Raw genomic sequence first — 144179 nt, 5'->3', positions numbered from 1 at the left:
AAGAGGGTTTGAATAAGAAAAAGAGAAAAGAACAGAGAGAGGGAGAAACATACGATCAAGAGAGAGAGGATCGAACGAGAAGAGAAAAACACAAAGCTTTGGGGAATTTGCTTGCTTGATCACTAATCTTCGGTGGAGGTAGGTTATGGTTTTATACTATTCGTAGTTAACTCTTAATAGCGAATGATATGTGTTGGGTTGTATTGTAAAGTCTTCTATATGCTTAATTGTATGCTTGCATGAATGTGATTATATAATTGTGATGAAATAAGCACGATGAAGCTATTGAATCCCAAATCTTGAAAAACCCTTGTTAATAATGACGTCTAGGTATAAAAGAAGGCTTGATGAACTAAAGTGATGAGATTGATGATGCCTTGGTATAAAAGAAGGTTTGATGAATTAATAGAATTAGGGGATCGGGTGTCACGAACCGACACGTAGAATTAGGGGATCGGGTGTCACGAACCGACACGTAGAATTAGGGAATCGGGTGTCACGAACCGACACGTAAAATTAGGGGATCGGGTGTCACGAACCGACACGTAAAATTAGGGGATCGGGTGTAACGAATCGACACGTAAAATTAGGAGATCGGGTGTCACGAACCGACACGTAGAATTAGGGGATCGGGTGTCACGAACTGACACGTAGAATTAGGGGATCGGGTGTCACGAACCGACACGTAGAATTAGGGGATCGGAGTGTCACGTTCCGACACATAGTAGTAGGGGAGCGGAGTGTCACGTACCGACATAAGAATAAAGGTGATGAATCTTGAAAGATGTTAATATACTCATTCTAATGAACCTAATTCCCAAATGAGTATGATATGGAGGCTTGAGTCCTCATGAGTGTACTTGACGTTATTTATCAAAGATTCTTGTACATGTTATTGCTACTGATTGAGTATTGTAGTTGATTTATGATATTATTTGATGCATATTGTTTTCTATTTTGAGTTGGCCGATGATATCTACTCAGTACCCGTGTTTTGTACTGACCCCTACTTGTATGTTTCTTTCCTTGTTATTTGTGGAGTGCAGCAAACGTGCCGTCGTCTTCAACTCAACCGCAACTCTAGCCAGTCTTCATTACACCGGATTTCAGGGTGAGCTAATGCTTCTAGCTTGGACTGGATCTTCCTCTTCATGTCTCGATGCCTTGAAGTTCCGGCATGGACTAGCTTTTTATGTATTTTAGCTTCTTAGATACTCTTAGATTAGTAATTTGAGGATAGATGTTCTTGTGATGATGACTTCCAGATTTTGGGGATAATAATAAATGTTTGAGTTTTAGAAGTTATTTGATTTATATTGTTAATGAGTTTTTAAGTCTTCCGCGATGTTTTAGTTCATTATGTTTGAAATGATGGGGTTAGATTGGTTGGTTCGCTCACATAGGAGGATAAATGTGGGTGCCAGTCGCGACCCGATTTGGGTCGTGACAAACTTGGTATCAGAGCATTAGGTTCGTTGGTCTCATCACACAAGAACGAGTCTAGTAGAGTCTTAAGGAACAGTAGGGGGACGCCTTTACTTTTCTTTGAGAGGCTATAAGACTTTAGGAAAATTCCATTCTTTCTTTCTTTCTTTCGTGCTACTACTTGAATCAAATTGGTATCTAGGTGATACAAATTGGTATCTGACCATCTTCACTCTCTTTCGCGGATGGTTAGAATTAGAGCAACGACTGCGCCAACACCAACATCGGCAAGACAAGAAGCGTCTGAGCCAGCCTCTGGGGCTGTAGCTCGAGGAAGAGTAGCGGCAAGAGGCCGTGGTAGAGGTCGTGGGAGGACGTCCTCTAGGGAAAGAGGACGAACGCCTGGACCATCTGATACTAGGGTGGTGACTCCTCCACCGACTGAGGAAGTAGTAAGAGAAGGGGAGGATGGGGAGAATGAACAAGTGCAGAATGAGGAATTGCCACCCCAACCTACCCCAGAAATGATCATTCAGGTTCTTGCTTATCTTAGCGGGTTATCTGATCAAGGCCAGACACCTCCAGTGTTTTCTGCACCAGCACCTCAGGCTCCGGAGGTACAACATGCGGCTACTATGGCTCCCCGCATGGATGTTTCATTGGAAATAGGCACGTTTCCTCGTTTGACTACAGGGCCTATAATGACAAATGATCAACATGAACTTTTCAGTAAGTTCTTGAAATTGAAACCTCCAGTCTTCAAGAGTGCTGAATCTGAGGATGCCTACGATTTTCTGGTCGACTGTCATGAGCTACTACACAAGATGGGTATAGTAGAACGGTTTGGTGTTGAGTTTGTGACTTATCAGTTTCAAGGGAACGCCAAAATGTGGTGGCGGTCACACGTTGAGTGTCAACCAACGGAGGCACCACCTATGACTTGGGCATCATTCTCTAGCTTGTTTATGGAGAAGTATATCCCCCGGACTTTGAGGGATAGGAAAAGAGATGAGTTTTTGAGCCTAGAGCAAGGTAAGATGTCGGTCACTGCGTATGAGGCTAAGTTTCGTGCATTATCCCGGTATGCCACCCAACTATGTTTCAGTTTACAAGAGCGGATTCACCGTTTTGTGAAGGGGTTGAGATCAGAGTTGCGGATTTCAGCCTTACAGGTAGCGGCTACAGCGAAATCTTTTCAAGAAGTGGTAGACTTCGTGATAGAGGTAGAGGGAGTGAAGCCAGATGACTTCACCATGGCAACTAAATCAAAAAGGTTTCAAAAGGGAGGTGAGTTTGATGGTTCTTACTCTAGAGGACAGGGTTCAAGAGGTTACTTAGTCCGACCAATTCAGTCTTCACTATAGACTGTAGTTGGGGGACCACCTCAGACCGATCAACACTTCTATGAAAGACCTATGCTTGAATCCAGAGAGTGTTATGGATGTGGGGAGACTGGGCACATTAGGAGAAATTGTCCGAAACAGAGTTACAGACCTCCAAATGTTAGAGGTAGAGGTGGTTATGGAAGAGGCCGTCATTCTGGAGGACGCGGTGGTCGAGGTAATGGTGGTCACCAAAACGACCGGGGTGATGGGCAAAATGGAGCCACTACATCACAACATAGTAGGGGCAACGGACAGACAGGTGAGAGGACCCATTGTTATGCTTTCCCTGGGCGGTCTGAAGCGGAAACATCGGATGTTGTTATCACAGGTAATCTTTTGATTTGTGATTGCATGACTTCTGTATTATTTGATCCTAGCTCCACATTTTCATATGTATCTTCCGCATTTGCTAATGGTCTTAATTTACATTGTGAATTGCTTGACATACCTATTCGTGTTTCTACTCCGGTGGGTGAGTCTGTGATAGTTGAAAAGGTGTATAGGTCTTGTCTTGTAACTTTTGCGGGGAGCAATACTTATGTAGACTTGGTTATCTTAGAAATGGTTGATTTTGATGTAATTCTGGGTATGACTTGGCTTTCCCCAAATTTTGCAATCTTGGATTGTAATGCTAAAACTGTGACGATAGCCAAGCCTGGGACAAATCCGTTAGTGTGGGAGGGTGACTACACTTCCAATCCAGTTCTTATCATCTCTTTTCTTCGTGCTAAGAAAATGGTTAGTAAGGGTTGCTTAGCGTTCTTGGCACATCTCACGGATGATACTACCCAAGTACCTCCAATTGAGTCGGTCTCGATAGTTCGTGAGTTTTTAGATGTGTTTCCCGCAGACCTTCCTAGCATGCCACCGGATAGAGATATTGACTTCTGCATCCATCTTGAACCGGGTACTCGCCCCATTTATATACCCCCTTATAGAATGGCTCCCGCGGAGTTAAGAGAGTTAAAGGCACAACTTCAAGAGTTGCTAAGCAAAGGCTTTATTAGACCAAGTTCATCTCCTTGGGGTGCTCCGGTATTATTTGTGAAGAAAAAGGATGGGAGCTTTCGAATGTGCATAGACTACAGACAACTAAATAAGGTAACGGTTAAGAACAAGTATCCTCTTCCTCGCATTGATGATTTATTCGATCAGTTACAAGGTGCTTGTGTCTTCTCTAAGATTGACTTGAGATCCGATTATCATCAATTGAAGATACGAGCAACGGATGTGCCAAAGACTGCTTTTCGAACTAGGTATGGGCATTACGAATTTGTAGTAATATCTTTTGGTCTTACGAATGCCCCTGCTGCTTTCATGAGCTTGATGAACGGGATTTTTAAGCCATATCTGGATCTCTTTGTCATTGTATTCATTGATGACATACTGGTATACTCAAAGAGCAAGAAGGAACATGAGGAGCACTTGAGAATGGTATTGGAAATATCGAGGGAGAAAAAGCTTTATGCCAAATTCTCCAAGTGTGAGTTTTGCCTAGATGCAGTGTCCTTCTAGGGGCATGTGGTTTCTAAGGATGGGGTGATGGTGGATCCTTCTAAGATTGAGACAGTGAAGAATTGGGTAAGACCTACTAATGTGTCAGAAATAAGGAGCTTTGTTGGTTTAGCTAGCTATTACCGTCGATTTGTCAAGGGATTCTCTTCCATTGCTTCCAAATTGATGAACTTGACTAAACAAAATGTTCCATTTGTATGGTCGGACGAATGTGAGGAAAGCTTTCAGAAACTCAAGACCTTGTTGACTACTGCACCAATCCTTACCCTGCCAGTGGAAGGTAAGAATTTCATTGTCTATTGTGATGCATCCTATTCGGGTTTGGGTGTCATGCTAATGCAAGAGAAGAATGTAATTGCTTATGCTTCGAGGCAATTAAAGGTGCATGAACGCAATTACCCGACCCATGATTTGGAACTAGCTGCGGTAGTGTTTGCCTTAAAGCAATGGAGACACTATCTATATGGAGTTAAGTGTGAAGTATACACGGATCATCGTAGCCTACAGTATGTCTTTACTCAAAAAGATTTGAATTTGAGACAGAGGAGATGGATGGAACTACTGAAGGACTACGATATCACTATTTTGTATCATCCGGGAAAGGCTAATGTTGTGGCAGACGCCCTAAGTAGAAAGGCAGGGAGCATGGGAAGTCTAGCTCACTTGCAAGTTTCAAGACGTCCATTGGCTAGAGAGGTTCAGACTCTGGCTAACAACTTGATGAGGTTAGAAGTAAATGAGAAACTAAGCAGAATCCAAGATAAAGTATTGCGAGGAGAGGCTACGGAAGCACAAATCGATGAGGAAGGTGTTTTGAGAATCAAGGGAAGGGTATGTGTACCCCGCGTCGATGATTTGATCAACACTATTCTGACAGAGGCTCATAGTTCAAGGTATTCTATACATCCTGGTGCAACCAAGATGTATCGTGACCTAAAACAACACTTTTGGTGGAGTAGAATGAAGCGCGATATTGTTGATTTTATTGCCAAATGTCCAAACTGTCAGCAACTAAAGTATGAACACCAGAGGCCCGGAGGAACACTTCAGAGAATGCCCATTCCTGAATGGAAGTGGGAAAGGATTGCAATGGATTTCGTGGTTGGTCTTCCAAAGACAATGGGTAAGTATGAATCTATTTGGGTGATTGTTGATAGGTTAACTAATTCTGCTCATTTCATTCCGGTCAAGGTGACTTACAATGCAGAGAAGTTAGCCAAAATCTATGTCTCAGAAATTGTTCGGTTGCATGGGGTTCCACTCTCCATCATATCAGATAGAGGTACGCAGTTTACTTCTAAGTTTTGGAAAACATTGCATGCGGAATTAGGTACTAGGTTGGACCTTAGTACTGCGTTCCATCCGCAGACCGATGGTCAGTCGGAGCGAACGATTCAAGTGTTGGAGGATATGCTTCGTGCATGTGTGATAGAGTTTGGTGGTCATTGGGATAGCTTCTTACCCTTAGCAGAGTTCTCCTACAACAATAGCTATCACTCAAGCATTGATATGGCCCCATTTGAGACACTATATGGGAGAAGATGTAGGTCTCCCATTGGGTGGTTTGATGCATTTGAGGTTAGGCCTTGGGGTACTGACCTTCTGAGAGAATCGTTAGATAAAGTGAAATCTATTCAAGAAAAGCTGTTAGCGGCGCAAAGTAGGCAAAAAGAATATGCAGATCGAAAGGTTAGAGACTTGGAGTTCGTGGAGGGTGAACAAGTCTTGCTGAAAGTTTCGCCCATGAAAGGGGTGATGCGGTTTGGAAAAAGGGGTAAACTAAGCCCAAGGTATATTGGTCCCTTCGAGGTTCTGAAGCGCATAGGGGAGGTGGCTTATGAGTTAGCCTTGCCTCCAGGGCTGTCCGGAGTGCATCCGGTATTTTATGTGTCTATGTTGAAAAGATACCATGGGGATGGAAACTACATCATTCGTTGAGATTCAGTTTTGCTTGATGAGAATTTGACTTATGAGGAGGAGCCTGTTGCCATTCTAGATAGAGAAATTCGCAAGTTGAGATCAAGCGAGATTGCATCCATCAAAGTTCAATGGAAGAATAGACCAGTCGAAGAAGCCACTTGGGAGAAAGAGGCTGATATGCGAGAAAGATACTCACACCTGTTTACAGATTCAGGTACTCCTTTTCGCCCTTGTTTTCCTTCTTGTGATCGTTCGGGGACGAACGATGGGTAAATTGGTATCTATTGTAACGACCTGTTTAGTCGTTTTGAGCAGCAGATTTTATTTTTGGAAAAACAGGCTGAGACGACGGAACCCACGACGGACCGTCATGAGCACGACGGACCGTCGAGGGGTCTCGTTTCAAAACACTTAGAAATTCTGAAAAATGGGTACTGAAATCGACTCTCTGAACTTCGTAACGGAATAGCAGGACGGACCGTCACAGACTCTTCAGAGAATTGAGTCTCTGAACTCTGTGACGGAGCAGCAGAACGGACCATCGCAGGCACGACGGCCGTCACAGTCTGCGTAATCCCAGACTGGGTCGGATTTCTGTTAAGTAATTTAAGGGGCATTTTGGACTATTTCGGCTTTAATTATAAAGTTAGTGGGTTAATGTTAATAAGTCTAATTACTTGGGGGTTAAAAGAGGTAACCTTGAGTAAATTAGTACGTTATTATTGCCATCTTTTATACTTAATTATATGCTAATTAGGGTAAAAGAAAGAGGGTTTGAATAAGAAAAAGAGAAAAGAACAGAGAGAGGGAGAAACATACGATCAAGAGAGAGAGGATCGAACGAGAAGAGAAAAACACAAAGCTTTGGGGAATTTGCTTGCTTGATCACTAATCTTCGGTGGAGGTAGGTTATGGTTTTATACTATTCGTAGTTAACTCTTAATAGCGAATGATATGTGTTGGGTTGTATTGTAAAGTCTTCTATATGCTTAATTGTATGCTTGCATGAATGTGATTATATAATTGTGATGAAATAAGCATGATGAAGCTATTGAATCCCAAATCTTGAAAAACCCTTGTTAATAATGACGTCTAGGTATAAAAGAAGGCTTGATGAACTAAAGTGATGAGATTGATGATGCCTTGGTATAAAAGAAGGTTTGATGAATTAATAGAATTAGGGGATCGGGTGTCACGAACCGACACGTAGAATTAGGGGATCGGGTGTCACGAACCGACACGTAGAATTAGGGAATCGGGTGTCACGAACCGACACGTAAAATTAGGGGATCGGGTGTCACGAACCGACACGTAAAATTAGGGGATCGGGTGTAACGAATCGACACGTAGAATTAGGGGATCGGGTGTCACGAACCGACACGTAGAATTAGGGGATCGGGTGTCACGAACCGACACGTAGAATTAGGAGATCGAGTGTCACGAATCGACACGTAGAATTAGGGGATCGGAGTGTCACGTTCCGACACATAGTAGTAGAAGAGCGGAGTGTCACGTACCGACACAAGAATAAAGGTGATGAATCTTGAAAGATGTTAATATACTCATTCTAATGAACCTAATTCCCAAATGAGTATGATATGGAGGCTTGAGTCCTCATGAGTGTACTTGACGTTATTTATCAAAGATTCTTGTACATGTTGTTGCTACAGATTGAGTATTGTAGTTGATTTATGATATTATTTGATGCATATTGTTTTCTATTTTGAGTTGGCCGATGATATCTACTCAGTACCCGTGTTTTGTACTGACCCCTACTTGTATGTTTTTTTCCTTGTTATTTGTGGAGTGCAGCAAACGTGCCGTCGTCTTCAACTCAACCGCAACTCTAGCCAGTCTTCATTACACCGGATTTCAGGGTGAGCTAATGCTTCTAGCTTGGACTGGATCTTCCTCTTCATGTCTCGATGCCTTGAAGTTCCGGCATGGACTAGCTTTTTATGTATTTTAGCTTCTTAGATACTCTTAGATTAGTAATTTGAGGATAGATGTTCTTGTGATGATGACTTCCAGATTTTGGGGATAATAATAAATGTTTGAGTTTTAGAAGTTATTTGATTTATATTGTTAATGAGTTTTTAAGTCTTCCGCAATGTTTTAATTCATTATGTTTGAAATGATTGGGTTAGATTGGTTGGTTCGCTCACATAGAAGGATAAATGTGGGTGCCAATCGCGACCCGATTTGGGTCGTGACAAGCGTGGACAGATATTGTCACTTCTTGAGTTTTTTTGCTAAAATTATCCTTCAATTATGACTCAAATCTAATGTATTTAAGTGAGCAAAAAACATTTTTATACTATCCAAAAAATAACAAGAATCATCCTTCAGTCTATTTTTATTAAGAAACTAACTGAACAAATAAAAAATATTATTTTTTTAATTTGGTCATGTCTTAGCTACATCGAGAAGATCAATGTTACCCAAAAAAATAAGGATATGGATAAAAAATGAATATTTTATCCTCATAATTTAAATTTTGTGTGTTGTTAGTTTATATGTTTTTTTTTTTTTGCATAATCAAGTAAATTGATCTGTAACAATATATAAGTGATAAATCTGGCAGTTTATATAGTACGTACTTATTGTATAGACAATGCAATTCACATTTTATACAATATATAAAAATACTGGTAATTTAGTGATATTATGTAGGCATTTTGTTGTAAAAATTAAATAATAATTATTTTATTTGAAATTTTTGACAATGGAGTTATACTTGGACAATTCTTTTACAAAGAATATTTAGAATTTGAATATATTTTGTCTGAATATTTTAATTCTTATTTTTTTAAAATAAAAAAAATCACCCAACTTTACTAGCTTAATCGTGTGTACATATATTCATTCGACTTGACACATTTTTGTTGATGACTTGAGTTTCTTCAAAAAAATAGACAGAAAGATGAATCATGTCCAACCCAATGTAGATATTAATGTCATAGAAGCCGTTATTGGGTTGACAAGAGCTATTGGCCCGAGAATGAGCAATAGGGCCATGTTAATCTGGGATCGGGGTTGAGTAGTGGGCATGAAACGGTTTCAACAGAAAAGGTAGTGATAGGTGTTTTAGGGATTATGCAAATTGTTGAGAAAAATGTCTAGTCCTCTCATCCTCTTTCTTTGAGTTCTACTTCTCATCTTCGATCTTCTTCTATCTTTAATTACTTGTTATTCAATATTTTTATTGTAAGTCGGTAGTTTGATTATTGCAACTAGAATCGTAAGGTTGTAATCGTGTTTTAGTGCTCTTATTAATATAGCGAGGATTTCGATTTGTTACAGCTTGAGTTTCTTAAAAAAAATAGGCGAATGTCGGGTGGACCCTTGTACTTGTATCCTTTTGTATTTTGGACTCTCCTACTTACCCTTTTGTCATCTAGGCCCCTGGACTCATTTAAACACATTATTTTAAACACAATATTTGATGTGGCATCCTATGTGGAAAGACTCCACATGGAGTGTGTATACACACAAAACTAGAACGTCAGACACCTTAAAAAGTTAGATTTTTACTTTTAAAGACCATTTTTTTTCTTTATTTTCACTTAGCACCATTTTTTTCTTGTTTATTTTTTCCTTCAATTTACTCACCTCTTTTTTTGCATTGATTGTATTGTATCTTTGTTGGTTTGATTTTGTTGGTCTTCACCATGACGGCTCGATGTAGTTATAAATTCACAAAACTCATTTTTTATTCTTGAAGCGTTTAAAATGTTGTGTTTAGATGGGTTCAGGGGTTCAAATGACAAAAGGAGAAATAGAAGGGTCTAGAATACAGACAGATACAAATACAAGGGTCCACTAGACCATTTCGCCAAAAAAATAGACAGAAAGATGAATCTTGCAACTTTTTGAATAATGCAAAGATGATTTTTGTTCACTTTTTTTATAACAACAGTAAAATATTACCATAACCACCAAAGAACAAATACAAATAAAAGAGCACCTATTTCTGAAATAGAGAATAGGCCTCTAACAGAACAAAACAACTAGCTAAACAAATGCTGAATAAATTGTCTACATTTACTTACTTTCTTTGAACTACTAAGTAAGTGTAATCTTTCACTAATTTCCTTCTTTATTTGTGTTACTGCATCTTTCGTATGTAACACATATGTCTCTAAATCTCCTCAAATTCCTAGCACGCCAAGTGTGGTATATCTGTCATGACTCTTTTTTTTTGAATTGCTTCCAACGATTCTTTTTTATGTTTTCCAAGATTTATATAATATCAATATTCTGTATTGAAACTTCTGTTCACTTTTATAATATAAGAAAGTATTTTACATTTAGGTCATAGTTGAGGAATGGTTTTAACCAAAACTCTATACTTCTTTCTTTAATAACAACCATTGCTCACTTCTGTATTTTTGAAGAAAATTCGACAAATTAATTATTTAATCAAATTCATAACGAAAGTAATTATTACCAAATTAATTGGCCATTCGACCAACTTATACGTACCTTCAATAACACTTTATAGAGCTTTGAAACTTAAATTTTAAATTTCTACATACAATAAATATGAATCATTTTAAATGAATAATATATATAAAAAAACACAAAATATTTAGAGGTACTTATATCTAAAATTTTAGACTATTTAAAGGAAAATTAAATTAGCCAGAATTGAAAATAAATAATTAGTTGATACTTTACCGGAGATATATTTACCTAAAAATTTGTACTATTTATAAAATATTAATACATTACATATATATCCATCATTTAGTTGAATATATATATATAATTTTATTTTAACTGAAGATACATATACCTGAAAATTCATTTGTTTAAATATATACAAAATACATTATACATAGAAAAATCATATAAATATTTTTTAAGTTATAATAAAATTAAAAAATATTAAAATCTTATCGATAAAGTGAAAATTTTAATAATCAATCTATCGAGGAAAGAAACATTATTTTGCGCGAAAAACATGTTACATCAGACCAAACACACCATAACTTGTCGTATCAATATGACTCTTAACAAATTAAAGTCGTGAGATGTTGACACGAGCATAAAAAAGAATCCCCCAATTGTCTCTATAATGTCTCACAGTGAGTTTTGAGTTCTTTGATATTCAAAATCCATGGAGTTGCTAACCCCTTTACCTCCTCCTCCTTCAACTCCTCCAAATTTCCCGTCTGGGTATTCTTCAATGCCCAGTTTCCGACGTGGGTTTTACAGGACAAGCCAAATCGTTGCTCCTCAATCAAGAGAAGTTGTGGTGGAAGAAGAAGAACAACTACAAGGGTCTAAAGTATTTGTAGCTGTGGGTAAATATGTTGACAAAGGTGTTGCTTTGGTTCAGTGGGCTTGTAAGACATTTGGGAATTCTGAGATTTGTATTCTTCATGTTCTTCAACCTTCTCCATATATACCCACTTTGTGTATGTAACCTCTTTTTTCCCACTTTCTTGTTGTTGATACTTTTTTTCATGTTAAGATGATTAATATACTTTGGGTGCTTTTGGTAATGAGAATTTTGTTTATGCTTTAATGTTGTTCCTTAAAAAGATCATTTTTCTGGATCATTCTAGTGTTTGTTGGTTATAAATGTAGATGATTAGTGTATCTTTTTTGGTTGTCCCGCTCGTATGCAATAGCTCGCAGACCACATAAAAGAGATGAACCGAACTAGGCAAAGACCCTGTTGTGCAGGCAAGGGGTTTCGAACTCGAGACTTCATTATGGAAGTCTAAAGACAAACCATTTGAGCCAACTGGAGAGTTAAATGTGGATTATATATCATATCATGATTATAGATTTAGCTTCATTTTACTGAAATGTTTTTCAATAAGTTGATGAAGTTTTGGTCTTTTTAAGGAATGTTTGATTACATTGAGTCGTGAAACTCTTTGTTCCTGGAAAATAATTTTTGACCAAAAAGGAATGAGCAAAATTTTCCTTTACAACTATCCTAACTTTTTAAGTCCATATCACTTGCTTAAGTCAACATGTAGCCACTGTTTACGATACTCATATACATACTTTTACCCAGAAGCAGATGCAGAGTGACGATATGCGAATATAAATCCATAAATATGTGCAATAAATAGTAGGTATGAACCCTAAACTTTTAAAATATAATGGGTTCAACGGTAAGAACCTTAAGAGCTTGAACCCATAAAGGTGTAGTGTTGAACCCGCCTCTGGTTTTCCTGAATATTAGTCCGTGTACAATTACCATATGGCATCTATTTTCATAATCCTAACAATAGAAAATGATCCGGGAAATGTTTTCTCGCATTATGACAAACATTTTCCTCTCCACTAAAGTGCACCCTGTTAAAACATTCCCCCATACTATGCACATTTAGACTAGAAAACTTTAGAGGAACCAATTTATTCTATTGACAACCTACAATCATGTGTTCATATTTGTGATTTTTATGCAGTGGGAAAATTGCCAGTTACTCAGGCTAATGCAAAAATGGTTGCCGCATTTCGATATGCAGAGAGAGAAGAGGCTTGGAAACTTATGTCTCGTTATTTGAGTGTATGCTGCAAATCAAAGGTATCATTTATCTCTATATGATTGGTGTGGAGTGTTGTGGAGTTATTTTCCAGGAACACAGTCCTGTTTATAGCATATGTTGCAATTATTTTGTAAAACTAGGTTTCACAAAATTCATTTGGTGGATCATATTGAATAAAGAAGAAGACCATACTGCATAACCATTTTACTCTATGATTGAAGAGTTGTTGATGCTAGTGTCCTGATCAAAGAGAATGATGATGTTGAATTGTGATTTTGTAATATTTGTATTGGTATTGCTCTTTCACCATTTCCTTCCTCTCAACATGTAGAATAATTTCTCTGTCTAGGTTGTGCACTGTTCCTACGCTTAACTAATTTGCTTTAGAAGTTTAGTCTATTCTCACTAAGGGTCATTTGGTAGGGCGTATAAGTACAAAAACATACCCAGAAGTGAGGACTGAAGAGGTGGTGGTGTGTCCATAGCCGTACCCGGAAGGTAGATAGGTTGTTTTTGATAGACCCTATGCTCAAGTAAAACATATCAACATCAAGTATTGAAAGAAATACTATAGTGAAAAAGTCAACTTAAAATAAAGTAGAAGAGAACAATATTAACAACAATAATATGCTAACCAAAACAAAGGAAACAACAAGTAATAATAGAACCGACAAACAAGATAATAGGAGAGTAATAGGGTTTATAAAAATAGTACTGTATATGACGTATTAGGCTAGGATTAGTTGTGCAGAAACTAGTTATGTAGTCTGTTTTGTTTGTTGTATCAAATGAATAGGGTGTATTAGAATATCATATTACTGAATATGGTGTATTAGAATAGGAATAGTATCTCGCATGTTAATGCCATGGTGTACTATGTATAAGAATAGTACCAAATAGGGTGTGTATTAGTTATACATAGGTTGCAGACACCAAATATAGGATTAAATTATACCATAGCTAATATATGTATTATTTTGGTTAAAGAATGAAAGAAGATCCCACATTGGTGTTTTTCTTTTTAAAAACTGAGATTCCACATTAGTGGTTAATGAGATGGGTGGTCTCCTTATAAGGTTTGGACAATCCTCCTTCATTGGATCTAGCTTTTAAGGTGTGAGTTAGGCCCAAGACCTTTTTTTTGTGACAAGGAAAACCCGCAACCGCTACCCCAATGTAGTCAAAGGCACGCTTGAAGCATGCTTAAGCCCTGAAGCGAGGCTCGAAACATGTTAAGCGCTTCACCTCGCTTTATGTGCGCTTCAGTGTCATCCTCAAGGTTCTAAGGAAAACTTGTCTTTGCCAATGAGCCTCTTCCAAAGAAATGACACTAAACAATTGATATTTCACTTTATCATAATTTTTTTTTCAATTTCTTTGGTCATATATTTGTCATTCATGTTTATAATAATTCGTCTTGAACTAAAGATATATGTTAGTATTTTTTTTCCTTTTGCGCCTTTTTTCAATAAAGCCCGCTTTATATGCCTTTTGCGCCTAAAGCCCCAACGGACCTTAGAGCTTTTTTTGTGCTTTTCGCCTTTGATAACATCGCGCTACCTTTTGGGTGCACACAGGGTAAAACCCCCGCTCCTATGCAATAGCTCGCAAATAACATAGGAGAGGTAACCCGCATGGAAGTCCTAAGCCCAAACCACTAGGCCACCCTTGAAGGGTAGAGTTAGGCCCAATACCTAATTTACAATTTTCTCTAATACCTCCTGCCAAACCACCTCTAAGTCATTTTGCTACTCTGAATTGTTAGAACTATTATCTTAGTGGGCTTACTTATTTTAGTGTGATTTGCATAGAACTGATAAAACTGTTACAGGGGCAAGTGTCTAATGTGACATCTTTAAACATGTCTGAGTAGGATGAGCTAGGTCGGACCATTTCCTTTTATGATTCTTATGTGGTATTAATGATCATTGATGTTGCTTAAGAACTTTAAATCTTAAATGGTAGCATTTTAAGCTGCTAGAGGATTTCTGTGTACTTTTTGGCTTTTGCTTCAAAATAACTTATGAGCAGATGTGAACAACTCTTTTTGGTTCTGAAACTTTGGGATGGGTTTATTTTGAGACTCAGACTCTGATCAGGCTGTGTATTTGTGGGATTTTTGTTGATAAATTTTATTTAATAGAATGGATGTCAAATGGGACCACGATCAGATATCTTACTTATAACTAGTTTTCTTAATGTGAGATTAGGATCTCTACAATCATTTACTTAGGTAACGGTTTTGACTAATTACTGAGCAAATGGTTAAAACGGCAGTAGAGGAACTTTCCATGCTTTCCGCCTGAAGTTGTGTCACTTATGTTACCAATAAATGCTACCATCTCTGACTACTTCCATTTACGCCATCTCTTATTGCCCCTTCTACCCTTTTCCACCTCTCTTCTCCCCTTCCCCTCTTCACCAAAATTCCTTCTCCCTCCTAATATTTACCGTCCCTTTAGTAACCGTAGAAACTTAAGCACCATTGTAGATCTCCACCATATTCCATCGATCACAACCGTATTTCGTGTTTATCCTGGTCTGAGTATTTTATCGTGATGAAGTGCTGATGGATTAAAGGGATTGCCCTCTTGCAGTTCTTGTTGTTTGCTGGGTTGTACAAACGAGAAAGGTCATTGTTGAAAGCTATTTGGCTTTTCTCTCCTCTTTTTCCTCTTTTTTTTTTTTTTTGGTTCTGAAGGACATGTGTGGATTATTCAAATTGTATACATTGAATGTGGACATGAAAATGAACAGATGTATGGGTGAAAAAATATCGATCAATCTAGAGAAATTAAAATGGAAAAAGTTCTTTAAAATGGAAATAGTTCTTCTTTGCCGTTTTACTGTAATGATATTCAAAAGAAAGAAGTTCTCCTGCTGATTTTCAGAATGGTACCATAATCTGAAACAGAGATTGTGGTGAGGAAAAGATGAGTGATTTTTAACAAATATATTCTCTTTTTCTAGATGTTGAAGAAACCCAGAGAAAGTGAAAGGAACAGTAAAAAGTGATGTGAAGAAATTTCTATTCAAGAGAATAAAGGTGGGGATGTGATAAAAGTTGACGAGGAAGTTGTTGGGCTCCAGGCTCCTGACTCTCCATCTCAGGCACCTTGTATCTGAATTTTCTGTTTGTACAGATCGCTCCCCTCTTCTCAAAGTATTCTACATTTGATCCCTAAAAGTCTTAACTTGTTTTATCTGCTCCTTCGTGCCTCTCTCTCACTTCCCGCTATACTTTTTTTTTTGGACAAAGGTATCTTGGGCCACTTCTGGGATTACACTAGGTATGTAAGGTGAATGTACAGGTAGTCAACCAACTAAGCTACCAAGATTTCCCCATTGTTATTGTTGTATATTTGGTCAAGGTTGTGTGCACCTTGATTATTCCAACAGTTACCTGATATCTCCCACAAACACAGGTATCGGGTAATTTGATCCACCTAGTTTGGGCAGATGGGAAGAAATTACCTAGTTTTTTTTTTCTTCTGTTGGGATTTGAACCTTTTACTGCGTGCTATACTTGATAGCTTGAGTGGGTTTGAGCCCCCGAAATATATTCTTTTCTTCTCTCACTTTTCTACTTTCTAATATCTTCTATTACATCCGAAACAAAGACTAGAAGTCCTTAAGTTTAAATTATTTTTTCTGTTACTTTCACGGTTTCCTTCCTCACTACATCTTGACCAATGTTTGTATTACAACTGTTTTAGTCTCGTTGATTTCTGTGATTAGATTTGACATTTTATTGCTACTATACAACATGCAGGAATATGTCTAGATCTTTGCTACCTCTGTGACACGAATATTCTCACAGTATCATTCATTTAAAACTAAAACAACTAGTGTTTCACTGTATCATGATCTATGTACTGTAAAATCTGCTTTTCTTTTCATAGTAATGATGAGTATTTTCCTTGTATCATGTTACCAATGCAGTCACTTACAGAAGACGTGATAATATTTTCAGGTTAAAGCAACTGTTGCTATAGTTGAATCAGATCAAGTCCTAAAAGGAATTCTGGATTTTGTCAACAAACATAACATCAGAAAGCTTATAATTGGGGCTATACCGGAGTAGGTCTTCAACTTCTGGTCATTTAGATTATGTTCAAGTGCGATTAAACTGTTTGAACTGCTGTAGATTATGATTGCACTTGTGAATTCTGGATTATGTTATATGATTCAATTTTTGAATCGCTTTGTCTTTTTGGAAAGACTTCTGGATGCTATAAAATATCTCAAATTCATGCGGTTCTGTTTTTGTGCCAAGGATCTTAATAAAAACTAAATCTTTTTTGTGAACTTGTTTCCTCCTACATGTTATTTTACCTGCATAAACCAGATTTATCGTGTCAGAGGCACCAGAATTGACCACAAAATGAAATGTCCTAGTTGCTATGTTGATCTCCTGGTATCTCTAGTTTCTGGTAAGTGAGGCTGCTTAAGTGATAGAGTATTCCACCTCTTACCTAGAGGTTGAGAATTTGTGTCACCTAGAGAGCAAAATTCGGAAGAGCCACTGTAGACTCCTAGACATGATATTATTTTGAGGGGAAGGGATAGGGTTTTACCATATCAACCAAAAAGAAAGGAGAAAAGAGGAATCCCTAGTTTTGGAAACATTTTGAGTGCTTTGTTCATGTCTTGTAGCAATTTGATGTTAGTTTCACTTTTCCTGACTGACCTAATTAGCGAAGGAAATTTAGGTCTTTCTTTTCAACAAGGTAGTGCCCGGCTATGTTGCTCAAACTCTTCAAAAATGGCACAGGTTGCGTGATGAATCCTCCAAATTTGTGCATTTTTGAAGGATCTGACATGGTTATGGCAGTACTTTTAGAGAATCTGAGCAACATAGGTGCTCGGCCCAGTTTGTGTTCATTTCAGGTAACTGTTCTCATCAAACTTGACGGGTGGGGACAAATTTCCTAGGGTAGTCAAATTGCTAGCTGAAAATACTAATAGGCTAGTCTAAACTTTCACTGTTGGAGAACTGAGAACAGTGGTCAAATTAGAGGTCTAGAAATCTGTGGAGTTGTCATTGCCTGCAGAACTGGGGGATTTCATAATACAACATATATCTTGCTTCAGTTGCTTACAAAGATGACAACAATAACAGAGCCTCCATCACAAACTAGTAGTGTTATTTATATGAATCCTCTATTTATCTGCTATATGTGGGACCATTTCATTCCAACACATAGTAGTTTCTCATTTGGACAAAATCAGTTCTCTTGACCTAGAAGCTCTTCAAAATCTCTCTTATTTTTACACGAACATACAATCTCTGAACAAATGTGAAAACATTCGTAACACTGGACCTAATGTAAGGATATCAACATGACAGAACCTTAATCCAATCTATAGTTGGTATGTCGATATGGATCTTTTCTTTCACCCTCTATATTTTCTGTTGCTAAACCTGTATTTACTGGAACAGTATATTTGCATCTTTCTGAATTTTCATCAAATAAAACTGGTCCCGTGTACCCAAACTTACCAGCTATCTACAGTTGTGTGAAGGTTAAGAAAAGCTCCAGGAAAGCAAGTTATGCTGCCACAAAGTTCCCTACATTCTGTGAAATATTCTTTGTGTACAAAGGAAGACTAATCTGGATTAGACAACCCCCTGAATGCTCAAGCTTCATTGCACCTATTTCTCCTAATACTCAAGCAGGGGCTGTTGATGTATGTGGTTTAAGATCTCAGTGTCTGAAGTCTTGCGAGAATGAGGTTATCCTGTTCCCAGAACGTGTTCAGTCAAGCTTGTCTAGGGACCTGCTGTCATCTGGAATAAAAAAGTTAGTTCTTGAAGCGGGGATTCCATCACAAACTGATTTACGGGTCAAGGATTTTTCTTCTTCCAGCAGAAGCAATCTGATCAGTGTTCCTAGTTTATCTATTTCAACAAGTTCTATTCATGATATCAGTTGTGCTTCTTCAGTTGAACAAATGGTGCCCCCTGATGCGGAGATGGAAAGTTTATACAAACAGCTGGCAGAAGTCGGCACAGAATTTGAATCATCAAGGAATGAAGCTTTTGCAGAGATTCTGAAGCGCAAAAAACTGGAAGCTGAAGCTGAAGAAGCCATCAGAAAGGTGAAAATCTAGTTTCTGTATTCCTATTGAGGTGGTCATATTCTTATTGCTCTACAGATCATTCCATACTTACATATTTGTGGAAGAACTTTATTGATGCTAGGACAACCGTAAAATTTGGCTACCGCTGGATGTCTCAGACATGGAGGCTTATGAAGCTAAATTACACTTATTAGCTTTTCTTATATTGTTGTTTCACATTCATTTATGGACCAAAGCCATCATATCTAATGTACCAGTAGACCCACTATGGGCTTGTCCAAGCTAAAAAAATTGAAGCCAGCACTTTAGAACTAATATACTCTATGTTTTCGACCAAGTCAATGCTACTGCATGAATCTCTGTGTCAGAGTAGTTCATTCCTAAAGCCAGTTTGTATTCTTAAATACAGCAGAAATTCATGCAACATATCTTCTATACTGCGCAACTACCATTAAAAGAGGAATGCTATGTGAATATTAATGTCATTTCTCATATTTGCAACGTCTATAACGGACTGAAAACACATAATTGGTGAACTATTACTTCTATATAACTGAAGTTTCCTCTAATTTTTTAATAAGAACTGAAGCTTCCTTCTTAGGCTCTGAAATTTAGAAATTTTGCTTTGTTGTAGATAAAAGCATTTGAATCTGCTCATGCACGTGAAGTTAAACTGAGGAAGGAAGCTGAGGATGCTCTGGAAACTACATTGCTGGAAAAAAAGAAGCTCTTGATGGAGAAAAAGGAGAAAACTTATGAGCTGTGCAAGGCCATGAGAAATATAGCCCTCCTGGATTGTCGTGCACAGGAGGCTGATCGACGATGTGAAGAGATCACTGGAGAATTGACATTGATTCACTCCTCCATATCAACTCTCCAGCAGGAGAAGCAGAAACTTAAGCAGAAAAACACTGAGGCCATGCACTGGATTAATTCGTGGAAGAATCGTGGAAAATATGGAGGACAAAGTGCAATTGACTTGGCTGAGTGCTCTGTATCACTTGGGTTGGTTGAGTTTTCATCCTCCGATTTGCAGACAGCAACATGCAATTTTTCTGAGAGCTTCAGGATTGGTCAGGGAGGATATGGTGATGTATTTAAAGGAGAACTCTCAGATAAAACTGTAGTCATTAAGCAGTTGCATCATTATAATATGCAACAGCCATCACAGTTTTTTGAACAGGTAAACATCTCCATTTGATTTACATGCATGGATTGCAAATTGCATTTAGATAGGATTTGGGTTCCACTCTAAGTTTCTTTACTTCAGAGTTCCTTTCAGCATAGCATGTGATTTTCCTTAATATCATCCAACTCAAGTGCATATACCTTTCCTTGTGCGCAGTTTGGTCTTTCATCGTAAGCTAAAAAGTGATCTCATAATTTTCTCTGCGAACAATTTTTTTATTTGTGTGCTTGCTCATATGATTTTCTTACATGCAGGTGGAAATTCTAGCTAAGTTACGTCATCCTCATCTGGTCACTTTACTTGGTGTATGCCCAGGATCTTGGTGCCTTGTTCATGAATATTTTCCTGGCTTGAGCCTCCAAGATCGCCTCTTCTGGAAAAATAACACTCGTCCCATGAAATGGAAGATGCGAGCACGAATTCTTGCTGAAATTGCGAGTGCACTTCTGTTTTTGCACTCTTCATACCCTGAAAAAATTGTACATGGGGATCTGAGGCCTGAGAATGTGCTCATTGATTCTACGGGCAGCTGTAAAATATGTGATGTCGGCATATCTAGTCTGATACCTAAGCAAGCCCTACGATGCCCGAGTTTCGATCGTCTTAGTGAACCAAAGGGTCTGTTTGCCTACACTGATCCTGAATTTCATGAAACTGGAGCTATGACACCTAAATCGGACATTTATGCTTTTGGACTTATTATCCTTCAAATGCTCACTGGAAGAACTCTAACAGGACTAGTGAATGAAGTACGCAGGGCAGTCTTATATGCACAATTAGACTCTCTTTTGGATTCATCTGCTGGAGAATGGTCTACATTTGTGTCAAGGAGGTTAGCAGAACTGGCATTGCAATGCTGTGAATTAAACAGTAGGGATAGGCCTGAGCTGACATCATCTCTTGTAATGGAGCTAAAGAACTTGAATGAGTCTGAAGAACAATCAGTGCCCTCCTTTTTCTTATGTCCGATTCGCCAGGTAAGTTATGTTATTTGTACTATTAATCATTGTGGTCCTCAAAGACGCAGGATAGGAAGACAAAGATATGTTATTTTAGGGGACAAGAGTGTGTAGACTTAAAAAGAATTGAGAGGGAGCAAACTGGTAGTCTGTTTCCCGGTAGTGCTGTACAACATCTGGTCATATCCTTTCTCTTCTCTCAACCACCCTTTCACACACCCCCACCCCCGCAGAACATGGAGTCATAAAATAAAAATAAAAACATAATGTGAATGTAAAATGCATGAGATGGTAGTTGTTCCACATGCATGGCATCATAGGCCTGTAGTCATAATTTATGCTGAAAATTGATCACTAAAGTAATAGATGATCCATCTAGTCTGCCGTGTTTGTAATTTTCATTCACTCCAATCTGCTGTTAGAAACAATTTTTCTGGGTTTTCATGTTTGCAGCTCAATAATGCTCACATAATTGTGAATTTATTTCAGGACATAATGAATGACCCCCAGGTTGCTGCAGACGGGTTCACATATGAAGGAGAGGCCATTGAAGGATGGCTTGAAAGTGGTCATGATACTTCTCCAATGACCAATTTGAAACTAAGCCATTTGGAGCTAACTCCCAACCATGCCCTACGACTTGCTATCAAGGATTGGCTCTGCAACTTATAAATCCTGATATAGTAGTAACAATAGTGTAAATCGATATATATGTATTTGTGGAGCCTAGGATACAAAAAGGTAACCTAAGAGCTAGTGTTACACATACAAGTAAAATAGCCCCATCTCATAGATCTCTAATACACCAAAATGGTAAAGACTCTGTGTTGATAACATGAGTAGAGGAGAACACTGCAATTGTCTCATAGACAATGTAGTAGTTATAGATTTTATAGATTGATTTTATGTGCTCTTGTTGTTTCTTTTGCCATTTTCTTGAGATGTTAAATGTTGCTGAAGGTAGAAGCAACAAGAATGCAATTTTAGTTTACATGAGGTTGTAGCAGTAGAGATATATAACAGGGTTACTAAGGGGTGCGGTGGGGTGGTTGAGATCTCTCTTAGATACCAGTTGGTTAAACGAAAAAACAACAGCAATGAACTAGGAAACATCAGTATCATTAGTAGCATTGTAAAGAAACACAAAGTTGGGTATTATGCTCTTTCAAGAGAGCAACAATTATTCCATGAACCTGAAATGGAAGTATAGTTGCATTTCTGCATTGCTTCACCCTGTAGGTAAAGGTTATAACAGAAGCTCAAACCAGCTAGTAGTGGTATTAAGTCTGTAAGGGAAGTGTTTCTTAGCTTTATACATATATCTTTAGGCAGAACGCTACAACTGTTCTGAGAGATAGATGAACGCATAAAACAACTATTCAACATACATACGCTGCTACACGTCCTATTGACATGCTTGGAGGACTTGATCTCCTATTGACATGCTTGGAGGACTTGATCTCCAGAAGAAAGCAGTGAGACTGACGTTAATCGATCTGTTTCTCTGAAAGGATGATCCTCTTCTGATGAAAATACCATCCTTGGTTCTTCTTTCTGTTCATCCAAAAGTGCTTTTGATTCTCCTTTGAAGTTCCATTTGTGCATTTCATCACTTGGTGCTATGTTTTCTTTTACTAAGTACTCATCATCCAGTTTCTCACTAACTTGCAGTTCATCATCATCATCATCATCATTTTCATGATGATTAAACTGTGAATTAGACCTTCCATAAGGTTTAATTGCTGATTCTTCCTCTGAACTAGTAGTCCTCCTAATGTTAAAGCTCCCAAAACCTTCAATCCCTCTTGATATCTTCCTTGATTTGTTCCTCTCTTCTTTGAGAAGTTGTCCATCTTCTAACAGCTTCAATATCCTCTCAGATTTCTTCCTAACATTTAGCCCCCAGTTGAATCTGCATTACATCATTCAAAGTACCTTAAATGGATGGACATTCAACTTTTAGTTTATCGCGACAAAGTTGTAGAACCTAATAAACTTTGTACGATGAAATTACCAACAACATACTCAGTATAGTCACACAAAAGGCAACTGGAGAGGATGGTGTATAAAGAAACTGTTTTCGAGTTGAGTTATTTTCCCAAATTAGTTTTTGATGACTTGTTTACCATACATGATCATAATTAAATTCAACTTGTAATAATGTTTACCCTTTCTCATCAATGAGTTGAAAGCTTCCCATTTCCCTAATAACACCTTTATCACTTTGAAATTCCTCAGCAACACTTTCAGGTCCATGAGTCAACAAGTGTTCCAACACTATCACAGCCTTATATGAAACCCTCCAATTCTTTTTATCAAAACTTGACAATCTACATCATACAATTAAACATCATCAAGCCTCAAAATATTATCCAAAAAATTCCAAAAAAAAAAGAAGAAAAATAACAATTAAAATTGACCTACTTTTTATGTAGGATCCCAACAATTCTCCAATAATCATCAACTTCAAAAGCTGCCTTGGAAATCATCTTTAATGTTTTTGTGTCAGGTGCACCTGGATTTCCATTTGTAGCTTCTTCTGTCAATCTTCAAACAAACATCATCGTCAGAGGAATAATTCTAGTTATAAGATATCTAATAAAATCGTTAAATTTAAATTAAAATCCCAAATATTCAGAGTTTCTTTTCTATAAATGATCCAATCCACAAGAACCATAATTGGTTTAATTATTTTATCAAATTAATTTCACGTACGATCACTAACTTGAAAATAAAACCTACTTTTTGTAAAAGAAACCAAAAAATGTATGACTTATCAAAATTCGTTAATATAACAATAAAGTCACAAAATTATTTTTAAAAAAAACTGTGTAAATAAATCAGAAGATACAATGATCAAAAAAAGTCAAAATTGCTCATCATAGTACAAACACTAAAGAAAGTGGAAATTATAAATTACTCGTAGCTAACAAATTTTTTTTCCGATGATCTATTACTATCATGATATATATAAAATTTTATCAGTCGCTAATTTCAAAACTTACATCTGAGTTGGTGTAACATCAGTCAAAGCCAATCTAGCTGTTTTGATCTTCTCCTTTAGGTAGAAAGAAGCTTGTTTCTTGAATTCATGGAGAAATGGTTGAGCCATAATATTGTTACTATTTTCCCTACCCCTTTGTATTATTGTTGACATAATAATCTTGTTTAATTCATACAAGAAAAAATAAAATTAAAAATGAAGGATTTTTGGACTTTTGGTTAAGGGGTAGAAGAGGTTAATAATCAAATGATGCAACAAACCAACAACAGCCACCTAATTCATTAATAGTAATTTTTTTTAATATTAGTGTTTGTTTGTACGTACTTCGACTTATTTCACTAGCTATCTATTAGTCCAATCTTTAGATATATTAAATATAACGAATCAAATTAAGTGAGTTAGTGATATGTCCAAACTTAAGGCAAGTTGAAGGAGTCATGTATATTTATATTTAATATCTCTCATAAATATAGCGTACCAAATGAATCTGCCGATCAAAACTTGAGATGATGAAAAGAAATTATTTTAACTTTTTTCAATTATTATTAAAATTGAAAAATTCTAAATTTATGATTTATTTTTTTAAAAAAAAATTATTTTATTAATCACTAGATCATATCCGTCAACTATACACCATACTTCTCATCTAATTAATATTAGTGGCCATTGCCTATGTAATGAGAAGGACACTTGTGGTGATAGAGATGACAAATTCAAAGGAGAAATGGATTTGTTGAACTTTTGTGTGTGTATTATTCAAAGGTCAGAATTTCCAAGATGGCTATATAGTGGTTTTTGAATTGAATATATATATGGATTTGAAAGTAACACAAATTTGTACCTATAAATTAAAATATTCAACATCATGGAAGGACATTAGTAAATTTATTAACACCTCATAATTATATTAATGTTTACATGTATATCTTTTATTATTCAATCATATGAGAAAATTATTTTTTATTTTCATTATGTTAGGATTAAATATTTATCATCATATCAAAAGTTATAGTTTACAGGAAGGATATTATTTTACATTTTAACTATATATGTTCATAGAACAAGCATCATGTTCGATCATGACATTGACACCTACCACATCAATCTCCTTCTGGACCTTTCTGTAGTCGAGATATTGACATATTACTCAGCAAATTATTTTCGTTTTTCATTGGACGTCTTGTATTATTTCAAAAATTTTACTTTATTATTGAAGAAAATTAAAATTAAGAAAAATGACTTTTTGAGATAATAATTATTAATTAGGTGATTATATGATGAACTAATTTCATAAAATACTTCATCACTACCCATAAGAGGTGTGAGGTTGGTATTTCAATATCATGTGGATTATGCACTTCTCCAAACTAAAATATGTAATTTATATTCAAGGATTTGGTAAAATGTCCTATTCAATTAGCACATAATAAAAAAAACCCAATTGTCAATAGAATAATATATTCACATAAATTCTACATTCTGTAACACATAAAACATGTTACACAATCTGTGTTCAAAATAGTATTACTGATTATAACAAATTTTGCAAAAATATAAAATTATTAAAGTTTAATAAATAGTGAAGAGCAGAAGAACAAGAATTATTCACAAAACTAAAATCTGTAAAAACATATCAGAATCTGGAAAAAATAAAATGAAAAGAAGAACAAGCGCACTGAATGCACAGTGTCCTTTTAAGGAGATTATTCTCCCCTAGTATCCGAGGTTTAATTTGAAGTATGTCCTTTTAGGATAGAATGATCTCAATCACCAATGTATTGATACCAAAACGCTGGTGTCAGCGAGCCACTCAACGGCAGTAAAGTACTGCGCACACGAAGAAAATTTGTGCAGAAGAAGAAGACACATTGGGTAAAAAAGATTGCAACCTTTCAGAAATCACACGGCCAACACAGAAAATTTGCAATTTTTCAAAACGGTCATGTTCATGAAAGTTGCAACATTTCAGAATAGTCATCTCCAACGGCGGGAAATTCAAATTAAAATGAGAAACTGTTTTAAATAAAAAGGGTCGTGCGGATCCGAGTCTGGTCAAAAAGTTCGGTTAATCAACTAAATATAATAACAGATAGTATTAAATAAATAGTATTAAATAATATTAGTATTTACTGTGTACTAATCCTAGTCCTATTAGGATTAGTACTCCTTTTAGGATTAGTACTCCTTCATATATCTCCTATATATATCTCCCATGTATTCCCTTATTAGGTCAACACATCAATACAATCAATATTCCTTCATGGTATCAAGAGCCAGAAAACCTAGATCTTCTTTTCTCTAGGTTTTTTTTTCTCTTTTTAGGGCACCGATCGTTTCCTCTCTTCTCTTGGGCGGCGGCAACCATGACAACCGAGGTGGATCCTCTCGATTCACTTCCTTCTGGCGTTAAACTCCTTCTCAGGCATCTTCATGCCCTGATTTTCGAAAAATTATCCGACATAAATTACCCTACATGGAAAATCACCGTTCTTACAGCCCTTGAGGCCAATTACCTTCTCAAATACATCGATGGAAGCACAGAACCGCCGCCGGCAGTCATCACCACCACGGACAAATCAGAAAAAACCAATCCGGCCCATGCCGTCTGGAAAGCTATGGACGGCCAGATCCGATCATGTTTGATTGCGGTCATCTTTCCCACGGTTCAGAAACACGTCCGATCCTACACAACTGCTTCAGCCCTATGGACGGCCCTCGCAACACGCTATGCATTAATTTCCCACTCTCATATTTTTCAATTGCGTGATCGTCTCCACACAATTACCAAAGGCACGAAAACTATGGCGGAGTATTTAGACGAGGTCTCCGCCATCATCACAGCCCTCGACACCGTGAACGAAATCATTTCCAAAAAAGATCTCGTCATGTGCGTCGTTCGGGGGCTCCCATCAGCTTACTCCTCCATTAAACAGGCGGTTCGCATCAGTCCAACGCCCGTTGACCTGGCTACTCTCTCCTCGTGGCTAAAAAGTGAAGAAATCAACATGGATTTGGAGAGCAAACTTCTTCTCCGAGAAGCCGCTGTTATGGAGACGGCCACCGCCCTCACCGCAAGCCAGAACTATCGCCGGGGGAGTGGTGGCGGCGGGCAGGGGAGCCGCGGCAGCTACGGCAGAAACAGCGAAGGCCACGGGCGTGGCGGTCGGCAGGGCAGTTGTTCGCCGTACGACGGTCAGCAGCACGGCAGCAACAACAACCTGCACTCCTTTGGCAGCGGCGGGCAGGGCACTTACGAGCGGGATCGTCTAACTTGTCAAATCTGTCAGAAAACAGGACACACCACTGTTCGTTTCTGGTTTCGGTATGAGGAGAGCCGAAATAGTGATAACCGTGCCAATTATGCATCTCAAACCGGCCCTTCCTCTGAATGACTGTTGGATATTGGGGCCAACATGCATTACTGTTGGCAATGGTGAGTCCCTTAATATTTCTCACACTGGCACGGGTACCATTAAAACCCCCACCGCTATCTTTCACCTAGGTAACCTTACCCACGTCCCTTCTATTAAAGCCAATCTCCTTTCAGTTCACCAATTCACAAAAGACAATAATTGCTCACTCTTGTTCACCTCTAATGATTTCCAGATCCTAGACAATACTACCAAGAGGGTGATTTTTCAGGGGCCCTGTGAGCATGGTCTGTACGTTCTTCCTGGCACAAGTTTGTCTGCCTACCCAGTTTCAGAAAGCGTTCATGTGGCTCCGGTGGCTCTTTCGGCTGATGGTCACAGTCTGTTGTGGCACAGTCGTCTGGGTCACCCGTCTACTCAAATAATAAATTCTTTAATGTCTCAATTAGGTTTTTCTTCCATTCATGTAAACAATTATGACTCTTGTTCAATTGCTAAATCTCATAAATTACCTTTTACTTTATCTGAGAAGCGTACAACTGCACCTTTTCAACTTATTCATTCTGACCTATGGGGTCCTACTGTTGTTCCTTCATTTACTCGTTTTCGCTATTATATTTGTTTTGTGGATGATTTTACAAAATACACTTGGTTGTACCCACTAAAACACAAATCACAGGCATACACCACCTTTGTCACTTTTGAAAAAATGGTCAAAACACAATTCAATTCTCATGTTAAACTTTTTCGAAGTGACAATGGAAAGGAATATGTAAATAACATCTTTGGCCAGTTTCTGCAATCTATGGGAATTATACATCAAACCTCCTGTCCATACACTCCCGAACAGAATGGGGTGGCTGAGCGTAAGCATCGCCATCTCATTAAAACGGTGGTTACTCTTTTACATCAATCTCATCTCCCTGTCTCCTTTTGGGTAGAAGCTCTAGCCACCGCAAACTACCTCATTAACAGAATGCCCAGTCACACCCTCTCCAACAAATCACCCTATCAACTCCTTTACTAAGAACTTCCCAATTATACCAACCTCCGCGTCTTTGGGTGTCTTGCCTACCCTTGGCTACGCCATCATATTACTCACAAATTACAACCCCGATCCCGTCCTTGTATTTTTTTGGGCTATCATCCTACCTCCAAGGGTTATCGCTGTCTTGACCCACAAACTCATAAAGTCTACATATCTCGTCATGTAAAATTTGTCGAAAATGAGTTTCCCTACGAGTCTATTTCCTCCTCCACAAATACATCATTCATTGGCGTCCTTCCCCTTTTTCCAACATACTCACAGGGTCCCTCATCACCTTCCCCCACACCTCCATCCACTACCCAACCACCACTCATCACCCCTTCGACCGTCACCCACAATACACCCGCAACCACCACCCACACTCACAACCAACCCGAACCACCTCATACCCACAACATCTCCAGCCCAATCCGTTTTGGGTCCTTCCCGGCCACCCCCGAATCAGCACCGCCCGTGCCACCCCCCAATACTCATCCCATGTTAACCCGTGGCAAAGCCGATATCTTTAAACCCAAAACCTTTCAGGCTACCATACTACCAAATACACCCCTTTCCGATAGTGAACCAACAACCTACTCTGTTGCCTCAAAAAATGCTTATTAGCGTCATGCTATGGATGACCAGTTTAAGGCTTTGACTGATCAGAAAACTTAGGTTCTTGTACCTAAGCCCCATAGGCGGCACCCAGTGGGCTGTAAATGGGTGTACAAAATTAAACACAATGCAGATGGCAGTATTTCCAGGTACAAGGCTCGTTTGGTTGCTAAAAGCTACAATCAGGAGTATGGGCTTGATTACTCTGAGACATTCAATCCTGTTATTCGGCAGGAAACCATTCGCCTGGTACTGTCACTCGCCGTGCGCAACAATTGGCTCATCAATCAGTTTGATGTTTTCAATGCTTTTCTTCATGGCATGCTTGATGAAACTATCTACATGACGCAACCACCGGGCTATGTTGATCCCCGCTTCCCTCAACATGTTTGCAAACTCCAGAATTCTCTGTATGGGCTCAAGCAAGCCCCCCTACTTGGTACACACGTCTGAAAACGTTCCTCCAGGGACTCGGCTTCACGTATTGCGTACACGTCACGAGTCTGTTTACTCGACATTTAGCACACGGTACAGTCATTTTTCTTATCTATGTATATGATGACATTATTACAGGCTCTACTGCAGCTCTCATTCAAGATGTCACTCGAGCTATGCATACTACCTTCAAAATGAAGGACCTTCGCCCGTTACATTATTTTCTGGGAATGGAGGTTTCTCGGACAGGCAGCGGCTTGTTTCTTCATCAGTCAAAATATGCTCGAGATCTGTTGCAGAAAGCTGGACTGGAAAAATGCACTAGTCAACCAACATCGATGGCAGTCTTTTCGTCTACGAATGAAGCCGACACCCCCTTTGCCGATATCACCCACTTCCGCAGCCTCATTGGGGCTCTACAGTATCTGTCCATTACCCATCCTGACATCCAGTTTGCTGTCAACTGAGTTGCTCAGCGCATGCATCAACCAAGTGAACATGATTACCATTGTCTAAAATGCATTCTCAGGTACATTTTTGGCACTCTTGGTCTTGGTTTACTCATTTGACCCGGGGACTTGGAGCTTCGGGGTTTCTCAGATTCAGATTGGGCGAATGATAAAAATGAAAGAAAATCTACATTGGGGTTTCTCATTTTTTTGGGGCCGAACCTGATCTCTTGGTGTACAAAAAAACAACCCAAGGTCTCTCGGTCCTCGGCTGAAGCTGAATACCGCGCCCTTGCTCTTCTTGCTGCTGAGACCATGTGGGTCACATATATTCTTCGCGAACTCCGCGCCACTCACACTGTTCCTGCTCTCTATTGTGACAACAAATCAACCATCTGTGTGGCCAAGAATTTCGTCCTACACACCAGAATGAAGCATGTTGATACCGATTGTCTCTTTGTTCCCGATGAAGTTCAGGCCGGCACCATGACTGTGCAGTATGTATACACTAAAGAACAACCGGTTGATATTCTCACCAAGCCTCTCCCGAGCCGACAGCACGATTACCTCAGGTGTAAGCTTCCGTTCGCTTCCGCTCTGCTCAGCTTGAGGGGGGATAATAACATATAGTATTAAATAAATAGTATTAAATAATATTAGTATTTACTGTGTACTAATCCTAGTCCTATTAGGATTAGTACTCCTTAATCCTAATCCTATTAGGATTAGTACTCCTTCCTATATCTCCTATATATATCTCCCATGTATTTCCTTATTAGGTCAACACATCAATACAATCAATATTCCTTCAAAATAATTGAAACGTTTTGGACATTTAATTTAATTTAATTAATTAAATAAATAATTAAAACAAACTTTGTCCAAAAAGTAATCTCTCGATCATTGTTCAAAGCCAAAGCCGAAGCAATCAAAACTGAGTGAGCCACGACGGGAGCGAGAGGGGGGTCCCTTTTTCCAACCTTTTTAACAACTAATAAAAGTGTTTCTCTACTTAAACACTTCTCCTTTTCTTTTCACCACCAATGAGGAAAAAATGTCTTTTTACTAAAGCATATGAGAACTTTTCAATTTCCTATTTTTTCATATTTCCTCCATTTCCCATTAACTCTTGCTATATACCCAACAAAACACCGCAAACTTATACGAAGTTGAAAATCTTCCATAATGATTTATATTTTTGTTGGATTCCCCAATTCGTTTTTCCATTCCTTTTCCCCAATCTATTTTGAGTGAATTATATATTAAAAGACGCAAATTATTGAGGATAGTTCATGTCTAAATATAGAATTGCTTAAATGAGATTTTGAGTTTGTCGAGATTAAAAGATTCTATTAGCAATTAAAGCTGCTTTAAAGCTTAATTTTGATACTCGATATGGCACGCAAGTAAACTGTTTTTAGTAAATAATATACCAAAGATTCGAATCGAAAGGATCTTATATCCTAAATTTAGGACTACTTAGGGAAGATTTAAGTTGTAGTGCAGTGGTAGGATTGCTCCACCTTTAACCAGAGGTTTCGGGTTCGAGCTCTGGATATGAAAAAACTTAGGTTAGGAGCGCTACTTCCAAATGGGCCCTGCAGTGCGCGATTCGAATTTAGTCGGGGCTTCAATGTTGATTCCAAAAACCTAAAAAGACATATTTGAGTTCATCAAAATTTGGAAAATATATATATATATATTGTATAAACAATGTATATGAACGTATATACATCTTTGAATACACAGAAATACATCATATAAAACATGATTAAATACTATTTATATTATATGGATACATTACCTATACATATGATCATTCATTTTGTTGAAATTCTACTTTTTTGATGGATATTGTTTTCATTGTTAAAGAGATAATACATAGTTTTCTCCCCAACCTTAATATTAACTTTTGTAGTATATACTGCATATATTCACCAACATGCCCATTGAAGAACTGAAAAAAAGATGTGATAAGGAGGGATTTTTCAAAGGTAGTAAATACTCTTCACATTATTCAATTATCGAATACATATATCTTTATATACTTTACGTTTAGTATCAGTAAAATAAATAAATAATTTAATATATTCATTATAAGATACTTTAATTTAATGCTTGGAAATTTAGAGTTTGTTTACTATTCCACTAAAAATAGCTTAGCTTATTTTTAGAAGCATACTTTTGAAATAGTTTTTAAAAAATATGTTTGAGAAAAGGAAAAAAATAGTTTGTGTTTAATTAATTCATTCAAAAAATATTTTTGATAAGTAGATTGTGTTTGACTAATTAATTTTTAAAGAACAACTTTTACTTATATATATAGCAAACCATATCAAATTGTATAACTCGCTGGCAGGAGCTTCAAATTTGTATAATTTCGTTGGCAAACCATTTGTATAAATTGTTGACAGCATCTCGCTTGTATAAATTGTTGGCAGCCTCTTAATTTAATTTTATGTGTTTATATATCTGCATAAAATTTGAATTTGTATACAATTGAATCGAAATAAACATTTGTATATCAAATCTCTTTCTCACTTTGTACAACATAAATTATACATTGTAATTTGTATGATCTATGTTTGTATAATGCGATAAAGAAAGAAAGGAAAAGGGAACTGGGTAGAGGAAGATTTGTATTTGTATAATTACAAGTGTATAGGACGAAAATATATGTATTTGTATATGTATACAATTTTCTCTCGCTTTATAAAAACACAAACACATTTTATATGTTTGTGTTTGTATAAAAGCGAGAGAGGCGAGGGAGAGACTGGCGAGCGAAAAACCTAGAGAGGTGGATGACACTGTTTGCTACGGGTTACAATTAAATCAAACTGCGGATATATCATTTTATCTGAATTAATAATTTGCTATTTTATACAATTTTTTTCATTTTTGAAAAATGTTTTTGAGAATTAAATTATGAAAAAAGACATGTATTAATGTACTTTTAATAGTAAAATTATTTCAAAGAGAAAGAAATTAATTTTAAGTATCTATTATATTTTAAATTAATTTTTAAATTAAATTAATGTGTATATATTTAAATTTACAATCAGTATTATACATATATTAACAATAATTATAATATAATATTAACCTAATAATTTAAATATAATTAAACGTATCAAGCAAATATATTTATAAATCATTCTACAAATAATTTACTACATAAAAATTCACCACAAATAAATAATAAATAAATACAAGGAATATAATAATTTTCTACTTCTTCATAAAAATTTTGTGTTTCTTCCCAACAATTAAAAAACCTTTTTTCCTTCCAATTAAAAACAATTTTAGTTATTTACAAAATACTTTAATTTTTTTCAAACGAATTTTCCTTTTAATTCTATCTGTTTAAAAAAGAGTAATTTGGTTTGATTTTGCATGGAGTTTTAGAGAATAAAGAAATTTTTGAATTTTGTGGTCCTAAAATTGAAGTTATGTCAAATGTACTAAACTATCCTTCAATTTTGTGGCTTAAAACATGCTTCGTGAAAATGTGAAATTAAAATGTTACCAAAAAAAAGAAAAAAATTCATTCTTTTTAAAACAGACTAATCCATTGATTAGTTATACTTCCTACATGGTATTATATGATGTATTACTAATACCTCCAATTTGGAGGTATTTGTAATGCATGTGTTTGAATACCATGGGATAAGTCTACTAAAAACAAAAATATCCCTCAAAATATTTTAATTATTTTGTTTATTTTCTTGATTTTATGTTTAATGGTTGTGCTAATAAATTTATTTAAATGAATTAGCTTACAAATTATTTAGAGAGAGTTGTTTGTTAATATATATATTGAATACATATTAAAATTACAACTTCCAATTTTATGCGTAAATGTAGATGGTTTATTTAATTTTACTATTGTTTACCGTTTTTTCAATTTTAAAAGTTGATAGTTTATCTTTTTTTAAATTGAAAACTAACATTGTCAATTTACTAAGATGATGTAACGACCTGTTTAGTCGTTTTGAGCAACAGATTTTATTTTTGAAAAAACTGACTGAGACGACGGATCCCATGACGGACCGTCATGGGCACGACGGACCGTCGAGGGGGTCTCGTTCCAAAACACTTAGAATTCTGAAATTTGGGTACTGAAATCGACTCTCTGAACTTCGTGACGGAATGGCAGGATGGACCGTCACAGGTGTGACGGGCCGTCACAGATCCTTTAGTGAAATTTAGTCTCTGAACTTTGTGACGGAAGCAGCAGGACGGACCGTCGCAGGCACGACGGGCCGTCACAGACTGCGTAATCCCAGGCTGGGTCGGATTTCTGTTTAATATTTTAAGGGGCGTTTTGGACTATTCCTGCTTATAATTATAAAGTTAGTGGTTGAATATTAATAATCCAATTTCTTGAGGGTTAAAGGAGATAACCTTAAATTAATTAGTGGGTTATTTTTGTCATCTTTTATACTTAATTATATGTTAATTAGGGTAAAAGAAAGAGGGTTTGAATAAGAAAAATAGAAAGAACAAGGAGAGGGAAAGAGAACGATCGAGAGAGAGAGGAACGAAGAAGAAAGCAAAGACTTTGAGGATTAGCTTGCTTCATCACAATTCTTCGGTGGAGGTAGGTTATGGTTATATGCTATTCGTAGTAAGCTCTTAATAGCGAATGATATGTATTGGGTAGTGTTGTAAACCCTTCTACATGCTTAATTGTATGCTTGCGTGAATGTGATTATATAATTGTGATAAAATAAGCATGATGAAGCTATTGAATCCTAAATCTTGAAAAAGAAACCCTAATCTACTTTGTTAATGATGATGCCTTGGTATAAAAGAAGGCTTGATGAATGAAAGTAGTGAGATTAGGGGATCGGGTGCCACGTTCCGGTACCAGGATAGTATATGAGGATCTGAGTGTCACGTTCCGACACCAGGATAGTATATGGATCGGGTGCCACGTTCCTGTACCAGGATAGTATATGAGGATCGGAGTGTCATGTTCCGACACCAGGATAGTTTATGGAACGGGTGCCACGTTCCGGTACCAGGATAGTATATGAGGATCAGAGTGTCACGTTCCGGCACCAGGATTAGTAAAGAGAATGAATCTTGAAATATGTTAATATACTCAATTTAATGAACCTAATTCCCAAATGAGTATGATGGGGAGGCGTGAGTCCTCATTGTTGTGCTTGGTGTTGTGACCAAGGGTTATGGAAATTGTAAATGCCGCATGTTGAGTATTGCAGTTGATTTTATGATATTATCTGATATATACTATTTTCTATTTTGAGTTGGCCGATGATATCTACTCAGTACTCGTGTTTTGTACTGACCCCTACTTGTATGTTTTCTTTTTGTTCATTGTGGAGTGCAGCAAACGTACTGTCGTCTTCAACCCAACCGCAACTCTAGCCAGTCTTCATCACACCAGATTTCAGGGTGAGCTAAAGCTTCTAGCTTGGACTGGATCTTCTTCTTCATGTCTTGATGCCTTGAAATTCTGGCATAGACTAGCTATTATTTATGTTTAGTTTCTTAGATACTCTTAGCTTTAGTAATTTGAGGATAGATGTTCTTGTGATGATGACTTCCAGATTTTGGGGATAATGATAAGTTTGAGTTTTAGAAGTTGATTATTGATTTTGTTAATGAGTTTTAAGTCTTCCGCATTGTTTTTCTATTTATTATGTTTGAAATGTTGGGGTTTAGATTGGTTGGTTCGCTCACATAGGAGGATAAATGTGGGTGCCAGTCGCGACCCGTTTTGGGTCGTGACAAACTTGGTATCATAGCATTAGGTTCGTTGGTCTCACCACACAAGAACGAGTCTAGTAGAGTCTTAAGGAATGGTAAGGGGACGCCTTTACTTTTCTTTGAGAGGCTATATGACTTTAGGAAAATTCCATTCTTTCTTTCTTTCGTGCTATTACTTGGATCCAATTGGTATCTAGGTGATACAAATTGGTATCTGACCATCTTCACTCTATTTCGCAGATGGTTAGAACTAGAGCAACAACCGCGCCAACACCAGCACTGGCAAGACAAGAGGCGTCTGAGCCAGCCACTGCGACTGTAGCTCGAGGAAGAGCAGCGGCAAGAGACCGTGGTAGAGTTCATAGGAGGACATCCTCTAGAGGAAGAGGACAAACACCTGGCCCATCTAGTACTAGGGCGGTGACTCCTCCACCGACTGAGGAAGTAGTAAGAGAGGGTGAGGAAGGGAAAAGTGAGCAAGTGCAGAATGAGGAATTACCACCCCAACCTACCCCAGAGATGATTAATCAGGTTCTTGCTTATCTTAGCGGGTTAACTGATCAAGGCCAGACACCTCCAGTGTTTTCTGCACCAGCTACTGTGGCTCCCCGCATGGATGCCTCATTGGAAATAGGCACGTTTCCTCGTCTGACTACAGGGCCTATAATGACAAATGATCAGCATGAACTTTTCAGTAAGTTCTTGAAATTGAAACCTCCAGTCTTCAAGGGTGCTGAATCTGAGGATGCCTATGATTTTCTGGTTGATTGTCATGAGCTACTACACAAGATGGGTATAGTAGAACGGTTTGGTGTTGAGTTTGTGACTTATCAGTTTCAAGGGAACGCCAAAATGTGGTGGCGGTCACATGTTGAGTGTCAACCAACAGAGGCACCACCTATGACTTGGGCATCATTCTCTATCTTGTTTATGGAGAAGTATATCCCCCGGACCTTGAGGGATAGGAAAAGAGATGAGTTCTTGAGCCTAGAGCAAGGTAGGATGTCGGTTACTGCATATGAGGCTAAGTTTCGTGCATTATCGAGGTATGCCACCCAACTTTGTTTCAGTCCACAAGAGCGGATTTGCCGTTTTGTGAAGGGGTTGAGGTCAGAATTGCGGATTTCAGCCTTACAGGTAGCGGCTACGGCAAAATCCTTTCAAGAAGTGGTAGACTTCGTGATAGAGGTGGCAGGAGTGAAGCCAGATGACTTCACCATGGCATCGACATCAAAAAGTTTTCGAAAGAGAGGTGAGTTTAATGGTTCTTACTCTAGAGGACAGGGTTCAGGAGGTTATCCAGCCCGACCTATTCAGTCTTCACTGCAGACTGTAGTTGGGGGTCCACCGCAGACAGGTCAACACTTCTCTGAGTTTGGAGGTTATCCCCAGACTTCGCCATTCTCACAGAGACCTATGCTTGAATCCAGAGAGTGTTATGGATGTGGGGAGACTGGACACATTAAGAGGTATTGTCCAAAACAGAATTTCAGACCTCAAATGGTCAGAGGTAGAGGTGGTTATGGAAGAGGTCGTCATTCTGGAGGACGTAGTGGCCGAGGTGATGGTGGTCACCAAAACGGTCGGGGTAATGGGCAAACTGGAACTACTGCAGCGCAACATGGTAGGGGCAACGGGCAGACAGGTGATAGGGCCCATTATTATGCTTTCCCTAGGAGATCCGAAACGGAGACATCTGATGCTGTCATCACAGGTAATCTTTTGGTTTGTGATTGCATGGCTTCTGTATTGTTTGATCCTGGATCCACATTTTCTTATGTATCTTCCTCATTTGCTAATGATCTTAAATTACATTGTGAATTACTTGACATGCCTATTCGTGTTTCTACTCCGGTGGGTGAGTCTGTGATAGTCAAAAAGGTGTATAGGTCTTGTCTTGTAACTTTTATGGGGAGCAATACTCATGTAGACTTGGTTATCTTAGAAATGGTTGACTTCGATGTGATTCTGGGTATGACTTGGCTCTCTCCAAATTTTGCAATCTTGGATTGTAATGCTAAAACTGTGACGTTAGCCAAGCATGAGACAGATCCGTTAGTGTGGGAGGGTGACTACACTTCCAATCCAGTTCGTATCATCTCCTTTCTTCGTGCTAAGAAAATGGTTAGAAAGGGTTGTTTAGATTTCTTGGCACACCTCAGGGATGATACTACCCAAGTACCTTCAATTGAGACGGTTTCAATAGTCCGTGAGTTTCTGGATGTGTTTCCGGCAGACCTTCCTGGTATGCCACCGGATAGGGATATTGATTTCTGTATTGATCTGGAGCCGGGCACTCGCCCCATTTCCATACCCCCTTATAGGATGGCTCCCGCTGAGTTAAGAGAGTTAAAGGCCCAACTTCAAGAGTTGTTAAGCAAGGGCTTTATTAGACCAAGAGCATCCCCTTAGGGTGCTCCGGTGTTATTTGTGAAGAAGAAGGATGGGAGTTTTCAGATGTGCATAGACTACCGGCAGTTGAACAAGGTAACTATTAAGAACAAGTATCCCATTTCTCGCATTGATGACTTGTTCGATCAGTTACAAGGTGCTTGTGTCTTCTCTAAGATTGACTTGAGATCCGGGTATCATCAATTGAAAATACGGGCAACGGATGTGCCAAAGACTGCTTTTTGAACCAGGTATGGGCATTACGAATTTGTAGTAATGTCTTTTGGTCTTACGAATGCCCCTGCTGCTTTCATGAGCTTGATGAACGGGATTTTTAAGCCATATCTGGATCTCTTCATCATTGTATTTATTGATGATATATTGGTATACTCGAAGAGCAAGAAAGAACATGAAGAGCACTTGAGAATGGTATTGGAAATGTTGAGGGAGAAAAGGCTTTATGCCAAATTCTCTAAGTGTGAGTTTTGGCTAGATTCAGTGTCCTTCTTGGGGCACGTAGTTTCTAAGGATGGGGTGATGGTGGATCCTTCTAAGATTGAGACAGTGAAGAATTGGGTAAGACCTACTAATGTGTCAGAAATAAGGAGCTTTGTTGGTTTAGCTAGCTATTACCGTCGATTTGTCAAGGGATTCTCTTCCATTGCTTCCCAATTGACGAACTTGACTAAGCAGAATGTTCCATTTGTATGGTCGGACGAGTGTGAAGAAAGCTTTCAGAAGCTCAAGACTTTGTTGACTGCCGCACCAATCCTTACCTTGCCAGTGGAAGGTAAGAATTTCATTGTCTATTGTGATGCATCCTATTCGGGCTTGGGTCCGGTTTAGTGCAAGAGAAGAATGTAATTGCTTATGCTTTGAGGCAATTAAAGTTGAACGAACGTAATTATCCGACCCATGATTTGGAGTTGGTTACGGTAGTGTTTGCATTAAAGCAATGGAGGCACTATCTATATGGAGTTAAGTGTGAAGTCTACACAGATCATCGTAGCCTACAGTATGTCTTTACGTAGAAAGATTTGAATTTAAGACAGAGAAGGTGGATGGAACTACTGAAGGATTATGACATCACTATATTGTATCATCCGGGAAAAGCTAATGTTGTGGCAGACGCTTTAAGTAGAAAAGCAGGGAGCATGGGTAGTTTAGCCCACTTACAAGTTTCTAGACGTCCATTGGCTAGAGAGGTTCAGACTCTGGCTAACGACTTTATAAGGTTAGAAATAAATGAGAAGGGAGGATTTTTGGCCAGTATGGAGGCGAGATCTTCTTTTCTTGACAAGATCAAGGGAAAACAGTTTGATGATGAGAAACTAAGCCGAATTCGGGATATGGTGTTGCGAGGAGAGGCTAAAGAAGCAATAACGGATGAGGAAGGTGTTTTGAGAATTAAGGGAAGGGTATGTGTGCCCCGTGTTGATGATTTGATCCACACTATTCTTACAGAGGCTCATAGTTCTGGATATTCTATACATCCTGGTGGAACCAAGATGTACCGTGACCTAAAGCAACACTTTTGGTGGAGTAGAATGAAGCGCGACATTGTTGATTTTGTTGACAAATGTCCAAATTGTCAGCAAGTAAAGTATGAACACCAAAGGCCCGGAGGAACGCTTCAAATAATGCCCATTCCTGAATGGAAGTGGGAGAGAATTGCAATGGACTTCGTGGTTGGTCTTCCAAAGACAATGGGTAAGTATGACTCCATTTGGGTAATTGTTGACAGATTAACTAAGTCTGCTCATTTCATTCCGGTCAAGGTGACTTATAATGCAGAGAAGTTAGCCAAACTTTACATCTCAGAAATTGTTCGATTGCATGGAGTTCCACTTTCCATTATATCAGATAGAGGTACGCAGTTCACTTCTAAGTTTTGGAGAACATTGCATGCTGAATTAGGTACTAGGTTGGACCTTAGTACTGCATTCCACCCTCAGACCGATGGTCAGTCTGAGCGAACAATTCAAGTGTTGGAGGATATGCTTCGTGCATGTGTGATAGAATTTGGAGGTCATTGGGATAACTTCTTACCCTTAGCAGAGTTCTCATACAACAATAGCTATCACTCAAGTATTGATATGGCTCCTTTCGAAGCATTGTATGGGAGGAGCTGTAGGTCTCCCATTGGTTGGTTTGACGCATTTGAGGTTAGACCTTGGGGTACTGATCTTTTGAGGGATTCATTAGAGAAGGTGAAATCTATTCAAGAAAAGCTTTTAGCGGCTCAAAGCAGGAAAAAGGAATATGCAGATCGAAAGGTTAGAGACTTGGAGTTCATGGAGGGTGAGCAAGTCTTGCTGAAGGTTTCGCCCATGAAAGGGGTGATGCGGTTTGGAAAAAGAGGTAAGCTAAGCCCAAGGTATATTGAACCATTTGAAGTACTTAAGCGAGTAGGGGAGGTGGCTTATGAATTAGCCTTGCCCCAGGACTGTCAGGAGTGCATCCGGTATTTCATGTGTCTATGTTGAAAAGATACCATAGGGATGGAAACTACATCATTCGTTGGGATTCGGTTCTTCTTGATGAGAATTTATCTTATGAGGAGGAGCCTGTTGCCATTTTAGATAGAAAAGTCCGCAAGTTGAGGTCAAGGGAGATTGCATCCATCAAAGTTCAATGGAAGAATCGACCAGTTGAGGAATCCACTTGGGAGAAGGAGGCTGATATGCGAGAAAGATACCCACACCTGTTTACAGATTCAGGTACTCCTTTTCGCCCTTGTTTTTCTTCTTGTGATCGTTCGGGGACGAACGATGGGTAAATTGGTATCTATTGTAACGACCTGTTTAGTCGTTTTGAGCAACAGATTTTATTTTTGGAAAAACTGACTGAGACGACGGATCCCATGACGGACCGTCATGGGCACGACGGACCGTCGAGGGGGTCTCGTTCCAAAACACTTAGAATTCTGAAATTTGGGTACTGAAATCGACTCTCTGAACTTCGTGACGGAATGGCAGGATGGACCGTCACAGGTGTGACGGGCCGTCACAGGTGTGACGGACCGTCACAGATCCTTTAGTGAAATTTAGTCTCTGAACTTTGTGACGGAAGCAGCAGGACGGACCGTCGCAGGCACGACGGGCCGTCACAGACTGCGTAATCCCAGGCTGGGTCGGATTTCTGTTTAATATTTTAAGGGGCGTTTTGGACTATTCCTGCTTATAATTATAAAGTTAGTGGTTGAATATTAATAATCCAATTTCTTGAGGGTTAAAGGAGATAACCTTAAATTAATTAGTGGGTTATTTTTGTCATCTTTTATACTTAATTATATGTTAATTAGGGTAAAAGAAAGAGGGTTTGAATAAGAAAAATAGAAAGAACAAGGAGAGGGAAAGAGAACGATCGAGAGAGAGAGGAACGAAGAAGAAAGCAAAGACTTTGAGGATTAGCTTGCTTGATCACAATTCTTCGGTGGAGGTAGGTTATGGTTATATGCTATTCGTAGTAAACTCTTAATAGCGAATGATATGTATTGGGTAGTGTTGTAAACCCTTCTATATGCTTAATTGTATGCTTGCGTGAATGTGATTATATAATTGTGATAAAATAAGCATGATGAAGCTATTGAATCCTAAATCTTGAAAAAGAAACCCTAATCTACTTTGTTAATGATGATGCCTTGGTATAAAAGAAGGCTTGATGAACGAAAGTAGTGAGATTAGGGGATCGGGTGCCACGTTCCGGTACCAGGATAGTATATGAGGATCAGAGTGTCACGTTCCGACACCAGGATAGTATATGGATCGGGTGCCACGTTCCGGTACCAGGATAGTATATGAGGATCGGAGTGTCACGTTCCGACACCAGGATAGTTTATGGATCGGGTGCCACGTTCCGGTACCAGGATAGTATATGAGGATCGGAGTGTCACGTTCCGGCACTAGGATTAGTAAAGAGAATGAATCTTGAAATATGTTAATATACTCAATTTAATGAACCTAATTCCCAAATGAGTATGATGGGGAGGCGTGAGTCCTCATTGATGTGCTTGGTGTTGTGACCAAGGGTTATGGAAATTGTAAATGCCGCATGTTGAGTATTGCAGTTGATTTTATGATATTATCTGATATATACTATTTTCTATTTTGAGTTGGCCGATGATATCTACTCAGTACTCGTGTTTTGTACTGACCCCTACTTGTATGTTTTCTTTTTGTTCATTGTGGAGTGCAGCAAACGTACCGTCGTCTTCAACCCAACCGCAACTCTAGCCAGTCTTCATCACACCAGATTTCAGGGTGAGCTAAAGCTTCTAGCTTGGACTGGATCTTCTTCTTCATGTCTTGATGCCTTGAAATTCTGGCATAGACTAGCTATTATTTATGTTTAGTTTCTTAGATACTCTTAGCTTTAGTAATTTGAGGATAGATGTTCTTGTGATGATGACTTCCAGATTTTGGGAATAATGATAAGTTTGAGTTTTAGAAGTTCATTATTGATTTTGTTAATGAGTTTTAAGTCTTCCGCATTGTTTTTCTATTTATTATGTTTGAAATGTTGGGTTTTAGATTGGTTGGTTCGCTCACATAGGAGGATAAATGTGGGTGCCAGTCGCGACCCGTTTTGGGTCGTGACAGATGACAATTATTTATCCTCAAAAAATTTAAGTAAAAAAAAAAAGGCAAACATAATAACAAAATTGTTCTTTTCATAGGTAGTTAGAAGGTCATAAAAAAATAAAATATTATCCGGCAATTATTTATCTTAACCAATTGCATAATAATTTAAGGGTATAATTAAAAAGAAGTTTTTTTATAAAGTTTTAATCCAAACACAAGATGAGGTGAGAAATAATGAACCAAGCACTTGATAAAAGTAATTTCAATATTATTAATTTCTGCATCATTAATTTTTACATTATTAATTTCAATATTACTAATCTCGATATTATCAATCTTCGTACCAAACAAACGATTAAACTTAAAATTGACCCACAATAGGATAATTGTGAGAGGTGTAAGGGGTTGGTGAGGGGACAGGTGGGTCCAAGTGAGCGATCACATATTTGGGTGTGAGTGACAATATAGTTTTAAAAAACAAAAGTGATATGTGTTAATTAAAATTTAAAATCATTGAGTGGCCACACAAATATAACGACGAAATAATATATTTAGTATAATATGATATTAATAAAATTTGATAAGAATAAAGTCTTTATAAATTTTAGGTGTAAAGGTTTGAAAAATATCTCAATTTTAATTAAATTTGTTATTGTAATACTAAAATTTAATGAGGATATATTATTTTTTAAAACTATTTAATAGTGTGTTTTTTGCCCCTTGAACTATTTAATAGTGCATTAAGATATATATATGTCTATGTTGATACATTACTATTATAATTTTGCAATATTTTTATGTCCATGTGGATAAATATATATGCTTAAAATACGATATTAAATAGTCTCGGAAGGTAATAGGTCCTCGTGAAAGTTTAGTATCGCAATAACAAATTTAACCAAAATTGGGATATTTTTTAGATCTTTATCCCTAAATTTTATTATTATTTTAGAGTTAAAAAAATTATTTTTGATAAATTCTAGAGTCAAGAAAAAATAATTCAAAAATTTATAAAGAGAAATAAAGATGTTCACGAGAGAATACTATAGTTAATCTGATAAATCATTCTAAACAATAATCAAACAAGATACAATAGTAATTAGTGTAAAAAGTTACCAACAATAACCAAATTCGAAGGACAAATAAACTAATACAAATAAATACTCTTTATTTTACGAAGAATGACCTGATTTGATTTGATAAGGAGTTTAAGAGTATAAATAAGACTTTTATATTTTATAGTCCTAAATTAAAGTTAGATTAAATGCACAAAATTGTACTTTGATTTTGTGGCCTTAAATATACCACGTGGAAAACTGTAATTAAAATGTTAAAAAAAAAAATAGGTCATTCTTTTTTAAATAGACTAAAAAAAAAAGAGGTCATTACTTTTGAAACAGAGGGAGTAATAAAAAAGAAAAATAAGTCACACGACTCACGAGGCTCAATAGTATTTTGGAAGTTTCAACCCTAAATATGTGTTTTTCTGTTACTTACCTCTTTTCCTTTTATTTTAGGAAAAACATAAACATATTTTCGAACTTTCGTAAATGATATGGATATTTCATTTGTCATATTTTTGGGATATTAGTGTCGTGTCATTCAAAAACTAGAGCATGTATATCCATTATCTATTTTTAGAGTCAAACTATAAACTTTGATTAACATTTTAAGATGTATTCTTTCATCATATTAATATGCAAAAATTTGTAATTTATAGTACTTTTCATATAGTTTTAGAATATCTAATTTTTTGTTGTTTAAAATATCGAATTAATGTAATTTAATTTAACTTTGAAAATTAATCAAATTGACTTTCAAAAAGCACAACATGACAAACAATTCCGGACAGATGGAGTATTCTTCTCTCAAAATTATATCCTCGATAAACATAATTATTTTTACAATGAAATAAAATTATTTTTTTTATTTTTGATTACGACTCTTTTATAAATTATAAAATAGAAATAGATGTAGCATTATTGAGTAAACACGTGAAAAATGTTTTTAAATTACAGTATCTTTTTTTTGGCCCTTTTCAATATTATGGTCCCATGGTTGTCTTATATATTAATTAAACTATAAAATAGAAATATAAGAGCATTTTTTAAAAAAAAATCTTTTTTTTATAAATATATCTTTTGGTATTTAGATAAGAAATAAATAAATAAAATTGACCAATATATATATTGTACTTTTTTATATGCAAGATATAAATTTTCGATAAAAAATATTCAATTGATCACCTTTTGTTTTACGTAGCTCAATCAGTGAAAAACACAAATGACATTATTGAGTGAATAGTTTAAATAATACTTTTATAATCGATAAAATTACTTTTTTGTCCTTGTACAATGATTATGGTTCCTCTATAAAGTAAACACTTAAATAGCACTAACCTTTGTATCCTTCAATCATCTTCAAAGCTAAAGAAATTTTCATGGAGTCAAAGGAAGCAATTTTGTATGTTAATGGAGTTCGTCAAGTGTTGTCTGATGGATTAGCCCATTTGACACTTCTTGAGTATCTTAGAGGTTAGTTAATGGTTTATAGTATGTTCTACTCATTTTTATGAAATACTAATGCTTGTGATTGCGTTAATAGTATCGTCTATTAGGGTGTGTTTGGTATGAAGGAAAATGTTTTCCTATAAAATGTTTTTTTGAAAAACAAGTAGATTTTGAACTTATTTTCTCATGTTTGGTTGGTGGTGAGTAGAAAATATTTTCCGGAAATGATTTTGTATTTGATTTATGAATGAAAAATATTTTTGAGGAATATCTTTTATTTTTACTAGAATACAAAATAATTTATGAAATTGAAAATATTTTTTTAAAAACAATTTTTTTGGGTGGTGATGATAGGGGGTGGGGGGTAGTAGGGGGGCAGAGGGAGGGGGTAGGAGTAAAAAAATAAAAATTTGAAGTTGATAGTATTTTTTAAAAATAAAACTAATTTTTTGGGGGGTGGAGGTGGGGGTGAGGGGGCTGATAGGTGGGTAGGGGGGCTGGCCCGGAGGGGGGAGGTAGGAGCTTAAAAATAAAAATTTGGAGTTGAAAATATTTTTAAAAAGCAAAATTAATTTTTTGGGGAGAGGATGGTGTTGGGGGAGGGGGGCAGGGGAAGGGTGGTCAGAGATCAGGTGAAAAAATAAAATTTTAAAATTGAAAATATTTTTAAAAAAATTAATGTTTGTTTTCCCAAAAAAAATGTAATTTGAAATTGGAGGAGAGCTTTGGAAAATGTTTTCTTAATTTTTGAAGGGAAGACATTTTCCTTAATTTTTAGGAAATTGAGTTGATTTGGAAAACATTTTCCAAAACTTTTGCCCAAACCAAACATGAGAAAATTGAAAAACATTTTCCAGAAAATGTTTTCCTTTATACCAAACACACACTTAAAGTCACTCGATTTTGTTTGATCATTCAGAAGTCAATATAATTTTGTTTAGTTAGCGTTATGATCAATTTAAAAGGAAATAAATGTTTTATGTTTAGTTTATGTCTGGACACCTTCAATATAAGAAAACTGTTAATTACATGGAGATTTTTCCCCCTTTTATGGAGATTAGAATGAAAATTCGTAGGAATCTTATTTTCGTGCAAATTTTTATATTAATATTCAGGAAAATCTCCATGTAATTAACAGTTCTTTTGTAGTGCTATGAGTTTTTAGAGAAAAAATATTATTAAAAAAATTAAAATCAATATGTGAATTTGTTTAGGACTCAAAATTTTATGTACCCGATCTAGTTCTTAACCCGCTTAGAGTAAAGAGACAAGTGCCAAAAATATGTTTATTAAACTATTCTTTTTTGAGTTTCTTATGTAAACAAAAAAATAATTTAATTTTTTTATTAATTAATTTGAGCTATATATCCACCTAAACTTTAATAAATTGAAATGAATAATTAAATGAGCCAATAATAATTACCCCAAATTAAAATAAATTAGGGTGCTCTAGGTTTAAGACATCTAATTTCAGCCTTGACAATTGAATTATATCTGTAGGACATAATTGAATTATTTAATATTACTAGGTTATGCACTCCTATATAATCATGTTTGAAATTAGTTAATTCATTTGTTTCAATGTGTCTTTCTTATTGTTTAATTTACTTTTGAAAAGAATGAATTTTTTAAAGTAATTTTTTAGTTTTAATTTTTTATATGACATATTTAAGATAATAAGATGATTAAAGAATATTTTAGTATATTTGATATATTATTACAATAATCAAAAGTCTTTTTACTATTTTCTTAAATTTTGTGTCTCAAAATAAGTCAAATAACTTTAAACGAAGGAAATATTATATATTTGTAAAACGGGACAGATAAATAACGTATTTGGGTTACATATTTATCTAACTATCAACAATTTCATTTTGAGAATGTTATTAATACATGAACACAGATTAAAAATACAATATTATCTTATCTAGGATTAAAACAACTTTGACATAATTTTTTTTGGGTTGATATTGAGTTGTGTTTCGATTTCAACACAAAAATTGTAAAAGTAAGTAAACATCTCCAAAGTAACTTTTGATAAAATATATTTAAGAGAATTCATTCATAAGTTTAACGAAAAACTTACATCAAATTTTATAAATGAATTGACATGATTTCCAAACATCAAAATAAACTAACTTAAAAGTTGATACACCTACTTAATATTTGGACATATCGAGCTAAAATGATATTTATAAATTGATAAGACTCTCAATATAATAAAGAAACAATTCTAAAAAATCAGGTCAAAACTTCTTTAACATTAATAATAAAAAAAATTGTCCAACATGTGCCTCAAATAGAGATATGACACTTAAATAGATAACAAATCGAGACTTCCAATATTCATCATGAATGAAAATATTAATAGATATGACATTTATCGATAACTATATGAAAAAATTATCAAATTAGTCAAAATTCTTAACTTAATTAGTAAAAATATTTATACTTTAAAATAATTATTGAAAATATTAAAATGTCAATATTTTAGAAAATAATTTGTATTCAAATTTTATTTCTCGAAACAGTCCAACTTTGAATCAAATCCTACCTCCATTTACCCATTTACACTTTTTTGCTTAGTACCATTAAATTTATTTTTCATCTTTCATTTTTCAATTTTTTTTCTCTTTCATCAACTTTTCAGTTTTTATCATCCCCATCATTCACTTTTCTTTTTTTTTTCAATCAAAAATTCACCATTATTCTCTTCATTGTTGAAGAAAAACTAATTATTCAAAATTTGTAACAATTTGTTTAGATCTATCAATTAATCAAGAAATCTCTCAATTGATAAATGTATTTTAAATTCATCATTTATTTTGCGAGATTTTGTTTTCAAAATCACACATTATGTTGAATTTTCGAATTGTATGTATTGTGAATTATCCGTCATTTTTTTTAGTTTTTATGTGAGTTTGTTAACTTACTCATCAAATATTTATGTATTTCAGATTTTTAGTATTTAAAATAATTTTTGTCGATCTTTTTTTATGATTTGTTTTTATATTTCAAATTTAGTAGAATCCACATTAGCATTTAGATATTGGGTTGTTTCACAAAAGTATTTGAAAGTATTTTGAATGTTCTGTAGTTTGTAGTCAAATTTATGTTTACAAAGTGATAATCTAAATACAAACCTGTATTTTGATTATTTAAAATCGTGAATGAATACGAAATCAAAAATAAACTAGTTGGTATAAACATATAATGAGCAAAATAAAATACAAAATATTTGACTGATTCAATTAGGATGAATACACAAATAATGAATACATAAATAAACTGTATTTTGACTATTTATAGTTGAGAATGAATACGAAATCAAAATATATATATAAAACTTTATGATATACATTAGGACGAATACGAAATCAAATTTAAATACAAATTTTATGGTATACATAAGACGAATATGAAATCAAATCTAAATATAAATTTTATGGTATACATTAGGACGAATACGAAATTAAATCTAAATACAAACTATTTGGTATACAAAGTGATACTGAAAACAAACAAAACAAAATACATATGTAAGATGGATGAATACCTATATCATGAATACATAAATATTGTATTTTGAATACTAGAACAATTTCTTAAAAGGAAATACATAAACTACATAACCTTTACATGATAGTCAAATAACTTCACAAAATTTCAGACATTTTTAAAGATAAATTATAACTTCATAACGTCAAAATATGCTCTAATAGAATAAACTGCTTCAAAAAAAAATTAAAAAAAATTGAATATTGAATTTTTAGAATAATGGTAATAAGCGTGTTATTTATAACATGGTGAAAGAAGAAGAAAGAGATGGAAGTTGGTGTATTTTAATAATTACCAATTAGTTCTTTATTTTTGTTTGAATTTTTGTAACGGGTAAGACTTTTAAGCAATTATTTTTAAAAAAATATTTTTCTCTCCCCTTAATTTCTCCTTTCGGTTTTTAACAATTATTTCTTTTTTGACATTTTTACTAAATATTAAAAGTATTGACAATGAATTCTATTAAATGTAAAAATATTAACATTTTGAAAATTTTCCCATATTATATTGATCTTTAAATTGCAAAATAGACGTTAACTAAAAAAAAAGAGATAAAGCAACTAAAGTTTTTGATAAGTTTACTAACATACATCAAATTAAAAATTGATTTTGATAAATTTTAGTACTTTTTCTATTTTAATTTATTCATTTGATTTTAATTTTATATAACAATTTAAAAAATGTAGATCTTTTTAAAAGAAATTGTAGCACCGAACACTCATATATGTAAATTAGTACTTTTTCTAATTTAAGTTATTCATTTGATTTTAATTTTATATAACAATTTAAAAGATATAGATTTTTTTTTAAAAATTAATTTGGTTGATTTTATTTTACATGACAATTAAAAAGTATAGACTTTTTTTTTATATAAATATAATTAATTGATCACCTAAACAGGATCTACAAGGCTGGCGGTAGTCCGCTCGGCCATCTACATCTAGTTTAATATACGATCAAAATATATTAACATATTATACTTTATTAAACTCTTATCCTTAGCTTTGGCTGTAGGTAAGCTTTTACCTAAGCATGAAGCCTGTCTAGATTATAAGCCTATTGATAAATAACAGTTCTAAATGAGTTTTAAATTGTCCCTTCTTTAATAACTAACGAGGACTTACGACACCACATGCTCGCTATTATCAAGAGTTTATAACCTGACTGTACCTCCATCTCAGAACCAAGTCAAGGACTATGATAAGAATTTAAGAACTCATAATATGTTAGTATATCTTGACTAGATCCACATATATTATTAGAACCGGGACAGAAATCATGCATCTGATATAGATATGAAAGGTATTTAGGCGGACATAGTCACAGTGTCAATAAAGGAAATAGAATAATAATAAAAAATAGTTTTGAATTACCTAAGATATCACACTGAAGCTTGAATTATTATTTCTTCACAACAGAATATTTTACAAGAGAGAAGAGAGAAGAAAGAGAAGAGAGAGAAAATTAAAATTTCTATGGAAGAGCACATGCCTCTTATCTGAGGGAGAGTGCTCCTTATATATGCAAATTATAAACTAACTGGGTCCCTTCTCTGGTCCCCTTACACAGTATTTTTACTGTTTTACTATTTTTCCTTTTGCTTTCATCCTTATCTGGTCCTCTTGGTCCTTAATAGACTGTAGAAATTCCTGTACTTTGGAACATTTTAATGGAAGATTTTTCAACCAAAATGAAACTATTAGAACTCTGCTAAATGGTCTTAAGTGTAGACACTTAGGAGAATTCAAATGGTATAAAGATACCTTCCTAAGCAGGGTCATGGATTTACCAGAAAGTAAAATAAGTTATTGGAAAGACAGATTTATAGATGGTCTTCCTCCCTTGTTTGTGGAAAGAGTCAAGAAAACTCTAAGAGGGGATCATACAGAGATTCCTTATGATACTTTAACTTGTGGAAAATTAATAGGGACTTGTACTCAGGAAGGATTAAATCTGTGTAATGAGCTTAAGCTAGCTCAACAAATCAAGAGAAATCAAATGTCAGAAAGATCTCAATTGGGAGACTTTTGTGCACAATTTGGGATTGAAGGACCTTTTAATCCCAATCAAAAGATTTTTTCTTTCGAAGAAGATCAAAAGAGAAAATACAAAAAGCATCATCGTTCAAAACGATATAAAGAAAAGAAGGAAGCTAAGAAAGCTTCTAGGAAGGCAACAAGATTTGCCAGAAATTTCTCTAAAAGAGATTTAAAGAATATCAAATGTTACAAATGTGGAAAATTTGGTCATCTTGCCTCAAACTGCAAGGCAGAAAATCTTAAAGCTTTGGAATTGGATGATTCAACAGAAGAAAAAGTTTATGAGCTTTTATACGAATCAAATTCGGGTTCTTCTCGTTATAGTTCAGATTTTTCTAATAGTGATAATGATAAATCTGATGCTACTAATAAGTGTGTCAATTGTACAGGTGATACTTGTGTCTGCGGACAAGATGAATTTTATAAAATACAGTCTCAAATAGAAGAATCAAATTTAGATAAATTACAGTCTCAATTTACAGACTTCAATCTTCATATGATATCTTCTAATAATGTCATTGAACTTTTAAAAGATGAATCTGATGAAAATCTTAGAAATAAAATTTTGGAAATGACTTCTTCTCAAACCTCTTCTTCAAAATCTTTTGAAAAACCAAAGAAGGAGTGAAACTTTAAATTATAACCCTAGCCCTTATTCTTTGCAGGAAGTCTTTTCTCGTCTTGAAAAGAAAGGGCAAGATATTGTCAAAACCAGAGATACTTCTCTTGATGATTTGAAACATGAAGTTGAAAACTTAAAAAAAAAAGATTAAATCTTTAAAATAAAACTAAATGATTAATAATCATAGAATTTCGCAGTTAGAAAATGAAAAAGATATTTCTTCGACTCATCTTACTGACATAGGTAAGGCAGTTGTAGACGAAGAGATCAATGAATCTCTTAGTTCTAAACCTAATAGTTTTCTTGGAATGATGCAGATTGTTACTGCGCATCGTTGGTATATTAATTGTACCATTCCAGTTAATAATGATTTTAAAGTAACTACTATTGCTATGATTGATAGTGGTGCATATGTTAATTGCATTCAGAAAGGATTAATTCCTTCAAGTTTTTTTGAAAAAACAACTCATATTGTTAAATCTGCATCTAATCATGCTTTAGACATAAAGTACAAGTTGTCTAATACTTGTATTTGTCAGAGTAAAGTCTGTATTCCTCATTTTTTCTTTTTAGTTAAAAATCAATTACATCCTCCGATAATTCTCGAAATTCCTTTTATAAATGCTATCTATCCTTTTTCAAATTTAAATGCAAAAGGTTTTTCAACGAATTATAATAGTCATACCATTAACTTTGAATTTATAATTGAACCAATCACTAGAGATATTAACTCTTTCATCCATTTAAAGCAGAAACATATTGATTTTTTACAAATGGAAATATATAGCATGAATATTTCAGAATCTATTTGATCAGCTAAAATACAAGAAAAAATTAAATTGATTCTGGAAAAATAGCAGCTGACATTTGTGCAGACCATCCAAGTGCTTTTTGGGACAGGAAAAAGCATATTGTTACTCTGCCATATGAAGATAATTTTTCTGAAAATGATATTCCCACTAAATCTCGCCCCTGCCAAATGAATGCTGAATTAGTGGATTTTTGTAAAAAAGAAATTGATAATTTATTACAGAAAGGATTAATAAAGCCTTCAAAATCTCCTTGGTCTTAAACTGCTTTTTATGTAAATAAAGCTGCAGAACAAGAAAGAGGTGTTCCCAGGTTAGTTATAAAACTATAAAACTTTAAACAAAAATTTAAAATGGATTAGATATCCAATTCCAAATAAAAAAGATCTTTTATCAAGGTTATATGATGCTAATATATTTTCTAAATTTGATTTAAAGTCAAGATATTGACAAATTCAGATTTTTAAGGAACATACTTATCGAACTGCTTTCAATGTTCCTTTTGGACAATATGAATGGAATGTTATGTCATTCGGTTTGAAAAACGCACCGTCTGAATTTCAGAAGATTATGAATGATATTTTTAATCCATATATGAATTTTATAATTGTTTATATTGATGATATTTTAGTTTATTCAAAAACTCTTGAATCTCATATTAAGCATCTTGAGATCTTCAAGAAAATTGTTATACATAATGGTTTAGTTATCTCTAAATCAAAAATGATTTTATTTCAAATCGATGTTCGATTTCTAGGACATCAAGTTTGTCAAGGAAAAATTACTCCTATTCAGAGATCTCTTGATTTTGTGTCAAAGTTTCCTGATATTATAACAGACAGGACTATGTTACAAAGATTTTTGGGAAGTTTAAATACATTTCCCCTTTTCATAAAATTTTTTCTAAAGATCTTGCACATTTGACAGATAGATTAAAAAAGGGTAATAAATGCCCTTGGATTGAGAATCTTACTACGCTTGTCAGAAGCAATTAAACAAAGGATTAAAACCTTATCTTGTTTAACTCTTGCTAACTCAGTATGAACCAAAATTATTGAAACTGATGCTTCAAATATTAGTTATGGAGGAATTCTTAAACAAGTTAACCCTCGTGATAAACATGAATATCTTATTCGTTTTCATTCAGGTAAATGGACTGAAGCCCAGCGCAAATATGTGACTATAGCACATGAAATGCTTTGTATTGTTAAATGCGTCTTGAAATTTCAAGATGATCTTTATAATCAATTATTTTTATTAGAACAGATGCCCAATCTGTTAAATACATGTTTGATAAAGATTTCAAACACGATGCTTCAAAGTTGATATTTGCCAGGTGGCAAGCCCAACTAGCCCCTTTTAATTTTGAAATTCAAAAACACTTGTATTGTGAAATGTTAAGAAGTAGATTATTGACGTAGTTTACTACTATGCGAAAGGCAGGAAATTTACCTAGTTTAAAATAAAAAGTTATACATTAATTTTCAAATAAATAAAAATAAAAATAAAGTAAAATAAAATATGCGCCTGTATGACGAGCACACGCCGCCGGGAATGAAGGCCCAAATAATTCAGCTGGAACACGCGCCGGCTCGTGATGGACACGCGAACTGCACGGGTGGCGCGCCGGAGCTGGTTCGGACGGAAAAGTTACTCCGCCTCCTCCTATGGTTGCGGTGACACGAAATTGCCTATTACGAAATAACAGATCCAAAACAACATGAAGCCCTTTTCTGATATTATGTAATCAATCAATAAATTGGAAGATCTTAGGTGAGCAATTCATAAATACAATACATTATGTTACTATCAGCCATTCAAACTCTTGTGGAGAGCTGAGTAATGGCGGAACCAGAATTTTTACTATCGTATTTCAAAATATAAATATATAGAAGTAAACACTTTTTAATAGTATAATTTTTTGTCAAAGGATTTACCTGGCTTATGTTAAGTTCAAGTGGGTAGCTGTGAGTTCCTGTATTTGTTTGACTCCAATGAACATGTTCATTTGGTATATTTGTGTTAAAGTGTAAATCTAACTCCTTCAAAGGATTCTGGATTTCTGTTACTTCACTGGCCTAGAAGGAATTTTAAGTTTACTTGACAGAGCTAAAGACATAGTTCAATGCTAACAAGTAGAGAAATAGTTTAACGAAAAAAATATTATTATAGATAGGAAATATTCATGAACTGAGTGGAAATCACTCTCTTCTGTACAATCTAACCTTTGGAGAGAATTCGTTTTTGAAACTGCGATCGTCTGCATCACTGTAATGCAGCTTTTGTAATCTAGCTTTCTGCAGTTGGCTCGTAAATTATGCATGTTTAGGGGTGCAAAGTTCCGCTCACGCATAGCTATGAAATATAAAGGAAAACAGAAGTTAAGTGACAGGCCTTTTCTGTGTTTCGAACTGTGTGCTGCAGACCCTCAGGGATTTCTCGGTTTAAATTCTGTTTTCCAATTAAATCGTCATCTTTACAGAAAAGCATGTGTTTATCTTTTAGATTAATAGTGTACAAATATTATCTGATCTGTGTTTAAAAGTCCAAACCACTTTCTAACAAAGAAGTCCTTGTAGCTTCTTGATTTGAGCATAGTTGAATGGCCCATTACATGCATCTGTAGATGTCAACGATCTCTCATATGTGGATGCGACTTTAGTAAATCTTCATGGTTCTAGTGTTTATAATTTCTTTTGATGCTCATTTCTTTGCCACAGTGTCCTCTCTTGTTCAAATGTTCGGTCTTTATTTTTCTCTCATCTCTCTCACTCTCTTTATAATTTCATAAAAATTGACACATTCATCTCAGTGCATGTGTAGTTAATTAAATTTCTGTAGTTTTACTTCTGACTTAATAAATTGCTTTTGCTCTAATCTTATGACCTTTATTATTTAATACATATATTTCAAAATTTGAATAACCATTTTCTTCCTTTTCATACTTCTCTATCTATTAGAATCAAATATTATCTATATAATTCTATCTCCATGTTCTTAAGTGTTTGTGGCTTGCTGGTTTAGCTATCAATGTATTTGTATTTTCCCTTTAATAATAGTAAGTTAAACAACCTGCACTTATACACTGTATGTCTATTTTCAAGTTGTTGGATCCATAATTTTGAATGGATATGTTTTTTCCTTGTCGTCGGAACTCACTACACTTCTTAGCCTATATCCTCTGTCCAACTGTTCAGGAATTTGTAGTTTCTATTTCTGTTCTGATAATTGATCTGGATTTCTATGATCTCTCTCTGTTCCATTCTGGTGGTTTCTTTGAAGTTTCTCTTTCTTTGGCTGTATAGAGATAGGCCTGACAGGTACCAAGCTAGGCTGTGGCCAAGGTGGCTGTGGGGCATGCACTGTCATGGTTTCTTATTTTGATCAGAATTCGAAGAAATGCGTGTGAGTCTCTTTTTATCTGTGTCTCTAATAAGTCTGTGTTGGTCCTTTTGTGCTTGGGCGTGGGTTTATGCATGACTAAATGGGTAGCAATGATTTCTGCAAAAATGAATACACTTTCTTGTTTTTCCTTAATACTATGTTAGATTTTGGCTGGTATATAAACCCCATTCCCTTGAGAAAACACCAACCACCAATAATAAGAGACCTACTACCAGAACTTGAAATGACAAATTATGTGCAAGATGTCTTCATTCTTGTATCCAGGAACAATAGCTTGTTATAATATTGTTAGTACATTGGTCTTTGATACCATTTCCATATTTCCTTGATGTCATGGCCAATTTGCGTGCCCGCCAACTAATTTCACTGGGTACCCCGCTACCTTTCACCAACACAGGTATCGGGTAAATTTGTCTACCAAGACTTGAATAAATGATTAAATCCTCTAGTTTTTTTTGTCAACATTGGATTTCAAACTTAGATCTCATGGTTTTTAACCCACTTTATTGACCACTAGGCCACATCCTTGGGTGCTAATTTTAATACCTTTTGTTACTTTGCAAGAAGTTCTCTTAGGACGTGGAATATGAGTCCGCGGCAAATGTAGTTACACTTAGTAAGAGAAACTAATGGAGACATGGATAGTGAAGAGATAAAAAGCATAATGTAATACAAAAAATGGCAATAATTTGGTAAACTTAAAGTCTACTTGATTTGATTGGCCTGGAGTAATCTCTTCAATTGAGTTAGTATATGACCAACACTAAATTTTACATAAATCATATTTGGTTTCTCATGCTATAATTTCTCTTTAGGCACCATGCAATAAATGCATGCTTGGCTCCTCTATATTCTGTGGAAGGGATGCATGTCATCACTGTGGAGGGAATCGGGAGCAACAAAGCTGGATTGCATCCAATTCAGGTAACACAGTTGGTTTCATATGTCCCCTGATTTTCTTGACATGGTTTTTCTACAAATTTATTGATGGAAATAGGGTTGATTTCTCATATGGTCACTCAACTAATAATTATTATTATCTCAGAAAATCACTTTTCTTCTGATTACAGTTTTTTCAACAAAGAAAGTGACTTTCTAAAATAATAACTATTACTTGAGTGACCATGTGAGAAATCTAGCTCGATGGAAATATTTCCTTATGCAACTTTCTTCTGACTCTCCTGCTATGTCCACTACATCCTAAAGGAATCATTGGCTCGCTTGCATAGCTCACAATGTGGATTCTGTACTCCTGGTTTCGTGATGTCCATGTATGCATTGCTACGATCATCTAAAGAACCGCCATCAGAAGAACAAATTGAAGAAAATCTTGCAGGAAATTTATGCCGATGTACTGGTTATAGGCCAATTATTGAGGCATTTCGAGTATTCGCAAAAACTAACAATGCATTGTACACCAAAACATCTTTACAAGGCATTAGCACTGGTGAGTTTATCTGTCCTTCAACAGGTAAGCCTTGTTCATGTGGGCCGCAGGCTGGAAGTAGTGAAAAAGAAAGCATTGAGAAAAATTTACGCAATGGCTGTGGCTGGAAGCCATTTCACAATGAGACTGATGGAACCACATACACCAGCAAAGAACTTATTTTCCCTCCAGAACTTTTATTAAGGAAATTGACTTATTTAAGTTTGAGTGGATCAAATGGACTAAAGTGGCACAGGCCTTTAAAACTTCAACATGTGTTGGATCTAAAAGCAAGATTTCCAGATGCCAAGTTAGTTGTTGGAAATACAGAGGTGGGAATTGAAGTCAGGCTGAAAAGAATACTCTGTCCTGTATTAATATCCGTTGCACATGTTCCTGAACTTAACCATATAAGAGTTGAGGATAGCAGCTTGGAAATAGGCGCTGCAGTGAAATTGTCACTGCTCGTGGATGTATTAAAGAAGGTAAGAGACGAACGTCCCGAGTATGAAACATCATCATGTCGAGCTCTCATTGACCAGATCAAGTGGTTTGGTGGAACACAAATACGGAACGTTGCATCGGTTGGCGGGAATATCTGCACAGCAAGCCCAATATCAGATTTGAACCCTCTTTGGATAGCAGCAGGAGCAAAGTTTTGTATAATGGACTGCGAAGGAAATGTCAGAACATGTTTGGCTAAAAATTTCTTCAAGGGTGATTCTAAAGTGGATCTCGGAAGTAGTGAAATTTTACTGTCAGTATCATTGCCTTGGAACAGGCCATTTGAATTTGTGAAAGAATTTAAGCAATCTCATAGGAGAGATGATGATTTTGCCATTGTGAATGCTGGGATGCGTGTCTGCCTTGAAGAGAAGCACCGGAAATGGGTAGTTTCAGATGCTTTGATTGTGTATGGTGGGGTCGCTCCATTTTCATTTGCTGCATCAAAAACTAGTCATTTTTTAGTCGGGAAAAATTGGAACAAGGAGCTGTTGCATGGTGCTTTGAAAATTTTAGGGGAGGAAATTGCGCTGAAGGAAGATGCACCTGGTGGGATGGTTGAATTCCGAAAATCATTAACGTTTAGTTTCTTCTTCAAATTTTTCTTGTGGGTTTGTCATCAAATGGATGGACAACCATCATTTATCGAGAAAGTTCCAGCTTCACATATTTCAGCTGTAAATTCATCTCTTCAACCATATATTAGTTCAGTTCAGGATTTTGAGATTAAGAAGCAGGGTAATTCTGTGGGTTCCCCTGAGGCTCATCTTTCATCAAGGCTTCAGGTAACAACGTTCATAACTTGAAAAAAGACCTTATAACCTATTTTTAACTCACTTTTCACTATAAGTTGAATTTAAATACATTTAGCATGAACATTAGTCTAACTATTCTTTACAAAAAGTATTATCAAACACAACTCCAACCCCAACTCCATAAATTCCAAAAGCTGAAAAATATTAGGACTCTATGGCAAAATGCCTTCTAAGACATTTAGCTTACAAAAATTGTGTTTGGGGTAGTGGTTTCACGTTTTAGTTTTTTCCACTTTATTTGTTTCTGGCTTGTGTAGGAACATATTTCTATTGATAAACACCATTGGTGCACTTTAATATTCTTGGATCCAATTAGTAAATGGATTTTTGTCTTCCTTTATAAATAATTACCAACAACTTTGGGTCCATTTGTTGCTTCTAACTTTGCTTTGGTATAGCTTTTTCTTCTGGGAAGGGAACTTTTACTATAATTATGATATCTATAGTGTACGAATTTTGAAATTGCTTGTCTATTCTGGAACTGGCATTGTGATAAAATAGTTGTCCATCTGCTATGTTTGTCCGACATCACTACTTAATATTTTTGCTGGAAAACATGACCATTTTCAGGTATCTGGAGAAGCAGAATATCTTGACGATGGGCCAACGCCACCCAATTGTTTGCATGCTGCTTTGGTATTGAGTGAAAAACCTCATGCTCGTATACTTTCAATAGACGATTCGGGTGCCAAGTCCTCTACTGGATTTGCTGGAATCTTTTTGGCTAAAGATGTACCTAGTAACAACAAAATTGGAGCAATTGTCGCTGATGAAGAAGTTTTTGCCACGGAGTTTGTCACTTGTGTGGGTCAGGTATGACGCTCTGAGATGTTGTTTTCATGATTAAATATATATATACCCTAATATAGATTAATATTCATGTTAAAGAAATGGACCTTGGGCCTATTATTTTCTGGGTGAATACTATTATTTTGTAGGTTATCGGTGTTGTTGTAGCTGACACACATGAAAATGCAAAACTTGCTGCTAGAAAAGTTCAAGTTGAGTATGAAGAGCTACCTGCAGTTTTTTCAATAGAGGATGCTATACAGGCTAACAGTTATCATCCTAATGCGGAAAGGCGTCTGAATATGGGTGATGTTGAACAGTGTTTTCAATCAGGTCAATGTGACCATATTATAGAAGGAGAAGTTAGGGTAGGTGGTCAGGAACATTTTTATTTGGAGCCTCAGGGCACTTTAATATGGACAGTGGATAGTGGGAATGAGGTGCACATGCTCTCATCTACCCAGGTACTTCAACAGAAATCTAGTCATTTTCTCATGTTTTGTCAAGTATATTTTGGTTTATAGGACATCAATTGTGGTGTTGGGTTCTTTGTTTGTCTTTTTTCCCAATAAAACCTGTTGTTTGCTTGGTTATATGTAATTTTTGATTATCCCTTTAAAAAGATGGTAATAAGTGTAATGGCTATCCATTGGCCATTGAATTGACAGCCGTTTCTTCTCCATAAAGCTTCAATCCTGATATGGAAGTCATTTTAGTTAATAAATTGCTCATATTTCCGAAAAGCACTAGATTATAATGTATGTTAGAAAACACTAGAATATACACTGCATAGTTTTGTATTCTTGAAGGCCCAGATGGCACACATTTGACCATGATATGCATTTTAAAATGCTTATTCTGTACTGCTACTCTTTACTTTTTTACACAGTAAAAAATCATGCAAAACCTATCTTTAACTATAGATAGCATTGCTCCCTGCTAAAGTTCATGATTTTGCTCTGGATTTCTCACACTCACATGATATATATATGTCTGATCAATTATAATTATCTAAGTTTGGCATTGTCAGATTAGAATTAGTCATGAGTGTGCTCTTTGACTTCAATTAGCTAGTTCCGCAAGGTTGTTTAGAATTTTACAGATCATTATTATGCTGTAAGCCTGGTTTGGTTCGACATATGAATTAGGGTGAAACCAGCTTAAAATGCTACATCCCTGTAATTTAATATCTCTGCTGAAAATTTTGTAAGAGGATCATTGTCTATTTTGCAGGCTCCTCAGAAGCACCAGGAGTATGTTTCTCACGTTCTTGGTCTTCCGATGTCAAAAGTGGTTTGCAAGACTAAAAGGATAGGTGGTGGATTTGGAGGCAAGGAGAGTAGATCTGCTTTCCTTGCTGCTGCAGTTGCTGTTCCATCATACCTGTTGGATCGTCCAGTGAAACTCATTCTGGATAGGGATATAGACATGAAGATAACTGGGCAGCGGCATAGCTTTTTTGGGAAGTACAAGGTAAGTAGATGAGTTTGTGATCATGCTATACACTGCTAGTCCCATTCTATGCGCCATTTGTATGGCATGGGAAAGTTTGTTTAACACATTCACTTCTGCAGTATTTATTCTCATGCGTTTCTGGGGAACGCATGATATCGTGGTTTAAATTAAATTTGTGTACTGGTGAACAATTTTTTGTTATTTGGGTGTGTCAAAATGGTAAGTGTGTCATATATGTCTTGATGGACGAATATTTATTCCTTCCAATTTACGGAAAGACATTGAATTGTTGAGCAGCATAAACAGATAAGAGTTCTTTAGGCATTTATTGGAAATAATTTTATTTTAAGCTTCTCATTTTACCCTCTATGACATGATTTTATAGCCATGCATACGTCATGGCGTGTTTCAGTCCACTAGTTTCAAAAGTTTGTCTTTCTTAAACTCCGTACGCAGCCAAACTGGTCCAGATAAAATGAAACAGAGGAAGGGCATTTTCTTTTGGATTGGATGAAAAATGTGACTACTCCTTTCTTATTCTTAGGTTGGTTTTACAAATGAAGGGAAGGTGCTTGCCTTTGATCTTCGTATATACAATAATGGTGGAAATTCGTTAGATCTATCACTTACTGTACTTGAAGGTGCTATGCTCCAAGCGAACAATGCGTATGACATACCAAATATGAGGGTTTATGGAAATGTCTGCTTCACTAATCTTCCTAGTAATACAGCTTTTAGAGGATTTGGGGCCCCACAGGTTATGCTAATGGTTGAGAATTGGATTGAGAGGATTGGCCTGAAAGTTAACAAAATCCCTGAAGAAATAAGGGTATGCCTTGTGCTTCTAATGATTTTCTAACTAGTCTTTCTTCCTGTGAGCTGCACGTCAGCTGCTTCATAGTCCGTTGCTTTCTTTAGTCTCACAGGTCATATATACAAATTGTTTCTCTTTTTCACCAGGAAATGAATTTTGTCAGTAAAGGATCAATCTTATATTATGGTCAGAAAGTTGAAGACTGCAACTTAGGGAGAGTCTGGAATGAACTGAAATCTTCTTGTGACTTCATTAATGCTCAAAAAGAAGTTGAAAATTTCAATCGACATAATCGATGGAAAAAGCGAGGTATTGCCATGGTGCCAACCAACCTTGGGATATCTTTCACAACAAAGTTTGTTAACCAGGTAAGTTGGTGTCTTTGCTGTACAACCTAGATTTCCCACATAGGTCCCTATTCCTTTGTGTAAATGAGGGTATTAATCATATTGCCAATTACATTGCCTTTATTTTATCTGGACACTGCTTTCAGCAAAGGTCTGCTGACCAACCCAAGCTATACTTCGTTCCATGCTGAGTGTTTCATATATTTATTTTATGATAAAGTATAATCCTAAAGATCTATGTTGGTTATTCACTGACTGATTCACTACAGGCAGGTTCTCTTATTCAAGTTTACACAGATGGAACTGTGTTAGTCACTCATGGGGGTGTGGAGATGGGCCAAGGTTTGCATACGAAGCTTGCCCAGATTGCTGCATCTTCCTTTAATATCCCTCTAAATGCAGTGTTCATTTCAGAGACAAGTACTGACAAGGTATTGGGTGTGAGACAAATAACAGTATATCATTGTTTGAAGTTCTAATTTTCTATTGGTGAAGAAACTGGGAATCATGTGACTTAACACTTATTTTGATTCTAAAATTATACTGTGATGAGAGAGATTTAAGAATGTTCTAGATGGCGATGAGAACTAAACAAGAAGTTGAATAACCAATATTAGAACTTGAACATATTCTAAATTTGATTCAGTTTCTTAATATTTTGAGCTTTGTCACTGCCTTTACTGGCAACCTGAAACTTTTGAAGTATATAATTATCTTCAGAGAAGGCATTGACCTTCCTTGGATCAACGGTGCTTTGTTCCTTGGATCGGGAGAGGGGCGGGAAATTCTTCATAGCACATCAAATTTTATTCAAAATCCTTGTGTTGCATACCATTTTTGTTATTCGCTTTATGAAAATTATTGCTCGTCTCATCTGCTTTTTTCGCCAATCCAGGTTCCAAATGCCTCGGCAACAGCTGCTTCTGTAAGTTCTGACCTGTATGGAGCTGCAGTACTGGATGCATGTGAGCAACTAAAAGCACGGATGGAACCTATTGCATCCAAGAATAACTTCAGCTCTTTTGCAGAGGTTCTCCTTTTGTCCTGGATTTTAAATAATCTTTTCTATTTTGAGTTAATGTTATTTCATTTCTATTCCGGTTTACTTCCCTGTCTGTCATTGAGAATATGTTGATGACTTATGCGCGGACAAGGATGGTAGGAAATTATTAATATGAATTTCTTGTTAATCTCTTCAATTTAATGGCCTGATAGGTACCATAAATGATATTAATTAAAGAGAAAACATGAAGGCTGTTGTCAATTCAGTTGTGGCTTGTGATCAACCTTATTATATTGTCTGTTTAGTTTCTGTTTCCTAGTCTTCCTTTTCTCCATTTTGCTTGATCTTCCTATGTTTAAGAGATAATCTGACTTCATCTTTCAGATAGAGAGCGATATATGCATATGCCTTAACACACCTTCCTTCCACCTTCAAATTATTTAATTGTCCCAACCCTACAATGTTTCCCCTAGTTTCTTGAAATAAATACAGTAACCTCCTTATCGGCAGTTCACAGTGCAACACTTCTTAAGCAGTGGATGCAAAGATGTGATATTCCCCTTCTGACTTTCAAAAACTAAAAAAGGGTAAGATCTGCCTTTGCCAACTGTTAAAGAAATGGACGTTGGGCCTAGCTTATTGCAAGAGTTGAGGATTGCACAAGACCATGCATGAGTCTAAATTCCCTTCCCATTACCGATGTAGGACTCTTCAAACCTCTGCTCACCCACGGCTAGACATCTAGAGCGCGAGCAATTTAATATGGGGGCCTGGCTCTAATACCAATTTGATGGAAAGTAATTTTACTCGATTCATAAATCTTTGAATGATATGCATTATTCACCTTTCTACTTTTCTACTCTACAATGGCATGATTTTGAAGAAGAGTCCTGAAAACCAGCAAAAAATGATGTGCGGAGTCTATGATTTGTCTTATCACAGTTGGAGAAGATGGTGAAATTTGCCTGCTAAATTCCTTTTCATGGGACTTACCCATCTAGGACGGCAGATAGTATTTTGTATAAGATGCAGTGAGTACGGAAGCTGATGGAGGACTTAACACATGGATATTGTAGCCAAAGAGAGTGGTATAGATATGTTAGTGGATGGTGAAACAAAATATTGCTGAATCATGACACTCCTAGTCACAAGATCATAGAAAAGGCTGGATGACGGGAGTTTTTTCATAACATGGATTTTAGATTTAGTAATGCCAGCAGTCTTTGTTTAGTTGCGTAAAGTTTTAGTTTACAAGGCAGTAAAAAGTTAAGGCTCTGAAAAGAAATCCCATACCTGATGCAAGATCAAAGATAGAGTATATCACATCATTTTCTTGGGAATTGTTGAGTTCCACATTGGTGGGATGAGGAAAAATTGGTCTCTTTGTATGGTCTTGGACAATCCTCATCTCATGAGCTAACTTTTGGGGTTGAGTCCGGCCCAAAATCCGTTGATCTATACTACAACAACATACCTGGTGTAGTCCCATAGTGGGGTCTGGGGAGGGGTAGAGTGTACTACCTTGAGGTAGGGAGTCCAAAATGATGAACAGTCCAAAGTAGTCCAGAGAAAGAAGCAGCAGAAGTACAAAAAATCATTTCTCTATCAGAAACTCAAATCGAAATTTCTTGAAAAAAGAGGACAGACTAGGAATTCACTATTCTATACCATGAAAGATTTTTGGTAATGGAGCATAAGGATTTTCTGGTATATTTCACTTTCGAATAAAGCTTCTGGCTGCTAAAATTTCTTTACATGGCATGTTCTTGTGTGGTTACACTGTACTATTACCAAGCCCTGATGAATTATTATGCATGTTTTTTTATATCTCCCCTTTATCATCAGAGCATAATTCTTTATTTATCTGACTTAAATTGTGTTTCTACCTCAAAACTTGACTCTGAAATTTGCACTGCCTTCTTCTACAGCTGTCATGAATCATGATGATAAAAGAGCTACATTGACGACTAACCACATGTCTTGTCTTTGATTGACTATCAGCTTGTCAGTGCGTGCTACATGGAGAGAATAGACCTTTCTGCTCATGGGTTCTTCGTTACACCTGATATTGGCTTTGATTGGAAATCTGGAAAAGGCAATGTATTTAGGTACTACACCAGTGGTGCTTCATTTTCTGAAGTAGAAATCGACACATTGACAGGCGATTTCCATACTAGGCGAGCAGATCTTCTCGTAGATGTTGGGTTCTCCCTCAATCCAGCGATTGATGTTGGACAGGTCATTGTTGTTCTCTCTGTACTGTTTATGTATACATTTTGATTTTTGTCATTTGTTTAACTGGTCTGTTTGATGAAATAATTTAACTGTATGAATTTAAAAGTATACTATCAATTAGTAAATGCTGAAGTTATTGATGATTGAAGCTGCAAGTTATGGCTTTTTCCAGATCTATCAACGTTTAGGTAATGTATGAGTAATCTTCATTTTGAATGGTAAACAAGAAGAAAGAACAGAGATCCGATTAGAGAAGGTCTCCATTTGTTTGTACAATGTACTGAGCTTGACAGGGATTATCAGATCTTCATTTTGTTCTTTTTCCGGAATGTGCTGATATCTACAAAGATGACTTGGATACATTTTGTAGAACGCCATTACCTCCCTCTTTTGCGGACTTGCAGTTTTGTCTATATTTAGATAGAACTAGAACCTCTATCTCACAGGATCATCTGAAATGGAGCTTTGCTAACATTCGTGCATACCCCTTACACACTTGATGCAGGTAGAAGGAGGTTTTCTACAGGGTCTGGGATGGTTTGCATTAGAAGAGCTAAAATGGGGCGATAAAGCACACAAGTGGATTTCACCTGGATACTTATTCACATCTGGACCTGGAAGTTACAAGATCCCAACTTTGAATGATGTGCCTTCCAAATTTAATGTCTCTCTTTTGAAAGTAAGTTTCACTGCTATCTCCATATGCATCTGCGCACCATATCTTGACTCTGCCATTAACATGCATCTGTATCTTGACTTTGCCATTAACAATCTGCTTGACATTTGCCAACAGAATGCCCCAAACGCCAAGGCTATCCATTTTTCTAAAGCAGTAGGGGAACCACCCTTCTTTCTTGCTTCATCTGTCTTTTTCGCCATCAAGAATGCCATAAAATCTGCAAGGATGGAAGCTGGTTATAACGACTGGTTCCCTCTTGATAATCCAGCCACTCCAGAGCGTATTCGAATGGCTTGCACTGATGAATTTACAAGACTAGTTGTGGATTCTGATTTTCGACCAAAGCTAAGTGTTTGATGGTTGAACTGTACTGAATAAGTGAAGTTCTTAGAGCTTCATATGATGTCTTCTTTACATTTTCCTGTGCCTGTTTCGAGCACTTTTAATATATGAATGGAAGAAAATGACCCTACAAAAATGTTGTAAATTTCAACAACTTTTTGAAAAACTTAATTAACATTATTTTTATGGGCAGTGTGTTTTTATATATGCAGAATGACGTGTACTTGGTTCCGTTTGTAAGTTGGACCTTTCTACTTATCAATTTGTCACTATTTTACATCTCTCTAACCATTGACCAAACTTATGTGACATTTGATAATGCTGAGTAGGAAAAATACGTTATTACACGTGTTACAACGTATATATCGACTTATGTAATATAGTATGCATTAAATAATGTCAATTTTTTAAAAACAAATCATATATATATATATATATATAAAAAAAAAGAAAACATTAGGCCCGCCTACGTGGCACCACCACAAACCAGAATTTTCTTTTAAATTTATTTATTTTCAAAACTAGCCTTCCCCTTTCAAGAAAAATTGTGACTTTTATGAAGAGTTGCGATTTTAATGAAAATTTGTGACTTTTGTGAAAAATTGTGATTTTTATGAATAGTTACGACTTTTATGAAGAGTTGCAACTTTTATATCAAAAGTTATAATTTTTCTGAAAAGTTATGACTTTTATGAAGAGTTGCGACTTTTATGAAAATTGTGATTTTTAAGAGAGGTTGTGACCTTCCAAATGGTTGCAACTTCCAAAGAGTTGTGGCGTTTTCGATAAGGCACAATACATTTTATTCACACTACCTCTGTTATCTATGAATATAGGGATATGCTGCCACTATTATTTGAAGGTTTTTTCAGTTGGATAGTTGAATTCAATTACATTCATTAAGCTTCTTATGAAGTTTGTTTCATTTCTAAAAGTTTTCATCCTCCTATTTCATGGAGCTTAATCTTTACTACAAGTCGTAGTGAGTCATGTAAGTATGACAACTTTTTTTGTTATTTTTGTGACTTTTTTCTTTTAACTTTGTTAAAAGTTACACAGAAGATGATTGAAAATTGATATTCTCTTTTGTTCTTTTCTACAGGTTTCTTCGTATAAACAAAGAAAATTGATTTTGATTGCAATGTCAAGTTACTACTCTTGCACCTTTAATTCCACAACTCATAACATTGTTGAAATGGTTGAATTTATTACATTTGGTTTTTTTTGTGAACAACACTTTTATTTCTGTTTATTTTTGCTATAGAGGAATTGAATTGAAATACATTAATTAAACTTCTTATGAACCTTTTTCATTTCTCATTTTTCATGAAACTTAATCATTTACTGTAGGACATATTACCGAATAATCATATGTAAATTTAATAAAATAGTCTAATTCTGTATAAAGCGTAAATAATTTACCTAGTTAAATAATAATCATGAGAGAATAATATGCAAATTCTTGTTAATGATGGACATGAATGACAAAATCAAAGATTAATTTCATTATTTCAATTTTATCTTTACGCAATTTTCAACATAATCTTCATATACAAAATTACATATTGTATGATTCATACCTATATCTTAAAATTATACTTTAATTGTGGCTCCCATCCCATAGTTAACTATGCGTCTAAATTTTATTTTTAATTATTTTCATCTACTAAATTTGGAATTGTATTACCTTAATTTCCAGTTGGACCATAATAAATAATGACTCATACAAAGTATACTAAGGAACAAAATATATCTATTTTTATAAAAAGTGATTAACTTACTGTCAATACTAGAAATTATTACGTTTTTAAAATCCTTATTAGTAACCCCTACACTCAATGAATTAAATTTCAATAATAAATAAATGTTTCCAAAACAATCCATGTTTTTTTAAGAATGGAAAGAATCATTTTTTGTCTTCTATTTTGATTGATAACAAATTATCTAAATATTACATGACTACTATTAATATTTCTTTTTTTAAAAAAAAATATTTTATAATATTTTAATTTAGAATAAAAATAAAATAGTTATCTAACTTTTGATTTTGAGAATTCCACTTTTCATATGAATTTCTAGTTGATTTTGGCTGAGTTTTAAAATTTGAAGATAGTATTTTCGAAATTCTCTTAATATAAAAGTAAGGGAAAATGCACAAGTATCCCTCAATCTATGTCCGAAATTTCAGATACACACTTATATTATAGTAAGTTCCTATTACCCCTGAACTTACTTTATAACTAATTTTTTATCCCTTTTCGGCCTACATGACACTAGCTTGAAAAAAAAAAGTCAGCCGGCGTTGAACTCACAAAATGGTGTCACGTAGGCCAAAAAGGGTAGAAAATTATTAATAAAATAAATTCAGGAGGGTAATAGAACCTTAGTATAGTATAAATGTGTCTCTGAAATTTTGGGCATTGGTTGAGGGGGTACTTGTGCATTATCCTAAAATAATAATAATTGACTATTTGACTTAAAAGTATTACTCTAATGACAAGATGATTTTATTTATTTTTTAATTTTTATATACTTTCCATTAAACTTTATTTGTCCCTATTTTTTTAATTTATTTAAAATTAATACTTATTAATAATTCTAGGGAAAAAGATCAAATATGCCCCTAAACTATTTAAAAAGGTCTAGATTTACCCTCCGTTTAAAGTTTGGTTCACTCATGCCCTCGCCATCCAACTTTTGGTCCAAATATGCCCTTATGGGCATTAGTTGCCATGTTGGACATATCCAACTCATTTTTCATTTCTTTAAATGCCACATGGAATTGTCATGTCATTTTGACCTTACCACATAACATTTATATGAAAATGGAAAAATATTCGGACTCGTAAACACCTAATCCGACCCATAAATCAGCTCCTTTTAATTCACTATCCGACCCATTTTTAACAATTTTGTTTAATTTTTATTATTGCGGTAAATCCCGAAAATGAGTAATTGATTAATAAAAAATAGAAAAAATATGAAACAAAATATAAAATTAACGCCAAAAATTCACAAATAAATATAGTAACCTTAAATCTAACATTTGGATTTTTTAATTTTATTTTTATTTTTTGATAAATCTCGAAAATGAGTAATTGATTAATAAAAATTATGAAAAATATGGGGGGAAAAATATAAATTAACGCTAAAAGTTCACAAATAAATATAGTAACATTTAGATCTACAATTTTTTTTAAATTTTTTTATATTTTTCGACAAATCTCGAAAATGAGTAATTTTTTAATAAAAAGGGAAAATATGAAAACAAATAAAAAATATACGTCAAAATTCACAAATAAATATAGTAAACTTAAATTCAATAATTTTTTTATTTTATATTTTTTCATATTTTACTGTTTTTTATTTCTGAATTTTTACATAATTTTTATATTTTTTCATATTTTTTGTTAATAAACTCATTTTTGGGATTTGTTGAAGAAATTAAAAATTAAAAAAATGTTGAAATTGTTGAATTTAAGGTTACTATATTTATTTTTTAATTTTTGGCGTTAATTTTATATTTGTTTCATTCTTTTTATTAATCAATTACTCATTTCGGGATTTATCGAAAAAATAAAAAAAAAGTGTTTAAATTTAATATAAGGTTACTATAATTATTTATGAATTTTTGGCGTTAATTTTATACTTTTTTCATATTTTTCTATTTTTTTAATTAATCAATTACTCATTTTCGAAATTTATCGAAAAAAATAAAAATTAAACAAAATTATTGAAAATTGATCGGATAATTCATTTAAAAGGGGGTTGATTTATGGGTTGGATTAAGTGTTTATAAGTCTGAATATCTTTCCATTTTCATTTAAATGTTATGTGGTAAGGCCAAAATGACATGGCAATTCCATGTGGCATTTAAAGAAATGAAAAATGAGTTGGATATGTCCAACATGACAACTAACGTTCATAAGGGCATATTTGGACCAAAAGTTGGATGGCGAGGACATCAGTGAATCAAACTTTAAACGGAGGGTATATCTAGACCTTTTTGAATAGTTTTGGGGCATATTTGACCCTTTTCCCATAATTCTAACATGTAAAATAATATGCTTAACATCACGAGGTAAAGAGTTATCCTATTTTTTTTAATAGTCAGATCCAATCAAATTATTTTTTAATTCAGATAATCACACCTAACATGTTCTCACAGGGTTAATAAAATACTTTTCTCCCTTATTTATTTGCAAACTATATTAAATAAAGATATGTGGATAAACTTAAGAATAAAAGAATAATATAAAGATAAAAAATAATTTAGCCAAAGTAATAAAATTAGGAAAAATTTACATAAATTAATATATTTTAAAAAATAATTACTGGTTTTAGCGATACTTTTTGTTTATTATCATTTATAGTAATGCTGTGTTAAATCTATAATATGTATTAAAAGTGAATTATGTATGCAATATATATGAATTTTAATTGTTTTTTTTGAAATATATCATGTTTGTTTGATAAAAAATTGTCACATTGTATTATAAGTATATTAAATGTGTGATAAATGTATTATTCATCATTAAAATTTGTATCAAATGTGAATAATAAATTGTTCTTTGTAATATGTATTAAACTTGTATTATAATTAATTAAAAGTGATCAAGTGAAAAAAAAATATTATTGCTATAAATGATAAAAAAAATTTACTATGGCATATTTATGTAGATTTTCCAAAAAACTAGATCTAATACGATAAGAAAAATATAAGTTAAGAGGAATAATATAATTTTTTTTTTATTTTTTTAGAGTGTATTAACATTATTTTCTACAACACTATTTATAGGATTAAATTGAAAAATATCAAAGAATGCCATAAATATTATATTAAACCATGAGAGTTACTATCCATAATCAAAGAAATAGATAGAAATAACAATTATTCATTTAACCATATTATCAATAACATTATTATCAATAAATCAAAAAATTAATCTAGATTATTTTTTATCTACTATTTTAGATGAAGACAATTTTTTCCCTATGTTTTATCTCTTGATATTAAATAATTATACTTAATGGAATCATTGATCCAACACTATATATATAACTATATTATAGTAGCGAATTTGAGGAGCTTAGGGTCAGCTGGTCAATTGACCGATTTGCCCTTCTCCTCGACTTATTCTATTTATATTTCGTATTTTATATGTTTTAATTTATTTTTATTTTAATATTTTCTTTTTCTATATACTATGTATTGAAAGAATTAGTATTAAAAATTAATCAAAATATTATACATTTGATTATCTCAAAATTTCACATGTAATACATAATTAAGACTGAGAGAGTATCATTTATTATTTAAAAATCACATTAAGAGTGCTATAAATCAAGATATTAACAACTTAATATAATGAAAATCATATTAAAATATGCTAAATTTCACATGGCCACATAAATTGGCACGAAGATCGTAACATATATTATTTGAAAATTACATTAAGAGTACTATTAATCATAACTTAAAATATGAACATGTTAAAAATTTAATTAAATCTCAAAATTTAACATGTGCCATATTAATTCGGACAAGAGAAATAACATATATTATTTAAAAATTACGTACTTGAAATACTTTTTTAAAAAATATATTAAAAAATTAATCAATTCTCAAAATTTCACATGTGCTACATAAATCATAATAATTAATAATCTAAAATATTTTTAAAAATATTTAAAAAAAATTAACACACTCTCAAAATATCATATATAACAAAAATATTATTTGAAAAGTACGTTAAAAATATAATAAAAAAATAGATAATAAACATTTAAAAATTTAATTGGCTCTTATAACTAAATTGATATACATTGGACCCGGGCTTGTCCGGGCTTTTATATGTAGTATATAATATACGTAGCTTGAGCCTATCATCTTACCCATGTTATATTGTGTTATTGATTTAAATATAATAGTTACTTATTATTTAAGTTTTATTATGTGATATCGTTTAATGCATCATTAGATACTGACGAAAAATTTATTTTATTTAACGATAATTAGTCACTATCTTAATATATTTTTTTCTCATTTTCTCTTTTATTTATTATTTAATAATTATATTATATTTTTTGTTTTATCTTTTATAGTAATTTTGATCCTATATCATTCATATTATAGACGTGTAATATTATGTAATAATGAAAAACAATACATAACCGTCATCCAAATAAACAAAATTTTAATATAAACTGACTCTAATTTTCATAATAAAAATCTTATTGAATACATTATAAAACAAATTATAATCGCCGTCAAAATAAAATAGTAATGAAAGTGTGATCCTCGAAATAAAGTTTAGACATGTTATAAAAAAATATATAACGTTATTTAGACAAAATTTTAAACTAATTATAATTTTTATAATAAATTTAAATACATTATGAAACAATACGTAAAAACGATACGCAACCGTGAGAGAGTTTTAGTCGAAGCCGACTCTGATTTCCACGACAAAATCTGTTAGCCAAATCAAACCCCAATACTCTTTCATCGCTGATTGGAAAAAATGGGTTCTTTGATGAAGGAGGAAACGATAGAAGAGGAATCAAAGGAAGCAATTTTGTATGTTAATGGAATTCGTCGAGTGTTACCTGATGGATTAGCCCATTTGACTCTTCTTGAATATCTTAGAGGTTAGTTTTTAAGCGTTTTGTGGTTTTTTTTTTGTCAGGAACAGTATAAAATGAACAAGGAACTAAGTTAGGCATTTAGCTATGGATTTTGGATCAAGATTTTGACCATGAAATTTGATGAGATATTAAAAATTTGATCTTTAAGGCAGTTTTTGGGGAGAAATTTTACTTTTGTACATAAAACTTCAATATGCATGTCCAGACAACATAAGCTTTTTGAAAATCATAAATTTAAAAGACTCAATTTTCAAGTTTGTGCTGAGCTGTATTTCTGTTTTGTTTCTATGGTAAATGTTCAATTTGGGTAATTTCTACTAGTGTAAATCTAAATACTGAAAGGACTATGCTTTCTCCAGCTAGGTATAATCTGTGGATTTCATATGTTGAGTATATTTTTGGGTTTGTTAACGTTCTCGCTGTTAATCTGTGCTTTATCCACTTCTGTGGCCTGGAAGTATTGCCATGTTAAAATCTGACAAACAAATCAAATAGAGCTAGTATATAGAAACTCATTATATCAGATATAAAGAGAAGTTGAAAGAATAGTAGCTTTTTTAAAAAGTAGAGCACTGACCTTTGATTGAGTGATAGTAGTTGTGCATAACTAAAGACAGCTTGATATGTCTGCACTCTGCAGTCAAAAGATATCAACAGTAGAAAATGACGAGGAAGATTGAAAACGTGTTTGGCTAAGTTCCAAGAATTAAAAGTGCTTATTGTAGAGAGTTTCGGTGTTTATCTAGCTTATAGGAGCAAAATAAGCGTTTTTGAACAGTAACAGAAGATATTTTTCAAAATTTCAAAAATTTCCAGAGGCATTTTTGGAAGCTTGATCAAGCTTAAATTACTGTTTAAATATTGGTAAAGTAAATTTGATTAGGCGAATTCAAATTATTACTATAAAAAAATTAGAAAATATTTTCAAAGTTCAACAGATTTTAAAAAAATTGATCAAACATGTGGTAAGCAGGAGTGTGAGGAGTTCGCCTGCTTTTGAGAAAGTTGACCATGACCAAGGATGATAAGTAAAGTAACTTTAAAGATTGGATCAAGAGGAGAAGAATTAGTCGAAAACCTGAACACTAAATATATATAATTTATTAAAAAAGATGTAGATAGTAGATATGTGTTATTGAGGGGATTGCAGAAGTTTGTGAATAGTTCCTTATATTAAATAGTAATATTAGTGGGTTAGCTAATGTTGACGTACCGGGATGACTTCCAACTGTTCAGTGACATACAGTTGATTATATTTTCTGTAGTCTTAACTTCTGCTGGTGTTTGATCTTGTAAATCGGTGCAGGTTGGATCTTAAGACCTTTATTGTTTAATACATATATTTCAACATTGAACAACCAATTACTTCCTTTTCTCACTTTTCTATTAATTAGACTTGGGCATCATCTGTTAATTCAATCTCCATTTTTATAAATGTTTGTGGCTTGCTGGCTGAGCAATCAATATGTTTGTACTTACCCTTTAGTTATGCAGTTGTAAACATATAGTGTTAAAAGTTTGTTGAGTCCATTTTCGAGTTGCTGCCAATCTGTAGCGTTTATGCTGTTGTTGGTACTTTCTAATGAATATGTTTTATACATCATCTTGAGAACTCACTACACCTTAGAGTCTATGTTGCCCAATACTTCCAGGAATTTGTAGTTTTTATTTCTGCTTAGATGATTGATCTAGATTTTATCCTCTCAGTCTCTCTCTGATTCTGTTTTGGTGGTTTATCTGAAGTTGCTCTTTCTCTGTGGCTATACAGAAATAGGCCTGACAGGCACCAAGCTAGGCTGCGGTGAAGGTGGGTGTGGGGCATGCACTGTAATGGTTTCTTTTTTTGATCAGAATCTGAAGAAATGTGTGTGAGTCTCTTTCCATCATCCATCTACCTCTCCAAGTCTCTCTGATATCTTCTTTTGGGGTGTGCGGGTTAATGCATGATTTAGAGGATAGCAATGAATTCGGCACTTGTTTGCATTCGTATGAGTTACAATTTGTGCTGGATTGGTGTGATCCATGTCTTGATCTATGGGGTGTTTTTCTTCTGATTAGTTGTGTGATTTCTCTGAGAGCTGAGATCTTTCTCGTTAGTTTTTGAATCCCCAAATAGTTACTTCCATTTTGTGTGGTAGGGAATGGCATTATTGATTGTATTAGGCAGTAAAAAACATTCGCCTTTCTTCTGTCGCTCTTTGTACTGTTTGTTTGTCTGTTACTCAGCCATACATGAGCTGAGGAAGTCAGTTAGGTGGGTCTTGGATAATTATAGGAGGTACGTTTTCATTCCTGTGAACTTATGTCTTTTTAACATCTAAAGAAGTATGATAGCTGTCAGGATGGATAGCGATTAGCTCTCGGCATAGTTCTAGAAGATGGCTGCTGATAGTAAAAATTTGGATAAATGTTCTTTATCCTCAATTGATTTTGTATCCTTCAACGAACGAAACAAGCTTTCTTTAGAATTGGGAAGGTGGAAAGTTTAGAGACCTTATCACTATGCATCTGTTCTAGCAGACTAGTAACAGATTGTGAACCCTTTGGCGATGGCCTGACCGAATACAAGGTTAACCTAGAAGTCAGTTGTGAAGGTTACTTAAAAATGAATAAAGCATCCATGTTTCTTGTGATCACTATGTGAATCCTTGGCAAGTATGTAAGCCCCATGCGCAAAAGAAAGCACCACCACAAGAAAAAATATGAGATCACTACTACCAAAACCTGAAATGAATAATTATCATGCTAGATATATAGTCTTCATTCTAGTATCCATTGAGCATGAGCTTTTTGTAACACTGCTAATCCTGGCTTTGAGATGATGTCTTATTCTGCTCTAAGTTCTCTGGTTGGGATGGTGGGAGTGGTGGTCATGTGAGTCTTTGGCAAATGTATTTGACTTAGGGAGTATAGAGAAACTAGTTGAAAAATGTTGAGCATATAATTAAGTAATATAATGTGTGTTCTCTCTAACAACTTAGATTTTAGATGATTTCAACATGGTATTAGAGCAAGCAGAGGTTCTGGGATCGAACACCACCACCCATATCAAAAAGAATTTCCACGTGCTTGATCCATGGAAAAAATTCAAGACGACACTTGTAACAGTTAAGCTTTTAGATGAGATGGTCACACGCTTCAACAAAGAACATGGTTAGTTAAGATCTAAAAGAACAAAATCATAATAATATATTAGCAAGCAATAAATTGGTAAACTTGAAGTCTGCTTGATTTATTGGCCCCTGGTTTATCCCTCCAATTCAGTTAGTATATGACTATCAAAAATTTCCATAAATCATATTCAGTTTATAAAGTTGTATTTTCTCTATAGGCACCATGCAGTAAATGCATGCTTGGCTCCTCTATATTCTGTGGAAGGGATGCATGTCATTACAGTGGAGGGAATTGGGAACCGCAAAGCTGGGTTGCACCCAATTCAGGTACATTAGTTGGTTTCACATGTCACATGATTTTCACATGGTATTTCAACATTATTTGTTAATTCAAATAGTACCTTTTTATGGATCATGATATATGCAACATTTTTGTAACAACTCTGCTTTTCAACTACATTCTAAAGGAATCGTTGGCTCGCTCGCATGGTTCACAATGTGGATTCTGCACTCCTGGTTTCGTCATGTCCATGTATGCATTACTACGATCATCTAAAGAACAACCTACAGAAGAGCAAATTGAAGAAAGCCTTGCTGGAAATTTATGTCGATGTACTGGTTATAGGCCAATTGTTGACGCATTTCGAGTATTTGCAAAAACTAGTAATGCTTTATACACCAACACATCTTTACAAGACATTAATGCTGGTGAATTTATCTGTCCTTCAACGGGTAAGCCTTGTTCATGTGGGCCGAAGGCTGAAAATAGTGAAGAAACCGTCAAACATAATTTAAGCAATGATTGTGGCTGGAAGCCATTTTCTTACAATGAAACCGATGGAACCACATACACCAGCAAAGAACTTATTTTTCCCCCTGAACTTTTATTAAGGAAATTGACTTATTTAAGTTTGAGTGGATCAAATGGACGGAAGTGGTATAGGCCCATAAAACTTCAACATCTGTTGGATTTAAAAGCAAGATTTCCAGATGCCCGGTTAGTTGTTGGAAATACAGAGGTGGGAATTGAAGTCAGGCTTAAAGGTATTCACTATCCTGTATTAATATCTGTTGCACATGTTCCAGAACTTAACTATATAAGATTTGAGGATGATGGCTTAGAAATAGGTGCTGGAGTTAAGTTGTCACAGCTTGTGGATGTATTAAAGAAGGTAAGAAATAACCGCCCTGAGTATGAAACATCATCATGTCGAGCTCTCATCGAGCAGATAAAGTGGTTTGCTGGAACACAAATACGAAACGTTGCATCAGTTGGTGGGAATATCTGCACTGCGAGCCCAATATCAGATCTGAACCCTCTTTGGATGGCAACAGGAGCTAAGTTTCAAATTATTGACTGCAAAGGAAATGTCAGAACATGTCTGGCTAAAGATTTCTTCCAGGGTTATCGTAAAGTGGATCTGACAAGCAGCGAAATTTTACTGTCAGTATCATTGCCTTGGAATAAGCCATTCGAGTTTGTGAAAGAATTTAAACAATCTCATAGGAGAGATGATGATATTGCCATCGTCAATGCTGGGATGCGTGTCTGCCTTGAAGAGAAGGACAAGAAATGGGTAGTTTCAGATGCTTTGATTGTATATGGTGGGGTTGCTCCACTTTCATTTGCTGCATCAAAAACTAGTGACTTCTTAATCGGAAAAAGTTGGAATAAAGAGCTGCTACAGGATTCTTTGAAAATTTTGGAGAAGGAAATTGTGCTGAAAGAAGATGCACCTGGTGGGATGGTTGAATTTCGGAAATCATTAACTTTTAGTTTCTTCTTCAAATTTTTCTTGTGGGTTTGCCATCAAATGGATGGACAGACATTATTTCTTGAGAAAGTTCCAGCTTCGCATATTTCAGCTGTAGATTCATCTCTTCGACCATCCGTTAGTTCAATTCAGGATTTTGAGATCAGGAGGCATGGTACTTCTGTGGGTTCCCCTGAAGTTCATATTTCATCAAGGCTTCAGGTAACAACATTCATATCTTGATCATATGCAATATTTATTGATGTCTATTCCTGAAATGTTCAGATTTGGAAGATGATAATTCCACAAAATTCTAGATTGCATGTGGACAGACAAGAAGCAACTGCTAAATGCTTAAAGACTTCTTGACCTCCTAGCATGGCACTTATTCTTGTGCCATAATTGACGTAAGGGATGGAATGTCCTTTGTGCTAATGGAGTTCATGAACATAGCTAATTTTTTACTTCTGCAATTCTGATGAAGAACAAGCACACAAAAGATACATTTGTTATCGGTTCATGAAAAGTGAATTTAGGTTTTTAGTTCCTTGCTCCTCCTCCTCCTTGTTGTGTATATTAGGGTTGTATCAGGGTGTCACTTTATACTTTCTCCAGTTTATATATTTTCTGGCTTGTGCAGGAGCGTATTTCTAGTGATGAACAACATTGGTTCCCTTTAAAATTCTTGGATCTAGTAATAAATGGATTACCATATTAATATTAATTTCCAATCAACAACATTGGTTCCCTTTATTACTTCTATTTTGATCTGGTACTCTCTCTTTTGAGAAGCAAGCTATTTCTATGATTGCAAAATCTGTAGTGTGCAGCTGTGTCTGTGCATAGGAAATTGGAGCTTTTGAAAGTGTTTGACTATTTTGAGCTGGCATTATTGATGAAATAGCTGTCCTTATATTGGCTCTGTTTGGCCAAAATTGCCACTTATATCTTGGCTGATTAACTTGACTTTCAGGTTTCTGGAGAGGCCGAATATACAGATGATGCGCCAATGCCACCCAATAGTTTGCATGCTGCTCTGATATTGAGTAAAAAACCTCATGCTCGTATACTTTCAATAGATGATTCGGGAGCCAGGTCCTCTCCTGGATTTGCAGGTATCTTTTTGGCTAAAGATGTACCTGGTAATAATATGATTGGACCAGTTGTTCACGATGAAGAACTTTTTGCCTCAGAGTTTGTTACTTCTGTGGGTCAGGTATGATGGTATACTGTGAGATGTTCTCTCCATGCACAAAATCTGTAAACTATATTAGGTTATAAACTGGCTTCTGTTGCAATGTTAAGTGGGGCAGACTTGTAATAAGATTTTGATGACTTTATAATTTTAACTGTTTTTTCATAGCTACCTATTATTGACTGGTTGAATATTTGTAGGTTATCGGAGTGGTTGTAGCTGACACACATGAAAATGCAAAACTTGCTGCTAGAAAGGTTCATGTTGAGTATGAGGAGTTACCTGCAGTGCTATCGATAGAGGATGCTATACAGGCCAACAGTTATCATCCTAATACGGAAAGGTGTATGACAAAGGGTGATGTTGAACAGTGTTTCCGGTCAGGTCAATGTGACAGTATTATAGAAGGAGAAGTTAGGGTAGGTGGTCAAGAACATTTCTATTTGGAGCCTCATGGCACTTTTTTATGGACAGTGGATAGTGGGAATGAGGTGCACATGATCTCATCTACCCAGGTACTACAAACATAAATCTAGCCCATTCTCTCTTAGTTCCTCAAGTATATGTAGGTTTATAGGGCATTAATTTTGGTGTTGTATCTTTTTCTTCTTCTCGTGGTTTGCTTGTTTTAATGTAAGTGTTGATGTAATCATTGAAAGAAGTGGTAATAAGGGGATGTGCTAGCCATCTGCCAATAAGTTGCCAAAGCCTTGATAATATCATTGAACTCAATTCCAGTTAATAAGTTGCTCTTACGCCCAAACTGCAATTGATGTTAGAGCTTTGTTTAGAAAAAACCATGTGTCCTGCATGTTTTCAATGTTTGGAACTCTTAGATGACACATTTGACATTGATTGCCTTTTTATATGCTAATTTTGTGAATGCTATTATTTTAAATTTTTGACACAAAAATCGAAAAGATTTGCAGAACTTAGTTTTAATTAGAAATACCAAAGCTAATCTCCTAAAGTTCTTAGCTTTGCTCTACATACTCTTTCTTCTCAGACTCGCATGATATATATGTGATCAAACATAGTCATCTACGTTTGGTGTCAGTTTGAAAAAATCATGAGTTGTTTTTATGATTTCGGTTCTAAATAACTATTGGTTTCTTGAGATCAATATCATGCTGTTAGATGGGTTTAGTTCGACATGTCGATTAGGTCAATATCCAGTTTAAGATGCTACATCTCTGTATTTTCTTGTTTGGAAAGGATGAATACATGTGCTAATTTGGTGTCCCAATCTTTGTCTATCTTGCAGGCTCCGCAGAAGCACCAGAAGTATGTCTCTCATGTTCTTGGTCTTCCGATGTCAAAAGTGGTTTGCAAGACCAAAAGGATAGGTGGGGGATTTGGAGGCAAGGAGACTAGGTCTGCTATGCTTGCTGCTGCTGTGGCTGTTCCATCATACCTGTTGGATCGTCCAGTGAAAATTATTCTTGATAGGGATATAGACATGATGATAATGGGGCAGCGACATAGCTTTCTTGGGAAGTACAAGGTAAATAGATGAGTTTATGATCATGTTATTCACAGCTAAACTCATTCTATGCAACATTTGGATGACACGGGAAAGCTTGTTTAACTCACTCACTTCTGCGGTGTTTATTGCTCAAGCATTTGTGGGGAACACATGATATTGTAGTTTAAATTTGAATTAGTGTAACTAGTATCCGTGAACAGATTTTGTTATTTGAGTGTGTCAAATGTTTTGGGATGTGTCGAAATGGTAGATATTTCATAAATATGGTGATGAACAGATATGTACACTTTCTGATTTACTCTAACACATTGAATTGTTAGGCTGCATAGACAGATACACTCTTTAGTCATTATTTGCATAATGTTTTGGGATGTGTCGAAATGGTAGATATTTCATAAATATTGTGATGAACAGATATGTACACTTTCTGATTTACTCTAACACATTGAACTGTTAGGCTGCATAGACAGATAAACTCTTTGGCCATTCTTTGCATTGGATTTTGTAGTGAATTAATAACTACTGGAGAAAGTGGAGGCTACGAACTGGACAAGTTCTTTCCCAGCCTGTTGTGCTGTTCTTGTTACATGGACCAATCAGTATAATACTTTAGATGTAGATTGTTGGACTATATAAGCCTCCTCAAGTGGAGGGAGCAGATATAGATTATTGGACTATATAAGCCTCCTCAAGTGGAGGGATGATAGGAAGGGAAACATTTGGTTTTATTGGTTTTACTAATGTGTTTGGTAGGCATTGGTTTGCGTCATTTTCTGTTCTGATTTCCATTAGCAGTTTCTTTTTGAATATGGAGAAACAATGTTAACATTCTCTATTATTGTTAGGTTGGCTTTACAAATGCTGGGAAAGTGCTTGCCTTGGATCTTCATATCTACAATAATGCTGGAAATTCGTTAGACCTATCAACCGCTGTACTCGAACGTTCTATGTTCCATTCGCACAATGTCTATGAAATACCAAATGTGAGGGTTAATGGAAAAGCATGTTTCACTAATTTTCCTAGTAATACAGCTTTTAGAGGATTTGGAGGCCCACAGGGTATGCTAATTGCTGAGAATTGGATAGAGAGGATTGCGGTGGAAGTTAACAAAAGCCCAGAAGAAATAAAGGTATGCCTCGTGTTTCTGATGATTGTCTGAATAGTCTATTTTCATATGTGATGCATATCAGCAACTTCACCATTTTCACTTCCTTTAGTACTGTAGATGGTGATGTATATGGATTGTTTTCGCATTTTTCATTTTTCCACCAGGAAATGAATTTCATCAGTGAAGGGTCAGTCTTGCATTATGGTCAAAAAGTTGAAGACTGTACCTTGGGGCGTCTCTGGGATGAACTGAAATCTTCTTGTGACTTCATTAATGCTCAAAATGAAGTTGAAATTTTCAATCGCCATAATCGATGGAAGAAGCGAGGTATTGCCATGGTGCCAACCAAATTTGGAATAGCTTTCACTTTTAAGTCTATGAACCAGGTACATTCTTTTTTTTTCTGTACTCCCTAAAGTTCCTAGTTAGGTCCATGTTCCTTTGAGTAGTGAGTAGTTTAATTATTGCCTTCATTCTACTCTGCTTTCAGAAATGATCTGCTAACCAGCCTAGGTGGCTGGATATATTTAAGCTATTTCTTTGGTACCTGTGAGCATGATAACAGCCGTTGGTTGACTTCTGTAATTGATTAAGTTTTCCACTTTCTTTTGAGATAAGGTTAAAAAGCATTCCATTTAGTGTATAGGACCACAGGCTATTGCCCCCTTTCAAGATGTGATTAAAAAAATGAGACTCCTATTGATCACACATTTCTCATTCTTTCAAGCAATTTAGAAAATGCAAGTGGTAGAGGTGAAGAGCACCTGAATAAGTTAGGATGTAGCTGTAAATAGTTCTACAGGAGATATAGGTTCATGTTCTTCAGAAACAACACCTTTTTCTTTGTTGATTGTTTCATAATTTTACCTCTATGATAAGTTGTAATCCCAAAAGCTTAAGTTGGTTATTCACTGACTGATTGACTACAGGCAGGTGCTCTTGTTCAAGTTTACACAGATGGAACAGTGTTGGTCACTCATGGGGGTGTGGAGATGGGCCAAGGTTTACACACGAAAGTTGCTCAGATTGCTGCATCTTCCTTTAACATCCCTCTAAGTGCAGTATTCATTTCAGACACAAGTACCGACAAGGTATTGAGTGTGAGACGAATATCATTATATCATTGTTTGAAGCTTCTATTCTTCTATTGGTGAACAAATACATGGGAATCACATGGCATAATTCTTGTTATATTCTAATATCAGCTGGGACGAGTTATCAAAAAATATTAGCTATGACGACAGAAAGGGTTAGGCATGTACTAGATGGCGATGAGAGAAAACGAGCTAAACCAGAAACTTAATAGCCTATAAAGGGAAGCCCGGTTCACTGAGCTCCTGCTATGTGCAGGGTTCGGGGAAGGGACGGAGCACAAGGGTCTATTGTACACAACCTTACCTTGCATATCTGCAAGAGGCTGTTTCCATAGCTCGAACCTGTGACCTACTGGTCACATGACAATAACTTTACCACTTATGCCAAGGCTCCCCTTCCATAATAACCAATATTAAAACTTGAATTTACTCGGTCTGTAAATGTTGAACTTAGATACTGCCTTCACTTGCTACCTAAAATAATTGAAACTGATCTCCCTCAGCCAAGCAGTGGTTTGCTTGGTTTGGGGTGTGTGTGTGTGGATATTTCTTCTAGCACATCATATTGTTTTATTCAAATTTCTTGTGTTGCATGTCAATTTTGTTTGCAGATTATGAAAAATATTGTTACCTGCCTCATCTAGTTTGCTTGCCAATCTAGGTACCTAATGCTTCACCAACAGCTGCTTCTGCAAGTTCTGACATGTATGGAGCTGCAGTATTGGATGCATGTGAGCAAATAAAAGCCCGGATGGAGCCTATTGCATCCAAGTCTAACTTCAGCTCTTTTGAGGAGGTCTTTTCTTGTGCTGGCTTTTAAGTAATTTTTTGATTTGATATCTGTTTTATTTCATTCCTAATCTGCCTGACTTGCTTGTCTATCATTTGAAATTTGTTTATGACTTATGTTTTGAGGAGGAAATGATAAAATACTCTACTTGTGAATTTCTCTAATTTAATGGGCTAATAAGTACAGTAAGTGATAATTAAATTAAAGAGCAAACATGGTGGGCTGTTCAAATCAGTTGTGGCTTGTGATCATCCCTGTAATATTGTCTGTTTCGTTTTCCTTTACTCCTCTTTCCTTACTCCATTTTGCTTGATCCGTATCATACTCTCTTTTTCTTCTTATGGAATACTAAATCTAATCTGACCTCATTTTTCAGATAAAAAGGGATATATGCATCCCTGATACACCTTCTTTTCTCACCTTCAAATTATTTTGATTGTAACCACCAAATGATGGTTTCCTCCTACAGTAACTCCTTGTGTGAAATTCACACTTCTTCAGGGTTAGGCACCAATTGTGAAGAAGATGATAAGGCGTATATCATTTGGAAGAAGATATTTTATCTTTGAAGTTCATCAGAGTATTGAAGACCTTATGTTTCTGTTGTCTTTTTTCTTTTACCTGACCAAGTTGAGTCTGAGAAGTTCAAGGAAGAGAAACCAGCGATCAGTAGATATGCACTTTAATGAAAAGAAGGGATGCAAATGCCACATGCTCTGGAAGGAGATACTAAGCTCTAGGCATTATTATTAGTCTACAGTGCATGCATCTGGCATGTCTCCAAGCATAGCTTTGCATGGGCTAGTGTTTGACCAGGCTTGTTGCCTATTTCCTTATAATTGAAGGAATTAAGGACAAGGAAAAAGAGTCTAAGGAGTTACATGAGTGTAGAAAACGTACAAGGATATATGAATAATTACAAGTGGTGCTTACTGCTTACAGCTTTTTCAGAACCATGGGAGGTCCAATAGAAGTCCTTATATCAAAAACAACAAATTATGTAGTGTCCTTAGATGAATATTTGTTAGGTGGTAAGCTAAGAAAAGGAAGGTGGAAAAAATTCAATGTCAGAAGAGAACAAAACGTTAAATGGTAAGAAGTTAATGCAAAGGTATGACCTCCCCTCCTTCCCACCAAAAAACAAAAGAGAGAGTTAAGACGTTGACTACGTATATTGCTTTCAAGTTCTTAAATAACTGTACCTCCTGCACTTGAAATCAAAGTTTAGTTTTGCCACACCTCGTGTCAGTTGAACTAGGTATGCAATACATTGTAAATCATGAAAATGGAGGTACATAGTAACAGAAGAAGGGACTTGTCCATCTAGGAGGATGCACAATGTTTTGCATAAGATGCAACGATTATGGCAGCAGATGAAACACTTAGCAACATGGGCATGTAGCAAGAGAGTGGGACGTGAATCATGACAGTCCTAGTTACAAGATTATTCTAAGGCTGGATCAATGAGTGACTTTCTCAAAGCTCAACATTTAAAGAAGAAAGTATTTTCACCTCACCCGTCTGCTTTATTCCTTCAAATTTGTGTCCACCTCTGCCTGTAGCAAGACCACATGTTCAGTATATTCATAATTCATCGTAATCTTGGAATTGACACATTAAATTAGAAGAAACTCAAAAAAGGCCGAGTATCTGCAAAAGAGAATTTGTAATAGATTTTTTTGCAATGGAACGGTAAGGTTTTCTTCATGGTTTATTTCATTTCCCGAGCAAAGCTCATTACCTTTCTGTGGCATATTGTTCCATAATTTCACTGTATATAATGTCTTGTTCAGATTGATAACACCACAAGTATTTTGTATCTTCCCTCATGGTCCATTGTAAACCTTTATTATATGTCTTATATTTTATTTGTACCTCAAAACTGACTCTGAAACATTGCACTTTGTCTTTTTCTATAGCACTGTCATTATGATAATAGAAAAAACAATAACTGCTGACTTGATGTCTTGTTTTCTGACTAAATATCAGCTTGTCAGTGCGTGCTACTTCGAGAGAATAGACCTTTCTGCTCATGGGTTCTACATCACACCTGATATTGACTTTGACTGGAAATCTGGAAAAGGCAGTCCATTTAGGTACTTCACCTATGGTGCTGCATTTTCCGAAGTTGAAATTGACACATTGACAGGCGATTTCCATACTAGGAGAGCAGACGTTATCCTAGACCTTGGATTCTCCCTCAACCCAGCGATTGATGTTGGACAGGTCATTGATGCCCTCTCGTATAGATATTGAATTTTCAATTGTTTATCTGGCCTGCTTAATGGCATATTTTGAATAAATGAATTTAAAAGTAGACTATCAATTAGTAAAATACTGAAGTAATTGATGATTGAATGTCTGGCAAGTTGTGGCTTTTGACAGATCTATCTAAATGTAGATAATGTTTGCATTTCATTCTTTTGAATGGGAAGCAAAATGGAAGAATAGAATCCAGATTTTTAAACTCTATCTCCATGTCCTTGAATTGAAGTTCGCCAATTGTTTAGTATTCCATTTCTTGAATTGAAGTTCGCCAATTGTTTAGTAATGAACTCAACAGGGGACACTCCAAATGTTCTTCTTTTTGTTTATTTTTCTTATTCTAAATATTCACATATTTACAAGGGTGACCTGCATATATTATGTCAAATGCCATTACTTCCCAGTTGCAAACTTGCTTCTAATTGTCTAAATTCTGGAAGAGATAGAAACACTACCACATTTTGAGATGGGCTGGATCTCGTATCTTTCGATCTGAAATGGACCTTTGCATTCTATATGCAGATAGAAGGAGCATTTCTACAGGGTCTTGGATGGGTAGCACTGGAAGAGCTGAAGTGGGGTGATAAAGCACACAAGTGGATTCCACCTGGGTGCTTACTCACATGTGGACCTGGAAATTACAAGCTTCCGTCTTTGAATGATATGCCGTTCAAATTTAATGTCTCTCTTCTGAAAGTAAGTCTCACCACCATCTCCTCCTTGATATTTAGATATTCATTGTTTGCTGAGTACCTCTAAGCCATTGTTAGAAAATTCCTTCCTTTGTTTTCCATAAAGTTTGGTTCAGCATACAGCTGATTTATACTATGTCTTAAACTGCTTATATCTTTACAATCTGCTTGAACATTTGGCAACAGAATGCTCCAAACACCAAGGCTATCCATTCATCTAAAGCAGTTGGGGAACCACCTTTCTTTCTTGCCTCTGCTGTCTTTTTCGCCATCAAGAACGCCATAAAATCTGCACGGATGGAAGCTGGTTACAACGACTGGTTCCCTCTTGATAATCCAGCCACTCCAGAGCGTATTCGGATGGCTTGCACTGATGAATTTACAAAATTACTTGTGAATTCTGATTTTCGGCCAAAGCTAAGTGTTTGATGGTTGTACCACTTGTACTGAATAGGTGAAGTATTAGAGCTTCATATGATAAATACAAGTCATATGAATTTTAAGGGTTTTTCTTTCATACCTATTTAAACTCGATTAATAATTCAAATAAATAAAACTTGAATTTTCTTTTAATACTTGCTACTTGTTTGTTTTTCCTTATTTAAAATCTTGACAAAACTGATATGGTAATGGTAGCAGTCATTGAAAAGTCAAATTACTTCACCGCTAGCAGTTTTTTCTTTTGGTCGAAAAACTCTATTTATATTAAGACTCATTTTAACTTTTGAATGTGATCGTCGTAAACTAAAGTAATGTAAATGATAAAAACAAACTAAAACGGAAGAAGGAATATTTTTCTTAATCCTCTCTCTAAGTTTCATGCTTCAGCTGGCTAAATAAATATTTTTTTTTTATCGAAAACAAAAAAAAAAAAGAGGACATAAGTAACCTTCCACAACTCAGAAATTTTGAACACAAATTTACTACTCGAAATTTTTCCATGAAGGGATAAATATTAATGAACTTTTAAAGCCGTCCAAGAAATCAAATAAAATTTGCAAAATGTTAGCTCCATTTGCCCTCAAAGTTTTATGTTTGACTTCATCTCATATTATTCTTTGTCACTATTGAAGAACAAGTCTACTTCCCAACTAGCTAGGGGCCAAAAAAATGACTAAATAAATTTAAACAAAATTTCATGACGAGTATATAAAAGGGACTTTCTTCATTTTTATGTTCATCAATTTCATCTCATTCTCTTCATACCTCTAAGAAATATGGCTTCTTCTTTGCCACATCTTGTATGGTTTGTGGCTATACTTTCGATATCCAATAGTGTAGAAGCAAGTCATAATCCTTACTCATGGAGAAAATATTATAGTTACAAGCCAGCACCAACGTTTACGCCTAACCCTGACAAGTCACTAGGTCAATCATCTCCATCACCACAACCATCATCCTCGGATTATTACATTTCTAGTCCACCATCACCTTTAGGGTGGTTCTCTCCTCAACCCTCACTAGTGCCTTCACCTACACCAACCTCATCACCACTATCGCCGTCCCCTCCCTCACCTTCAAAATGGGCATGGGAACCATCTCCTAGTTATACGACATCTCCTCAATTATCGCCAGTACTTGCACCATCTAATCCTGACCAGTCCCCACCATCACCTATCGAATGGTTCTCTCGTCGACCTTCCCAAGTGCCTTCACCGGCTATATCACCATCACCCTCACCCTCACATTTAAGATGGGCCCCATCCCCATATTCCTATTCATGGGAACCATCTCCTAGTTATACGACATCTCCTCAATCATCGCCTGTACTTGCACCATTTGATCCTGACCAGTCCCCACCATCACCTATCGAATGGTTCTCTCCTCGACCTTCCCCAGTGCCTTCACCAGCGACATCACCACTATCACCATCACCATATGATAACAGTTCACCACCCTCGCCTTCAGAATGGGCACCATCTCCTCAGTCTTCGGTTGTACCTGTACCTGCACCTGCACCTTCATATTCTCCACCACCATACTACTATAAATCTCCACCTCCTCCATCACCATCTCCCCCTCCTCCTTATTACTATAACTCTCCTCCCCCACCATCACCTTCTCCTCCTCCTCCATACGTTTACAAGTCACCATCTTCACCTCCACCTCCTCCATATTACTACAATTCACCACCGCCACCATCTCCATCCCCTCCTCCTCCATATTACTACAATTCACCACCACCACCATCTCCTCTACCTCCACCACCTCCATCTTACTAAAAAAATTCACATTATTTTTTCATCTCTCTTCTCCTATTCCATATCAATATCATTACCACATATCCTCATTTCTATAAGTTTCATTCTATCCATCTTTTGTGACTTTTGTCACAAACCATATGGAACATATATCCATCTGCAGGCTAAGAGGAATTAGCTCGAGGAAGAAACCGACTTCAGCAATTTACTTTTATTTGTCCAACAGATCATGTTTTATTTTAATATTAATATGTATCCTCTTCACTTTGTTAGAATGAGATGAAAAGAAATTATGAAATGGTCTTTTTGTTCTTTTGAGTTTGGAGTTTTCTCAATACCAGTATGGTTATTGGTAACAAGAATCAGGTTATAACATAACTTAATTAAACAAATTTAAGAACCCCTTAACTAAATCAGCACAGTTAAGTTTCTAGATTTTGTCTTATACTAATGTATGAACCTAACACAAGTTCAACAATGTATGTCCATCAAAGAGAGTTTTGCTATCTTTCTTTATTTTACATTAGGGGTTGTTCGGTATAAAAGTAAATTTTCAATTCTCCTATGTTCGATTGGTCAAATGTTTTCTCTACGAAAACAAGTTCCATAAAAATAAGGATCATTGAGTTTCCAAACGAAAGTCTATTGGAGAGTCATTAGTTAAGAATATAAAAGTACATCTATTTACTAGTTTAAAAAATCATTTAAAAACAAAATAGTTTGAAACAAGAACACTATTCATACCACAATAAGGGAAACCATTCTTGAGCAGTTAATAGGATTGTAAAAGAGTTGGAGTTCCTATGCTGCATTTGTTACAAACTACAACATTGTTAGATAATATAATTTTTGATTTGTGGCATATCGTCAGTTTCCTATCAGCAGAATACATAGGGGCAATGTTTCCAACTCGAATTTTTCAAAAATGTTCATGGGTGTGCTGGATCCTCCAAAAGTAGTGCATTTTTGGAGGATTTGATACGGGTACAGCAACATATTTTGAGAGTCTGCACAATATAGGACTTCTCTGTTTCCTATACTCTCATACCAGATCAATCTGCCCACTCTCCACAAGTGGCTTTATAGACTTGTAAGGTAGAGCATACAAATCATTGGCTTCAATGTTCACTGGTTCTTCCCCACTATCATAAAAGAAAATTAATGGAAGTCGAGAACTGAAAATAATCAGGCAGGATTCTTAAGAAAAATGACAATGAAGTAAAGAAGATAACCTGTCATCAAGCTGAAAAGATCCTAAAAACTTTTTGCTTCTGCAGATGACATATTGATCTAGCTGCGGCTCAGGAACTAAGTGCATACAAGAAGAAAAACTGTAGTTTCAGTACAAATGCAAATCCCAAAAGTCTTTATATTTAAGATGTCGAAATGCAGGAAAAAATGAAGAAACATACAGATAGCAAGAATGCAAGAGATTATATCATGCCTTAAACAAACTCACAATCAGGTTGCAGGTTTGGCAATTGATTAGAGAATTTAAATTGCTAACACCCTGTTCGAAGACAAAGTCAAGTCACTTGGCAACAAACCTTTATTATTTTAAGATGCTTTTGATTAAGGCCTAACCATTAATCTCGGATTCCAGACACTCTCGTTAGCTCTACAACGACATAGATAAAGCTAAACACGGGAGAAATGGATAAACAAGCAAACAGAGGAAAGGGCTTGAACAATTTCAACTAACTTGAACAGTTCATGGCAAGCTTACCCATGTCATCTGCCAAACTTAGTGAAGATTGCTTCAAGTGGGACTTGAAGCCATGAGGCAACTTTGAGAGAACAGATTGATCTAGATGTTGCTCCGTGTCGTCAATACACCTAATCATCCCAGTAATTAGCATTATAAACTTGGTAAACTTTGAACACTCAGAATTAAGAGAAACAGCTTTACCTTTCAGCAAATTTCTGCTCTTGTTTAGAGAGACGATTCCATAAGTCAGTATTTTTTTGTATGTGAAATGCATAATTTTCGATCTGCAGTCAAACATTAATATGAATGAATGAAGATGGGATAAGGTGCAGGGCCACAGCAAGAGATGAGACCCGATGACACTCAACAGATCATGCTTTAAAGACACTACTGGTAACTTCAAGAACTATAGCTCTTTACGGATATGAATTTCACCTAAATCAAATCCATAATATGATACTATAATTCAAAGCTACCTTTTGGAGACGGGTTCTTAAGTATGATCTTAATAGAAATAGAGTTCTATCGAGGTCCATCTGGTAAAGAGATAAAGTGAGCGGATCAACACCATTTTTTGAAAATTCCTCTACTGTTTCTTCCTGAAGAGCAAAGACTAAGTAGAATTAGCATGCAATAGATTGTAAACCATGAAACTGCATAAATGAATAACGAGTAGCATAAGTCGAGGAACAAAAGCAAATATTAGATTCATATAAATGAAAAATATACCACAGCATAAAATGGAACTTTTGGCATCATCAAATGAAATGTAGATTTGGAGTGTCGGAGGAGTTTTACATTCCACTTCGTTAAATATGAAATTAACAGATGTCGTACACCAAAAACGAAGATACGGATTACAATCCATTACTAAGCGGTAACAACACACGTTATGATAATCTTTGTTTGGATGAGAGCACAACAGCTTTTCCATTCAGATAGCACACAGTTTTAGCTTTCAACTAATAACTTCATTTCTGATTTACCAAACACAGCTGTGTCCTTTAACTTAGAATCTCATGGAAGTTATACTCCAATAAGAATTTTAACAGCAAACACTTCACCTAATAGCAGACAAAGTGCACACAGATGCTAGAATTAAATTTTGTTAGGCAATAATTGAATAAATTGTTCAGTGTATTTTTTTCTGCCAGAAATTAGTTTGTTTATCTAAAAAGTTTAATCTCATCCTTTTAAGCAGAACTGGAAGCTTCAGTTGCATTCTGCTAGAGTCTTGGACAAGACAATTTTTTTCGTTTTTCTGTCGTATAGTCCCTTCATAAATACACTTCTGAAATGATGACATCAACTAGTAATTCTCAACCTGCTGAGCCATATATCCATCACATAATGCCAAAGAAAGCATAAGTCTTAACACAAAACAAATATTAAAATGGAAAGGAATTCTAATGCAACATAAGGTGAAAGCCGATGTTAAAAAAATAAACAGACAAATATCCCAGGTACAAATTTAAGAGGCCTAAATATATGAAATGTGCATACCATCAATTGAATTTGTTCTCTGGATCTTTGAACCAAAGCAGTCTCATGTTGAAGAATTTCAGGAGCAGCCTTTTCATTCCGCCATGCTCGTTTTAAGAGCTCTGCATCAGTCGTTGAAAGTAAAGACTCATAATCATCGTCCACCCCAGCTGAATATCCAGATGCATCACCTGAATCCATTGTCAACCCGATACTCTCTCTCTCTACTTTTTTTCCTCGCCAAAGATTGAAGCTTTTTCTCAAGTATAACAAATCTTGAGAGCTCAAACTATGATCAGGAAACAACAAAATTTAGATATGAGAAATAGTAACCGGGCAATCAATGTATTTTTCTTCTCTCCATCACATTAAGGATCAACACAAGAAATTCAGAAAAACATTGGCTAGAAATATCAAGATAAGATGAGCAATTTCTCTGTAAATATCATGATGAAACAAAGAGACGCCAAAAATAGGACTTTTGTCCAGAATACACCATGACTGTAACATAGATTGTTCCCCATTTCAGAAACTTTCAGTTGAAACATGAAGCTACCTACACATCCAAACATTAATTCAGAAAACCAATATCAGAAAAGAAAAGCACTCATCTCAAAGGTTTCCCCACAAAGGGGAAAACAACTAGCAATGGGCAATATCAAAAAGTTGTAAAACAAAACTATAAACTACAATATAAGATTCTAAATGATGATTTGATACACCTAAAATATAGCGCAATATTTCGGAAAAGGTTAGAAATTTAAAACAATTTATGTTTTTAGGCTTGCCCTTCTTGTAATTCTCCACTAATGTAGGTCACTTGGCTTAGGATCAAAATACGGGTTTATGAAGGATGTAAATAATTGTAATGTAGGCTACGGCATGGTAGGATATATATGGATAAAAGTAGCTCAAAATTCCCTTAAGCACCACAAATACTTGAACTAGTAAGACCTTTCTTCATTTCCTTTATTTACAAGATGTACCCAACCTTTCCCTTATCTTCCAACGCTCGATAAAGCCCAATTTTCAAGCATACTTTTCTTTTTCTTCCTTTCTTCAATTCTTTCTCTTCTCTTATTTAGTAGCAAAAATACCTCTTCTTGTCAAGCTTTTGATTCTTTTTCTCAAGCCTCAACTCAATCACTTCACCACAATTCAAAAGACCTCCAAACTTAGAATCATGTCCAAGTTTTGAAGTGCTCAAGAGTCGAGGGAATAGGGTATAAATGATAAAAACAAAATAAATGCAGGATTAAGGGGGGGAAAACCCAGAAAGCCATAGAAACAAATAGCAACCAACTAAAATCCCCCATCCCACACATAAATAAATACCAGGCAAGGTGACAAGGAAGTCCCCTCGACAGTACACGGGTCACCACCACAGCAGATGGAGCATCAGATTGATTCCATATATTGACTCTGTCATTCTCTCAGCAACATTCTAGTCCACATTGTTGTCTTTCAAAGGGAAATTAACAAACAATTGACATGTCCCACTTTGTATTTTCAAAATAGCACTAACACAATGATTTCATCCTCCATGCAGCTCTTCAGAAACACACTTAAAACACCAAAGACAGTCACTTATCCAGGCCATTATCGTAATCCTACTTAATTCACCGATGCATTTTTTTAGTTCACAACCCTAGCCTAGTTATAAGTCAATGCCAAAAGGACTCTTCGCGTCAATTACCAGAAACTTCCATTTCGACTGCACAGACACAATACCCTACAAGCCTGCCTAGACCACCCCCACAATTGCTAATGTAGCTCATTTTTCAGTCAGGTGATTCATCAAACAGCTTATGTGCATGACATAGCAAGTACAGCTGAAACCCTAATTCGTTCATGTAACCTCACAATTTTGTAGGGGATTATAATTATAGCTCAATAACCACAATTGCAATAACATTCAACAATTCTCAACGAACAATTTGAACATGACAATCAAAAATCACAACCAAGTAAGATCTACTTTTACATAACGAGCTAGAGAGAGAAAATAATTCGATAGAGAGAGAGAGAGAAGAGATACTTACCTATACACACAGAGCAATGGCGAGAGATGTGAACTCAATTGAGTGAAAGTGACAAATTTGAAGGTATTTTTTGTGTCATTTCTGATGTTTTTAAAAATATTTTTTATCCAATAATAAATTTGATTCAATAGATGGATAAGAATATTTAACAATAATTATTACAATCATCATGAAATAAAATTGAAAAAAAAAACTAATAATACTTGGGATAATTATTTCATTGACTATGTACTATACTATTAACAAAATTTTCAATCATAAAGTTTAGAAAAGTAACACGGTCCGATGTATGAAAGATTTTTACGATTTGAAATGGAGCTTAAGAAAAGAATGAAATTTTTTTAAAAAAATTGTAAATTAAAATTATGTCAAGTATCTCATTTAATTTTGTGATTTTAAACATGTTTCATGAAAAGTTAAAATTAAAATATTGTCAAAAAAAAAAATGAATCGTTTTTATTTAAACAGATTAAAAGAAAATTAGATCATTCTCTTTTAAAGCGATGGAGTATTAATGTCACGACCCAAATCCGGGCCGCGACTGGCACCCACACTTACCCTCCTATGTGAGCGAACCAACCAATCTAAACCTTAACATTTCAATATAATATCAACATAAAGTAATGCGAAAGACTTAAACTCATTTATAAAATCAATAACTATTATTATCCCCAAAATCTAGAAGTCATCACCACAAGAACATCTACGATCAAATGACTAAACTAAGAGTATTCTAAAAGCTAAAAATACATAAGAAGCTAGTCCATGCCGGAAGTTCAAGGCATCAAGACTTGAAGAAGAAGATCCAGTCCAAGCTAGAAGCATTAGCTCACCCTGAAGATCCGATGTGACGAAGACTGGCTAGAGTTACTGTTGAGTCGAAGATGACGGCACGTTTGCTGCACTCCACAATTAAACAAGAAGAAAACAATAAAAGTAGGGGTCAGTACAAAGCACGGGTACTGAGTAGATATCATCGGCCAACTCAAAATAGAAATCAATATATATCAAGTAATATCATAAAATCAACTATGATACTCAACATGTAGCAACAACAAGCACTATATCGTTAACAATTACCGTCAAGTTCACACATGAGGACTCAAGCCTCAATACCATACTCATTTGGGAATCATGTTCATTAGATTGAGTATATTAACATCTTTCAAGATTCATTATCTTTATTTCTCTTGTGTCGGTACGTGACACTCCGCTCCCTCATATTCATTAATCCTCTTGTGTCGGTACGTGACACTCCGATACGTCATATTCATTAATCCTCTTGTGTCGGTACGTGACACTCCGATCCCCTAAATCTACGTGTCGGTTCGTGACACCCGATCCTCTAAATCTACGTGTCGGTTCGTGACACCCGATCCCCTAAATCTACGTGTCGGTTCGTGACACCCGATCCCCTAATTCTACGTGTCGGTTCGTGACACCCGATCCCCTAATTCTACGTGTCGGTTCGTGACACCCGATCCCCTAATCTCCTTCTATCAATTCATCAAGTCTTCTTTCTTACCAAGGCATCATCAATCCCATTATTTTAGTTCATCACGCCTTCTTTTATACCAAGGCCTCATTATTAACAAAGAGATTAGGATTTTGCAAGATTTGGGATTCAATAACTTCATCATGCTTATATAATCACAATTATATAATTACATTCATGCAAGCATACAATTAAGCACATAGCAGGGTTTACAATATTATCAATACATATCATTCATATTAAGAGTTTACTACGAATATCGTAAGAAAAACCATAACCTACCTCCACCGAAGATTTCGTGATCAAGCAAGCAATTCCTCAAGACCTTTGCTATCCTCTTCGTTTCCCTTTTCTCTCGTTCGATTCTCCCTCTATCTCTTGTTCTTTCTATTTTCTTTATTCAAACCCTCTTTCTTTTACCCTAATTAGTATATAATTAAGAATAAAAAATGGCAATAATAACCCACTAATTAACTTAAGGTTACCTCTTTTAACCCCCAAGTAATTAGACTTATTAACATTAACCCACTAACTTTATAATTAAGGCAAGAATAGTCAAAAACGTCCCTTAAAACGTATCAAGAAATCCGACTTCCACTGGGATTACGCAACCTGTGACGGGCCGTCGTGCCTGCGACGGTCCGTCCTGCAGGTTGTCGCAAAGTTCAGAGACCCAAATTTCCACCAAGGGTCTGTGACGGTCCGTCACACCTGTGACGGTTCGTCCTGCCATTTCGTTACAAAGTTCAGAGAGTCGATTTCAGCACCCAAATTTCAGAATTTCTAAGTGTTTTGGGACGAGACACCCTCGACGGTCCGTCGTGCCCGTGACGTTCCGTCGTGGGTTCCGTCGTCTCAACCTGTTTTTCCAGAAATAAAATCTGCTGCTCAAAACGACTAAACAGGTCGTTACAATTAATTATGACTAGTTGCTTAAGTGGCCAAAAAAAAGTTTGATTATTACAAATTAAACAATTCTTTTAAGGAATGAGATTGAAGTCTTATCTACCAAAATATGGTAAAAGATCATGAGATGAATTTTGAGGATTTTCCTTTTATGAATTTATTTTAATTGTATTAATTGTGAGAAGACAAACTAATTTGGTAATAATATTACATTTTTTAGATAATAATTGTTGATATCATGTATATATATTAGATAAGTTATAGATCTTATTTCTATTATATAAAAGAGCCATGAGAAGGACGATCAGTGGTATATTAGTAATTTTAACATCACTTAAGGGTAAAATAATAATTGTATAATTAATGATCAAAATGAAAATCTAGAAGAATCCATGCATGTCTTAACTTTTGTTATGAGTCCATAAGGATATTATTGTAATTTTGTTTAAATGAAGAGTTTCTATTACTTAATTAACTTCTTACAAACAATAACAAATGTGTTTTGACATATTTTAGAAAGAAAATTTTGAATAAATTAAAATAAAATGAGTTTGAATAGTTAATATTTTTTTCTTAGAAATACTTTAAAGGAATATTGCGTGAACATATTTTTAATATTATGTTACATAATATGACCACTAAATTTGTATTTTGATTATTAAAATAGTTCTTCAAATGATGTATCAGTAGTTTTTAATTAATTTGAAGAAAATATCAAATTTTGTGACTAAAAGAATGAACAATATTTGACTATGAAGAAATCAATAATTTGACAATATATTCATTGAAAGAATAAAAAATAAAAAATTTTCATTTTTATATTTTCTTAATATCAAATATGATAAACTATTTAACAGAGATAATTTAACATTCAAATCCTAATGAATATTGAAATTCAAATTAAAGAAAATGAGTAGTTAAAAAATAAAGAAGAAAAAAAAATGTTAATAGAAAAAGACTTTGTTTAGAAATATAGAGGAAGAAAACTAAAAAATAAATAAATTAGAAAAAAAAACAACCTGAAAAAAAAAATATTTGTTATCTTTTTTTTTTTATTGGGGGGGAGGGGGGAGGGGGGAGGGATGGAAGCTTTAGAGTTTTCTTTACGACATGATATTAAGTGTAGTATTAAAAAAATTAATTAATGTAATTTAGAATATAACATTAGGATAATTGTTATTGTATATAGAAATAAAGTTTCTTTCATGATTGTTTTTATTTTTGTGGAGGCAAATTTTTTTTTTTTTTGATAAATATTTTCAATATTTAGAATATAACATTACGATAATTGTTATTATATATAGAAATAAAGTTGCTTTCTTGATTGTTTTTATTGTTGTGAAGTTAGAAATCAATTTTTTAACTACTTCTATTTATCGAAGACAATAGTAAAATGTATCACAAAATTCATCGACAAAGTCAAACACATCATACTTAAGCTGAAGCAATAGAGATTCGAAAGATTTTAAATCGATCTTTACGAATTGATTGATCAATGATTAATATTTTATAAGATGGAAAGCTTATGGTGCAAATATCACAAAAACGAAGATAAATAACATTATGAAAAATAGATACCACTTGTGAATATATATGAATTTTATACATTCCTTGAACATGAAATGTTTTAACTCTTACTTTAAAGCAAATCTTTATTTCGTTGCTACAAAGAATTTTTAAAAATTAAACTTTCTCAAAGGTTGTAAACAACACACTTATGTTGTATGACCATTTGAAATAAATTATAAAGTAATATATTGAATTTTTTTACTAAAGAAAAAAATAGTATAAAGTACAGATATTTCATATCTTTGTAGGCTAATTACATTATATCCGAAAAGTTTTCTCAATTATAAAAATCTTGAATTTTTCATTCCTTTCGAATACATTGTTTGGTTTTCCCATACATTGCAAATGACATATTAGAAGGGATAAATATGTATCCAAGAGGAAATAATGGATCTGAGAGGAAACAGGATGCATCCGAGAGAGGAATAAAATATCTTAAGTTGTGAACTTATCTAATTTTCTCAACAAAATATGTAAAATTATATTGGGCCCGTATTACGGGTCTTAAAATATCTAGTTGTATAGAAAGAAAATCAATATTTACATATCTTATCTAGTTTGAAAATCAATATTTACATATCTTACCTAGTTTGAGTTTAACTAATACATTGTGATTAATTGTGTATATTTGATATATTATTGCACGATTTTATGTATTAAATTCAATAAAATTTATCTATGTTTTGTACTCAACTTTTATTTTTTTAAAAAAAGATTTACTTTATCATCACCAGCATTTTAAAGAACTTTACATTGTTTTATGTTTGTTATATATCATTTATGTCATTATTGGTGCATAGTTATTTATTGTAATTTTTTTTTACTTGATATCTAATATACTATGCATGTGTTTTTAGAAAAGATATTAATATATAAAACTTAATTTTTAATTAATAAATGATAATTGATGATAAAATGAGTAGTACATAACAACATTATACAGTAAAAAATTGATCTTGTTGAAAATATTAACTTGGAAAGTTAGTCAACACACCATAAAAATGAAAAAAGAAAAAATGGATAGACCCCAAATAGTTAAGTATGTTATTTTCCTAATTAGTAAAATTAGGGGGGATCATTAATCTCTATATAAAGCTAATTACTAACTCAATATACAAGATGAAAAACTCTACCAGTTATCATATTATTTTTATATGCATTACGTTTGACTAAATAAATTTAACTTGTGAGAATATTTGATAAGACATTTATGTATCTATATGTAACACAGAAATCTGATAACAATATAAAAAAAATCAAATAGAATTTGCATTTCAAATTATTGCGACTCGTTCATATAATATTGATTTAAACTTGAAAAATGAGTATGTATGAAAAGAATATTTTGAATGTTAGAATTATGTTTAGACACATAATAGAAAGGATTCACACATGAGATGTCCATCTTTTTTCATATTCAAGCTAAAACAAACACACATGTGACTAGAACATGAGATGTAATATTGTTAAAATAAAATAAAGCGGTAATTAAAAAAACTATATAAATTCAGATAAAATGAAATAATCAAAAGTCAAAGACTAGATGAATATTAGACTAATACTACCTTATATTACCAATATAAATAACCTCTTTTTAATTAAGTAAATACTTTTAGTTATTTTGATCTCATGGGGTCCTAATTTCTTGAGAGGATATGATGACTATATAAATAGGAGTATTCTCACAATGACATGTAAAACTTTCATTCACAAAATATGGTCACATTTTGCTTCCAATTAATAGTATTTTCAATAATAGCAAATCTCATATTTGTTATAGCAGCTAGAAATTATCCAACTAACATGTCTCCATCATTGCCCTTACCACCAAATGTCATCTTCATCTATTATCCGATACACCATCTCTGTCATCATTACCATCGTGTTCGTAAGTTACTCCTCCTAACATCACCTTCATACGTGCTCCAATCTTCACATTTGCAACCATTGATTCAACAAGTACCTTCTTATGATTTGGATATTTCTTTGTTGCAATACTTGATGGTAAAGTTGTTTCTTTTGAAAATTTTATTGCTTTTTGTAGCCATTATCGATACATGTGATTGATCTTAGGACTCTATTTTCTTCTCTTTTTATCAAGTTGTAAGTTTTTTTTCTTTGATATATCTAAATTTCAAAAGGAGTGAAGTGCAAAATTTTAATTTACATCACCAAATATGGTATTCGATCTTCTACGATTTCCAAGCTCCAAAAATAGACTAGAATTATATAGTTTTAACTATACGTGTAGAATTACTTAAACAACAAGCATTAGTGCATTATCCATTGGCCAATGAAAATTATAGAGCTTTATAACTAACAATTGTATTATTCCAGCTCCAGATAAAAAAAATAAATAAATTGTGTGTAAAATAAATGATACAATTGTAACATGTAACTTCTCAAAAGAGTTGCAACAATGTAACTGGAATTATTTATCAAAAAAAAAAAAAAAACTTGACGTATAACATAGCAACTTTTTACATATACTGAAACAAAAATAAAGAATATATTTGGATAATTTATATACTAAAGTTTACCTGAACATATTACTGATTGTTTCATAAGAGGCCAATCATGAATAACAAACCAAAAGAAAATAAATGAGAAAGTTAGAGTATCAATGAATCTTGATCTTCAAAAATTTCTTGCAAAAAGCAGCCCTTGTTAGTCTTCTCCTCTAATTTGGATGCTCAAATCACCCCTATATATAAACCAGTTGGAACATCTTAATTTACATCATATATCATCATGCAGGAAGTAGGTTTTCTTTCAATGTAGATGGAGGAGGTACTTTAGGAGCAGTAGAATTTTCTGACTTGGAAAAGACAATGAGAATCTGCATCAAGACTAGAACCAAGACCAAGAAAACTGCACAAAATACAACTCCTCCCCAAGAGAATGGACACCATTCAAAAAACTTTATAGCACTCAAGAAAAGGAAACATGACCAACAGATAACAACCTGCATATCAACAAATAACTAGTTGTTAAACAGGAGAACAATTGGAACTAGCTATTTTATGAATTTGCTCCCTCCTCACCATTAAGGATTTTTTTGGTCTTCCAATATCTTGACATTCTTGGTCACCAAATGTACCCGTTGCAAGATGCCGGTCCAATAAAGCATCCTAACATATTGAGATAGAAGCATCAAGAGATATATAACAATTAACCAGAATTAGTGACGGCTGAGTGCTTTGTGACAGGTCGAAGCTTCAATTTACAATATTAAAAGGTGAACTTTGTTAGATGTCCCACATTGGACCAGAGTATGGACTGTTATCTCCTTATATGGTCTTGGAAAATCCTTACCTCAACTCTCAAGTACTAGATTTTGAGTTTTAGTTAGGCTCAAGTTTCATTTCCTTCACATAGTATCAGGTCAAACCTGTCCCCACTCTTCGTTTACTAGTGTTGGGTCCATATTGTATTGTCCATGCACCAGATGTCTAGTCTTTGATCGGAAAAGGTGTGTTATATGTCCCACATTTGTTAAGCGTACAGGTTACTCTCTCCTTGTATGGTATTGAATAATACTCACATCAGGAGCCAACTTCAGAGATTAAGGTAGGCCTTAAATTTCTTTCTTCCCTAACTTCACGAGTGCTCACACACTCCCTAGTTTCGTTGTTTCCACTATGGAGCACCTAGTCCCCACCACCCCCAAAATCTTCTCAGAGAGTTTTAGAAAGATAAATGATCTAGACATGGTATTCTTGACAAAGTTTCAAATTCTACAATAAATCAACTAAGCCTTAGTGTATCGAATTCTACCTTTACAACAAAAACATCTCTGCACCATTGTGCAATACCACTCTCATCTTCTGGTAATTCCTGTATCAAACGGCGTTCAAGACGCACATGAACCTACAAAGAGACGAGACAGATAAAATGTAAAAACATCATGAGCAAGAACCCACCCATATGCCCACAAACTGCAATGCCATCTAATACTTGATGCCATGCTTACTCCTTTGCAAAACATAGTAGAAGTCATTCAACGAACCCCACTTTTACTAAGAATCTACCTAAAACTATAATTATATGTGAACAGCAACATATCAACATTAAATAAAGAACTGATCCATTCATCTACCACTCAAGCCAGAAATTTGAAATCAGAAATAGCTACTTTTAAAGAACAGAACTATAGAAACTTGATAACTTTATGTTGATTGTGTAAATTAATTAGCATAATTTAGGAGACTTTATTTTTCCTTTGCCTAGCTTTATTATGGCAATAAAATTTTTAAAATTGATTGTATTTCCTTAATCAGTTAGGATTCACTAGTATAAATAGTTAAATACCCTTTCTCGTGGGATGTAAAGACATATACTGAAATACAAAGAAGTTTTTTCTTCTTTCTCAAATCATACACTTAATTGAACTGTTTTATAAAAGAGAAAAGAAAATAGATAGGGAGAGAGGATAGAATGGAGAATGTAGAGATAATTAAGGAGATGGAAGAGAGGAAATCCTTTGCTTCAACAACTTTAGCCCATTGTCTGAACACTAGTGCCACATTTCGTTTGGTTCCTGTTTATTTTATACTAAGAACCAGTAATCCTAAGGCAAATTCTTCATAAATCAAGAACTGCTCAATCCAACATATAATTAGAACAGAAAACTGAACTTCTTTTTTAGGGGACAGTGGATATTTTGAGCTTTTTCAGCTGAAAGTACAATTTTATCGGTTACGTTTGCTTGTGAGTTAGAGGTTCTTTAGTGGAGCTCTAGAATAGATACTGTTTCACCCTTGTGAGCATGTTGCATTACATAGTTTCTTCTATCTATTCAACTGACATTCATAATTCAAAACAAACAAATAGAAAGTTTATTTCTTAGTCAGAAACAACAGCTAACTGCAGCCTCAGTTTTATGCAAGCACCAGTTGACTTAAGTGGGAACAAGGGACATCGAACAAAAAAAGATGTAACTATTGAAGTGTGTGACCATCTCACCTAAAGGCTTAAGCTGTTAGAGAGAAAACACTTTTATTTATTTAAATAGATAACTTACCAGCGCTTAACACGATAATCTATGACCTCAATAAGATTATGAATGATCATTTTCTAATATCTGAATATCAGAAATCCTCATTAAGATTATGAATGATCATTTTATAATATCCGAATATCAGAAATTTGGTATCGTCACATATATTATGAACATGAAAGGTTGTAAAATTCTTACTTTTTAGTGAATTTTATCTTTTACATATTTGCAACTATAATATTTGTTCTTTGGTATAATTGGCTTCTCAATATTGAATGATTTTTCATAGATTTGGCAATTATCATTTTCTCTGTTGTTTGGTACATGTGCATGCAAAGTACACTTTTATTTATTCAATTATTTCTTTCAACAGACAGGCCCCTTCACATGCAGCCCGATTCTTTTCCAGTGGCCAACCAGGACCTTGAAGTGTGTGACTATCTCATCTAAAAGTTTAAACTATTAGACAGAGAAAACTTTTATTTATAAAATTATGTTTTTAAACAGTAATGCTAACCAGATCTTAAGCAGTAAATAATGACACAACAACGAAATTTATACATGAGAAATCTTGTCAAAATATTTTGAAAACGATAATGTGTTATAAACACTTGTATTATAGTGAATGTCTATTATGTGGAGCTCTTTGGAGAAAAGTTAGAAATCCTACTTGTGACCAAGTCAGGTTTCCCCTATAAATAAAGGGATTTCCTTAAATTCATCCCTTCAGGAGAAATAATAAGTCTGCTCTCTTCTCCCTACTTTCTTCTTCTTATTGTTTTATATAGTTTCATGACATAACATTTTATTTAGTTTGTTATCTATAGAATTAATAAATAAAAGTAATACTTTTGTAAGGTCTTAAGAAAATATAAAAAAATAAAAATTAGTAAGAATTGGGTAGGTTGGGTTTTGACCCACATTTTAACCCATTTCAGCCCAAGTAATTCTTGAGTGGGTCAATAACCCGTCCATTTATTAACTCGGCCCATTTTGACCCGCTCAAATTCAGCCCAATCCGCCCATTTGCCACCTCTAGTTTTGTGTATACTGACTATATACTAAAAATATCAGTTCCGGAAAGTGAACAAGTACATAAGTATGAGCTTACCACAGAAGAACATCCCCTAAGCATTCTTAGCAATGTCGGTCGAGGCTTATCTTTAGGAATTGCAAGTGTTATATCATAGATTGCCGGAATAATGGAACGCAAATGGCTTACTGATGCAACAAAACCCTGAGGAGAAGAGAACACTATCAGATATTCGTTGACGGAAATTTTTTCTTTTATCATTTGCAGAACAAAAGATACCATAAATAACTAGGCTACATGTAAACAATGTTGTGACTTTTATAATCATTCCTCTGAATGTTAAATCCAGGATGAGAAACTGTTATTGTCACCACATTTAAATCACATATAAGTTAGAAAGATTATGTCACCTTGGTTCGAGGAATCAAAACATTCCTTGGGATAGGTTTTCCTACAGAAACAGCATATTCTTGAGCTGCTAAAAGCTTTGTATGTGTGAAGCGAGTTCCTTCTACAAAAACAGCCAACCAAAATGGTTGGTGGAAACCATTTAGCTCTCGGAATCCTGACTGCAGTAAAGACCGAAAGAAGAAATAAATGCAACAAACATAAGTAGAAGATCACAGACCAAACAGATAAAGGTAGAGAATGGTACCTTCAAGATATTTTCATCCTTGTTCCAGCTTCTCTCAAGACTGATTAAACTAGAAAACCACATTGACCATCCTAAAACCTGCAAATCAATATTTCCTTTTCTGTTGAGCTAAGGAAGATGGATTAACGCATTCTCAGTCAAAAACAGTAATTTTTTTTCAAATGTAGCACAATGATGAGTTGATAGCATTGAGGTCTTTTTATAAGATTTGTTAAGTGTATTGAGCATCATAGGCGAATTTTGACCCAGCCTCTTCTGGTATCATACACTTCAAAGTTAAGATTTGCAATATATTATGCATTCTGTTGGTTCTACTATGGACAACAATACTATGTTGATTACTTGCCTCTTGTTGTCTTTTTATCTAAATGCAGTAATTTCTTTTGTTAAAGTTACACGAACAGATGAACCCATAACTCCTTTGGTTTAATTATTGGCTCTTGAATGATTACGTTGTTTTTACCAATAGTATACGTTATACTACTTAATGCTTTTAAATTTTTTTTACATTATTAGGTGTCGAAGTCGAACAGAAATGTAATGTATATATAACATATTCATTGAATATAATAATCCCAAGTATAGATAACCCCTATATTGATCTAGGCCAACTATAATGTATATCATAATTGAAATAGGCTTAACCGATTTCAGAATCCCTGAAAAGATAAATTGGTTTCGAGAGGCTCAACCGTGATAGAATCATAGAATCTAATGCATCTGTAATTGCATTAAGTGTAAAACTAGATTGGCTTATGGAACCTCCACCTTAAGGATAGATAAGTCGCAATTATAAATTGGTGTAAGGAACACTGTAAATTAAAGTAGGAATGGCACCATATTATTAGAACCAAAGCTTGAGTAATTGTGAGTTGAATTATGACCAAAAGAGTGTAGGTGAGGTTGACACCCTATCCTTACATTATTAGTTTGTGCTGATCAACCAATCACTCATTCAATCTCTTAAATGGTGCCATAGGAAAGAACAACCATGACTATTATAGTCTTCATGGGATGGACAACTCTATCCACTGCTCTACACAAGGCTTTTGCTAGTGCCATGCAGGACACATCACCCAAGAAGCTGATTCTAGATAGTAGAGGAATATAAGATGCTGGCTTGATACTTGGATAAGTCACACCACTCTAAAAGAAGAATTTTATGACTTCTGTAGTTCTGGTAACAATACAGCCACTATCACAATGCACAGCAAGCTATGGCTGTGAGATTAGATTTAGGAAGAATTGATAAGATGGGATATGTTAAAGAATGACCCACTTGCAAGGAAAATGGAAGATATAAAAGACTTGATATGGTGATTCATTGAGATGGGCACCAACTAGAGAAGCCTACAGTAGCTATCTACATAGGGGACATCAGCTTCTTTGCAAAAGAAGAGCACCTCTCACAGTGGCTTGATGGAGATTGTAGAATATGAAGCTTTTTTCCAGTTTAAATTTCAGAAGTAGGGGTTGGCTACCTGTAACCGGTGTTAAAAGTGTGATGCTTAGGACGGTAATTATATGTCTATGTTTCGCCTGGTTGCTACTCGGCTTTAAAGCGTATTCCTTAATCTGTGTGGTATTTCAGTGGGTAATGCCTGAGCCACGAAAGAACTCTCTTGAGCTGGACAAGAATGCAAGCACAATAGACAAGATCAGAAGGATATACCACATTGGCTTTTTTGTGGTGTATCCCTAGAGGATATGAAAACCGATATTGGTTTCAATTTTTACACTTGCATGATTTCCTTGGTGATCTTCTGTTGAATAAAATCCAACTTACTTCAATCAATCGATCAATAACGCCTTAATCACAAAGTCCAACTTACTTAACAAAATTAAAGAACATTATCTTTAGGAAAGCTAACAAAAAACCTTCTCAAAACTGAGGAAACCATTACCCTACATAGAAATTATAAAGTAATTGCCTTAAATGTATAAGGAAAAGAAAAGGAAGCCGTAATTATGGCAAAACCTAGATGAAGGTGATAAGTTATAAACACAAGGTAGCAGAAACCATGCATGTCCTATTTACACTGTTCACAGTTAATTGGTTTTATTCAAAATGGTGGAGAATATCTTTGTAAAGCAAATTAATTCTGAACTCTTTAACCGAACTATAAGGCTCAGCATTATATTAAATGAAAGTTGCATTCATCTGCAAATCCGACTTAGCAACAACTGGTACCAGAGAGCATATAACAAAGTGAAGAATTCTGATGGTGTCAGAAACTTACTGGAAGATATGATAGAGACTTCTTTGCCAAAGCAATTGTGTATCCGAGACAACCTACTCGCTGTTAAGAACCATAGAGGAAAATATCAAAAGGTAGATCCATCTGCTTCAATGGGGAATCAGAGTAAGTTTTCTTCCCAAAAGATAACATGAGAACAAAAGGAAGAGATTATAATGCTACTATTTTATATAAGAAAAACATAGAAGTCATAAGTTATACACAGATAAAAAAGAAACCATTCTAAACACAACTGAGTTCTCATTCTAACAATGTAGACTAAATGGAGGAACTGACATTTTGGGTTACTGGACCACTAGAGGTGATAAATGACGTATCAAAGATTTGATATCCAACTAGAGGTGATAAATGACGTATCAAAGATTTGATATCCAAGGTTTTCTCAACTTAAGAAATGGATGCTTCTAGAAAGAGGGGATTTTGATGCATCAAGAAAAAGCAATAATATGATGCTGCAAGAAAGAGAGAAACTAAAGCTGAAGTAGACAATCACCTGAGCTAGAACCCATCCAACAAGCCAGTCAATGTCACTTCTATGGTTGGAGATTATTAGTGCAGGCTCTTTTCCTGAAATCAGTTATTATCCAAGAATTCAATAAAGCTTAAACGGGAAAAATGAAGATACAGACAGCTTATTTCGCAAAATAATTCAGATATAAAAGCTGATGGAATTTTCTTACCCAGTATCCCATAAGTTTCTTGATCTGTGTACAGCTCAACCTAGCAGTAAGCGCAAAATGCTACAGAGTTAGTCTTAAAACACAACAGAAATCAATATGGTGAATGTTTTTTATGCGACCCTTTCCTTACATAATCAGGGACTTCTTCTACCAGAAAACAAATTTTATTTGTATTCCACATGCATAACTAAAGGATAAATCTGCTTCCGCGTAGATGGCCCAGCTCATAAAATAGTACTTAAGAGAAACGGGATGAACTTCTCTTTTCCTTCCTACTATGACTAATTAATTTTAATAGATTATCAATTAAAACTCATTCTGGACTACTTCTCAGTGCCAAAAATATAACTATACAGAAGGAATAAATTTCTTAGTCACTTTCATCAGTTGGAGCCATTTCCAACAAAAATTGTTCAACAAACACCTGAAAAAGTATCATAACAGTTTCACTCCTCCTCTTTCTGTACCATCTCCTTACATCTTTCTTTTTTAATTTGCCATGTAGGTATGCTTATTATCTTGGACTCTGGACATGTTTCATAAGTTAAACTGGTATTGCTGCTGGGTATATATGACAACAAGATTCACTAGGGTAAATTATAATTATGAGTTTGGTAAAGGAGGTAGCTGAGGCAACACAGATCAGTTTGTGGGCCGGGAGGATTACCAACCAAATCTATGAGTACTCTCCTTGCTGGTTTTGATATTGGCTTTATATAGATGTAATATGCAGGCAGGTCTAGAATATATTCATATTGGTGATCTCTACTTTCATTGAATAATTGGCTCCAATAGCTTCAATGATAAAGATTTCTGTAAACATCCATCAGATATACAATTTCCCCTTTTCTCGGCCTTCTTACAGCACTTGATACTTTCTATGGATAGATTCATTTATTAAGCAAAACGATTATTTCATTGATAAAAACTAATGGAAACATTGCGGAGAAGAACTCCCCTGCAGTGAAAAGTATCTGGCTATAGTTAACAAAATGATTTTCTATGTCATAAATACGTGACGCCTTTTTAAAAGTGTAAATATATTTACAACCAATTAAAGGATATCAAAAACAAATTGACAAACAACTAGAGAAATGCATTGCGGAAACAAATAACTCCTCCCGCTCCCCCCCCCCCCCCTCCTCTACTTGAGCAACATTCTGCTACAACTAAAAAGAGAGTTTGTTGATATACAACTAAAGAAGCACAATGTTGTGGGGAAAAACTTCCCTGTATTGAACAATCCTGTTATAGTTAAAAACAAAATTGCTTTTCTATGTAACATACATGATTTTTCTTTTGGATAGCAAAATTAATTTGTTGAAGTTTTTGTAATATTGTAAAATAAAGCCAAGGGTAAGTGTCAGGACTTTGAAGCTCCCAAGATTTATTCTTGTCTAACCACCCAATATTTCTTTCTTTTTTTCTTTTAACAACAAACTAATTGAACTCCTCAAAGGGTAGCAACCATCTGTTCCATAAGTTTTCTTAGTATTGGCTTTCAAATTGAGGGTATTTATATAAAAAAAAAAAATCATTTGCTAATACAACCATGTTAACTGAGCAGCAACTACTTCCCATCCTTATGGATTTTTCCTTGTTTTACTGTTTATGTTTACCTCTTTCATTATTCTTCTTCCTCTTTTAAAACACCAATACTTTGTCCAAAAGCATATATTCAATAACAAAGAGGCCAGACAAGATTGGTCTGCCATCTAGAGGTGAAAAATCGATGACTTTTGGAAGTAATATTTACAACCATTTGCTAAAGATCAGACAAACTAAAAAACTTCTACATCATATGTTTCCCCACAGCCAAAGTGACGTCAGGTGACATGTTATCACTCCCTAAGAATCTGGAAGGATCTCAGGCGAATTGCATTTTGGGACATAAGATATAAGGCTTTTTCCTCGCACTGTCTTTGGGACATGGAGTTTAAGAGCAACAAAGCGACATCTATCAAACAGAAGCAAATTACAGAACAAAAGAAGCTATACAAGTTCCATTGCCAGTGAATTCCCTGCTTTGCTACTAGAAGCATCTAACTAGAAGTCCGAAGATAGAGCTATATCTCTATTTGGAACCAAATGGTTATCGAGTAGATTAACTACTCTTGCTTTTTTGAGAAGCCTGAATACTACCAATGGATAACTTTATAGGAGTATGGACAAGCTTACCAAAGCCAAATAATAGATTACCCTGATACAACTCCCCACTAAAACAGTCTTGTCAAAGAAAGGGGGAAAAGGTTATAAGCATTTGATAGCTGAAATGTACATTTGCTGCACTACATGTTCAATATAAATACTCCAGGGTTTACAATTGCTTGACTAAACAGCACCCTCCAACATTTTTGGGATGAAGTAGAACACTCTCACCGACTCTACAGGGACAACTGGACTGCCATCACTCTTTACAAAAATTGTAAATAAGACCACTAGCTTGCTTACAAAAATGATTTTTGTTTGTTTTTATGGAACTTTTTGCCCACTTATGTACTTCTCATTGTATTTAAGATGAACATCAGTTGAACTGCAAGAAAAGAAGAGAAGTACTTGAAAAAAAACTGGTGCTCCTTTTCTTCAGGAGTTAAGAATTCTCAAAATCCTTACTTAAGGTTGTGGTACTTCAGATGGGAAAACTAAGTTATCACAATTTTGTGGAAGCACATTTAAGTTATCACCAAGAGCATTATGGTTCTAAATTCCAGTAGACATATTTGGAAACAAGAAAAATAGTAACTTAAATAATGACTCTAGCACAAAATGCAAGTAGCTAGAAATGCATAAATGTAAACAATCAAATTTAACAACAGTCCTCAAGCACCTTAACATTTGCCCACCAGTCGAAAAGCCATATGATTTCCAACCATAACAATTCAGCAACTTCTTTGTTTATCCTTCTGAATATGTTTTTTGAAAAGGGTCGAACTAGAATGAAGAGAACTACCTGAAAGTAAAAGCATCTGAGAAAATCATTTGAGTGCATTTCTATATCAAATGTGATCATGTAAGAAAAGGAAGACACAATCGAACAGCAAAATAAGCTAACATAAAACACAATGGTTCTACAATTGTTATTGTCCATTCAGTGGACTTTGATAATACTCATGAATATAAGAGTGGAAAAAAAGGCAACAAATAAATTGGAAGTGGTTTAGGCATGTATCTTAAGAACAGAACAAAATGAAACAACAGGTTAAAGATTGTGGCGGATCAATGGCATATCATCAAACAGATTATACTCACTTCCCATATTCATCAAGATATCAAAGGATTCTCTTCATCCCAAACACTGTTCCAAGAACATTTTCTAAGATTTTTTAGTTAATCCCATACATTGATTCACTGATTTTCTGGAAACTACACAACAACCCAGCAGATCCACTATGCAAAATTAAATATCACCCCCTCCATTTCAATGTATTTGTTTTAATTACCCTTTTCAGTCCGTATCAAAAAGAACATCTCTTTCCTTTTTTAGGCAACTCTTTAATTTCAACTTTCCACCTAACATATTTAATTCCAAAAAATTAAACGACATTTTGGAACATTCTACTTATCTTCAATTAAACCCACAAGATTCAAAAGACTTTCTTAAACTTTGTGTCAAGTGAAAATCAGACAAACAAATTGAAACCACAGCAGTTTTCAACAACAATATGGACAAGAACTTACAAATACAGACTAGTAGGATAATTCAAAAATTAAGAAAACCAAGTTTCAATAGACCAATGTCAAAAGAGTTTCTTTACCTCCTTAAACTTCGTGACAAATCAAAATCAAACAAGAGCGCGTACAGTTTTCAACAACAACAACATACCCACTATAGACAAAAACTCACACATACAGACAAGTAGAATAATCAACAATTAAAATAACCAACATACCTACAGACCAATGTGGGCATAAAAGGAACAATTCAAATAAACAATGCTGAAGCCATAACACTACATGAAACAACCCAAAAAAAAAAACGCAAAATAGACAAACCCAAGAACAACAAAATACATAACAGATGTTCCACGAATAACAAAAGCAACATGAGATCTAATCCAAAAAAAAATTTAAAAAAATTGTTAGAACAAGGATGAAATGGACATACCTGAATAAAGTTGATAATGAGGCCGGATAGAAGGAAGATAAGACCAATAGGAAGAATAATGGCAGCGGCGATTGCCATATTTGCTTAGAAATTAGCATTTAGCCACACCCAAAAATGATGGATTCAAGAGACATGTTGAGGGATGTATAATTGACAGTTTATATGAATCAACCATGTGAAACCCCAACTGAAATTTAAATAAGTAAATAAGAAAATAAAAATATTAAATTAGTTTGAATAAATACATTTCGATTATAAAATGGTTATATTAAAAAAAATAAGTAAATCTTTTTCGGGAGTTTTCATACTTCAAGTATCAGTTGTTGTTTTTGTCCACATAAACATTGGTTGAGGACAAGATGTGAGAAGGGAGGTTGAGATGGTTTAGGCATACGACAGGAAATGCTAGAATGTCCTAATGTAGAGATGTGAGAGGTTGACTACGAATGATTTAAGGAGAGATAAATGTAAATCGGAGGAGTATTGATAGGGAGGCTTTTGGGTAGGGCATTGTGTAGTTTCACCTATCGAGGATGTGACCTTTGATAGGAGGGTGTGGAGAGTACGAAGTAGGATAGAAGGTTAGTAGGTAGCTAGTAGGATACATGCAAACGAGAGAAGTATTAAGGAGAGACTATTAGTTAGGACATTACATAGTTTCAGCTTATCGAGGATGTGACCTTAGATAGGAGGGTGTGGAAAGTACAAATTAGGGTAGAAGGTTAGTAGGTTGTAGCTTGTAGCTTGTAGGATAGATGCAAACGAGAGAAGTATCGAGGAGAGACTATTAGATAGGACATTACGTAGTTTCACCTTATCGAGGACGTGACCTTAGATAGGAGGAAGTGGAGAGTATGAATTAGGATAGAAGGGTAGTAGGTTGTAGGAAAGATGCAAACGGGAGAAGTATTGAGGAGAGACTATTAGATAGGACATTACGTAGTTTCACCTTATCGAGGACGTGACCTTAGATAGGAGGAAGTGGAGAGTATGAATTAGGGTAGAAGGGTAGTAGGTTGTAGGAAAGATGCAAACGGGAGAAGTATTGAGGAGAGACTATTAGATAGGATATTACGTAGTTTCACCTATTTGAGGACGTGATCTTAGATAGGAGGGTGTGGAAAGCACAAATTAGAGTAAAAGGTTAGTAGGTATGTGTGTTGTCTTGATGCTCGTTCATATTAGTAATGGTATTACTCTTGTAGTTTTTTATTTTTCATACTTGCAATTATCGTATTATATTGTTGTACTTTATGTTACTTTTTGTACTTCAGTTACTCTTTTTTGGACTGTTTTTGACTATTTTCCTTACGTTGAAGGTCTACTGAAAATAGTCTCTCTACTTCCGAGGTGTAGATAAGGTCTAGGCGGGTATACTCTACCCTCTTGGAACCTCACTTTGTAAGATTACACTTGTAATTATAGTTGTTTAACTATCACCACTTATGAATAAAAAAAACACCTCAAAGCTAATTAGACTAACTCTTGGTTCTCTTTTTCTACCTAAACTATATACAACTTAATAACTGTGGATCCGAAATTAAGCCTCTTGGTCCGATAAGTCATAAATTGTTGTACAATCCTAACCTATAATGACAAAATAATTCTTGGACATGTGTAATCTAACTCATATTTACTTTTATACTAATAATCTTCTCAAAACTATACACACTTTCGTAATCATCATTATATATATAAAAGAGAACTCAAGGTCCACATACGTGGCACCATCACAAACAAAAGTTCCCTTTTAATTTATTTATTTTAAAAACAAATTTCTGTTTTCATGAAAAATTGTGACTTTTATGAAAAACAGTAACTTTCATGAAGAGTTGTGACTTTTATGAAGACTTGCGATTTTTCTATCGAAAGTTAATAACTTTTATGAAGAGCTGCGACTTTTATAAAAAATTGTAACTTTTATTAAAGGTTGTAACCTTTCCGAAGGGTTGTAATTTTTTCAAAGACTTTCGATAAGGCACAATAAGAATTTGTTCATACTACCCTTTGGTGTCTATAAAGAGAAGGGTTTTCCTGCCACTATTATTCTTAGGTATTATTCTGTTGTAGGGTAGTCGAATTCAAATACATTAAGTAAGCTTCTTATGAAGTTTGTTTCATTGTTCAAAGTTTTCTTCCTCCTATTTCATGGAGCTTAATATTTACTACAAGTCATGCTAATTCATATAATTATAACAATTTATTTTTGCTATTTTGGTGACTTTTTTTTAATATGTTAAAAAATTCAGCAAAGATGATTGAAAATCGATCTTCTATTTTGTCCCTTTCTACATGTTTCTTCATATGCACAAAGAATCTTCATTCTGATTGCAATGCGACATTACTACTCTTGCAATTCTCATTCCACAACTCATAACGCTGTTTAAATGTTTAAATCATTACATTTGGTTCTTTAGTAAACAAAATTTTTATTTCCTCCACTACTATTTATAGATTTTTTTTTCTATAGGGGAGTCAAATTCAACTACATTAAATTAACTTCTTATGAAATGTGTTTCATTCCTCAAAGTTTTATCCCCCATATTTTATAAAGTTTAATCTTTTACTGTAAGTCATAGTGATTCATATATCTATTGCAATTTCTATTTGCTATTTTAATGACTTTTTTAAACTCTATTAAAAATTACAGTTAAAATGATTGAAAATATTTCTTCTCTTTTATCCCTTGATACAAGTTTTTTTATATACTTCTTGAAAAGATTGATTGCGGATTGTGCTATACAATAATAAATATGTAATAATTAATACGGAACCAATGATGAAGTTTGTTAAAAGAACTAAACATATTTCTCTCTTGATTGTTTTCTTAGATACAAACAATTTTTATGTCATTGAACTCTTCCAAAATACACTATAACAAAATTAATATTTTTTATAGACAACAAATATGCACATTAATGAAGAGGGTTAGAGTCTTTACCGACATTAATTAATTGTCATTAAATTCAATATTGTTATACACTTTAGGACATTTATAGAGAGTACCAATTACCTCTAAAAATACATATTTAGCGACAGTTAAGTTATTAAATGTTGTTAAAGATCATTTTTACTGTAATGGTAATTCTTTATTTTGATAAAGTTTTTTGCTTTTTATAAAAAAAAGTGACTACTCTTTCTTTTGGATTATTTCAATTAAATTTACAAACACTAAACTTGAATCCAACCTGATAGACTATCTTTTTGAAAATGCATAATATATAAATATGCCATTTAATTTGATCTCATTTCACATTTATGCCCTCCTACTTTGAGTGTGCACAAGTAGACACTTGTATAAATTTGAATAAATAGACACAAACGCCCTAATGACATCCTAATGAAATTTTTTGTCCTACATGGTGTCCTACGTATATTGTGACATGTAGGATTCGTCTGTCTATGTGTTCAACTTTGTACAAATTTAAGTGTCGATTTGTGCACACTCAAAGTTTGAGGGCATAAATGTAACATGAAGTTAAGTTAAAGGGTATATTTATATTATGCCTTTTGAAAAATATGTTTACGAACATTCCTCTTTATTTTTGATTGCTAGAAAAGTAAGGTTGTCTTTATTAATATTTGTGGATATTTATGAGTTCACATGCTCACAAAATTATGTTGTGACATTTTAATATGTTATGTTTCAAAATTTTGATTTAGAATATCCCGTTATGAATAGTTTCATTTAGATGTTACCGACTGCTTGGTTGATAATTGCATTAATTCTTTGTAATTGCATATTGTAACGATAACGATAATTATGGTTCAATTCCAAATAAGTTGTGGCTGGTGATATGAAACCTAAGCAATAACAATGACTACGCTGAAACAATGAGAAAAAACATTTATAATAATAACAATTTTAGGGTCATTTTTAACAATACATGGACGTAATGTTCCACTTTACTTGAGAGTGTTGTTATTATAAACTTTTTGACCTCTTTATAAACTTGTGATGTTGTTCTTTGTAAATTTTTTTAAATTTAGCAAATATTATTACTTCTGACCAGCTCTTTCTATAGAGATTTTTTAGACTTCTTTCTTATACTTAAAATCTGTCTATGACTCATAATTTTTTTTTATAATAATACTAAAAATTAAAAAATATAGCATTTTAAGATTTCGAAAAGACACTTTTCCTAAAGATAAAATATTCTTGATAATGTAATTTATATATAAAAATATAAATATTATCGAATAATTATATATAAACTTAGCGAAACACAAATAATTTACCTAGTATATTATGTAAAGTAACTGAAATCATAATGTTAGTCTACTCAAAAATCTGATTTGCAAAATTTAACTGCACTGAGCCTATGCTTAATTTATGTATTCAAAATCAAGTCTTTTTAACTTTCATGAACATCTTACTCTCCCCTATAAAATTACTTTTAAAATATTTATAATATGAATTAGTAAAAAAAATATAAATTCAACTTAAAGTCAAATTTTCTTTAACAAAAACAATTCCAAAACATAAACAAAATTTGAAGATATTGAAAGTGAAGGTTTGAGATTGAAATAACTTTTAAAATTAGCCAAAAGAATAAATTAAAAAAGCAAACTGAGATATGCTTTTTTTGTAACCTTTTTAAATTAGTAAATTACTTTTTATAAGCTAACCAAAAAAATATTTATTTGTAAATTATTTTTTTTCTCTTACAATAAATATATGTTGAATTTGTTAAACCCAGCGAAAACACAAAGCCAAAGATGAACAGCCAGCAGCCATACCACCAGCCGGCTACTCTAGAAGAAGTGCGTACCCTTTGGATTGGGGATTTACCATACTGGGCTGACGAGTCCTATCTCCATAGCTGGTTTGCTCACACTGCTGAGGTCACTCTCTTTTCTTTTCCCCCATTTTTTTTACTCTACTGGTGTTGTTTTTATGTTTATTATGAATTTTTGTTTGAATATGTTTATCTGGGTATTTTTGATTTTCGCTTAAGTAGGGAAAAAAACAAGTCTTGGGGCTGGTTAATGAGTGTTCCTTTGAATTTTTGAAGAATCTGTGGAATTGTGATGAATGGTCAAATTTTTGGTAGTTCTTTAGTAGTGTTAGTGGAGAATAGCATATGAGAAAAGGAAAAATAAAGATTGAGGTTTTGAGTCCTCCTTACATGCTATGATTGGTATTGTTATGTTTGAGAAATTTAAAAGGTTGATTAGTGGTGTAAAAGGGTGGCCTTTGATTTGTGTGTGTGGAAAGAACATAAGTTGAAAATTTAAGAAGGACTTAAATCTTTTTTGTACAAGTTGGTGGAAGCTGGTGAAATATAGGACACTTTTAGTGATGGGATGAAAAGTTAAGAATGACATGGTTAGATGAGAACTGCTCCCTTATCAGTAACAAAGGGCAAAATAGGTGTGCTTCACAGAGCTAGTGTGATTCGACTTCAAAGAAGTATGTTCTTTTTCGGATAAGGTGCAAATTAAGGTGAGGCTGAACTGCTTGTATCTTCATGATATGTAGCCTTAGTCTATCAACAAAGAAAGGGGGTAAAGAAATAAGACGTCACCTTTGATGTTGGGAAATTTTCTGGTGTAATGACATAAGTGGTTCTTAGAAAAGATAATGTTTAAGCCGAAAGGACAATACCTGCCTCTTTTACATCTTCTTGTTAGAAATTCTGAAAGAAATCTAGTATAATTTATTCAAGAGTTTCAATAACTAAGCTATCAATTTTTCTGGTTATGTTGAGCCCTCCTTCCGTGCTATGGTTGGCGATGTTTGAGAAAGTAAAAGGTTGGTTGGTGGTGTAAAAGGGTGGCCTTTGATTCGTGCGTTTGGAAAGAACTTAAGTGGAAAATTTGAGGACTAACTCGTTTTCGTACAAGTTGGTGCTTTTCGTGAGAAGCTGTTGAAATGTAGAACACTTAGTGATGGGATTAAAAGTTTAGATTGTGACGGTATGCATGAGAGCTATCCCATGTCTGAGAACTGCTTGTTTATGAGTAACTAAGGTTTAGATAGGTGTGCTTCACAAGGTAAGTATGATTCGACTTCAAAGAAAATTGTGCTTTTTTAGGTTAAGGTGCAAATTAAGGTTAGGCTGAAGTGCTTGAATCTTCATAGTATGTGTTATAATGGTAGAAATTAGGCATTTGTCAAAAGGTGTGAAAGAATTCTGAGGGGCTTTCATGGCTAATTTTGGAGGAAGGCTGGTGGAGCTACGATAGAGCTTACAATTGCATGGTGTTTCAATGGAGGAAGGAGATGAGTTGGACATGGGAAAATTTTTGGTGGGATTCAGTCCAATTAGAGATTAGTTAGTTCAGCTAGTTTTCCATTAGTCAATAAAGGCAAAGTTAAGCCACTTTATGATGGCATGGGTAGTTTTGCCACCCCCCCCCCCACCCACACACACTATCAGTGGAGGGCATATGTGGATCGTTTCACATAATTTAGGGGGGAAGTTTGTATCTTCGGGGGAAGGGGACATTAGAAAATCCTAGTTCACTTTCTTAAAAAGAAAAGTTATACCTAATTAATGTAGTTAAACGTTTGGTAAGTACATCTTTTGCTCTTTGTAGTACCAAATACTTAAGCTGTTTTATGTAATGTGTAAATGACTCCACATTACTGTCACAAGCTTCTCCTTTTCTTTGACAATCATGTGCACTTCTACTTTGATTCGAATATCATAGTTCATCATGCTACTATAATGAAAAGGTTCAATTATAGTCTTATGCTTATTCAATTTAATTTCATGTTAATAACCAATTTGATCTCTCCAGGTGCTCTCAATAAAAGTTATCCGCAACAAAATCACTGGCCAACCTGAGGGCTATGGATTTGTGGAATTTGGTGCACATGCAGTTGCTGAGCGGATTTTGCAGTCGTATAATGGAACTCAAATACCGGGGACAGAGCTAACTTTTAGGTTAAATTGGGCATCATTTGGGATTGGAGAGCGTCGTGATGCTGGGCCAGAGCATTCTATATTTGTTGGAGATCTAGCTCCTGATGTAACAGATTATCTATTGCAAGAGACTTTTCGTACTCACTACCCGTCAGTTAGAGGAGCGAAGGTTGTTACTGATCCGAATACTGGCCGCACAAAGGGATATGGTTTTGTTAAATTTGCTGATGAGACAGAACGAAACCGTGCCATGTCGGAAATGAATGGGATGTATTGCTCAACTAGGCCGATGCGCATCAGTGCAGCAACACCAAAAAAGTCGAATACTATCCAACAACAATATGCAGTAGCAAAAGGTAATTCAGAACTGCAATTTAGTGTGTAATAGGGTTTATTAATATTTAAATCCAACAATAAAGTAGTGCTATATGATTGTGGAAATGACTTCACGTATTCACACACACACAAAATGTTATTACTAGTTAGGGGAGGGGATAGTACATACTAGATTCTATTCCTCACCAACTGGCTAAGCATGAGGTACTCACATTCATCTCGAGTCCATATGACTTTGCAGTATGAATATAGTTCTTTTTTAATAACCGAGAAATCCCTGAGGGCCAGTGAATAATAGGCCCTCACCTTTATGAGATTACATTTCATAACTTAAACCCATAAAATTCTAAGAAAGTCTATGAGAGTATCATCCTTGTCTACAAAGTTTCAGATTAAGCAACATAGCAAGTAAATACAAACATTTGTACTTTACAATATAGCACTTAACCTTTTCTTCCAGCATCTTTGTTTCCTTTCTTCTAACCATGACCCATAAAATATTTGCTGGAATAGTTACTCTATCTCTTAAGTTTTTTCCTGCTGATGCACCTTCAATAACTTAATAGAATAATAATTATCTAGAAAGGACATCAGATGTATTGGTGGACGCTCAAGTCGTTCCTTGGAAGATTTGTGTAGCATATATAGATGCATTGATCTTTTCATTTTATTTATGTTCCTCAGTACACTAAACACTGAATTTTGGTTTTGATGCAGCAGTATATCCCCCTGCCGTTTATACTCCAACAGTGCAGACTATCCCTGTAGATAATGACTTGACTAATACAACAGTAAGTTAGTAACTTGGAATGCGTCCCTCATATTTCAACTTCTCTTCTGATGGTATTTGCTTAACTGCAGGTTTATGTTGGTAATCTGGATCCTAACTTAACTGAAGAGGAACTGAGACAAGTATTTTTGCAATTTGGTGAAATTGTTTATGTTAAGATTCCTGCTGCCAAGGGCTGTGGTTTTGTGCAGTTTTCGGCGAGGTATCTATCTTCATGAAGCTTTTACTTTTATAACAAAAGGGGGGGGGGGGGTAAGTGTATTGATCCTGTGGAAGTTGATGTAATAGTTGCCTATCACAGTTGATTGTATGTCTGCCTTAAAATAACTTCTCCAGTCACTAAAAAGAGTTACAGAACAACGAGAAAATGTGAGGGATCTTGAATATGACAAAAGCGTAGAGATATTGATTCTTTGGCTCTTTATTTCTGAGTGTTCAAGTTTTTTCCCTTCGTATTCATTATACAGGCCATCTGCTGAAGAAGCAATCCAGAGAATGCAGGGTGCTGTGGTTGGTCAACAAATTGTTCGTGTTTCATGGGGTAGGAGTCCGACAGCTAAGCAGGTGAAAATAATCCTATAAATTTTCATTGTTAGCTTTATTCTTTAGAATCTTAGGAAGATTTTATTCATGATATGGAATTGTTGCATGAGTCTGACAATAAAAAGGTGAAAATAATCCTGCATATTTTTATTGTTAGCTACAGAGTTGTCTTTAGGATCTTAGGAAGGTGTCTTAGGAATGTCACAAAGATGTTTCTAAGGAAGTAGTTTTATCCAGAAAATTAAGAGTTTGCTTTTGTACTTTTCATTTTTGGTGTAAAGAAGAACTTGTACGAGATATAGTTCCCTGTTAGACATCATTGGATCCCTATAAGAGGAACAAGGATGTATATTTTTGCTTGTTTTGAACTTGTAAATATGGCTTCCAGCATAGCCTGTGTTGAAGATTCATAATATTGTTACCTTTATCAAAAAGTAGAGGTTATCTATGTCATGAAATTGTTTGAATGGTAGTAACTATATTGATTCACTAGCCATTTAAAATGAAATTGAGAAGTCTTTCAGGCAATGAACATCTAGTTAAAGGTAAGTGGTGATTGCAACAAATTCGTTGTTAGGCTTTGAAAAAGCAGTACATTTAAGATACAAGTTCAATAATTACCACAAATATTAATAAAATCTTGTGTTCTATATATGGATCTATACATCGTAGATGTTTGTGTTATGCGTGTACATTCAAGAAGCAAACTGTAGATCTGAATTGCTTGTATTCCATGAGTTATTAATTGTCTAACATGTGAAAAATATGGTGCTGTCTTGTAGGACGCTGGTCTATGGGGTCAGCCTGCTGATCCGAGTCAATGGAATGCTTATTATGGCTATGGACAAGGTTATGATGCCTATGCTTATGGAGCCACCCAGGATCCTTCACTATATGCATATGGTGCATATGCTGGTTATACGCAATACCCTCAACAGGCAAGTTTTTGCTCATTTTTCTTATTCAGGCCAATTCCTTACTGTGCAATTATTGATTATGATGAGAAGCTAAATGATGAAGCTACATCATGAGCTTATCTGCCAAACTTTGTTGGCATTCTGGAATAGCTAATAAGATCATTGCAGTCAATAAAATAGTTGCAACTATATTGGACATAAACTTTAAGTTCGAGGCATCAAATTAGATACTTTATTTCATAGTCTGTCACTCTTCAGAGCTGTGTCGGGCAGTCCCAGGATATTGCTTCTCTTTGGTCTAGGTTTCCTCATTTTGCTGAACAGAGTGATAGCAATTACCCGGAAGCAAGGTAGCTCAGTTAATAGAGCTCCTTGTTATATATAGACGAATATTTCAAGGCTTCTCAGCTTAGAATCTGAAAAATGGGATTTTATTGAGTCCACGTCTTTCTTCAGTTCTTTTTAATGATTTTTGTCTAAAATATTCACGGATCTGCTTAGAATAATGTGATTTTATCAAGGAATCCATGTCTTGCCCAATTACTTCATATGCTTTAACTGAAGTATTTAGGGAAGTTGCAACTTCTTCGAATCTCTTATCATCTTCATAACTTCTGCTCTGGCTGGTTCTTGATTCCCCCCCCCCCCCCCCCTCTTTTGACTTCTTTTTATTTATTTTTTGCTTGCAAATGTTAAGGCTGGTCTATCTTAGACTAGTTACACAACTAAGAGCCTGATCAGGGCCTATTGCATCCCCATTCTGGCATCCCCCAGGGCACATGCATGCACAAACAAAACTGATCTTTTAGAAGGGGTGGAAAGTGCCTTGCATGTATTCCTCCTCAGGAACACTCTCTTCCCTGAAGTTTGATGTCTCTTTCATTAACAAACATTATGTTAGTAGTTGACGATAATTCATTGGTGCATTCACAGGCTGTACATGTGATGATTACACTGTCAACTTTCTTTTCCTTTCTTGATAACCTGTTTCTGGAAATATTATTTGTATTATCTCTTTTAACTGGGTCATATTTGAATGAAATATTTTGTAGTATGTATTTATCTTCTGACGATACATAGTCAATCGTTCTGGTGTAGGCTGAAGGTGCTCAGGACTTGGCTTCCATGACTGGTGCTCCTCCAATTATTGAACAAAGAGAAGAGCAGCATGATCCTTTGGCTGTGCCAGACGTTGACCGGTAAACGTTGCATTTGCAGCTTCTTTTTGTGTACTTTGATCTCTTTAGGTGCTTGGTTAGACTTTGCGGATGAAAAGAAAAACTTCTTCTCTGTCCTCCCACCTGCTTTTAACGCTCAATGTTTTCAAATCTAATGATAATTGTTTCTTACGACAGGCTAAATAATGCTTACCTTTCTGTCCATGCAAGCACAATCTTGGGCCGGCCATTGTGGCAGAGGACATCATCGTTTTCGCAAGTATAGAGTTCACCGTTACAGAGATACTGTACCTGTTTGAATTAAGTTCTTGTGGTGTATGTTTATTGGAAACAAAGACTTGGCCAGCCTTCAAAATGCATGCTGCATTTCAGTCTAACATGCTTATGCTACTTTCTGAATTGTTCCTTCAAAATTTCCCTTTTTTATTTCTTCTTATTTCCAGTGTAATTATAGCCTTGGGGAGTTGGGTGTCTTTCAGTTATCACTAGCCATAGGCTATCTTGCCTTCAGCACTCTACTTTTCTCAACAGCCAAGAGATGTCTATATTTGTATGCCTGTGGATGACCAATTAACATGGAGGAGATGTGGAAGAGTGTATTTTATGCAAAATGAGATGCATACAAATGTACAATCGTTGTCCTATGATCATTTACTATAGATAACAAGTATCTTATGGCAAAAATATTATAGATAGAAAAATTTCTTCCTCAGTTTGATTCTGAATTTGATTAGTACTTAATTGTCAGGACCCAAATTTGGTACCTAGGCTGCTATAGGACACCTGACAACCTATTACTCATAAGGTGAAACTCTCTTAAGTTAAGATGTGCAACAATTACGAATTGAAGGAGGATATTGTCCCCAACTCTATGTAGATATAAGTGTGAAAGTTCATGTAAAATATAAGTCTGTCTAAACTATTCCTAAGTATACACGTTATGGAGCTAATTCAGGTATTCTACTCGTAACTTGTACATGTATTAGTTATTCAGAATTCTAGATTGCAAACCAAACGTTGCATTAATATTATATATGAGTAACTTACATTATTACTAGCTACCTGATGTAGGTAGATATGGATAACTGACCTCTTTGCTGGCTGCCAAACAACACCTAAGTCCATTAAGTAATGATCGTCATTGATCTAAGTCTACTAGATAATTGTGATAAAGAATCAGCATTACATACACTACACTGCATATCATCTATTTAATATTGGTTCTTTGCATTTTATCATATTGTTTTGGTTGAATCTCTGCATATCCTCTATATATGCTAATCTGAGCATTGTTATGCTGTTCATATAGATTTAGCTTGTATACTGTTGAGTGGAACATCATACAACAATTACCATATAAATGTTAATTGACATCTAAAAGTATAACGAGATCATACTCTACTACAACATGACCAACTACTCCCACACAGTTCCACATGTTTGTCGTCATCTTTTCCTATCAGTAATGAATTGACAAACAAACAAAAGTTTGGGAGAATCACTGCTTGAATTCACTTCTTCTTGGCACTTCTAGCACATTTGATCACCAATGATCATAGAGCGACCACTCAAAGTGAGTGCCACTTCCTTCATTAGGACTTGAGCTGTGGATAATACTGATCAAACACACTCGGCAGCTCTTCCAGAATGGGCAATGAAAGTGACAGTTTGATCATCTTTTCATACAGATGCTTAATTCTCCAAGTTAATTCCATTCCTCAATAGTACCACGATATCATGCTGGAACCGCCAAACTTTTCTCTATGCCCGTGAAGCCGTCTTGCATTGTTGTTGAGGGACCCTTGCCTGAAGTCCAACAGATCGCATTAGTTGTCTAAAGGTAAGTATAGCCAGATGAACTTGTCCAAGCCTCATAAAGAGTAGTATTATAAACTGGGTAAATAATGTGGAACAGAATATGTTGTGTAACCAGGACTTATAACGGAATTAATCAACATATAGGATAACACATGGCAATACATTTTCTCCACGTTTGTGACTACAGAAAACTTCACGGTACTTGGTGGATATTTATGTGATCTGCTAAAGAATATTCATGTGACTCCTAGAAACTTATTTGGAGATACACCAGCTACCTAGAGAAGTATATTCTCTCTATTTATGAAAAGATGCAGAGAAATTATCATAGTTTTTTTAAATAAGGTAGATTTTTAACTTGTATAAAGAAGTGCCTCAACCAATAAGATCTAGCAGAGGATAAGATTGAGGAGGACATTGAACTAGACATCCATCGGCTCAAACATCTCTCACACATGACTGTTTTCACATTCATGGCAGGAATAGTGCATGGTTATTTGACGCACATCAAGTGAGTGTAAATTGCAGTCATAATTTGCATTAGAACACAAAAGGGAAAGAAATGCATATATGTGACAAAAGTTGACAAAAAGGTATCATTATTTCACGAAAAAACGAACCAGCACTCTTTTCTATTTTTCTCCTGCTGCGCCACAAAAGCCGAATTGGAGTGCCTGCAAACCCTGCACTTGTCCTCAGTTGCTTTTCCATGTAACGACGGTATGTCTCAGGAAAGAGTTTTGCATCATTAACAAAGAAGACAAATGTAGGCGGTCGGATAGCAGCCTGTAAAATAAAAGCAGAAGGTGAGTTTATTATGTTTTAAATACAACACACTTGCATACCATGCCATGTATGTTAATGTCACTTCTGTTAAATCTATTTCCATTTTAATGAGCATCAAAAATAAGCGGTAGCCAGCTTCGAAGTAAACCGCTTACAGTAGTTATATGTTTTTTCTACTTTAAATAACAATAAAAGGATTTTTTTTGTGCTAGCAGGTAGCCATTCTACTACATGTTTGTCAATTATACATCCTCCAACATCCAGAGCGCAAGTTTTTGCTCGAGTAGAAAATAGTAAATGTCAAGCATCTTCCCAAATGAAATTTACCTGAGTGCTATAATAAACACGCCCTCTTTTTCCACCTCTAGTCCTAGGAGGTGCTTTAAAAGCAACAGCTTCTCGAACAACTTGATTCAATATCGCAGTAGTCAATCTTCTTGATCTCTCTTTTTCCACCGCAGCAGCAGAGACAATGATCCTAGAATATAACAACAGAACAACTATATATAACAAAAAATATTTTAAACAGGATTAAATCTTATACGGAAGGTCATTAGTGAGACCAAACAAATGCTTCAGTGAAAAAAAAGCTCTCCATTTCACTTCCCCTTGAGCTATCCCTTGCTGGTTTTTTGTATTTATGAAACAGTTGCTTCATTTTAACCAGCTCTCTTAATATGTTTCTGACTTTTCTTACTCCAACGAAACAGAAACAAACATCTTATAACTCTCCACCTTAATTTTGCATACAAGTCACATCTCCTCAAGCATTCAATGCATTCCATCTAGCATCCCATTTACACTAAACATCACATCAATCTATTGCATGATGACGTCACATGGGATTACCCAAAAAAGGGCCTATTTCTTAAGCTTTTTATTACTTTACTACCATTAGTACCTCGATTACTACTCCTCGAGTTATCCCTTAAATGTTTTTGAGCTTTAAGCTCTGAAATACATAGTTTCAGTTGTATTACAGCCGCATTAAGCTCTGAAATACCTAGTTTGAGTTGTATTACAGCCGCATTAAGCTCTGAAATACATAGTTTGAGTTGTATTACAGCCACAACAATAACATGATATGCCGGTATTTTATTCCTTCTCGTCAAAATATGAAACAACACATCTGATCTTCTGTATTGAATACAGATGCCAAAGTCTATTGCAACTGTTTTTTGTCTGAAATGTGGCAATAAATTTGTAAAGCAGAGATGAACAAGTATAAACAAAGAAATGGATGGAATAAGGAACATACTTTTCAACACTGTGCCCAGCTATAGCTGTTGAATACACAATAGGTGCCCAACTCAGAGAACGAACCTTCCGTCTAACATCTTCCTCATAAAATATAGTAGTTTCTTGGTTCTTGTTTGGGATCGTATCCCACTTGTTCACAACAATGAGGCAACCCTTCCCTTCTCTCTCTATCCTTTCTGCAATTTTGCAATCCTAATAATTGCAAGGAAACAAAAATGAGTTTACATGTCAATATTCATGTAGCCACACTAAGAGCACAGATGGAACTACTCTTTGCCTATTACTAAAGAATGACGTATGCTCATTGCTGTAGCATGTGCATTGGTTTGGAGAAGTTTCTTAAATGAGAACCCCAAACGAAAAAAAGAAGTCCACATATTACTAATATTTGGATTATCTAAATTATTCAGTATGCATATTGGTCCAGAAAAGAAGAGCAAAAATATAGGGTAAAAGTCAATAATACTGTGGATATCTCGAAAGCATCTTTATTCTTTAGAGATCTTTCCCCTAATGCGATATAAGCTCCAGAACCAGCACAACCCACTTGTCCATGCGATTTGATCAGATGGTCATCTCAAATGTTGAATAGTTTTTTGCACTTGAAACTAAAAGATGAGCTTTAAAATATTCTTCTCTTATGGGACTAACACATACTAAATGGATTATGCCAGAGAATACAGCAGATCTACTAAGCTGCTGGATCAGCAGAGGGGAGAGAAAAGCTAAAAAATGGTGGTGGAGCATAATACCATCATTCATTTGGTGGTCTATTTGGAAAGAAAGAAATAGCAGATGCTATGAAAACAAGGCTAATTCAATAGAGAAAGTCATTTGGAATTGTTTGATTACTTCTTATTTTTGGTGTGAAGAGGAAGGGATAGAAGAAGTTGCACAATTTTTTGGATTTTATAGGCACTTTGTAATCTATTAGCCTTTTTTGTTTTTCTCTTGTAATCTATTAGCCTTTTTTGTTTTTCTCTTGTTGGGAACCAATTTTTGGAGGTCTCCAGCATATCCTTAATGCTGAGGAATACAACATCACCTTCTTTTTTTAAAAAAAAAAAGGATCATAGCATGAATAAACAAATGCTAAGCCTCATGTGACAGAATAGGACAAAGTTCAAACTTCAGGTACAAATAGTAATGTTAAAGGCACAAGTTAAACTAAAACTAAATGTTATGTTTCACAGTCCTTGAATATCTCACAACAGTTCCTCCCGTTAAGCTTAAATTTTACTTATGAACTCCTTCCTGAAACTCAAATGTACCTGTTCAGTGATGCAAGCCATAGCTTCAATAACAAGAGCCACAACATCTGACCGCCGAATCGCACGGAATGCTTGATTTACTGATAAAGCCTCTGGTATGCTACCCGATGAAGCCACTGCAGTCTTTTTTCTTATTCCAGCAGTATCTATAAGCCGAAACTTCTGCAGAAAAGGATCATTAAATTGAAAGTTTCCAGTCAACTTCAGGTGATAAACCAGGAAACTCCGATCTTATGCCTACCATTTTTATAGAACTTATGCATCAAGGAAGGGAAAGAATGTTAGCTCTGTTCCATATCCCAATTGCTTTTATAAACAATCCTCTCTTTTATTTCATTTGTATTTCTAGTGTAAAATGAATGTAGCATATTATTTAATGAGATTTACAGGTGGCATAACAATTGCTTGCCACATTATGCACTTTGGTAAAGTTGACCCACTAATTGTGTGGTATCAAAAAAATATTTGCTCTGTTACATTAACCGTTCAAATAGAATGGGTAGAGGTTTAAGTGCAGAACAGTCGTCACAGGTCAGCATACAAGAATGTGATCAGGTAGGAACTGCCTTGACTGGTAGTCAACCTAGTCCCAATATCCTTTTTTCTTCCCTTGTAATGATTCTTACTTAGTAATTTCTTCATTAATTTACCATCTGAGAAGTAGGGTGCATTTATCCTCACAGATTGTAGTGCAACTCTATGCGCAAAAGTTGAGATTGCTGAACAGAGACTCACCTGCCCATCTGGTCCAGTAAATTCTGTATCAATAGCATCACGAGTAGTTCCACTAACGGGACTAACAATTGTTCTGTCCTCTCCGACTAAAGCATTCAAAATACTACTTTTTCCAACATTTGGACGGCCAACAATTGCGATTGCAGGAATATAGTTTTCTTCTTCAAGATATTCTGTCCCCTACAAAGTATTTTAAAAGTGAATATTAAAAATGTTTGTTTAATATTCGAGAATCGCTATACGAAAGAAAAATATGCATGATGTTCAGAATCAATTACCACGAAGTTCACAGTCAACAGATGTGCATGCATTTTGTATTGCAGATTATAAAATGTCATCACGAAAGCAGTAGGAAACTACTAAAGCTAGTTTCCCTCTGCTACACACTTAAATATGATGGTATATAAAAGCATGTGAACATTTTTGAGAGAGAGAGACATCAAGAGACATATATATAGAGTTTAGCCAATACTAGACAGAAATATAGAGTAAGAACAGAAAAAAGAAAGTAATCTTAGTGGGACTCAGGTAAGTAGAGGCTGAATTGGGTCTAAATATTGCCTTAAAAGTGCACTATAGTCCACATATAGTAAAGAGATTGTTCCAACAGTTCTCCTAGGTCAGTCTTAGGAAGCTGGGGTTCTCGTTTCTCGGAGACGGTTGGGGACATTATGGATTGACTAGGTGATGAGGCTAGCATGCTGGTCCTTCGATTGGGCTCCATGCAGGACATGGCTGCTTCGGGCTGGACCTGTCATTGCGCTGGTTTGGCCTAGTTCAGGTAAAGTTTTGACCACCGTAGAATATAGATACCTAAGCACGTAAATCCTACTACAATCTGGTAAGCTTTGAACCCATTTTACTGTCCTTAAATGCCCCTAACACCTAATATAAATACCCTATGCATTAAGTTACTAAGAGGAAGTCCAGGACATGTACTCCCCAGTTCTTTCCTTGGATATTGCATTTTATCCCTAAAAAAACACCTCTGCTGAAGCCTTGACTTGGAGGAGCTGAAGAGAAGAAGATATTTTTGGCTGACATGAGGCTCCCATCTTCTATAGCAGTAACTCATGCCCCCTTTAAGCAATTACTTTTTTGTCTATCGACCCCATAAACTTGACATTTCTTTGCTTAATCATTTTAGAAATTGATATACAACTGAAGAACTCTAATCTGTTTCATACCTCCAATAGCTATACCGATTTATACTATGCATAATGTTTTCAGATTCTTTACATGAAACTTCAACAGGGGCCAACTTTGTTTTGTTACTTTTATGGTTTAATCATAACTGGAATAAACTTAACCTACTCCTGTGTATACATTCTGGAAATAAAGCATAAAGGCGTAATCACTGAGAGAGTATACTGATCTTAAGCAAAAGGAAACCTAATCTCCACGAAGATGAAAGAGTACCTCAACTTTCTCTATCCCTGCACAAACAAGATCTAGAAGCTCTCCAGTTCCAGTTCCAGATAAAGCAGATATCGGAAAGGGGTCAAACCTGATAAATGAAATAAAGGAAGTAAGATTAAACAAAAGGAACATTTTAAACAGCAGTCATGAAGTCACCACATTCATTTATACAGAACGACTCGAAGTCCCTGGATCTAAGAACTACGTGGCTTGGATCCTTCAAAAGTGCCACCAGATGTGTGTTGTCCTGTCGGGTCCTCCGAAAACTATTTAGGATTCAACACAGGTGCTACAGCACATTGGAGGATTTGAACATAGTTTAAAAAAGAACAGCGAAAAGAAAAACTAGTTTTTGAAAAGCTCAAAAGAAAGAATGCAACAGACTTTCCAATTAAGAAAAGCACAGAAACAGATAAAAGAGAAAATTCATTACCACATGATAAAGGAGCACAAACGTTTTCCATTTGCATTGACCTACCTCAACCACAAGAAGCCGGTATAAATATCACCAATAACTATGGAGGTTGTATATTCATTTCATTGGAAATGGAAAACGTCCACAAGATACAAATTCTCTTACCTATATTAAGTGATATTGATGCCATAAACCACAACCAAATTCCTAATTTAATAGGAGTATATTGGACACTAAGTTGGTTGTCACACATCGCACATGTAGTAGATTTATACTGTTCTCTCTTTAAATATATACATAGCCTCTGAAAATTCTCCAGTCACTCTGATCCAAAGAAGGGATCTAAAGACTAGACCACTACTCTTGGAGTATAATGACAGATCTCTGAATCTCTTTTGAGTAGGATTTATATTTGCTTTTATGAGGATTTTTTTCACTGTTTGACCAGTTGCATTTTCTCTTAATAAATCCCCCATATACTAAAAAATGACTCAAAAAGACAAGAAAGAAAAACAGAACTGCAACCATGATGAATTTTCTAACCACAACACTTCTGTTATATCAATCTATGCATTTAATCTGAACTTGTGGTACGAAAATAATGAAGTACAGTCAGAATAATCAGCTCACCCCAAAGACCAAAACTCTGATGCTTGTGTGATTCCTTTGCGCGGAGATTCACACTTGTTTACAGCAAGAATAATGCATTTGTCTGAGTAGTGCTTGCGTAGCCAATCTGCTATCTCCACATCAGCAGCATTTAGACCTGCCTGTTAAAATTTGTTACTTTTTCTGACCATATTAAGCTACACTTTCACCACAAACAAGAATAAGGGAATGTCTCATGATCAGAATATGACAACAAATATAGGTACAATATCCACATGTTATACACTTTACTTCTTTTAACCGCAAGATACAATGAAATGCTCCAGACCTAGAAATTTTTCTGAGAACTTTTGACAACTGTCAATAATATGAATTTCCAATTACATCGAGTTCACAAATCAAGGAATAAAAAGATGCATAATGGAATCAGTAGTATTCTTCCAGCAAATTCTTTGGGGTTTTTTCCAGACAAGTTTTCCTTCCCTCAAAACTTCTCATGAATGAACTGCTGTATCAAGTGAACCAGAGCAAATAGAGAAATTGATTCTTCAAATTTTCTTGATTGTTATGAGCTCTTCTGATAGAGAGGTTTAATAGGGTATGGGGCAGACAGTAGATGTGGGAGAAGGGGTAGAGAGAGTGACGGAGGGTAGAGGGTGAGTTGAAAAAAAAGGGGGGACAAAACTCCTTTTTTTTAACTGTTAAATTGTATTCTTTAGCAATTAAGGGCATGCTGACACCACCAAAACTCTTAATTATTGATCAACGAAAATGTTTTTCCTTTGGGCCTTAGGAAAATCATTTTTCCTCAGTTTCAAAATAACATTTTCCTTAGAATGATATTTTGTCAAGTATTTAGTGCAACTATCCAAAGAAAAATAGGAAAAAACAATTTCTGCAGATGTTTTTCTTTGTTACCAAACACACAATTTATTTTGCTAATTAATTTTTCAGGAAAAAGCATCCAAGTAAATCTACTAAAGGATATACCTGGCCATCGACGAGGAATATAATGACTGATGACTCTTCAACAGCCACAGTAGCTTGTTTCTCAATCATAGTAGGCATTTTAGCAACAGCAGCCTCCCTGGTAGCAAGTGGAATGCCCTCCATTCCAATTGTGGTTGAGACAGCTAATTCTTCCACTAGATCAGTCTGTGATTTCGAAATAGTAAGCACACCTCCTGTATCGACCACCATAAATTCATAGTTTCCCCAATATGATCTACCATATAAGCGATCCCTTGTTACCCCAGGTTCATCTACCACAATGGCCTTCTTCCCCTGTTGAAGATAAACCAAGCTTCATGAAGAGAAATTCAGAGCAAGAAAAAATCTCATATAATGGGACTGGACCAATTAATAAAAATTGTCAAGGTTTTGTTTCTTGGTAATCAAAAACCAAGTCAAGTTTAGAGAAAATACCCCAACAAGACGATTAAATAGTGCTGATTTACCAACGTTCGGTCTTCCAACAATTGCCACCTTAGGAAGAAGGTGATCAGGGATCTGCAAGTAAATTTCTACTGGTCAAGTCCACCATTAAATAAAACTAAAAACCTAGATCTTCATATAGATCTCAAAATATTAGAAGAACCAAATCATAAGAAAATGGATAAGAATAAAGTGTAGATCTTCCCATATCACCCAGTAAAATTAGTAAAACCAAAAATAAAATGTGGAGAACTGTTCCAACTTCCATATTCCTTCCACGTGAATCTCAAGGAGCAACAGAAAAATTGTGGACATAGTTCACTTTGGTTACTCTGATCATCTTATGAAGCTTCAAGTAGATGACTACTAGGTAGTGCATCGAGTAATTAATCACATCCACACATAAAGTTGAAGACTACAACATCCCCCCTAAATGTGAGAATATCAATATTTTAGGGCACTTACAGCCAGTTTGTCAGCAGAAAGGTGAAACTCAGAAACTTCCTTGCAAAGTTATGAAGCTCTCTTCTTAAAATCAAGACTTCTCATTGGACGAAAGAGAAATCTTTCATGATTAAGAAAATCACATACTCCTAGATGAAGTTCCACAGAAAATAGGCTAAAACTGAAATTTCTATAATATAATTCGCAATGACAGTGATCCCTTTAGAACACGATACCGTTATTCTCTTTGTCAAGATTACTTCAGAGATGTGAATAATATTGAATTAGCATGTGGGTGATGACTAATTCAGCATTTTAACTTCAGAGCTATTCAACTTTCATGTCATGAGTCCATAACATGAATTGATAAGCAATTACATCACCCGTATGATGAAGCAAGGAGAGGGAAGAAATTTATAGTACAAGTGATTGTGGACAAATCGGCATGCAGTTCACTATATGCAACTAATTTTGTATAATGAAAGAGAAAAATACAATTCAGAACATGTAGCCACTAATGATTCCCAGATACTAGTTGGGCGTAGAAGTTCCAACAGAGTAGCAGATGAGATACTAACATTTTTTGTGGTAGTATTTTTACGTCTCTTCTCCTTTACTTGTGCTTCTTTTGGACTAGATCTCTCTTCTTCTGTAATCAACAAAGAAAGAACATCTCGAGCGTCAAAGGGCTAGAAAAGATATAAGATGCAATAAGTGGAACAGTTTAGCAGTATTTTGCATTTTGGTCTCATGTACCCTGCAATACAATGATTAACAGCCTAATCGATTTCCAAAACTTAAGCAGTATAACACTTGTTACCTAAGTTTCTCGGACTCACGTGCAGGTACCCGACGTGGATGCAAATCCAAGGGCCGGATTGCATCCACGTCGGATACGGCAAAATATAAATTTTAAGATTTGGGGGTACAGATCCAGGTATGTATACGGATGCCAGGATTCGGCTAAAAATCCAAAATTATAAAATAGAGCTATAAAGATCTTCTAGGTCGTGTTTCCCAAGATCCCAACAACTTCTTTCAATCTCTCTGGTTCTTCCCCTCAAAAAAGAAAGTCATTCAAGGTCTTCCATACCAGAACACAACCGCTTGAATTCTTAATTTATCTCTGTTTGTCTTGAAACATGAAGCAACAAATATTGACTAGAGGAAAAGCTAAAGAAAAGAGAAAAAGGGACTAATAATACTTAAGGTATGCCATTTCTCATGCCTTACATCTATTTTGATCTTCTATCAAAATCTCAATTTTCCCCAAATTTTTCCATGGACCTTGGTCAAAGTTTCCAATGTGGATTGACCAAATGCCCACACGTATCCTGCACCCCGTCTCGTGTCGACACAAGTGCAGCAGCAAAAATGAAGAGTCCAGGCAACTTACCCTGTTACAAGATTATCTACAGACTACATCCATTGCAGAATCAGTGAACCTCTGTGTACGTGTTGGCTGGTAGCCAGGTCATCAAAAAATATGCTGGTAGCCTCGTATTTTTGAGGAAAACCTTCAGCTGAATTAATATTTGCAGGATGGGAACTGAGAAAGGGAAAGGGCCTATATTGTGCAGATAGAGGAAAAAAGAAGATAGTCTTTTTGCAATTCCCTGTTTAAAAAGGTTAAAAACTTCAGTTATCAATGGAAAAAATAATTTTTTTACCCAGAACAGTGTAAAATTCAATTTAGATTTCCTTTGATATAGAAAGTGTGATCTAGTTTTGAAGCTCAAAGGGCGACCCATGACTACATTTGGTTAATTTTCTATATGAAGGCCAAGACAGTAAAATTAAAAATGTGATTTTTTTGATAAAGTAAATGTTTTTATTAATGATGGGGGAATCCCATATAAAAGACCAAAGAAGTAGAGAATCTACATCGCAATATAGTTCTCTACAAATAAGAAACCCAATAATCTATTCACATAGGAACTTCATGGAAACACCAAAAAGAAACAAGAAACAAGTGACTATTGTGTAGTTTTAAAACAACATACTCAACCCCTTCAAATGCCCTCATGTTCCTTTCTTTCTCTTGAACCAACATAGCAGCTAATGGAACAATATTCCATGCCCTCAGTCTTATCTAATTTAATCTAAAGGCACAACCTAATCCTCGACCTCCACACCTTTCTATCAAGGGTATGTCCTAAATAAGCTGAAAATGGATCATATCCGATCAAATCACCTCCCTCAATTTTGTATAACCTACCTATACCTCTCCTTGAACTTGCTATAGCCAACCTCTCACACTTCCTCATTGGTATATTAGCACACCTCCTCTGTATATGCCCAAACAATCTCAGGTTTGCTTCCCACATCTTGTCTGCCAAGGAGGCCACTCCCACCTTGTCATGTATAACTTTATTCTTAATCTTATCCCTCCTAGCATGTTCACACATCCATCAGAGCATTTTCATCTATGCCACCTTCATTTTCTGAAGGTGTCTTCTTGACTGGTCAGCACTCTGAACAATGCAGTGCCCCATGTAATTTAGTAGGTCGAACCACCACTCTCTAGAACTTACCTCTTTAAGCCTTCGTGACACATTCTTATCACAAAGTACTCCAAACACTCCAACACGAGCACTCCATTACAACCACCCGTTCCAATACAATGTGCAATGCCATCACATCTCCTCGTTTTTTTGGCTTATAGACCTAAGATACATTAGCATCCTCTCATGGGAATGACTTGTTTATGGATCTTCACTTCCACCTTTGCCTCATGCATATCATAACTGAACATGCACTCTTGGTACTCTATTTAAATCATGCTTAACCTGAAACCTTTAGATTCTAAGCTATGTCTTCATACTTCTAGCCTATTGTTAACTCCACAATGTGTCTCATCGATCAATACTATGTAGTCTGTGAATTACATACACCACGACACTTCCCTTGAATATCCCGCGTCAATTTGTTCATTTCTAGGGCAAACAGAAATTGGCTGAGGGTTGATCCCTGGTGCAACCCTATAATGACCCGAAAGTGTTCATAATCACCCGATGCATACACTTTATCAATCATATATCATATATATCATATATCATATATATATATATATATATAAAAGAAAACCTTAGGTCCGTCTACGTGGCGCTCCCACAAACAAGAATTTCCTTTTAAATTTATTTATTTCCCTAGCCTTCTCCTTTCATGAAAAGTTGTGACTTTTATGAAGCGTTGCAACTTTTATGTAAAGTTGTGACTTTTATGTAAATTTATGATTTTTGCGAAAAGTTGTGACTTTTACGAAGAGTTGCTTTAATGAAGAGTTGCGACTTTTGTGAACAGTTGCGACTTTAATGAAGAGTTGCAACTTTTATGAAAAGTTGTGACTTATATGAAAGGTTGTGACCTTTATGAAGGGTTGCAACTTTCCCCGATAATTGTATTGTAACCTTTCCAATAAGGCACAATAAACATTTGTGGAGGCTATCCTTTGTTGTCTATAAATAGAGGAATTTCCTCTCATTTTAAAACAAAGAAAATCCTAAAACTTTCTTCTTGTTTTCTTCTTCTTCTTCACAACTAAATATTTGTGTACTTGGTTCCTGTTGAGTGATTCACCGACATCATTGGTTATGTTACAGATCTTGGTATGTATTTTTACAGTCATTAGTTTCTACTTATGTTATTAAGGATAAATGATAAGATAAGTTACCTTTATCAACTAAATATTTGTGTACTTGGTTCGTGTTGAGTGGCTCACTGACACTATTGCTGACACCATTGCTTATGTTACAAATCTTGGTATGTATTTTTAAAGTCATTAATTTATACTTATGATATTAATGATAAATGATAAGATATGTTACCCTTATTTCAAAAAAAAAAGATAAGATGTAATAAGTTTCATTTTCCTTTACATTATTAATGTTTGTTATCGCGTAATCTTGTATATAAGATAATATAGTGTTTTAGTTTTAATGACTGATGGGTTTAAATTATTATTTTATAAATTTTGTGATATAAAATTCCCGCGCGATGCGCAGGTAAATTTACTAGTATATATATAAAAGAAAACCTTAGACCCGCCTATGTGGCACCACCACAATCAAGAATTCCCTTTGAAATTTTAATATTTCCAAAACTAGCCTTCCCCTTTCATGAAAAGTTGTGACTTTTATAAAAGGTTGTGACTTTAATGAAGAGTTGTGACTTTTATGAAAATTTGCGACTTTTATGAAGAGTTACAACTTTTATGAAGAGTTCCAACTTTCATGAAAAGTTGTGACTTTTATGAAGAGTTGCGACTTTTATGAAAATATGTGATTTATATGAAAGGTTGTGACCTTTCGAAAGGATTGCAACTTTTCCAAATAGTTGTAACTTTTTTGATAAGGCTCAATAAACATTTGTGCACGCTTTCTTTTGTTATCTATAAATAGAGGGATTTCCTCTCATTTTAAAACAACGAAAATTCTAAACCTCTTCTTCTTCACAACTAAATATTTATGTACTTTATTCCTGTTGTGGCTTAGTGACGATTGCTTATATTACAGATCTTGGTATAATTTATTTAGTCATTAAATTATGCTTATGCTAGTAAGGATAAATGATAAGATGTAATAAATTTCATTTTTCTTTCCTTATTAATGTTTGTTACCATGTAAACATGTATGTGAGATAATAGTGTTTTAGTTTTAATAACTGATAGATTTAAAATATTATTTTATAAATTCACTGATTTTAAATTCCCACGCAAAGCGCGGCTAATTTTAATAGTGTTTAAAATAAAAAAGAAATCACCTCCCTATATACACCACGACAACTTCCTTGAATATGTTACGTCAGTTTTTTTGGTTCCTTTCTAGGGAAAATAGAAATTGGCTACGGGTTGATCCCTAGTGCAACCCTGCAACCCTACCATGACCAAGAAGTGTTCTTAGTCACCTCGTATTGTTTTTATCCAGATCTAGGCTCTACTGTACATGTTTTTAATTGCCCTAATGTAAGCCACAAGAGCATCTTTAGCCTCCAAACACCTCCATAACATCCCCCCCCCCCCCCCGAAACTTTATCATAAGCACCTTTTTAGATATATAGATAGTTCTCTCCCATACATCTAGCTCCTCCCTTAACTCACTTTGCTTCCGCCTCTCTAGCAAAACAACAAGGAAGGTAGACTGCCCATCTTCGAAACTATCAAACCTGCCATCAATGACCAAGTTTTTTAGTGACCAACTCCTGTGAGCCCACTCTATAAGAACCTTCCAAACAGACAAGTCGTTAGGAACTCTCATAGCTCTGACCTGACCGTCAGACAGACTGAAACTGGGTTTCTTACCTATATCTTCTCTCCCGCACTACCCAACCAAATTCGAAGCAAGCAACTCCAAAGCTTCCTTGTAAGACTGCACATTGACCTTCCTTGTTTCTAGAAAGAAGTTTCTCCCTCTAGACATTGTCTAGCAACAATCTCTCACACTTGTATAGACCAAATATAATATACCAAACAATAACTGAAGAAAAGCTCTGTAGGTCATGTTTTTATCTCTCTCCAACCATGTTTTGCTGAACATTTTTTAAAAAAAATAGAACAATACTTATTCATGTTATGGGGAAACGCTCATATACATGGAATATACAAAAAGGTATTGAGCTTAAGCAAAAACATAGTTCTCTATGAAAGATACACAATCATCTAATAAATAATAACTTCATCAGTACATCAAAAGTTAATAGGCATGTCCCAATTTTTATGAAGTTGTATTCCATTCCTTCAAATTATCTCCTATTTTTTGCTTTCCGAAGTATCCATATGAGTGCCAAAGGGGCAAACATCCCAAACTCTACATCTCCTTCTTCTCCTCCTGAATGCCCAACTATACAACACATTCTTCACTATTACAGGCATTCACTATGTATTCCTCACAAATTCAGAACTGTCCACATAACTGACTGTTACTGTTATGCTGAATAATAGACATAGCAAAGAAACACTCCAAATAAACACTCCTTATATTTACCATATATCAGACTCCTTTTTAACACTTCAAATGTAACATTCATCAAAGTATTATATTTTGAAGAGAGTGCATTGCATCTTTGAATAGATAAAATGCATCAATAAAATAGTTACAAAACACAATATTATACAACTACTTGATGCCGCCTCAGAGAGTTGTCTGGCCATTCTAATCTTTGTTAGTGTAAAGTTATATAGGTACATAAAATTATTACTCTTAAGTGTATATCCAGCTTGACTGCATGATTCTCCTCATGGAATGCCAATATATTTTGATCCATAAATTTCAGAAATTGACTTAGTGGTCATAATTGCACCCATTCACACCCAAGTATTAAAATACTGTTATAACAAGTCTTTTCCAACTATTGAATCACCTAGACAAACACCATCATCCAAATGAGGAAGCAGCAGCAACATTTAATGACTTGTTTCATACTTACTGGAGAAGAAAAAGAAAAACATACAACCAAGTAGTTTCAATGAATTCCTAACTCTCTTGTTCTCTGCGTATGACGCAATGTATCTTTTTCCATGAATAGCTTCGGCGGGTGTGTAATAGTCATGGAGGACCAGTGGAGTTGAAATACCAGTGTACAACTGCTTCTTTGTGCAAAAGGTTTGATTTTTCCGAGCGCAAACATACAACAACCCAATATATTCCCAAAAGCAGGGTCAGGGCAGAGTTTACATAGTATACGCAGAGCTTATCAATACCTCGAGGAGGTAGAGAGGCGAATCTATCATGGATTTTTTACTTAATTAATAAAATTTCAAGAACCAAACACTGAAGAATGATTGGCTGGGGAAAGTATATTTTACCTAATCCTAAAACAGGGGTCAGTTTCACTCCCAGTCAAAATTCATAATGAACAACTGGAAAAAAAAAAGGGGGCCATGGAAAGGTAAAGTGAATGTACGGGAAATAAACAAACCTATAATCAATTGTCGAGACAAAGAGTCGGAAAATTCTCGAACCACAAGTTGGGCTTCACGTTCTAGTGAATCAACATCAAGGGTATCTTCATCTTCAGCATAATCATCTTCTTCCTCATATTCAGACCCTCCAATATCTACCATTTCATCTTCATCTTCTCTACTTGTGGACAATTGTACGGCCGGTGGAAGACAAAAACTCCGGCTAAGATTACAGCGGCGGAAGTGGTGGCAACGGTGGGAGAGAGAGAATGGTGGGAGAGATGAAGAAGTTGGTGAAATTGGAGAGAGAAGAGAGAGAGTTTTTGATAGAGAAATTGCTGTATTGAGTTCCATGGATGAACAATACTGCTTTGCTAGCTGAGAGACTCAGGCAGCTTTATCTTCCTCTTCCTCTTTCGAAAAAACAAAGACAACTTGGAAAAATATCTGTATATTTGGTAGAAAATGATTTTTGACAAAAATGGTGTTCGAATTCACTTGGGTAAATCACATAAATGTAACAGAAAATTGTACAATATGATGTCTCAAATAAGAATTTCAAAATTTTAAAATTATAGAAACAATAGTTCATCATTGATTGTCATTATAAAGATTCAATTTTACGAACTTGTGATTAGTTTGGATAGGTTATTGCTACAAATAAGTGGAATGTCGTTTGTAGTTTATATTCCAATCTTAAGAGAGTTTGGTTAAGTTTATAATTGATTTTGGTTAAGTTTAGATTATTGTCTTGTCTTTCGTTAGTTACACTTTTTATTTATTATTATTTTTCTCTTCTAATTCAACTTTAATATTATGTAATACACTTTTAATGCAAATTTAATTCATTTTGTAGTTTATTATTTGTTATTATTAAATTACTTGTTTAATTCACTATTGATATCAGTTTAATTCACTCTATAGATCATTGTCTTGTGTTTTATTGGTTACAATTTTTATCTATGTTCAATTCAACTTTAAATCAATATTTGTGTATGGACTTTTAATACAAGTTAATTCATTTTTTGCATTTTATTGGTTGATTTATTATGATTGAATTACGTCTTTAATTCATTATTGATTCAAATTTTATTCAATTTACAAATCACATAATGCCCTTTCATTTGCTATATTTATTATTCATGTTTAATTTGTTTTTCATTCAATTTTGATATGTGTGTAACATTTTTTTATTCAAGTTTAATTCATTTGACAATTTATTATGTTTCTTCATTTGTTACAATTAGATTACTTGTCTAATTAATTGATTATCGTAGTGAAAAAAACAAAGATAATCTATAAGATGCATATGATATAAGTTTTATTCATGGATAATATGAGTTTAATTCAATTTATAGATCATTATCTTGTCTTTTGTTAGTTTACCTTTTTTATCCATTCTAAATTCTCTTCTAATTCAACTTTAATATTGTGTAATACAATTTTAAAACAATTTAATTTATTTTGCAATGTTTTGATTTATTTATTACTATTGGATTACTTGTTTAATTCATTATTAATACAAGTTTAATTTACTCCATAGATCTTTGTATGATACATTTTTAATTCAACTTTAATATGTGTGTGATACATTTTTAATTCAAGTTTGATTCATTTTCAATTTATTATGTGTCTTCATTTGTTACAATTAAATTATTTGTTTAATTAATTAATTATTGATAAAAATTTTATTCATCCTACGAATTATTCACTATTCTACGAATTATTCACTATTCTACGAAAAAAATTAAAGAGAGAAACTAAAGGAAAAAAAAAGAGTGGGAGTGCGCAACAAAAAAGAAAGCAAAACAGAGAAAAAATAATAAAAAGAAAGCAAGAGAGGAAGAACAACAAAAAGAAAAAAAATGACAGAGAAAAGAGAGAAAGAGCGAGCGACAAAAAAATCTTATAATATTTAATATTATTTATATTGCTATAAATGGTAATAATTAAAGAGTATAGCTAAAAATAGTAATTATTTATAAAAAATAATTCACTCAAGTAATTAAGTCAATTAACTTTCGCATATGGATATTAACTTTATCTTTTAGAGGGATAATTGTATATAATAGCAAACTAATAACTTAAAGTAAATGGAGTAGCTACTGTTTGATTTAGTTGTGCTCCAGCGAATTATACAACTGCGCATTATACAATTGCAGTGAAATAAGCCAGTGAATTATACAATTGCAGCGAAATAGGCAAGTAAATTATACTATTACAGGCCAGCGAATTATACAATTTAGGTCAGCGAATTATATAGTTATATGTTTGCTATGGAGCGCAATTACGCAAACTCTGCTATAGCATACAAATATGAATTTTTTGTTTGCTTTATGTGAAAATTGTCCTTTTTAAAATTAGGATACATGGAAGATACCTAGAGTTTTTATCTCTATCTTTGTTTCTAAGAGTTATAGCTAGGCTTCAAAACTCAAACATATTATGAGGGGTGTGCATCGCTCGATTCACTTTTAATTTTTATGTATTATTGATTAGGTTTTTGATTTTTAATACGTCAAATTAATAAGATATTTTTTATCGATTATGAATATTTAATGGTTTGATTTTCAATTTATCCAATTAAAAAATAATCATAAAATAAATATATGATTTCTCGCTTCTCTAATAATTTGACGCGATACAGTGAAGTAAACAAATCAACTATAAAATGCTTTGACATAGCAAAACAAGAAAGATTATAAGAAATTATATTAATAAGAGCAGATATAGTATGAACATCACAATTATATATTATACTCAATATATGTTACAACTAAATCATAACATGAAATATATGATGTGAAGTAGAGTACTGTGAAGTATGTAGACTGTAGTATAAAATATTAATTTAGTATCTAGTTATTTTAAATTATCAATATTAGGATTTATCAAAGGATAACAAAGTAGATTGTTATCATCTAAAAATCAATAAGCTAATATTTTTTGATAATAAAATTATTAACAACCCTTAAGCCACTAACCCTGTAATATTATTTTCGATTCTATTTTTACACGCTCCTATCTATTATATATTTTATTACTTTTACTTTTTACTTAATACAAATTATACAAATTCATTGTTATCCGAATATTTTTCACATCATACTAGGGCTGTGCAAAAAACGGGTAGAACCATTAATTCGAACCGATTTTTGATTTATTGGGTTAACGGGTCGGGCTATTGGGTAATTGGGTCGGGGACCGGTTCACTAACTTTTTTAATTAGATTAACGGTTCAGGTGACGGGTTTGGGAAGGAAATATCCCAGGTAACCCGATTACCCGACTATTTCCCCCTAAATTTTCTAATTTTCTAATTCACAATTAGGTTACAAAGTAGAAACCTTCGCCCTTCTGCTTCTTCTCAATTTTCCGCCGCTCTCTCCAGTCTCCAGTCTCCAATTTCCAAACTCCGGTGAGGCGAGTCGGCGACGACTAACCAACGAGTAACTCAGGTGTCCGACGAGGCGACAACTACTCTCTAGTCACTCAGGCGAGGACGGAACTCACGTCTCACGACTCACAAGGTAACGACTAACAATGACATCTCAGTCCTTAAGAGTCAAGCTTTAATTTCTGTATTCGTTGATTTCGTTCCATTTATCATCATTTCATGATCTTCTTCTGACTTCTCAGTTTCCGCCGCTCTCTCCAGTCTCCAAAGTTTCTCCAATTTCCAAACTCCGGTGAGGCAAGTCGGCGACGACTAACCAACGAGTAACTCAGGCGTCCGGCGAGGCGACAACTACTCTCTAGTCACTCAGGCGAGGACGGAACTCACGTCTCACAAGGTAACGACTAACAATGACTTGTTGGGTGCTACGAGTCGTCTGAGTACCCTACTATTAATTTGCTGTAATGTCGACATAAATCCTTTATCTGCTCCTCTCCAATTTTCAAATAATTTTGCTGGTATTTGGTGTAAGTTTTCTCTGGTATTTTTTGCTTGAATAAAGCTACTTAATCATTTTTTAGTTCTTTCAAGGCTTCAATAATTCATTGCTTCATTTAGATCTTATAAAAAATAGTTCAATAAACGATTATGGCATATCTTTTCGCAATTTTTGGTGAAAGTATCATGGCTGAAAATGTCATAACTGATAAGGTTGTTGGTGAAAGTGGAGATTCTAATTCAAATGCAATAGATCAAAGTCAAATTGTTGAGTCTCAAGTAAAGAAAGGGACGAAAAAAAGATCTCGTGCGTGGGATCATTTTTCTCGTAAAACTGATTCTGATGGAAATGAAAAGGGTGTTTGCAACTACTGTAAGAAAGAGTATTTTGCTGATACAAAAGAACATGGTACGACGTCAATGCTTACTCATATATCCAAATGCCCTATGATGCCTTATAACATTGATATTAGACAATCAAGATTAACATTTCAACCAATGATAGGTGGTAACAAGGGCGATGTAGTTGTTGTTCCATGGAAATTTGATCAGGAAGAGTGTAGAAAGGCCTTGTGTCGTATGGTTATTATTGATGAACTTCCTTTTAGATTTGTTGAAAAGAAGGTTTTAAACAATTTATGAAAGTAGCACAACCTTGTTTCCACATTCCTTCTCGTACCACTGTGACTCGTGATTGTTTTAATCTTTTTGATGAAGAAAAACATAAGTTGATGGCTGTTTTTAAGGGAACAAAACAAAGGGTGTCTTTAACCACTGATACTTGGACTTCCATCCAAAGAATTAATTATATGGTCATTACTGCTCATTGGATTGATAAAAATTGGACTTTGCATAAAAGAATTTTATCAATTTTTGTCCAATCACTAGTCATAGAGGTGAAGATCTTGGAAAGTCTATTAGTAAGTGCTTACATGAGTGGGGATTGCATCACATTTTCACTGTTACAGTTGATAATGCTGGTTCAAATAGTGTGGCAATAACTGAGTTGTCTAAGCAATTAACTAAATGGGGGACCAACCTAATGGGTGGTAGTCACCTTCATATAAGGTGTATGGCTCATATTGTAAATCTTATTGTTCAAGACGGTACAAAAGAAGCAAATGTATCTATTGAATGAGTTAGGCAAGCAGTGAGATACATCAGACAATCTCCTGCTAGGTGGAAAAAGTTTCAAGAATGTTGTGAAGATGAAAATCTTGCTAAAAAGTCTTTATTCTTGGATGTTCCTACAAGGTGGAATTCAACCTTCATGATGTTGAAGCGGGTAATTGAATATGAAGGTGCAATTGTAGAGTACGCCGATCG

At 34.7% G+C, this 144179-nt stretch overlaps 9 protein-coding genes and 1 long non-coding RNA gene across 20 annotated transcripts; 6 read left to right on the top strand and 4 right to left on the bottom strand.

Annotated features, from left to right (window-relative positions):
• Window positions 1-11202: 11202 nt before the first annotated feature.
• On the top strand, window positions 11203-21899 carry LOC101253351 (U-box domain-containing protein 33). The gene is made up of 7 exons (XM_004250905.5): window positions 11203-11668; window positions 12677-12795; window positions 16731-16837; window positions 18274-18859; window positions 19476-20024; window positions 20285-21007; window positions 21479-21899. Exons 1-7 carry the CDS (start codon window positions 11368-11370, stop codon window positions 21659-21661), a joined length of 2568 nt encoding a protein of 855 aa, XP_004250953.1. The 5' UTR covers window positions 11203-11367; the 3' UTR covers window positions 21662-21899.
• Window positions 21900-22137: 238 nt separating this feature from the next.
• On the bottom strand, window positions 22138-25065 carry LOC101253053 (uncharacterized). Its single transcript, XM_004250904.5, has 4 exons — window positions 23995-25065; window positions 23414-23536; window positions 23158-23319; window positions 22138-22901 (listed from the first exon to the last, which is right to left on the bottom strand). The coding sequence occupies exons 1-4, from the start codon at window positions 24144-24146 to the stop codon at window positions 22424-22426; spliced, it is 915 nt and encodes a 304-aa protein (XP_004250952.2). The 5' UTR covers window positions 24147-25065; the 3' UTR covers window positions 22138-22423.
• A 19915-nt stretch (window positions 25066-44980) lies between these two features.
• LOC101252744 (xanthine dehydrogenase 1-like) lies at window positions 44981-66141 on the top strand. 2 transcript variants are annotated; one of them, XM_004250903.5, is made up of 14 exons: window positions 44981-45137; window positions 55447-55546; window positions 56362-56470; window positions 56753-58261; window positions 58862-59104; window positions 59230-59544; window positions 60314-60553; window positions 61080-61364; window positions 61496-61717; window positions 61966-62127; window positions 62592-62726; window positions 64701-64937; window positions 65440-65613; window positions 65728-66141. In XM_004250903.5, exons 1-14 carry the CDS (start codon window positions 45044-45046, stop codon window positions 65968-65970), a joined length of 4068 nt encoding a protein of 1355 aa, XP_004250951.2. In that variant the 5' UTR covers window positions 44981-45043; the 3' UTR covers window positions 65971-66141. The 2 variants fall into 2 exon arrangements, with proteins under 2 accessions (XP_004250951.2, XP_010313281.2); XM_010314979.4 differs by lacking the exon at window positions 44981-45137 and adding an exon at window positions 53613-53914.
• Window positions 66142-72320: 6179 nt separating this feature from the next.
• On the top strand, window positions 72321-86674 carry LOC101252457 (xanthine dehydrogenase 1-like). Its single transcript, XM_004250902.5, has 14 exons — window positions 72321-72606; window positions 74372-74471; window positions 75935-76043; window positions 76184-77692; window positions 78444-78686; window positions 78866-79180; window positions 79930-80169; window positions 80997-81281; window positions 81425-81646; window positions 82190-82351; window positions 83016-83150; window positions 85134-85370; window positions 85932-86105; window positions 86288-86674. Exons 1-14 carry the CDS (start codon window positions 72480-72482, stop codon window positions 86528-86530), a joined length of 4101 nt encoding a protein of 1366 aa, XP_004250950.1. The 5' UTR covers window positions 72321-72479; the 3' UTR covers window positions 86531-86674.
• Window positions 86675-87318: 644 nt separating this feature from the next.
• LOC104644759 (extensin-like) lies at window positions 87319-88323 on the top strand. The gene has a single exon (XM_019210959.1). It carries the CDS (start codon window positions 87319-87321, stop codon window positions 88321-88323), a length of 1005 nt encoding a protein of 334 aa, XP_019066504.1.
• Window positions 88324-89021: 698 nt separating this feature from the next.
• Window positions 89022-93762, bottom strand: LOC101252143 (DNA replication complex GINS protein SLD5). Of its 4 annotated transcripts, none has more exons than XM_004250901.5 (7): window positions 93535-93762; window positions 91514-91781; window positions 90487-90609; window positions 90212-90294; window positions 90029-90138; window positions 89535-89610; window positions 89022-89444 (listed from the first exon to the last, which is right to left on the bottom strand). In XM_004250901.5, exons 2-7 carry the CDS (start codon window positions 91691-91693, stop codon window positions 89345-89347), a joined length of 672 nt encoding a protein of 223 aa, XP_004250949.1. In that variant the 5' UTR covers window positions 91694-91781; window positions 93535-93762; the 3' UTR covers window positions 89022-89344. The 4 variants fall into 4 exon arrangements, with proteins under 4 accessions (XP_004250949.1, XP_069147267.1, XP_019066551.1 ...); XM_069291166.1 differs by having other exon boundaries at window positions 91514-92048; window positions 93535-93744; XM_019211006.3 differs by lacking the exon at window positions 93535-93762 and adding an exon at window positions 92828-93532.
• A 5281-nt stretch (window positions 93763-99043) lies between these two features.
• Window positions 99044-103264, top strand: LOC104644758 (uncharacterized). Of its 2 annotated transcripts, none has more exons than XR_002026203.3 (2): window positions 99044-99508; window positions 102877-103264. It is a non-coding gene; the product is annotated as an uncharacterized lncRNA (long non-coding RNA). The 2 variants fall into 2 exon arrangements; XR_011212293.1 differs by lacking the exon at window positions 102877-103264 and adding an exon at window positions 100262-101878.
• On the bottom strand, window positions 99814-111558 carry LOC101251846 (1-acyl-sn-glycerol-3-phosphate acyltransferase PLS1). Of its 5 annotated transcripts, none has more exons than XM_069291163.1 (11): window positions 111543-111557; window positions 111235-111421; window positions 109957-110095; window positions 107130-107169; window positions 106943-107016; window positions 106432-106491; window positions 104192-104269; window positions 103947-104105; window positions 103615-103740; window positions 100549-100635; window positions 99814-100469 (listed from the first exon to the last, which is right to left on the bottom strand). In XM_069291163.1, exons 2-11 carry the CDS (start codon window positions 111330-111332, stop codon window positions 100254-100256), a joined length of 1077 nt encoding a protein of 358 aa, XP_069147264.1. In that variant the 5' UTR covers window positions 111333-111421; window positions 111543-111557; the 3' UTR covers window positions 99814-100253. The 5 variants fall into 5 exon arrangements, with proteins under 5 accessions (XP_069147264.1, XP_019066789.1, XP_019066790.1 ...); XM_019211244.2 differs by lacking the exon at window positions 111543-111557 and adding an exon at window positions 101282-101374 and having other exon boundaries at window positions 111235-111427; XM_019211245.3 differs by lacking the exon at window positions 111543-111557 and adding an exon at window positions 101282-101374 and having other exon boundaries at window positions 109957-110079; window positions 111235-111425.
• A 4142-nt stretch (window positions 111559-115700) lies between these two features.
• On the top strand, window positions 115701-122582 carry LOC101251543 (polyadenylate-binding protein RBP47B'). Of its 2 annotated transcripts, none has more exons than XM_010314977.4 (8): window positions 115701-116079; window positions 117982-118462; window positions 119163-119233; window positions 119304-119434; window positions 119700-119796; window positions 120558-120713; window positions 121791-121891; window positions 122048-122582. In XM_010314977.4, the coding sequence occupies exons 1-8, from the start codon at window positions 115954-115956 to the stop codon at window positions 122133-122135; spliced, it is 1251 nt and encodes a 416-aa protein (XP_010313279.1). In that variant the 5' UTR covers window positions 115701-115953; the 3' UTR covers window positions 122136-122582. The 2 variants fall into 2 exon arrangements, with proteins under 2 accessions (XP_010313279.1, XP_004250947.1); XM_004250899.5 differs by having other exon boundaries at window positions 115844-116079; window positions 119160-119233.
• Window positions 122583-123143: 561 nt separating this feature from the next.
• Window positions 123144-139519, bottom strand: LOC101251249 (uncharacterized). The gene is made up of 12 exons (XM_004250898.4): window positions 138977-139519; window positions 132640-132710; window positions 131609-131692; window positions 131174-131467; window positions 130205-130344; window positions 129160-129247; window positions 127741-127920; window positions 127006-127167; window positions 125733-125926; window positions 124802-124952; window positions 124309-124474; window positions 123144-123676 (listed from the first exon to the last, which is right to left on the bottom strand). The coding sequence occupies exons 1-12, from the start codon at window positions 139311-139313 to the stop codon at window positions 123606-123608; spliced, it is 1938 nt and encodes a 645-aa protein (XP_004250946.1). The 5' UTR covers window positions 139314-139519; the 3' UTR covers window positions 123144-123605.
• Between the last annotated feature and the right edge of the window lie 4660 nt (window positions 139520-144179).

The sequence above is a fragment of the Solanum lycopersicum genome, chromosome 11 (genome assembly GCF_036512215.1).
Source record: "Solanum lycopersicum chromosome 11, SLM_r2.1".
Lineage (NCBI taxonomy): Eukaryota > Viridiplantae > Streptophyta > Magnoliopsida > Solanales > Solanaceae > Solanum > Solanum lycopersicum.
Note: the sequence above shows the minus strand (reverse complement) of the source record. Positions and strands in the feature narration are given on the sequence as shown.

What these genes read in the sequence shown, in the direction of transcription:
- LOC101253053 (XM_004250904.5), bottom strand. Translation starts at nt 24,146, where the DNA reads ATGTCAACAATAATACAAAGGGGTAGGGAAAATAGTAACAATATTATG. An exon ending in GATGTTACACCAACTCAGAT is followed by an intron (nt 23,537 to 23,994) that starts GTAAGTTTTGAA and finishes GTTTGTTTGAAG; the next exon opens with ATTGACAGAAGAAGCTACAA. An exon ending in CAACTCATTGATGAGAAAGG is followed by an intron (nt 22,902 to 23,157) that starts GTAAACATTATT and finishes GATGTAATGCAG; the next exon opens with ATTCAACTGGGGGCTAAATG.
- LOC101253351 (XM_004250905.5), top strand. Translation starts at nt 11,368, where the DNA reads ATGGAGTTGCTAACCCCTTTACCTCCTCCTCCTTCAACTCCTCCAAAT. An exon ending in ATAATTGGGGCTATACCGGA is followed by an intron (nt 16,838 to 18,273) that starts GTAGGTCTTCAA and finishes AGCTATCTACAG; the next exon opens with TTGTGTGAAGGTTAAGAAAA. An exon ending in CTGAAGAAGCCATCAGAAAG is followed by an intron (nt 18,860 to 19,475) that starts GTGAAAATCTAG and finishes GCTTTGTTGTAG; the next exon opens with ATAAAAGCATTTGAATCTGC.
- LOC101251543 (XM_004250899.5), top strand. Translation starts at nt 115,954, where the DNA reads ATGAACAGCCAGCAGCCATACCACCAGCCGGCTACTCTAGAAGAAGTG. An exon ending in ATGACTTGACTAATACAACA is followed by an intron (nt 119,234 to 119,303) that starts GTAAGTTAGTAA and finishes GCTTAACTGCAG; the next exon opens with GTTTATGTTGGTAATCTGGA. An exon ending in TTTGTGCAGTTTTCGGCGAG is followed by an intron (nt 119,435 to 119,699) that starts GTATCTATCTTC and finishes TTCATTATACAG; the next exon opens with GCCATCTGCTGAAGAAGCAA.
- LOC101251249 (XM_004250898.4), bottom strand. Translation starts at nt 139,313, where the DNA reads ATGGAACTCAATACAGCAATTTCTCTATCAAAAACTCTCTCTCTTCTC. An exon ending in GTCTCGACAATTGATTATAG is followed by an intron (nt 132,711 to 138,976) that starts GTTTGTTTATTT and finishes TGTTGATTACAG; the next exon opens with AAGAAGAGAGATCTAGTCCA. An exon ending in TCAGAGTTTTGGTCTTTGGG is followed by an intron (nt 129,248 to 130,204) that starts GTGAGCTGATTA and finishes TTCATTTATCAG; the next exon opens with GTTTGACCCCTTTCCGATAT.
- LOC104644759 (XM_019210959.1), top strand. Translation starts at nt 87,319, where the DNA reads ATGGCTTCTTCTTTGCCACATCTTGTATGGTTTGTGGCTATACTTTCG.
- LOC101252143 (XM_004250901.5), bottom strand. Translation starts at nt 91,693, where the DNA reads ATGGATTCAGGTGATGCATCTGGATATTCAGCTGGGGTGGACGATGAT. An exon ending in TAAGAACCCGTCTCCAAAAG is followed by an intron (nt 90,295 to 90,486) that starts GTAGCTTTGAAT and finishes GTTTGACTGCAG; the next exon opens with ATCGAAAATTATGCATTTCA. An exon ending in AAGTTTGGCAGATGACATGG is followed by an intron (nt 89,611 to 90,028) that starts GTAAGCTTGCCA and finishes GTATGCACTTAG; the next exon opens with TTCCTGAGCCGCAGCTAGAT.
- LOC101252744 (XM_004250903.5), top strand. Translation starts at nt 45,044, where the DNA reads ATGGAGTCAAAGGAAGCAATTTTGTATGTTAATGGAGTTCGTCAAGTG. An exon ending in ATCTTTCATCAAGGCTTCAG is followed by an intron (nt 58,262 to 58,861) that starts GTAACAACGTTC and finishes GACCATTTTCAG; the next exon opens with GTATCTGGAGAAGCAGAATA. An exon ending in GCTTTTTTGGGAAGTACAAG is followed by an intron (nt 60,554 to 61,079) that starts GTAAGTAGATGA and finishes TCTTATTCTTAG; the next exon opens with GTTGGTTTTACAAATGAAGG.
- LOC101252457 (XM_004250902.5), top strand. Translation starts at nt 72,480, where the DNA reads ATGGGTTCTTTGATGAAGGAGGAAACGATAGAAGAGGAATCAAAGGAA. An exon ending in GCTTTCTTGGGAAGTACAAG is followed by an intron (nt 80,170 to 80,996) that starts GTAAATAGATGA and finishes TATTATTGTTAG; the next exon opens with GTTGGCTTTACAAATGCTGG. An exon ending in CAGCGATTGATGTTGGACAG is followed by an intron (nt 85,371 to 85,931) that starts GTCATTGATGCC and finishes TTCTATATGCAG; the next exon opens with ATAGAAGGAGCATTTCTACA.
- LOC101251846 (XM_019211244.2), bottom strand. Translation starts at nt 111,332, where the DNA reads ATGCTAATTTCTAAGCAAATATGGCAATCGCCGCTGCCATTATTCTTC. An exon ending in ACTGGTGGGCAAATGTTAAG is followed by an intron (nt 107,170 to 109,956) that starts GTGCTTGAGGAC and finishes GCTTACTGCTAG; the next exon opens with GTTGAGCTGTACACAGATCA. An exon ending in GACCAAAAAAATCCTTAATG is followed by an intron (nt 100,470 to 100,548) that starts GTGAGGAGGGAG and finishes GTTGATATGCAG; the next exon opens with GTTGTTATCTGTTGGTCATG.